At 36.6% G+C, this 120079-nt stretch overlaps 1 protein-coding gene and 1 pseudogene across 3 annotated transcripts; one reads left to right on the top strand and one right to left on the bottom strand.

Annotated features, from left to right (window-relative positions):
- Nucleotides 1-21351: 21351 nt before the first annotated feature.
- On the top strand, nt 21352-105258 carry ABCA6 (ATP binding cassette subfamily A member 6). 3 transcript variants are annotated; one of them, XM_077163680.1, is made up of 39 exons: nt 21352-21613; nt 22546-22646; nt 24086-24290; nt 46128-46289; nt 47912-48015; nt 48500-48726; nt 51850-51991; nt 52698-52883; nt 56077-56224; nt 57362-57530; nt 60574-60632; nt 63562-63672; nt 64057-64232; nt 64442-64561; nt 64842-64980; nt 66285-66375; nt 67181-67320; nt 69576-69692; nt 71505-71688; nt 72055-72221; nt 74395-74528; nt 75912-76049; nt 77730-77837; nt 78642-78815; nt 79023-79136; nt 91082-91201; nt 92620-92682; nt 93942-94033; nt 94713-94833; nt 95406-95523; nt 96557-96648; nt 96904-97082; nt 97518-97593; nt 97669-97763; nt 99178-99297; nt 99495-99635; nt 100815-100894; nt 102671-102726; nt 102909-105257. In XM_077163680.1, the coding sequence occupies exons 2-39, from the start codon at nt 22551-22553 to the stop codon at nt 103008-103010; spliced, it is 4866 nt and encodes a 1621-aa protein (XP_077019795.1). In that variant the 5' UTR covers nt 21352-21613; nt 22546-22550; the 3' UTR covers nt 103011-105257. The 3 variants fall into 3 exon arrangements, with proteins under 3 accessions (XP_077019795.1, XP_077019794.1, XP_077019796.1); XM_077163679.1 differs by having other exon boundaries at nt 63559-63672; XM_077163681.1 differs by lacking the exons at nt 21352-21613; nt 22546-22646; nt 24086-24290; nt 46128-46289 and having other exon boundaries at nt 47954-48015; nt 48500-48547; nt 48658-48726; nt 63559-63672; nt 102909-105258.
- Nucleotides 33306-34823, bottom strand: LOC143685591 (tyrosine-protein kinase Yes pseudogene; annotated as a pseudogene).
- Nucleotides 105259-120079: the final 14821 nt, after the last annotated feature.

Below are 120079 nucleotides of genomic sequence, written 5' to 3'. Positions count from 1 at the left end.
CAGTCAAACCTGTTAAACATTCTGTACTCCTTCAACATAAAATGCCCAATCTCTATCCTCTCTCTGTCTCCTTGTAACCCATGTTCTCAACTTTGACTCTCAGAGTTTGCTCATTATAGTTCATATTAGTGAGACCATACACTATTTGTCCTTTTTGTTTCAGGCTTGTTTCACCCAACATAATGTTCTTAAGATTCATTCACATTGTTGCATGCATCGTGACTTTACAAGTGCATAATATTCCATCATATGTATATATCATAGTTATTTAGCCACTCATCCACTTATGGACATTTGGGCTGTTTCCATCTCTTGGCAATTGTAAATAATGTCCCTATAAACTTTGGTATGCTAACATCCATTTGTGTCCCTGCTTTCAGTTCTTTCAAGTATATACCTAGTAATGGGATTGCTGGAACATATGGAAATTCTATACTTAGTCAAACTGTCTTCCAGAGCAGTTGCACCATTCTGCATTGCCACCACTCATATTGCAGTGAGTAAGGATACTTAGTTCTCTACATCTTCCCCAGTACTTATAGTTTTCTGTTTTTTGTTTTTTTTTTAATAATGGCCATTCTACTAGGTGTGAGACCATATCTCATTGCGATTTTGATTTGCATTTTCCTAACAGCTAGTGAAGTTGAGCACCTTTTCATGTGCTTTTGAGCCATTTGTATTTCCTCTTTGGAAAAGTGTCTATCCATGTCTCTTGCCCATTTTTTAATTGGTTGTTTATATTTTTGTTGTTGAGTTGTAGGATCTCTAGATATTCTGAATATTAAACCCTTATCAGATATGTGGTTTCCATATATTGTCTTCCATTGAATAGGCTGCCTTTCACTTTTCTGACAAAGTCCTTTGATGAATAAAAGTATTCAATTTTGAGGAGACTCCTTTTATCTCTGTGAAAGAAGTTTCATTGCCTGCGCTTTGGATTTAAGGTCTAAGTAACAACCTCCTGCTACAAAATCTTAAGATACTTCCCTTTATTTTCTTCTAAAAGTTTTGTGGTATTAGCTCTAAAGTTTAGGTCTTTGATCCATTTTGAGTTAATTTTTGTATAAGGTGTGAGATAGGGGATATGGATATCCAGTTTTCAAGCACCATTTGTTGAAGAGACTTCTCTGTTCCAGTTGTGTCAAATTTACTGCCTGTCAAAGATTAATTGTCCATAGATGAGAGGGTCTATTTCTGAACCCTTAATTCAATTCCATTGGGCAGTATATCTGTCTTTATGCCAGTGCCATGCTCTTTTGAGCACAGTAGCTTTGTAATATGGCTTTTAAATCAGGTTGTGTGAGACATCCCACTTCAATTTTCATTCTCAAAACATTTTTAGCTATTCGGGGAACTCTGCCCTTCCAAATAATTTGATTATTGTTTTTTTTTTCCATTTCTGCAAAGTAAGTTGCTGGGATTTTCATTAGTATTGCATTGAGTCTATAATTCAATTTGTGTAGATTTGTTATCTTAACTATATTTAGTCTCCCAATCCATGAGCACAGTATGTCCTTCCATTTATTTATGCCTTCCTTGATTTCTTTTAGCAATGTTTTGTAGTTTTCTATGTCTTGTCTTTCATCTCCTTGATTGAATTTATTCCTAATATTTGATTCTTTTGTTTGCTATTGTAAATGGAATTTTTTTTTTGGTTTCCTCCTCATTTTGCTCATTACTAGTGTATGGAAACACTACTGATTTTTGTGTGTTGATCTTGTATCTTGCCACTTTGCTACACCTGTTTATTAGCTTTAGTAGTTTTTTCGGGATTTTCTTCATATAGCATCATGTCATTTGCAAACAGTGAAAGTTTTACTTCTTCCTTTCCAATTTGCATGCCTTTTCTTTCTTTCTTTTTTAACCTAATAGCTCTATCTAGAACTTCCAGAACAGTAGTGAATAACAATGGTAACAGCAGTCATCCTTGTCTTGTTCCTGACATTAGGGGAAAAGTTTTCAGTTCTTTACAATTGTGTATGATACTTGCTGTGGGTTTTTCATAAATGTTCTTTATCATGTTGAAAAAATTCCCTTCTATTCCTACTTTTTTGAATGTTTTATCGTGAAAGGATGTTATATTTTCTTAAATGCATTTTCTGCATCATTTGAGATGGACATGTGTGTTTTTTTCCCTTCATTCCCTTAATGTGGTGTATAGCATTGATTGATTTTCTTATGTTGAACTATCCCTGAATTCCTGGAATAAATCCCACTTGGGCATGGTGTTTAGTCTTTTAAATATACTGTTGAATTCGATTTGCCAGTATTTTGTTGAGGATATTTGTGTGTAATTTTATTTTATTTTGCTGCCTTTATCTGGCCTTAGTATCAGGATAGTACTGGCCTCATGAATCAGTAAGTAATCCCTCCTCTTCTATTTTTAAAGAAGATTTTGTGAAGAATTGGTGTTAAATCTTCTTTAAATATTTGGTAGAATTCAGCAGTGAAACTGTTTGGTCTTGGACATTTCTTTGTTAGGAGGAGTGTTCTAATTATGATTCAATCTTTAGTTGTAATAGGTCTATTGAGATTTTCTATTTCTTATTGTATCAGATCAAGTAATTTGAATGTTTCTAAGAATTGTCCATTTCATCTCAATTTTCTAATTTTTGGCATTTAATTGTTCATAGTACCCTCATAATCTTTTTTATTTCCATAATGTTAGTAGTAATATCCCCACTTTCATTCCTTATTTAAGTTATTTGTGTCCTCTCTTTTTCTTTGTCAGTCTGGCTTAAATGTTCATTGATTTTATTGATCTTTTTAAAAAAAACAATTTTTGATTTGTTGATTTTCTCTAATAGTTTTTTTATTTTCTATTTCATTTATCTCTGCTCTAATCTTTACTGTTTTCTTCCTTCTACTAACTTTGGGTCTAGTTTGCTTTTCTTTTTCTAGTTTCTTTAGAAGTTAGATGATTTGTGATCTTTCTTCCCTTTTTGGCAAACTTTTTATGGTTTTATTTAACACAAATAAAACTTGCAAATGATTTGTCCGCTCATTTTCTTCAATGCACAGCTGGGCATTGGGACTGATGACTCTAATGACCAAGGAGGCTATTCTTTTCGTGATGGCTTTGCAGTTCTTGGAAGAAACATGGTAAACAAACTCAACACGGTAAGATTTGTTGCCCATCAGCAATACTTCCAGCTCCTTGACATTGTGGACCAGGGAATTTTGGAAGCCACTGGACAGCATGTGCTTCATTTTCTTTTTGCTCCTATAACCAGTATTTGGCATCAAGATCTGACCACTGAATCTTTGCACTCTGTTGTCAATGCTTCTGGGTTTTGACGGTTACACTTAATACTGGCATATCAATCTAACCAGTGCTCAATGAACTTCTTAGTCCTCTTTTTGATGATCCTGGACTCCTTAAGGGGTCTGAAGGCAGCCACAACACCAGGTCTGAGGTGGCTTCCACCTTTGTAGGTAGCACCAAGGAAGAAACAGCTTTCATCTTTTCTTAATATAGGCTTTTAGAACTATGAATTTCTCTCTGAGCACTGTTTCTGGTGCATCCCAGAAGTTATGGTAGATCGTGTTTCATTTTTCATTATCCCAAGAGATTTACTAATTTTTCTTGTGATTTCTTCTTTGATCCATTGGTTATTTAATAATTTCTATCCTTTTGTAAAATTTCCAGCTTTCCTTGTGTTACTGATTTCTAGCTTTATTCCATTGTGGTCCAGAGAGATACTTTGTGCAATTTCAGTATTTTAAAATTTATTTAGATTTTATTTGTGGCCTAATATACGGTCTATCCTGGAAAATATTCCCTGTGTACTTGAGAAGACTGTGTTCTGATGTTCTTGGGTGGAGTGTCCTAATGTGCCCGTGAGGTCTAATTGGTTAACAGTGTTGTTTAAATCCTCTATTTTCTTACTGATCTTCTACTTAGATGTACTATCTATTATTGAAAGTGGTATATTGAAGTCTCCAATGATTATTGTAGAATTATCTATTTCTCCCTCCAATTCTGTCAATTTTGGGGTTCAGTTGGGAAGAGCATATGTATACAATCATTATATCTTATGGCTAGACTGAATCTTTTATCAGTATGTAATATCCTTATATGTCTCTTTTAATTTATTTTAACATCATCCATTTTGCCTGATGATAATATAGATGTGAAATACAGCTTAAAATATTTTTTCCAGTCTTTTACTTTCAACCACTTTGTACCTCTGTCTCTAAAATGAGTTTCTTATATATAGATGGATCATACTTTTTCATCTAATCCATCTGCCAATCTCCATCTTTTAATAGCGGAATTTAATCATTTAGGTAATTTAAGGTAGTAACTGTGAAGGAAGGATTTATTTCTGTCAGTTAGCTATTTGTTCTCTATGTGTCCAGTGTGTTTTTGTTCTTCAATTACTTATTTATTGCCCTTTTTTTGCATTTTCTTTAGTGTACCATGTTGAGTCACTGCCTTCCTTTCCTCCCTATATTTTGGTTATTTTATTAATATTTACAATTAATATCGTAAGCTTAATAATAACCTGGTTCAATTACTTTTAACCTAGTTTCACTAGTATACAATCTCTCTACTCCTAAATGTATCTGCCACTCCCCATTTATATTGTTAATGTCTTAGATTACATCCTTTATGCATTATGTACAATTTTAAACAGATTTAAAATGATATTTTACACATTTGCCTGTTGTGTCATATGGGGTGTAGGGGGAACAGTTACAAAAGTACAATAATGTATGATTTTATATTTACCTATGCAGTTACCTTTATCAATGATACTTATTTCTTTTTATGGCTTCAAATACTGTCTAGTGTCCTTTTATTTCGACCTGAAGGACTCTCTAGCATTTCTTGTAAGGAAAGTCTTCTGGTAATGAACTTTTTCAGCTTTTGTTTATCTGTAAATGTCTTAATGTAGCCTTCATTTTCAAAGATAATTTTGCCAAATATAGAATTCTTGGTTGACAAATATTTTTTCCTTAAGGACTTTAAATATGTCTCCCTACTGATTTTTGGCCTCTATGGTTTCTGATAATAATGCCACTGTTAACATAATTGGGGATCACTTGTATGTAACAAGTTGCTTCTCTCTTACTGCTTTGAAAATCTTCTTTTTCTTTGGATTTTGACAGTTTCACTATAATGTGTCCTAGTGTAGATCTCCAGCTTGGAGTTTGTTGAGAATCCTGGATGTGTATGTTCATGTCTTTCATCATTTTGGAAAGTTTTCGACCATTATTTTTTTTTTAAATATTTTTTCTACCCCTTTCTCTCTCTCTTATCCTTCTGGGACTCCACTGATGCACATGTTAGTGCACTTGATCATGTCCCCCAGGGCCCCCAGGCTGTATTCCTTTTTCTTATTTTTATTCCTGATCTTACACTGCATAATTTCAACTGTCTTGTCTTCAAGTTCACTAACTCTTTCTTCTGCCTCTTCAGACCTGCTGTTGAATCTATCTAATTTTATTTTTGTTTGTTTTTTTGTTTTGTTTTATTTTCATTTTAATTACTGTGCTCTGTAACTCCAAAATTTCTACCTGGCTCCTTTTTATAATTTCCATCTTATTTTGTTAAGACATTGTATCCCTAATTTCTTTTAACTCATTGAACTTGAGACAAGTTGACTTAAAGTCTTTGACTATTAATACCAATATATGAGCTTCCTCAGGGATGGTTTCTGGCAAATACCTTTTTTCACTGTGAGTGAGCTATACTTTCCTGTTTCTTTGTATTTTTTGAATCTTTTTTTGTTGAGAATTGAACATTGTGAGTACTATGTTGCATTATTCTAGATATCTAGCTGTCCCACTGCTCTCAGAGTGCTGGGTTTTTGTTTTCATCATTGTTGTTGATGTGGTTGAGGACTGGAACCAAACATTTGGGATTTTTCCGAACTATTTTTGCTCCAAACAAGGAATGGGGAAAGAAAAGAGAAAAAATAAGTATTGCCTCTTCAAGACTCTTCTGACACTTTTGTCTGAGAGGGGATTGGAAGAATGGCTGCCCTCAGAGCTGCCTCCATACTGCAATCTGAAATAGCTGATCAAACGCAAAGATTGGTGATCAGAACTTCCTCCCCAACTCAGGTTTTAGAAGTCTAGGTTCTTATACCCCAACCCCACCAGCAGACTGTACCAGGAACATGAGCTGCAGTAACCACTGCTACCTGCCATATAGTTGGGGAATGGGGCATGGTCACTGCTGTATGGGGAATGAAATTCACCAATATTAATGCAATTTACCAAGCTTTTCCTCTATCTCCTTCTCTTTATGCTGCATGGTATTCCACTAGACTTCAGAATTTCAAAGTAATTGACTCAGACCAGTCATTCCTGCCAGTTCAGTAGTTGTTTTGGTGGAGGAACAAAATTCCTGGAGCTTCCTACTGCATGGTTTTCCCACATTCCTTCCTCCCCCACAAATTGTTATTCTAAAACTTTGGCATTGATGTTCTTGGTTTTATGCTGCCCTCCTATTGGCTATATTAGGATCAAATATTGAATCTTATATATCCAACTCTCTGCTGGGCACTTTGGACAGTGTGTTGTTTTGAAAAAAATCATCAGGATTAGATTGAATACAAGAAGATGTTGTGTCTAAGTCATGGATTTTGTTGATTTTATGCAGGTTGAGTTTTACTTCTGTGTGGCTCTGCAAGCAGAGGTTAAGCACTAAAGCTTATTTTTCTCCTTCTGAAGGCCATTATAGGTCCCAGAGTAGAAAAGAACATAAAAAACTTGTGTTAAATATGAATGTGTAGAATGTTTTGAAAAGACAAATCCAGTTAGGGTGGCATTTGTGATGTAAAGGGATGATGATCTGGATGGCTTCACACTAAAAGGAAAGTTGCCTATATTTGAAAGAATTCAAAGGAAAGAAGCAACATAAATAGTTGACAATTGGATAAAAGGTTTTAAAGAGGAGAAATAGTCAAGGAGAATTTCAAGTGCTTTAGCTACTGGAGGGTTTTAATGGTCAAGAGGAATCTTTTGATTTAAGCATGGAAAAACTTTTGATTCAGATATGGAAAAATTTTTGCATAATGAAGTTAACAGTAATAAATTAATCATTTAGATTTTATATTCTTTTAAAGCCGGATAACAATTCAATTATAGCAACTTATAGTTTCTGGATAGTTGTTGTAGAGCCAGAATTTCATTTTTATGTTATTTTATATTTTTCTATAGAATCTCTCCAAGAAGAAGGGCAACTCTTCCAGATCCAAAAGGGCCAGAAGAAGATGTTAAAGCTGAGAGAGTATAAATAGCAAATGCACTTAATACTACAAACTTGAATGAGGTGATAACAAGTGGCTAGACACTTAATGAAATACTGAGATAATTAGTTACTCTGTCCTGTAGTGTAGTCGAGGTGTTTTTTTTTTTTTTAATTTTGAAATTTTAAAAACGTGCTTTTGTTTTTGTAATTCTCCCACTTATAGGTCATATTTAAATCATTATCTTAAAGTATCTAATCTGTCATCATCCTTATTTTGTCTTAAGTTCTTTATGGATTTATATCTGTCAGATCATCATTTGTCAGTATAATTTGAGAAAGTCTCCAATATTTTCATCAATTTGCAGACATTGCAATTTTATTTTGCAATTTATTACAATTGTAATATCAATAACTGTGAAAAACATGAAAAAGAGAAAATGTATTTATACTCTGATGATCAGTAAGAAATTAAATTAATGCAAAAAACAAGGATAGGTGCTCTACAAAATGAAAAGGGAAGACAGTTAATTAGAAATTAATTTTTGTAAGTAATTGATAAAGTAGTCTTCATCATGAATATATGTTTGGACATCATATTTGGAAAAAAGAGGCTAAGTTACCACTAGTAAGGTTCATGGCCTAAGAGGTGGAAGGTAAAACATGAGTGCAGAGAATATATGAAATTTAATAGGAAAATCATACTTTGTCATGTTTTCTAGAATCCAGTTGTTCTAGTTTGCTAGCTGCCAGAATGCAATATACCAGAAATGGAATGATTTTTAAAAAGGGGAATTTAATGAGTTGCTGTTTACAGTTCTAAGGCCAAGAAAATGTCCCAATTAAAATAAGTCTAAAGACATGTCCAATTTAAGGCATCTGGGGAAAGATACCTTGGTTCAAGAAGGCCAATGGCATTCAATGTTTCTCTCAGCTAGAAGTGCACATGGCGTACATGGTGGTGTCTGCTGGCTTTCACATGGCTCTACCAAAAAGGGACTGTCTCCAAAATGTTTCCTCTTTTAAGGGATTCCAGCAAGCAACTCCATCTTCAGTGGGTGGAGACACACCTCCATGGAAATCATCTAATCAAAAGTTACCACTCACAATTGAGTGGGTCACATCTTCATGGATACAATCAAAATGCTCCCACCCAGCAATATTGAATGAGGATCAAAGGGCATGGCTTTTCTGGGGTCCACCACAGATTCAGACCAGCACACCAGTCATAATGGCACGCTATTTATACAAAGAATATATAGAGAAAAAAATGTGCTTTTCAACAATAAAGATGAAAATAACTGTTAGAAATGTTTTTCTTCTGTGTTAATAAAAAGGTTTAGGGGATGGAGGGTAGTTCAGTGGTAGAATTCCCACCTACCATGTGGGATACCCGGGTTCAATTACTGGCCCATGCACTTCCCCCAAACAAACAAACGAAAAAACAAACAAAAACAAAAATTCAACAAATGGTGCTACACTTATATAAGGGGAAATACATTCATATTTACAAGGAAAAAGAATGAAATGTGACCCCCGCCTTACAGCATACAAAGAAAATAAAAGGTTTGACACATATACCCTTTATTAAAGTACTCCTTACCCTGTAGACTTAGAACTACAAAGAAGATATTTTTTTCATTTTTGGAAAGTATTTATATGCCTTGGTTAACATATAATTATAAAAATCCTTGGCATATTAGGAGAGAAGCCTTTCTACTTCAAAATCATGTCTCAATTGAACTAGCAAGAAACTTGATCTTTCATCAGGAAGACAATATATTCTACTTTAAATTCAAAATCTTTCTACTACCATTTGCAATATACTGAATTAGAAATATGTTATTCCCAGAACTAAGTCGACTTAGCATTTTTTCCTAAGTGTTATTAGACTAAACAAATTTAGGTTAATTTACAAATATTGATATGACTCTTCCAGGTAAAATTTGGGGATTGCTGGGACACAACAGAGGTGGTAAAGTGCTTCTATTAAAATGATAACTGAGGACAAAAAGCTTACAGCCTGAGTGTACAGGTCACATGAAGGAACTATGCTCATGTCCTTGAAGAATATAATTTTCAATATTGATGATATCTTTATATTGTTCCTGTGAGTAAATCAAATGATTTTTTTGGGGTGTGTGTGCATGGTCTGGGTATCAAACCCGGGTCTCTCACATGAAAGGCGAGCATTCTACCACTGTCAAATGATTTTTTTAAATGAATAAATAGATAAATTTATAAAATATCCTTTGCATGCTCAAAAAAGTTTGCAGCTTATTGGCCCCCTTTATCTCTTCAGTAGAAAGGGGATTGGAGTAAAAGGTGCATATTGGTCTGATATTTGGTTGTATCATGTAGGTAGTATTTCAAGGTAGCAGAGCATCCATAAAGCAATAGGAAGATGACACCCTCTGGTTTTCGAGGTACTGTCCTTAGAATTCATTTTGGCCCAACCTGATGATGAAAGAATACCTAAAATTGCAACCGCAGTAGGACTGGGCAAAGGTGTTCTTACGATTTCATGGTACAGAGAGATGTCTCATCAATAGTTAGTTGGAGGAAGTGAGGAATATGTAATTTTCTTACTAAATATGGAAAAGAGATGATAAACAATGTCTTAAAATTTCCATGTAAAGAAAATAAAAAATTTGAATAAGAACCAAATCCTTGGATTTAGTATTTGTGAAAATGTTATTGGTATTTAAGTATGCCTAGGTTTTCCATACTATTTTAGTAGGTTCATTTCTATACTACTATGAATTTGCTGTGTATCTCATGTCTAATCTTCTGTTTTTTTTGTCAGATTGGAGGAAGCTCTCAAGCTGCAGAACCAGCTGAAGGTTTTTTTGATGGCTTTACTAGAGAAAGAAAGAGTAAGAGCAGGGGGCCCGGTCACCTGGGGCTAGCTGTCACAGTGTGCTTCACTGTCAGTCTATGCCGACCGGCCTCCAGCTCTAGCTGGTCTTCGTGCTGAGCCTCCAGGGGAGCCTGACCACGGTACTTCTAGATGAGCTATTGATGGGAACTGACCCAGAGAAAAACAGCAGATACAGCGAAGAGTCATCCTAAGTGATAGAGTCAATTCTGTGAGTCTAGAGTTAAAGATTTTATGTGTTGCTTCAGTAACTTTAAAAAAAAATTTTTATTGTGAAAAAATATGTATATATACAGAAAAGCAATAAATTTCTAAGTATATTTTAACAAGTAGTTATAGAACAAATTTTAAAGTTTGATATGGGTTACAGTTCCATGATTTTTCATTTTCTCTTTTAGCTGCTCCAAGGCACTGGAGACCAACAGAAATAGCAATATAATGACTCAGCAGTCATACTCGTTTGTTAAATCCTAGCTTCTCTGTTATACTCCTCCTTCTCTTTAAATAATATTTATACATAAAAGCAATACATTTCAAAGTACACTGCAACAATTAGTTGTAGAACAGATTTCAGAGTTTGGTATGAATTACAATTCCACAATTGTAGGTTTTTATTTCTAGCTGCTCTAAGGCACTAGAGGCTAAAAGAAATATCAGTATAATGATTCAGCACTCATACTCATTTGTTAAACCCAACTTTCTCTGTATAACTCCACCATCACTTTGATCTTTCTTCCACTCTTTAGGGGTATTTGGGCCATGGCCATTCTAACTTTTTCATGTTGAAAGAGGCTGTCAGTAATATGGGATGGGGGATGGAACTAGTTGATGTTCTGGAAGGGCTGGCCCCTGTACATTTCAGGACCTATCTGGTCCAGGCACCTGTCTGGAGGTTGTAGGTTTTGGATTGCTACCCTAGTCATGGAACCTTTGTAGAATCTTATGTAATGCCCTGGGTTTCTTTAGGATTGGCAGGACTGGTTTTGGTGGAGGTTTCGCAAGTTAAGGTATGTAGCAATGTCTAACTGAAACATGCATAGAAGTGACCTCCAATGTAGCCTCTTGACTCCATTGTAGCTCTCTCAGCTACTGATACTTTATTTGTTACACTTCTTTTTCTCTTTTGTCAGGATGGAATTGTTGGTACCACCATGCCAGGGCCAGGCTCATCCCTGGGAGTCACCTCCCATGCTGCCAGGAAGACATTCATCCCTAAATGTTGTATCCCACAGAGCATGGAGGGTCCAGTAACTTTCAAAAAACTATATTTTCATTGACACATCTTCATACACATACAATCCATACATGGTTCCAGTAACTTTTGAATTCACATCTTCTATTTTATTCACTGAAACCCAATATAGCACACAAAATTATTCAAAGAAGAAAAAGTGGATATTTTAAGAATCAATGGACTCTTCCATGTATTTGTTGGGTTTTCTTTTTCCCATCCTTTTTCTCCTGTCTCTTTCTTCTTTTATTTTATTTCTTAGTCATTGGAAATTCTATAATGCAGTGTTTCTCTATTTTGATTCTAACTTTCGTTGTTGGTTGTTTATTTATTTTTTTTTTTTTTTGGTAAACATTATTTTACTCACTACTTCCTGATCCTCTACTTTCCTTTTATGCAGCACAATTAATATGGTAATATATATATATATATATATAACATGCCACAGTTATTCTTCTTTTTCTCTCTAGCAAAACCTTTTGCTTGTAAACTAATATAAAATATAATATTCTCTGTATGTTTCATATTTATCGCTGCTCATTTATTTTCACCACTTACTTATTCTAAACACATACTATCTCTTGCTTCATTTTTAGGCAGGCAATTCAATCCACTGTTAAATACAAAAAGAGGGGTGCCCCCCTCACCACTACTACATAGCAGAGGCAGAGGCCATGTGTGAGTGTATAGACATCATGGCGTCTAGAAGGCTGAGATGGGCACAGCCTGCACTTGACCTCCACATTTTAGTCCCACTGGGAAAGAATATTCCTTGTAGAGAGAATTTCAGTTAACTGTGAACAGTTGATGCTCTTCAGCAACTTGGTGTATAATTAAACATCTTCCCCTGCATTTAAAATTGGGGAAGAAATTCAGAGGTATATGTTTTTTTTCCCCCTTTCAACTTTTCTTTCTCTTCCCTGGGCCCAGGTCTGTTGGTTCCATTCAACATCTGAAAGCAAGTTTGGTAAGAGTTATTTACCAGAAATAAAAATGAAAGAATCAATTCAAGTAGCACCTCCACGCAGAGATTCTGAAGCTTTTTCCACAGGCTGCTCAGCAGGAAAGGTAAAGGATGTTTTTGTTTGGGTGACAAGTGTAAGAGTTTCCAGTCTTAACATCACTTAGTTTTGTGTTAATCTGGACAGTTTGATCCGGTAATAGGAAGAGAAGTGGTGAGCCAGCTTGTTCATTATAAAACAAGTTGTTTGAGAATCACTAGGATGTATTGAAAATAGATAGAAATTGAAAAGTTATCTTCAGTGGCTCTATTATATCTCAGAAAGTATGGCTGAAGTGTGTAGTGGGAGATGTAAATGGTGGAATGGTTTGGAAATGAGGAACAAGGTACAGAGAAACTAAACTATCAATGTTTTAAAATTAACAATAAAAATAGTGTATTAGCCTGTAGTATTTTACTTAGTATAAAGATGCATGAACTGGTATATGGGTGGTTCAGTGGTAGAATGCTCGCCTTCCATGCTGGAGACCCAGGTTCGATTCCTGTACCATGCACCACCATCCCCCCCTAAAAAGAAAAAGATGCATGAAGACCTCAGTAACACAGACTTATAGGCTTCACAGAGATCAACTTTACCCTACATTAATTTTATACTCCCTTCAAACAAGCTGTGTGTGATCTGCCATGAGTTACAAGCAAGTTTAACTAAGCTCGTGTAAATGGCAGAATGTGGTTAATTTTAGCTAAAGGATATACAGGATTTCTTATATATTACTTCCATTCATTTTTTAATAATCTTTACTGATCACCTACTATGTAGAGGAATTTTTATGTAGAGTCATCAATAAAATATATGAGATACTTCTCATGATATTCACAGTTTCTTTTTTTGGGGGGGGTGAGGATATTAAGCAAATGAAGATGCAAATAAATGAGGAAATAGAGTTGAATTAGGACTTTTAGACTGAGAAGGAGTTGGGCAGCTGAAGAGTGGAGATAAGAGACACTGTGATACAAGAAATAGCACATGCAGAGAACTTGAGTCAGGAATGAGTCTATACCTCCAAAGAATGGAAGAAAGCTGGTAGAGCTGACAAAATAACTAAGTAGAGATGCCAAAATACAGAAATGTAGGCATGTGGCTCAGAAGAGAGATGAGAGGTGGTTGAGACATATGATTTGGCAATAAACCTATCCCTAGGTTTACTTCACCTGATTCTTCCTCTGCTACAGGGAAAACCAACAGCTAGTGATCAGACCATTGGGTCCTGCAGGATTGAAACAGGAACACCAGGGCTGTTTCTTATCATTGTCCCAGTATCAGAGGACAATTTTCAGAATGTGCTCCCAAAGAACACCTGGTTGAGTTTTTACCATATTTATGAAAGCCAGTGGTACCAGGAGCAAGAACATGGAGCCAAAGATTGGGGACCCACATGAAGGTCGGAGAAGGAAAATCCTTAGAATAAAATGTAACAAGTTCAGGATTGGGAGGGGAGGAGGATGGTCTGAATTAGTTTCCAAGACACTGGTCAGAGTTCAAACTGTGTATTTATGAGGTCTTGGCATGTAGACATGTGGAATTCATTCAAAAGGGGCCAGCATGGAGTGGATACCTCTGTAGTTTTATAAATTTAGAATAAAGACATACTTATTGAATATTCTATTCCTTCAAAGACCGGCAGTTGATTTGGAGTCTAAAACATTTATTTATAAAGAATTTAAAAGTAGATTACTGAAATAGGACACTAGGAGCCATGGCAGGTGAAAATTCTGCCATTGACACCATCACACCACCCAGGACATTAGGAACTTCTATTTTTTTGTTTGCTTGTTTGTTTAAACAAAGGGAACGTTCATTGGTAATTTGGTATGTTTGGGCATTGTTAGCTTTTGATCAATCACATCAGGACTCTTTAGTTTGTCTCTCAAGAAAATTTATATGGCCTTTATTTTAAATTGCTGAATAGAATTGAAGTTGCTGTTTATATCGCATGAATTTGAAAACAATTTCCATGAAAATGATGTAACCCGCTAAGCATTCCTTAAAATGCAATGAAATGGACCTTCTGTCTGGACGAACACAGCCTCTCTCGGGCTACTTTGGGACAGGGGTTTTCTTTAAACAAGTTAACATTATCCAGGTGGATTTTGTCTAAATCTTTGAGTATGTCCATCTCACAGAAAGAAGAACACCACCTTGTTGTTTCCCTATTTCATTTATCCTATTTAGGTGTACCGAGAACTCTCTGAAGAGCAGGAGCTGCGAAATTTTGGTGATGAAGTTGATGTGACAGTTAAATGGAAGCTCCTCCCACAGGAAGAGCCTTAAAACTCAGAACCTCTTACAGTTTTAGGTCCTACTAACTTGTTCATCTCCGTAATTGTAGAAGAACCTTCCATATTGCTTCAGTTAACAAAACAAAATAGTTAATATCTAAACATTTCATTGAATTTAGGGTTTCAATTTTTTTTATTTTGAGTTAAGGGAAAAAAGCAAAGGTGGGGAAAAGTGGTAGACAATATTAACAAAATCAAACCGCTTTGGTAATGGATGGTGGTAATGATAACACAACATTGTGAGTGTAATTAATACCACAGAATTGTATATGTGAAAGTGGACAACATGGGAAAGTGTAGACTGTGTATATGTTACCAGAGTGAAAATAACCAACAATCATAGAACTGTATAACAAAATGAGTGAACCCCAATGTAAACCCTCTAGTATAGATAATAGTATAGTTATAATAATATTGTTCCAGCAGTTGCAGCAAAGCTATCACACTGATGCAAAATGTTAGTAATAGAAAAAACTGCCTGTGTGAGGAGGGTATATGTGAACTCTGTTTGCTGCATGATTTTTCTGTAAACCTACAAGAGCTCTGACTTAAAAAACCAAGAAATTTATCACCAACATAGGCCTATTTTGAGCATAACATTAATTCACAAAAATCCCAGAATACTAGACAGTTTTTAGTTATTATCAGTAAGACTAAGAGTTGAGCATATACTTAAAGCAATTTTATTGAGCTATATTCACACATCATACAATCTATCCAAAGTATATAATCACATCTCAGAGGATCATCACATAGTTGTGCATTCATCACCACAATCAATTTTAGAACATTTTCATTACTCTACAAACATAATTTAAAAAAAAAAGAAAAAAAGAAGAAAACCCAAAATTTCCAATATTATTGACCCCTAGTTCTGGACAAGTCTTGTTTCTTTCCTTCCCCCCAGCAGAGGGCCCTTAGCCGCTGACCGTAGTCACCATCTAATCAGCTTCTGCTGCTCGTTCACTAGGGCCTTGGTTCCCTAATCATGATTTATGTGCTGCTGGCTAACCAAGCATTTCCTCTTCACTAACTGCACGACATCTCATAGTTTGTGGCTATGAAAAGTAGAATTTCAGTCAGGCTAAGCCCAAATACTCAAGTATGGAGTTTTTACAGTAAGAATGCACGTGGTAAAGAAAAGAAACAAGAATCCACAAGCATGTGCTCTGCCAGGCACTGTTCTAATGCATTGCAAAAAGTTACTAATTCAATCTCAAGCCAACTCCACTACTGCTAAGCCCCCATTGTACAGAAGAGAGCAACAAGGCCCACTATTATGGTGATTAAAGGAGGCTTCCGAGAGGAGGGGATGATGCTGGATTTCAGAGCACACATAGGATTTGGACTGGTAGGGGGACAACATCAGCAATAGACTTATTCCACTTAAGGTGACCACAGGGCATCGAGTAAAGAAGCCAAAAGAGAAGTGAGAACATGAAAAGTGGAAGCTGCTTGCACAGCTGCAATTCTGAGAAGAGAAGAAAGCATGATGAGGTCTGAGGACAGAGCACGAAAAAATTTCCAGAGTTAGGAGAAAGAGTGCAAAGAGATCCAAAAAGAAGGAGAGGGAATGGCATGGGACGAACAACTGCCTGCATCAGGCAAGATGGTCGGAGGCTAGGAGAAGGGTGGAGCTGCTTGGAGAGAGCAGAGCAGAGCAGAGGTAAACGCAGGGCAGGAGTCAGGTACCAGAGCCCAGGGATATAAGAAGAATTTTCTGTCAGGAAAATTTTCTGCCAGCTGCCCCGGCTCACCAGCAAGGGTGGTGGCCTCACTGGGTTCAGTTACCTGGAAAGAAGAGATGAAGGATTTGGGGGAGCCCAGCATCTGACAGTATTTGAAGATTTCCAATAGCTTCAGTTGTTGCAAATTTCAAAAACTCCTGGCTAAAACCAGGAGAATAACAAAAGAGAATAAGATCTATGGGGAAAACATCTTAGAAGAGAACTTCACACTAGCTCCATCAATCCACGGTAGAGTTTCTGTCCTGAGCTGATCCCTTCTGGGGCTACTCCAAGAGAAGAAAGAGACTCTGTGCCTCCAGTGAGAAGGCTTTGTGTCCTCTTCCTGCCTTCCTGAGATGGAGGAAGGAAACACAGCACAGCACTGCACCAAAGACATTGGGAGACAGAGACTACAGGGAGGGTATCATCCCTCTTGGTGGAGGGTAACCTAAGGCAAACTGGACCCGCAGCCCAGCTCGGTGCAGCACTGGATTCTCCTTTTAAACACCCTGAGAGCTGACCTTAGTGCCCAAAGCCTAGAACCACACCTATGTAAAACCACCCCTAGCCTCAGCAAAAGAGCACGAAAAGGAGGAATGATTTGACCAAGAGCACTGAAAAGAGGAGGCATGGCAGAGAATGGGGAGGGCTGCTGAGCCAAAAATCAAACAATGGTCCTTGTGTTGGATATTCATTCAACCAATGGAGAAGCAGAATAGGTGGATAAAATCTGTGGAAACAAGAGACAAGAGTACCCAAAATCTCTTCCCTCAAGAAATTGCCGTAAGGGGCTTTTCCCTTAAGAAATCACCTGGGTTATTCCTGGGGGGTTAGGACTTTATCTCCAGAAATTTTCTCTTAAAAAAAAAAAAGAATCCATGCACAGAAATGGCTTTAGGCTTACTCAGTCTTTATTGACTCTTGAAGGTTAATCTGCAGCCATGAAATATTGGGAACACAAGCAGTCGAAGATCTTGGATGGCCACCTGGAGCCTGCCTTAGAGCCTCTCCTTGTCTTTGTGCACCTCTGTGCTCTTCATGCTATTCCTACCATGACTGACATCTCCATCCTTTAGTTTAGGGCTCTTACTCTTTCTCAGACAATAGGCTTACTCATAGATTTGGTTCCCACATAATGTTGGCTTTTTCCTGTTTCCCTCAGTTTCATGGCCTGTTTCTATCCATTCTGTATATACTTCAGCCCCTGCTGCTAATTGGCAGACTCTCTCTGAATATTCTCATTTAAGTTCCTTAGCAGAAATTTTGTCCAGCAAAATAGATCTCAAGTGGAATAATCAGAGAAGTTCTCCAAAGAAACAGTTAATTCCAGAAACAGCAGAAATCTTAAAAATAATACTAATGAAACACTTTGGAAAATAGTACTAATTAGAATTCCGTAATAGTCATATTTGGAATGCTTGCTCAACTCACAACAATTTCCCCTTTTCTGGGGACAGCTTTATCTGCTCTTGGCAGACTCGCAGGGGTGCTGCACCTGCTATATCAAATGACTCCATCCTCGGGAGAACAATGGGTTGCAGCTGGAGTAGGGCCAGCAGGGCTCTCAGAAGTCTGAATAGCTACTGAGATGCCAGCAGCTGGGATATTTTTAGAGAGAGGTTCACAGTCCTGGTGCTGAGATTCTGATCTAGGTTAATGCTGGCATAATTCTGAAATTTGACCCGAATCATTCTGGGCACAAATGGAAGTCTGTACCTGTCCTTCATAAAGCAGATGAAACATACAAGTTCGTAAGAGGGAACATGCGAAGTAAAGAAGTAGGTGACAAAAATTACTGCTGTAGCTAAAATTCCAGAAAACTCGTGTTTAGCTCTAATATAGTGCCAAACTGCTAGATTTTAGTTTACATGAAATGTTTCTTTGCTTAGAAAATGACTTATGGATACATATTCCATTATTCCTCCATAAAACCTTGATTTACCTTTAGATAGCCAAATTCCCCAAATGTCAACACCTTATTAGACACAGCATATCAGCTCTGTGCTGATGTAAAAGCATAATCTGGGGACCAGATCAAACAGGCAAGAAAGATGAAGAACCTACCTCATCATCGAAAGTCCTTTCTCTTTCAAGGGAAGAGACTTACTTCAGCCAGTAGCCACTCCCTCACCAACACAAGCAACGCTCTGTCCTTTTGCCCATCATCATCATTGCCTGGAAAAACTCCAGCCTTAGTTAAATCCAACTTTTCATCTACTTTGTGCCTGCATTTGGGAGATGAACCTGGTGGAAAGCACACATAAATGTAATAATTAATATTAGTTTAAATGTATAACCTCAAATAGAGCCTTAGGACTGCCTGCCAATTCCCCTACCTCTTCCTAATATACTCACTCGTCAACTGAATTGGATGACTTATTCACATCTCTCTTCTCATACCTCTAATATCTTCTTCCCACCCCCTTTTCACCCTCAGAAGATGACCCTGATTCCCATTTGATTGTGCAAATGCAAGCAATTAGAAGAGAATGTTTTCAAGCTTTCAAAACCCATCATGTAACCAGGTTGCTTTGTACCCATACACGCTGGCTTTTTTATTGAAGAGGACATTCCTATATAAAACTGTCTGATCCCATGCTACTCAGGAACATTATTCTGTCAATTGCCCCCACCCCACAACCCTTGTCTACTTTATCTTTCAGATTATAGCTCACAAGTGCTGCTTTTAAAGTGAAGGAGGGATTTCTCAAAACCAGCTCATCCTATTAGTGACAAATTGATGAACAAAATAGTAGTCAAAATAACTTTGGGCTCCCACAACAAAATCTGAGGGAAACAACAGCAGAGTATGTACGCAAAAACCCTTAACACTCCCCACTCTCATGTCAACTTCTGCTGCTATTTTTGACTAGCAATTAAAGTCCTATGATGAAATCACAGTAATCTCTAAGATTCCATCAGCAGAGGCTGAAGAAGTGTGTAGGTTGGCAGAAAGTTCTGAAAGTCCTCTTCTCCCAAGAAATTATTATTGAGAGTCAATGAATATTTAGTTTTGATAACATGTTATCTGGCATTCAGCTCTTTCCTTCTGAGTTCAGTTTGCTGTCCTTTTAAAAAATTGAAGTACACCCTTTAGTATTCTTTTAGTCAGGGTGTGTGGGTGGTAAACTTTGTTTGACGATATCTTTTTTCTTGCACATATAGCTGGTTATAGAATTTGAGATAGTTAATTTTTTCTTTGCTCCTTTAGGACATTATTCCATGTTTTATGACATCTTTTGGCTGTTGCACTTTAGTAATCTACCTTTTCTATTTTGGTTGTTTTTAATATTTCTCACTCTCTTTCTTGGTCTCTCTGTCTCTGACTTTGTCTCTGTCTTTCTCTCTCTCTCTTGTATCTTGAAAACTCACAGCAAAGTAGTTAGTTGTTAATTATTTTTTTTAATTCTGCCCAGGACACAGTTTGTTTTTCTAATCTGAGGGCTCATGTTTTCAATTCTGGAAAATACTCAGCCATTTAATCTTTGACTATTTCCTCTTACTTATTCTCTCTATTTTATTATGGAATGCCTATTAAACATGGCTGAACATCCTTATTCTCTCAAGTCTTTTGACCTCTTCAATATTTTATATGTTATTCTGTCCTTTGCATCACCCTCTGTGTGGCTCAAGAGAACATAAACTAACCACTATAACATTGTTCTTAAACTCAGTAACTATCTGTCTCTGTGCCATGCGGAGACAATAAAATCAGATTCGGCTCCTGTACCTGGCATGCATTTGGGGTTTTCCTTTTCCATGCGTATGTATTTTTTAACCTAGAGGATGGGAAAGAGAAAATATGTGCTTAACTCTTCTCTGTTGCAGTAGGTGAAGTTTTTCTAGTCTCTATTTCTAGCAATGAAGAGTCCTACAAAGCTTCTGGTTTAGCCTCTCAAATCTCCAGGCTCAATATCTCCAATGCACTGGGACATTAAGACACCTGGGGCCTAAGGAAGAGTGAAAATGATTTCTAAGATGGAGTACATAGAATATAAAACAACTGTAACAACAACGTTAATAAAAACTTGGACTATATTCCAAGTGATTAAAAAGAGACTTAGATTTCCCATGAACTATTTACCGATACAATTTTTAACAGTGTTTATACTGTTTAATACCTCCCTTCCCCAGTCATGAGACCTTAGGGCATCTTTACTACTTTTGTTTTGGGCAACATTTTAATTCAAGGGACATAAAATATTTTTACAGTTGTCTATTTTCAAAAATAGAATTAACAACCAAGGAGAGAAATGTATAGACATATTAACTGTGTTTCAAGAAACAATCCCCCTTTTCTCCAGCACATTGCTCAGCTTTACGATTACTAACATCTGGGGATTGGGAGCCATTTCAAATATTTGAGATTTCCCAATTCACGGACTTTGGTTTCCTGTTTTGCCATTCTCTTTGGCAGGACAAGAAATGTTTGCAACTCTAGAGAGAAAGATAAACCATGCAATGGGAATTGAATACGTTATATATTTTCTAGTCTACATGTACAAAAACATTACCTGAATCTTTTTGTATGTTTTCTAGTCCTAAATAATCCACATATTTTTATTTTGCTCATACATCTTATGAAATTCTGCTCCCACTATGAACATTGTGGGGAAAAAAAGAATTTCTTTATAATTCTTAATTTGTCCAACCTAAGTGTTTCCAAAACACACTATGGATTGCTTTGAGCTATTAGGCAACATTCATCTCCGGTATTTTCTGAACACTTATTTTAAATTTATTAAATGAAATATATGATTGGCAATTGTGCTTAAACACCAGTAGTGGAAAAAAAAAAAAAGAACAACTTAGAGATTTCTCTTTTTAAAAAGTAACTGCTTTGTTTGGTTAATTATTATTTTTATTCTTTTTTTTTTTGCTTTTTCTTCTACTTTGGCCTCATCATGTCTGTTAGGTTAGTCCCATTTTTCTTGTTTAACTATTTCTCCCTTATCTCTGGAGTTGAAAGGCCAAGTGAACAAATACGGAATTCATTTCGTTCCCTGTAAAATGAGTAACTATCCACTGAACAGTCATTTCCCTGCAGAATAATTGTTTTAAGGAGGGGTGGAAACCCACAGAAAACAAAACAAGCTCATCATGTGCATATTGGTTTGACCACACCCTTTTCAGAAGCCAGCCTGAATAAGAACTTTTGGAAGTAGATACCCACTAAAAGGAAGCAGCAATAAAGAAGTTAGAATTGTTGCTTAAGATTCAAAGAGAACTTTGATTTATCAGTGTTTCCAGAGTACTTTTTCTAATTTTGCTGACAGTAAGTAAAGTTCTGTTTTTTTGTGCTTTGCCAAATATGTGGGTGGGCACTGCTAAAATCAATGTATTTTTCAGATATTTCCAAATACTTATGTGTTTTATATTGAACAGGTAATAATTCAATTTGTCTATTTTCCCCAACTAAGTTTTACTGCTTCTCTATTAACTGAGGGGGAATTGTCTGAATATTTTCATATACGAATCTGGAAGAATTTAATTAAAGAATATACAAACTTAAAAAAAAGTTTCTGTTTATTTATTTGCAGATATGTGGGCAAAATCACTCTCCCATGTGATTTCTATTTTCAAAAATGTATTTTGTAGAAATATCAGAAAATTATTTTTGTTCTCTCAGATTCAAGTTGTAAGAGGTTTGACTTTAAATTGCTATTTTTCTGGCCTAAATATTTTAATAAAAGTTATTCCATTCAATCTGGATAGTGCATATACAAGAGAATATTACATTACTGTTATATTGAATGACATGGGTTATTCAAATGAATTTAAATAATCAGAATTCTGATGTTAATTTGAATAGCTTTGGTGTTTCTATTTAAATACAAAGAAGAAACTACTATTAATCAGATGAGCTAGGATTCAACCATTCATATAAATGAATTCCTGTTATAAAAGGTAAAAAAAAATGTGAAGTATCTTGCAGGTTCTGAATTCTATAGCTTTTCTGTGGCATTACTCTGTTTTAATAGAATTGTGATGTCACTCTACCTTCCTACCATCACATCCTCCTCCACATACTTTCAAGTGAATATATTTGAGATAAAATTTTACATCCATGGACAATTGAACTAATATTTTAAAGCATTTTTTTACAGTTCTTAATTGAAACATATGATCACTTTTTTTTCTGATTATGCCATTTTTTCTAGTTTGTACTCCACCATATTTACTCTCTCCTTTTCATAAAATGAACAGGTGAAATGAATAAGAAAAAGAAAAGTGTGTGCCAGCAAACTCAAGCCCTTCTGTATAAGAATTTTCTTAAGAAATGGAGGATGAAGAAAGAAAGCTTGTTGGTATGCTTGAAAGTTTGTCTCTTTCCATTATTAACACTGTTATTTTATTTCATTGTGTAATCATTCTCATATTTTAATTAGCAGACTTGATTTATTGATTGTAAGGTTGTCTCTGATGATATTTGTTGCACTGAAAGACTTAAGGCAGTTGTTGAAAAATAATGTAGAATTCTGAGGATTAGAAGTATTACTGATTTTTTTTAATGGAAGAGTTAGTAAAAATGCAATTATATGGTAAATTACAGAAACCATTATAGTTGCTACCACACCCTATATATGTAGAGCCTAGGGATAATCACTGTATTGCCTAGCAGAAAGTGATGAGTTTTAATCCTGGGAACTTATTTTCAAGGTCAAGAATTTTCTACACAAAGATTATTTCCAATAATTACAACCAAATTATACCATTGATTGTCAGTTTGCTTTAGGAAAGAGGGTTAATTACTGGTAACATCCCCTGTTTCAGTGTATTAGCAGAGCAAAGGTTTATCACTCTTACCACAATCTGAACAGGTCTGGCCGAGAAAGTGGGGTGAGGGTGGGGGACAGTGAGTAGACGAATCTTCTCCTCTCTGTCATTCAGGAACCCAGGCTCCTTCACTTAGGGACTCTTCTATCTCCCAAGACTTGAGTATCTCCACTGGCTCCTCTGCATACATTAGAAAGATAAGGAAAGAGAGAGATTGAGACAGAGAATTGAGCATGTTGTGCAAGGTTGCAGGAGCCAGGTCTGGAAGTGGTGCATATTACATCTACCCACATTCCATTGGCTACAGCTCAATCACACAGCCCCACTTAATTTAGGAGGAGGCTGAGAATATAATTTAACATTTGCCAAGAAGAAAGAGATCACTGATATAGATAAACCATCAGATAGTCTTTTCCACGCCATTTCTTTTCATTTTCTTTGGTTTCTAATATAAGGATATGACAACCAGCAAATACGTTGTGATTTGTTCAGTTGAATTCATGTGAGGTGCCTTTGCTTCAGTAAATCTGAAATCTGGAATTGTTTACCTCTATAGTAACTGCAACAATTACCTCTGGTATATCCTGGTATAGTTTGTTTTGTATACCTAAATCTTGCCCTAATACCATTATTAAAAGAAAACAGTGTATGTACATTTCTCCTAAATCTACAATCTAACACATCGAAAAAAAATTCCATTCTTGCTTTGATACAGACTCTAGAATATGCTGCCCATTCATATATAAATCATTATCCTTTTTATACAATGGTTTCTGCAATAGTTCCCAATTGAATAGCGTATTGGCTTCTATCTCAAAATTTATCTTCAATTGGTTTTCCATTGAAAGGCAGAGAACAAAGAGAAGCCAACTACATGTATTTATTGGAATTTGTCTTCAACATTTATTTCCTGTTGACTGAGCTGTTTAAGGACAGATAATCTAAATTTGTTCTATTTTTTGTTTTATAGGAATGGGGCCTCCCAATACTTCTAGGACTGTTTATGGGCCTATTTTCATATTTCAGAGAAAATTTTGAGTTTCCTGAAATGCCTTCTCATGATCTTGGAAGGGTCGATAAATTTAATAGCTCTTCTAGAAAGGTTGTGTATACACCGATTTCTAATATAATCCAGCAGATAATGAATAAAACGGCATCTGCTCCCGTTTTGAAAGGTAGGTATACTAATGGGAAATAAGAATTACTGAAATTAATATATTTATTTATAAGATGTATACATGTTTAGTTTAAGGTAATAGGGATGTATTAAGTTAATTATTTAGGTGTCAAGATAACATAAATTCAGTTAGTCAATTTTTCTCTTTCACAGTTATCCTGTTAAGCTGATGAAGGTCAAACTTAAGGAGACCTACATTTCTATTGGAACATTGCTAAACAATAGATTTACAATTTCGTATCTCTAGAATAGTTTCTAAAAGGGATATAGCTGTTAGCGGGAGTGGGATTTTTAACATAGAAATATAACGATTAAGACATGTAAGTGAAGAAAAAATCTAAATAGCTAAATTAAGAAGTGATTATTGAATGACAACTTCAGAACTCTGAAAAGTAAGGGTAGTTAATGTGAAGATTATTGTGCATATATTGTAATATTTAAACATCGTTAAAGGTCTTCATTCTAAATGAGATCATTATATAAAGAAGATATCTTAACTATATTATTCCACTCATGGTCAAGTTGGGTGCAGTCTGGCTATTTATTCTTTTTTTTTTTTTTAATTTGAGAACTTGTAGTTTTGTAGAAAAATCATGTAAAAAATACAGCATTCCCATATTGTTGACACCTTGCATTACTGTGGTGCTTTTGTTATAATTAATCAAAGAATATTAAAACAGTACTGTTAACCATAGCCCTAGTTTACATTAGGTGTATTTTCTCCATATACCAACCTATTATTAACACCCTGGATTAGTGTCATATATTGGTTACAATTCATAAAAGAACATTCTTTTACTTGTACTATTAACTGGAGTCCCTTGTGTACAGTCGTGTTCACTGTTTTATACAGTCCTTTATTTTATCTTTTAATTCTTATTCTAGTAACATATGTGACCTAAAATTTCCCCTTTTAACCACATTCGCATATATAATTCAGTGCTGTTAATTACATTCACAATAATGTACTACCATCACCATCATCCCTTTCCAAAACTTTACAATCAACCTAAATAGAAATTCTGTACAATTTAAGTAGCAACTCCCCATTCTCTAGCTACAACCTATCCCCTGGTAACCTATATATTCTAGATTCTAATTCTATGAGTTTGCTTATTAATCAGGAAGATGATATAGTATTTGTCCTTTGTGTCTGGCTTATTTCACTCACAAAATGTCCTCAGGACTTATATACATTGTCATATACATCAGGACTTACTTCTTGAGGTTGAATAATATTCTGTCATAGGCACATACCACATTTTGTTTATCCATTCATCACTTGATGAATACTTGGGTTGCTTCCATTTTTGAGCAATTGTGAATAAGGCTGCTATGAAAATCAGTGTGTAAATATCTAAGTCCTTGCTTTAAGTTCTTCTCAGTATATACCTAGAAGTGGGATTGCCAGGTCATATAATAATTCCACACTTAGCTTCTTGAAGAACTGCCAAACTGTCTTCCGCAATGCCTGCACCATTCTACATTCCCACCAGTAGTGAATAAATGTTCCTATTTCTCCACACCCTCTCCATCATTTGTAATTTTGTGTATTTTTAATAGCAGCCATTCTAGTGGGTATAAAATGATCTCTTATTGTGGTTATGATTTGCATTTCTCTAGTAACTAATGATGTTGAGACTCTTTTCATGTGCTTTTTAGCCAGTTGTATATCCTCTTTGGAGAATTTTCTATTTAGTTCCTTAGCTTGTTTTTTAATTAGGTGTTTATCTTTTTATTGTTGAGTTGTAGGATTTGTTTATATATTCTGGATATTAAACCCTTATTGGATATATGGTTTCTAAATATTCCCTCCCATTGAGTAGGTTGTCTTTTTACTTTTGTGAAAAAATCCTTTGATGTGCAAAAGTTTTTAATTTTGAAGAGGTCCCATTTATCTATTTTTTCCTACATTGCTTGTGCTTTTGATGCAATGTAAGAACCCATTGCCTAACATAAGATCCTGAAGATGCTTCCCTTTATTTTCTTCTAAAAGTTTTATAGTCCTGGTTCTTCTATTTAGGTCTTTGATCATTTTGAGTTAATTTTTTTGTATGGTATGAAATAGGGGTCCTCTTTTATTCCTTTGCATATAGATATCCAGTTCTCCAAGCACCATTTGTTCAGAGAGGATTCTGTCCCAGTTTGAGTGGCCTTGGAGGCCTTGTCAAATATCAATTGGCCATAGATGTTAGGGTCTATTTCTGAACTTTCAATTCGATTCCATTTGTCAATATATCTATCTTTGTGCCAGTACCATACTACTGTTTTGACCACTGTAACTTTGTAATATGCTTTAAAGTCAGGAAATGTGAGTCTTCCAGCTTCATTCTTCTTTTTCAAGATGTTTTGGCTCACCCTTCCAAATAAATTTGACAATTAGCTTTTCTATTCCTGCAAAGTAGGTTGGTGGAATTTTGATTGACATGTGGTGAATCTGTCAATTCAATTTGGGTAGAAATGACATCTTAACGAAAATTAGTCTTCCAATCCATGAACATAGAATGTCCTTCCATTTATTTAGGTCTTTGATTTATTTTAGCAATGTTGTGTAGCTTTCTGTGTTTCTGTATCTCTGTGTGTAAATCCTTTATATCCTTTGTTAGATTCATTCCTAAACGTATGATTCTGTTAGCTGCTACTTTAAATTAATTTTTCTTGATTTCCCATTCAGATTACTCATTATTAGTATAAAGATACAGCTCTGATTTTGAGTGTTGATCTTGTATCCTGCCACTTTGTTGAATTCGTTTATTAGATCTAGTTTTGTTGTAGACTTGGGGGAACTTTTTAATAAATAAGATCACATCATCTGCAAATAGTGAAAGTTTTATTCTTCCTTTCCAAATTGATGCCTTTTATTTCTTTTTCTTGCCTAACTGCTCTAGCTAGAACTTCTAGTACAATGTTGAATAATAATGGTGACAGTGGGCATCCTTCTCTTCTTCCTGAAAATAAGAGAAAAGGGAAAGCTTTCAATCTTTCACTGTTGAGAATGATGCTAGCTGTGTTTTTTTTCTTTTTTTTAGCTGTGTTCACTATCACTTTGAGGAAGTTTCCTTCTAGTACTAGTTTTCTGTGTGTTTTTATCAAGAAGGGATACTGTCAATTGAGATGATCATGTGTTTTTCCCTTTGTTTTTTTAATGTGGTATATTACATTCATTGATTTTTTTATGTTGACCCACGTTTGCATACCTGGTATAAAGCCCACTTGCTTATGATATACAATTATTTTAATGTGCTGTTGGATTTGATTTGCAAGTATTTTGTTGAAGATTTTGCATCTATATTCATAAGAGAAATAGGTCTGTAATTTTATTTTTTCGTAGTGCCTTTATGTTGACCTCATAGAACAAGTTAAGTAGTGTTCTCTCCTGTTCAATTTTTAGGAAAAGTTTGAGCAGGATTGTTATGATTTCTTTTTAGAATGATTGGTAGAATCCATTTGTAAAACAATCCAGTCCTGGGGTTTTCTTACTTGGGGAGTATTTTAGTTTGTTAAAGCTGCTGGAATGCAATATACCAGAAATGAAATGGCTTTTAAAAAGGGAATTTATTAAGTTGCAAGTTTACAGTTCTAAGACCATGAAAACAACAAGAGGTAACCTTCACTCAAGAAAGGCTGATTCTGAAACACCTCTGTCAGATGGGAAGGCATATGATTGGCATCTGCTGGGGTCTTTGGCTTCTGGATACCTCTCTCAGCTGGGAAGGTACATGGCAATGCCTGCTAGCTTTCTCTCCCAACTTCTTCAGAGGCTTCCTGGGGGCATTCTCTTTCATCTCCAAAAATCTCTGGCTATGTAAGCTCTAAAGCTTTTTCCAAAATTGTTCCCTCTTAAAGGAATCCATTAAGCAACCCCACCTTGAATGGGTGAGATATATCTCCATGGAAACTTATCTAATCAAAAGGTACCACCCGCAATTGAGTGGGTCGCATCTCCATGGAAACAATAAAAAACATCTTATCCAGCAATATTGAATGAGGATTAAAGAATATGGCTTTTCTGAGGTACACAACAGTTTCAAACCAGCTTCCCCCCCCACCAATATCCACTCATTGCATGGGCCTAGGTGGTCACCTCAACAAGCACACAAGGATACCCACTTGCAAATTCCAATCACCTTTTGTTCCTGGAAGGAGGTTCTTCTGATAAACATTGACATGCCATACTTTAATGCAGCTGTCCAATTTCTATAGTGATTTCCATGAGGCTGGTCCCCATATGGGCATCCTTTAAAAGGCCAGTTATCCATTGCGTTTCTGCCTGACTGTATGGCCAGGCCATTGGCCACTAGCCATGAGTTAATAAAAACCCAAACATACAGGCACTCAGCATGCAATTTTGTCAGATATATATATTTTGACTGGCAGTTTTTCTTTTTTGGTACATTAAATATATTATGCCACTACCTTCTCACCTCCATGGTTTTTGATGAGATATCAATACCTCATCTTTTTGAGAATTCCTTATATATGATGAATCACTTTTATCTTGCTATCAGAATTCTCTCTTTATCTTTGGCATTTGACATTCAGATTATTATGTGTCTTGGAGTAGTTCTATTAGGATTTATACTTTTTGGAGTACATTGTACTTTTGGACATGTATATTTATTTCCTTCATAAGAATTGGGAAAATTTCAGCCATTATTTCCTCAAATCTTCTTTCTGTCCCTTTTCCATTCTCTTCTCCTTCTGGGAGACCCAGGATGTGTATGTTTTCATGCTTTGTGCTGTCAGTCACATCCCTGAGACACTGCTCAATTTTTCTACACTTTTCTCTGTTTGTTTATCTAACTTTATCATTTCAATTGTCCTGTTTTCTAATTTGCTGATTCTTTCTTCTGCCTGTTCAAATCACTGTTGTATGTTTCTATTATATTTTTAATCTCTACTGTTATGCCTTTCTCCCCCACAATTTGTTATGTTTCTTTTTGTACTTTCAATTTCTTCTTTACTCTCATGTGTTTCCTTAATGTCCTTTATCTCTTTATCTGTACTTTCCTTATTCTTTCTTGAAGTGATTTAAGAGATTTGTTTGAACTTCTTCGATTAGTTGTTCTAAATTCTGTCTCCTCTGAAGTTTTAATTTTTTCCCTTCACTGAACCATATCTTCCTGTTTCTTAGTATGGCTTGCAGTTTTTTCCAGATATCTAGGCATCAGATTAATCTTGATGAATGAATTCTGAGGGCCAGTTTCTCCCTCTTGTCTAGAGTTTATTATTGATTGGCTATATGTTTTCTTTGACACTTATTTTTGACCTTTAGAATAGCCCATGTTTACCTATTCAGATTTCCTCAGCTCTTCTTCATCTGATTATTGCCCTGAAAATGCAGCATATGTATTTTTGTGTGTGTGTGTGTGTTCATGGGCCAGAAATAGAACCTGGGTCTCCCATATGGCACGCGAGCATTCTACCATTGAACCACCTGTACACGCCTGCAGTATTTTTTTTTTCAAATGTACAAAGTACATTCCTTGGCAATTTAAAAATAAATAACCATTTAAACTGAATACACATTTACTTAGTGTTTTATTTCCTTATTATACAACTGTTATTACAAGGAACTGCTCCGTTCGGTTAAAAGCTAATGAATAACATCAACTTGTCCTGTCTTATTTTTCTTAAGAGCATTAGTATGTATATAATTTGTTACCCTTTTTAAATGCCTAGAAAAATTACAATATCATAGTTCACATAAAGCCCTTTAAAAATCTGATGTCACAGGTTGTCAAAGTTGAGGGTAAATAACGATGAATTCTTCTTAGGAAGACCCTCTTGGTAGAAGAATTCAATACTAAGCAGATTACATAAACATAAGAAAATATTACAATTTTTAGTACCAGAACTGTTTGCCAACTTGCATGAAGTTCATTTGCCACATTTTAAAATGGTCTGAATTTCAATAGAGACCACAGTACACATTTTAAATTTCATGATTAAATTGGGTAAATGATGTTAGTTAAAAATTACATTCCTAAAATATGGGGACCTGATGCTATTGCTTTATTTAAAGTGTGACTGTAAGATAGAACATTTTAAAACATAAATACCGGACTTTTATTTATTAGATTCAGTTTTTCTATTGCTAGACACTTAAACCAGTAATGCTACTATTCAAATTCATATTTTAGAATTTCTTTTTGACTTAAAAACCAATTTCATGTTTCACTTCTACACTTTCAATGGGCAAAAATGATCCCCTTTTTTGCACTATTATTATTATGAATTTACTTAAAAAGTAAATGTTAGATAAACAATTTAAAATTGTTTTGAGTGAAAACTGTGTTGGACTAAGTGTGAAGCCTTAACTTCACTATTTTGAGGCTATAACACTCTTGCAATGTGTATATTAAAAAAAGTTGCAGTCATACCTTATAATTCTTAAAAATCTCAGAAAATAGATAAATGAGGAGCTTTGAGTGCAGCAAAACCATTTTGTCATTCTATGACATTGACATTAAACATTACATTCCATCCCTCTACCTGTAAAGATTTCACATTTTCTTTTCTTATATTTCTTTTAAATACATTTTTCTCTCCTAGTCTATGTTCATTAACAGCAAAAGTGCATTCAAGTCCCTGATCTAGTGATCTTTTGAATTTGTTGTACCCTTTATCATAAGTACATATTAGCAACTTCTACATGTCATGGTATTTTAAAAAATACCATGTCTATTTTTTTAAAAAAACACTGTTTAAATTCTAGGCCTTATCTTACATGTCATCTAAAGATCAAAATATTTCCCCTTGGATTGAACCTTACAATTACAATCATCTATTGCCTTCTTTTTAAATCAGTGCAACTTTATACAAGATTAACTTACTTTCTAATTGTCTTCATTATTCTAAATTAAACTATTCAGATAATGATTAAAGTGAAAAATTTCTTATTCTATTTTCCAGTTCTGTGAATGAGTATTTACATAGTACATTATACTTTCAAATTGTACTGCTGATATCTAACATTTAATCAAGTTTTAGATGCTGCTTATATTCCTTGGTGCTTCCAAGAAACTTGGCTCATTTCCATGCAAAAGGAAGCATATATTAAGACTGTATTTTGATGAGGTTTTCCATGTCTGTTTGAACATTCTGAATTAATTGTTTCAACTCCTGTATCTCATTTGATTTGTTGGTTTGTTCTTTTGGCTGGGTCATATCTTCAATTTTTCTAGTATGATCTGTTGTTTTTTACTGGCATCTAGGCATTTAATTACATTAATTAGTGTATTCTGGAGATTGTTTTCACTTTTTTTTTCCCTAGGAATTTCTTGCTGGATGGACTTTGTTGTCTATCTGTTCTTTGACATTCAGTTCAGTTTATTCTAGTCCTCTAGCATAGGTTTTGTTTAATAGATCAGAAATTTTCAGTTCTTGTTTTTTTGTTTCTTGCCCTGTCTGTATGGTGTCTTTCTCCCACCCCTTAGGAGGGTCTACTTAGGTATTATAGACCCCAGTCAGATTTTCCCAGACCAAACTGGTCACCTCTCAGGAGGAAAGAGGCATCTGTGTCAGTTTTCCCTGAGGATGAGATAAGACCTAGCAGATTGAAAGGCTTTCTTATGAACCCTCTGGACTCTGCGTTTTTCCTATCCTGCCCAGTATGTGGCACTTTTCTGCCTGCAGGTCCCACCAGCATAAGGTGACGTAGTACCTTTAACTTCAGCAGACTCTCCCTGCTAGGGGCATGGTGGAGACAGAGGAGAAGTTGTAGGCTGGCTTTAATCGCTTCAATTTTCCAGACCCTGGGTCTGAATTCCTTGAGGGAGGGATTCCACCTGAGCTGGGCCCCTCCCCTCTACTGGGGAATGCACAGGCTCCAGACAAGCTCTCCAACAAGTCTGTTTCTGCCTATGCCTGGGGCAGTGGAGCCCAAGAAGCCTTGCAGCCATATCCAAAAAGTAATCAATCCATAGAAACACAGCCACAAAAGAGAAAAGGAAAAATCCTTTTCAGAGCAGGACCCTGTTCCTCGGGTTTGCCAATCAAGAGCTTAAGTTGGTACGTTGCTCTGTGTATCTCCAGGTCCTATGTGCCCCCTCCTTTCGTGCAGGGCCCAGATCTTTTCAGATCCAAAAAAAACCTTTTTTTTTTTTTCTTTTTCCATCAGCTCTGCCCCTTCTGCACCGGTGCAAAAACCAGCGACCTCCGCTTTCACTCGAGGTTCAGCTGAGCTAGGGGCCTATTTTTAGTAGTTAGAATTTGTTAATTAATTCCACAAGTGGCATTTGGTTGTGCTCAGCCCCTGCTGCTGGTAAAGTCTCTTGCCTTTCCCCTCTGGGAAGCAGCCTGTGGGGGAGGGGCGCTGGCCACCATGACTTAGGGAACTCACAGTTCTGGGGAGGCTGGCAGCCAGTCCAGGTGGTCCAGACTGGGGTACGCTGTGTGCCTGATCACTGACGTGGCCCCAACAGTTGTTCTGTACTGTTCCTGGCTATTTACTAGCTGCTCTGGAGGATGAACTAAAACCCACATCTTGCTAAGCTGCCGCCTTTAAGATTGTATTTTAATTGTTCAACTTAATGAATGCAAAAAAGCTTTAAAAACTGGAATGAAATTGTTTGGTCCCATGAAGTTCCTTGATTGTAGATTTTATTACAGTAAAATTAATCCTGAGTTTGGGGGGGGAAAAGAAGGGAGAGGACTTAGAAACAGTAGTCTTGTTGCTCTTCATTGTCATGCCACCACTCACCCTTTCATCCACATCTTGGCTATAATTTATTTGGACCCTGAATTAAGTTAGAAAATTCATCATTGGTACTTTAGAGTTTAACACTTGGGGAAAAAATATGGTTTTGTGCTACAATGTCTGAAATTTCAATTCACCATAAAAAGAACATGCAGAGTGAAGATTTTCTTCTAATTCCTGTAAATAGTGAGGAAATCTACACAAGTTCTTTATATTTAGGAAGATTTGTGCATATAAAATAAAATACTTATAAATGTTCTCCTAGCTGGTACTGTGACTCTGTGCAATGAAGTAGTCTTCCACTCAAATTGGTCATACATGAAGGTCCTTCTTCCAGCAAAGATTCATCAATTCATGTAGAGATTCTGGATACCCTGGAGGGCAAGGCATCCTGAATCCTCATTCCACCTGCTCCAGCACTTCGAGGCTTACCATGTATGGATGCAGTACTCTGCCCTTCATTACCAGTTTCCTCTGGAGAATTCTGAATGACCACACATCAGACTTGATTGTATATTGACCATACAGTGTAGCCTCTGGAGCTATCCATTTGGCTGGAGATTTTGTGCCTTGTCTTGCAGTATATTCATTGTCCTCTATTAACCTTACTAAACCAAAATTTGCTATTTTGCATGCAAGATTTTTCTCCTATAAGAACATTAGCAGCACAAAGGACACAGCGAATACAGTTCATTCTTTCAACATATGCCATGCATCAGCAATGTGAGCAGTCACATCAACCAGTTGTGGGAACTTCAACTACTTTTCATCTCCCTCCTTAAGGAAATCTAGTAAACTTCCTTTTGAGACAAATTCAGTGACAATGTAAATTGACCCTTCAGTTATAATAGAATATAGTGGAACAAGTTTATCATGTCTTAATTTCTTCATAATCTGAGCTTCTTAAAGAAAAGCTTCTGGCATCATTGCACCTGGGTTGTGTTTTGATTGTTATTTTTGAGGTTCCATTCCATGTTTTCATCCATACTTCACCAAAAAAATCCTTGTTCTAGTTTAACTTCTAGTCACAAAGATTCTTGGGGGATTTCCCGAGCATCTTTTGTTAGACTTTGGGTCTGGGGTTTCACAGTTGGGCACACAGTTGTCAACTTACTGCTCAAACCACCAGCATGCTCTCTATACTGTTTCACAAATTTTGGCAGAGTATCAAATTGTGCTCTGGTTGTGATGTAGTATCCACCATTGTCAAATTTTCTGATTTTTTAGTGCTTCACATTGCCACCTATTACCTCATCCCAATTGTGAATAGAGAGGGAATAAGCAGTCTCTCTAACCAAGAAAGTGTATCATTGATTCCCATGATTTACAAGTAATTTTTCAGCATATTTTTTCTATTTTGCCAAAATACCATTTTTCTGCCTGAATGGAATCTTCTGGTGCTGCATAATTACTAGGGATACAACCATTCTTTCCTGTAGCGATTGATCTTGCTCCCCACTAGTTTCCTTCCATATTGTTAATTATTTGAAATTTTTCATCCTTCTTAAATGAAAGGCCTTTGCTAGTTCTAGTTTCATAATCATATAAGGCCACAAATATAGAAAGGTCACCCGTTAAACCAGAAGGATATGATGTTGGCACCATTGATAATGAGGAAGATGCACCTCCAAAAGGTGTCACCCTGAGGATCCTCTAAATGATGTTACGGAAAGATTGCTAAAATTAGCAGATGTTCCCTTTGCAAATGATGATGGTAACATTGGACTGTGCTCTGCTCTATAAGGACTCATGCTCACAAGCTCTGGAGTGTTTTCAGCTCAATATTTTAATGGCTGGACTTTTGTTCTCTTTGCTTTTAATGCAGCCCATTATCAAATCTATTCCCTGCCTGTGATCATTGCAGAATACTTTTTTGGGGGGTAGGGGAGGTGCATGGTCCGGTAATTAAACCCTGGACTCCCGCATGGAAAAAATGCTACCACTGAACCACCCATGCATTCTCACAATGTACTTTTTTTAAAAAAATTTATTTATTAATTAAAAAAATTAACAAACAAAATAAAACACCAATATATATAATCAGTAATTCACATCATCACTTAGTTGCATATTCATCATCTCTTAGAACATTTGCATCAATTCAAAAAAAGAAATAAAAAGACAATAGAAAAAGAAATAAAACAAAAACAGAAAAGAAAAAAAAAGATTATACCTACCTATACCTACCATACCCCTTATCCCTCACTTTCATTGATCACTAGCATTTCAAACTAAATTTATTTTAGCATTTGTTCCCCCTATTATTTATTTTTATTCCGTATGTTCTACTCGTTTGTTGACAAGTGATTGTGAAAGCTATATCATTATTCAATCATCCTCAAAAAACATGACTACTGGAACACAGCTCTACATTTTCAGGCAGTTCCCTGCAGCCTCTCCATTACATCTTGAATAACAAGGTGATATCTACTTAATGCATAAGAATAACCTCCAGGATAACCTTTTGACTCTGTTTGGAATCTCTCAGCCATTGCCACTTTATCATATTTCACTCTTCCCCCTTTTGGTCGAGAAGGTTTTCTCAATCCCTTGATGCTAAGTCTCAGCTCATTCTAGGGTTTTTCTCAATCCCTTGATGCTGAGTCTCAGCTTATCCAAGGATTTCTGTCCCACATTGCCAGGAAGGTCCACACCCCTGGGAGTCATGTCCCACATAGACAGGGGAGGGTGGTGAGATAGCTTGTTGTGTTGGCTGGAGAGAGAGGTCACATCTGAGCAACAAAAGAGGCTCTCTTGGAAATGACATTCCTGTGTTCTTGACCTATCCTTTGTGGGGTTAAGTTTCATATGAACAAACCCCAAGAATTGGGGCTCAGCCTATAGCTTTGGTTGTCCACACTGCTTGTGAGAATATCAAGAATTCAACTTGGGGAAGTTGAATTTCTCCCCATTTTCACTATACCTCAAAGGGGGCTTTGCATATACTTTTCCACTCACTGATCGAATCACTGTGGGATTCATCAGGGCATCACTCTGGACAAACCAACAAAATCTCATGTCCTACCTGAGATTCCAAGGACGTATGGTGGTCAATCAAACTATCTACACAAGTTATCTTAGGAAATGCGCTAGTCAAAATATAAATTTTGTACCACATAAACATTTTTTGCTTTAGTCTCACACATAAGTTGACATTTTAAAGTAGTAATTACCATCTATTTTCACCACCCTGCAATAATGACATTCCTTTGTTCTTCCTCATGCAAAAGCATTTTTAAAATTTGTACATTTACTCACTATTATTAAACACTCTAGGCATTCCTAGATTATACCATCTCAATCTTTAACATCTATCTTTCTTTCTGATTTCATTTATGCCCCCAGCCCTCCTCCCTCTATCATTCTCACATGCAGCTTCATTCAGTGTTTTAACATAATTGTATTATAGTTAGGTAGTATTGTGCTGTCCATTTCTGAGTTTTTAGATTCAATCCTGTTGCACAATTGGTATCCCTTCAGCTCCAATTACCCAATATCTTACCTTATTTCTATCCCCTGATGGTCTCTGTTACCAACAAAATATTCCAAATTTATTCACTAATGTCAGTTCATATCAGTGAGACCATACAATATTTTTCCTTTTGTTTTTGGTTAGTCTCACTCAGCGTAATGTCCTTAAGGTCCATCCATGTGGTTACATACTTCATAACTCTATTCTGTCTTACAGCTGCATAATGTTCCATCGTATGTATATACCACAGTTTGTTTAGCCACTCGTCTGTTGATGGACATTTTGGCTGCTTCCATCTCTTTGCAATTGTAAATAATGCTGCTATAAACATTGGCTGTGCAAATGTCCGTTCGTGTCTTTGCCCTTATGTCCTTTGAGTGGATACCTAGCAATGGTATTGCTGGGTCGTATGGCAATTCTATATTCAGTTTTTTGAGGAACCGCCAAACTACCTTCCACAGCGGTTGCACCATTTGACATTCCCAAAACAGTGAATAAGTGTGCCTCTTTCTCCACATCCTCTCCAGCACTTGTCATTTTCTGTTTTGTTGATAATGGCCATTCTGGTGGATGTGAGATGATATCTCATTGTGGTTTTGATTTGCATTTCTCTAATGGCCAGGGACATTGAGCATCTCTTCATGTGCCTTTTGGCCATTTGTATTTCCTCTTCTGAGAAGTGTCTGTTCAAGTCTTTTTTCCCATTTTGTAATTCGATTGGCTGTCTTTTTGTTGTTGAGTTGAACAATCTCTTCATAAATTCTGGATACTAGACCTTTATCTGATATGTCATTTCCAAATATTGTCTCCCATTGTGTAGGCTGTCTTTTTACTTTCTTGATGACGTAGTTTGATGTGCAAAAGTGGTTAATTATGAGGAGTTCCCATTCATTTATTTCTTTTTTCATTGCACTTGCTTTGGGTGTAAGTTCTATAAAACCACCTCCAATTATAAGATTTATAAGATATTTCCCTACATTTTCCTCTAACTGTTTTATGGTCTTAGACCTAATGTTTAGATCTTTTTTTTTTTTTTTTTTTTTTTTTTTTTTTTTTTTTAAAGAGAGAGGGAGGAAAGGAAGGAAAGACAGAGAAGGAAGGAAGGATGGAAGGAAGGAAGGGAGGAAGAAAGGGAAACATTTTTAAACATTTTCTTGTTTTATTATATTTTGTTTGTTTGTTTGTTTTTTACATGGGCTGGGGCCGGGAATCGAACCGGGGTCCTCCGGCACGGCAGGCAAGCACTCTTGCCCGCTGAGCCACCGCGGCCCGCCCCCCTAATGTTTAGATCTTTGATCCATTTTGAGTTAACTTTTATATAGGGTGTGAGATATGGGCCCTCTTTCATTCTTTTGCATAGGATATCCAGTTCTCTAGGCACCATTTACCGAAGAGACTGTTCTGTCCCAGGTGAGTTGGCTTGACTGCTTTATCAAAGATCAAATGTCCATAGATGAGAGGGTCTATATCTGAACACTCTATTCGAGTCCATTGGTCAAAATATCTATCTTTATGCCAGTACCATGCTGTTTTGACCACTGTAGCTTCATAATATGCCTTTAAGTCAGCCAGCGTGAGACCTCCAACTTCGTTTTTTTTCGAGATACTTTAGCAATTCGGGGCACCCTGCCCTTCCAGATAAATTTGCTTGTTGGTTTTTCCATTTCTGAAAAGTAAGTTGTTGGGATTTTGATTGGTATTGCATTGAATCTGCAAATCAATTTAGGTAGAATTGACATCTTAACTATATTTAGTCTTCCAATCCATGAACACAGTATGCCCTTCCATCTATTTAGGTCTTCTGTGATTTCTTTTAACAATTTCTTGTAGTTTTCTTTGTATAGATCTTTTGTCTCTTTAGTTAAATTTATTCCTAAATATTTAATTCTTTTGGTTGCAATTGTAAATGGAATTCATTTCTTGATTTCCCCCTCAGATTGTTCATTACTAGTGTATAGAAACACTACAGATTTTTGAATGTTGATCTTGTAACCTGCCACTTTGCTGTACTCATGTATTAGCTCTAGTAGTTTTGCTGTGGATTTTTCAGGGTTTTCAACATATAGTATGATATCATCTGCAAACAGTGATAATTTTACTTCTTCCTTTCCAATTTTGATACCTTGTATTTCTTTTTCTCGTCTAATTGCTCTAGCTAGAACATCCAACACAATGTTGAATAACAGTGGTGATAGTGGACATCCTTATCTTGTTCCTGATCTTAGGGGGAAAGTGTTCAGGTTTTCCCTGTTCTGGTTTGCTAGCTGCCAGAATGCAACACACCAGAGATGGATTGGCTTTTAATAAAAGGGGATTTATTTTGTTTGTTCTTCAGAGGAAAGGCAGCTAACTTTCCACTGAGATTCTTTCTTACATGGAAGGCACAGGATGGTTCTGCTGGTCTTGTTTCCAGGCCCCTGGGTTCCAACAACTTTTCCCGGGGTGACTTCTTCCTGCATCTCCAAAGGCCTGGGCAAAGCTGCAAGTGCTGAGATGAGGAATGCTGAGCTGCTAGGCTGTACTACATTGCACTCTCTCATTTAAGCACCAGCCAATTAAATCAAATGTCACTCATTGCAGCAGACATGCCTCCTAGCTGACTGCAGATGTAATTGGCAACAGATGAGGTTCACGTACTGTTGGCTTATGTCCACAGCAACAAGATTAGGTATGCTCACCTGGCCAAATTGACAACTGAATCTAACTAACACACGTCCACCCCTTGTCAACTTGGCAACTTCAAGCATCACCTTAAACAGGTGCAAAAACTTCTCTTCTTGCTGTGGGCCTGTGAATCTCAAAACAAGTTATCTGATGCCAATATGCAAAGGAGGATAAACAAATCCATAGGGAGAAACTGGAAGGAAAACCTGCAGGCAAACACCATTGAATTTCAAAGTCTGAAAGTCATTTATTCTTCGGCTTTAGAAAGCGGCAGTCCCACCCCTTCCAAGGGACCATGCAGTGGCCCGCCTGTTTCCAAATCAACCTCAGGGAACATCGAGGAGACCACCTCTCGGCTCCACTCTCTCCAGGCATCAGGGCCACCCCTGGGCTCTCTGCCATTTCTGGGGCACACGCTAAACCCCTCCATGTGGTGGCAGTCAGGCTCTCCCAGTCCCCCAAGGCGCATGCTACACCTTTTCCAAGGCCTGAGGCTGTACAACTTTTCCACTGCAATGAGAGGGGAGACTCATCCTCGCCCTTCAGGGTAAACTTACCCTCTCCACGCATACAGGTGGGTCCACTCTCCTGGCCAAGGTTTCTTGGCTTCAGACCCGAGCTTCCATGGTTCTCACTCTGCAAACTCCAATTTTTTCCCTTTTGTCTCCTCCTTTGTCAAGATTGGCAGTTGTCCCATTTACACCAACAGTCTCTTTAAGCACTCCAGGACTTCTTCATCAATCTCTTCACAGTTCCTCCAAAGTCTTCCCCTTAGCCATCCAAAACACCATTCCAACAGATCTGGTATTTGCAAACCGCAATAGCACCCCACTCTCTAGTACCAACTCTGTTTTAGTTTGCTAGCTGCCGGAATGCAACACACCAGAGACGGATTGGCTTTTAATAAAAGGGGATTTATTTTGTTGGTTCTTCAGAGGAAAGGCAGCTAACTTTCCACGGAGGTTCTTTCTTACGTGGAAGGCACAGGATGGTCTCTGCTGGTCTTCTTTCCAGGCCCCTGGGTTACAACACCTTTCCTCGGGGTGACTTCTTTCTGCATCTCCAAAGTCTTGGGCTGAGCTGCAAGTGCTGAGATGAGGAATGCCGAGCTGCTAGACTGTGCTATATTGCGCTCTCTCATTTAAGCACCAGCCAATTAAGTCAAACGCCACTCATTGCAGGAGACACGCCTCCTAGCTGACTGCAGATGTAATTGGCAACAGATGAGGTTCATGTACCGTTGGCTTATGTCCACAGCAACAAGATTAGGTATGCTCACCTGGCCAAGTTGACAACTGAATCTAACTAACACATTCCCCATTGAGGATGTTATTAGCTGTGGGTTTTTCATATATTCCCTTTATCATTTTAAGGAGGTTCCCTTGTATTCCTATACTTTGAAGTGTTTTCAACAGGAAAGGATGTTGAATTTGTCAAGTGCTTTCTCTGCATCATTCGAGATGATCATGTGATTTTTCTGCTTTGATTTGTTGATATGGTGTATTACATTAATTGATTTCCTTATGTTGAACCATCCTTGCATACCTGGGATGAATCCTACTTGGTCATGATGTATAATTCTTTTAATGTGTTGTTGGATTCGATTTGCTAGAATTTTGTTGAGGATTTTTGCATCTATATTCATTAGAGAGATTGGTCTGTAGTTTTCTTTTTTGGTAATGTCTTTTTTCTGGCTTTGGTATGAGGGTGATGTTGGCTTCATAGAATGAATTAGGTAGCTTTCCCTCCTCTTCAATTTTGTTGAAGAGTTTGAGCAGGATTGGTACTAATTCTTTCTGGAATGTTTGGTAGAATTCACATGTGAAGCCATCTGGTCGTGGACTTTTCTTTTGGGGAAGCTTTTTAATGACTGATTCAATTTCTTTACTTCTGATTGGTTTGTTGAGGTCATCTATTTCTTCTCGAGTCAAAGTTGGTTATTCATGCCTTTCTAGGAAGTTTTCCATTTCACCTACATTGTTGTATTCATTAGTATAAAGTTGTTAATTGTATCCTGTTATTACCTCCTTTATTTCTGTGGGGTCAGTGGTTATGTCTCCTCTTCCATTTCTGATCTTATTTATTTGCATCCTTTCTCTTCTTCTTTATGTCAGTCTTGCTAAGGGCCCATCAACCCATTTCTGATCTTATTTATTTGCATCCTCTCTCCTCTTCTTTTTGTCAGTCTTGCTAAGGAACCATCAATCTTATTGATTTTCTCATAGAACCAACTTCTGGTTTTATTGATTTTCTCAGTTGTTTTCATGTTCTCAATTTCATTTATTTCTGCTCTAATCTTTGTTATTTCTCTCTTTTTGCTTGCTTTGGGGTTAGTTTACTGTTCTTTCTCCAGTTCTTCCAAGTGGACAGTTAATTCCCGAAATTTTGCCCTTTCTTCTTTTTTAATATAGGCATTTAGGGCAATAAATTTCCCTCTTAGCACTGCCTTTGCTGCGTCCCATAAGTTTTGATATGTTGTTTTTTCATTTTCATTTGCCTCGAGATATTTACTGATTTCTCTTGTAATTTCTTCCTTGACCCACTGGTTGTTTAAGAGTGTGTTGTTGAGCCTCCACATATTTGTGAATTTTCTGGTGCTCTGCCTATTATTGATTTCCAACTTCATTCCTTTATGATCTGAAAATGTGTTTTGTATGATTTCAACCTTTTAAAATTTATTGAGACTTGCTTTGTGACCCAGCATATGGTCTATCTTTGAGAATGAGCCATGAGCACCTGAGAAAAAGGTGTATCCTGCTGTTGTGGGGTGTAATATCCTATAAATGTCTGTTAAGTCTAGCTCATTTATTGTAATATACAAATTCTCTGTTTCTTTATTGATCCTCTGTCTAGATGTTCTGTCCATTAATGAGAGTGGGAATTGAAGTCTCCAACTATTATGGCAGATGTATCTATTTCTCTTTTCATTGTTTGCAGTGTTTGCCTCATGTATTTTGGAGCATTCTGGCTTGGTGCATAAATATTTATGATTTATGTCTTCTTGTTGAATTGTTCCTTTTATTAGTACATGGTATCCTTCTTTTCCTCTTTTAACTGTTTTACATTTGAAATTTAATTTGTTGGATATTAGTATAGCTACTCCTGCTCTTTTCTGGTTGTTATTCACATGAAATATCTTTTCCCAACCTTTCATTTTCAACCTATGTTTATCTTTGGGTCTAAGATGTGTTTCCTGTAGACAGCATATAGAAGGATCCTGTTTTTTAATCCATTCTGCCAGTCTGTGTCTTTTGATTGGGGAGTTCAATCCATTAACATTTAGTGTTATTATTGTATGGGTAGTACTTTCTTCTACCATTTTGCCTTTTGGAATTCATATGTCATATCTAATTTTCCTTCTTCTACACTCTTCTCCACACCTCTTTCTTTTGTGTTTTCATATCTGTCTCCAGTGGTCCCTTTAGTATTTCTTGCAGAGCTGGTCTCTTGGTCACAAATTCTCTCAGTGATTTTTTGTCTGAAAATGTTTTAATTTCTCCCTCATTTTTGAAGGACAATTTTGCTGGGTATAGAGTTCTTGGTTGGCAATTTTTCTCTTTTAGTAATTTAAGTATATTATCCCACTGTCTTCTTGCCTCCATGGTTTCTGCTGAGAAATCTACACATAGTCTTATTGGGTTTCCCTTGTATGTGATGGATTGCTTTCTCTTACTTCTTTCAAGATCCTCTCTTTCTCTTTGACCTCTGACATTCTGATTAGTAAGTGTCTTGGAGTACATCTATTTGGATCTATTCTCTTTGGGCAAGAGAATAGATTTGGGGTACACTGCACTTCTTGGATCTGTAATTTTGAGTCTTTCATAAGAGTTGGGAAATTTTCAGTGATAATTTCCTCCATTAGTTTTTCTCCTCCTTTTCCCTTCTCTTCTCCTTCCGGGACACCCACAACACGTATATTCATGTGCTTCATATTATCACTCAATTCCCTGAGTCTCTGCTCATATTTTTCCATTTTTTCCCCTATAGTTTCTGTTTCTTATCAGATTTCACATGTTCCATCCTCCAGTTCACTAATCCTATCCTCTGTCTCTCGAAATCTACCATTGTAGGTTTCCATTGTTTTTTTTTCATCTCTTCTACTGTGCCTTTCATTCCCATGAGTTCTGTGATTTGTTTTTTCAGACTTCTCATTTCTTCTTTTTGTTCATTCCTTGCCTTCTTCATATCCTCCCTCAATTCATTGATTTGGTTTTTGATGAGGTTTTCCATGTCTGTTCGTACATTCTGAATTAGTTGTTTCACCTCTTGTATCTCATTTGAACTGTTGGTTTGTTCCTTTGTCTGGGCCATATCTTCAATTTTCCTGGTGTGATTTGTTATTTTTTGCTGGTGTCTAGGCATTTAATTACCTTAATTAGTTTATTTCTGGAGATTGCTTTCCCTTCTCTTACCTAGGGTTTTCTTGCTGGATGAAATTGTTGTCTATCTTTTCTTTGACATTCAGTTCAGCTGTTTCTGGATCTCTAGCTTAGGTTTTGTTTAACAGAGGAGAATTTTTGGTTCTTGTTTTCTTGTTTCTTGCCCTGCTTGTATGGTGCCTTTTTCTCCCCACCCTTAGAAGGGTCTATGTAGGTATCATAGATTCCAGCTGGGTTTTGCTGGACTAAACTGACCTCCTATGGGGGAAGGAGTCAGTTGCGTCAGTTTTCCCTGAGGGTGAGACCCAGCAAGTTAAAGACTTTCCTGTGAAGTCTCTGGGCTCTGTTTTTCTTATCCTGCCCAGCGTGTGGTGCTTGTCTGCCTGCAGGTCCCACCAGCATAAGATGATGTGGCACCTTTAACTTTGGAAGACTCTCCCTGCTTTGGGTGTGGTGGAGACAGAAGAGAGATTGTAGGCTGGTTTTAATGGCTTCAAATTACCAAACCCTGGGGTCTGAATTCCTTGAAGGAGGGATTTCACCTGAATTGGGCTTCACCCCTCCCCTGGGGAAAGCACAGGCTTGAGACAAGCCCTGCCTGAAAGGAGCTTGTTACTGCCTATGCCTGGGGCAGTTGCAACCTGAAAAGTCCTGCCACTGAATCCAGAGGCAGTCAAGCCTTTGTAGAAATGCAGCCACAAAAACCTCTGTGTCTTTCCTTTTTTTCTTTTTTCGTTAGCCCAATGAGTGACCTCCACTTTGACCAGGTTCACCTGAGCTGGGGGCCTATTTTTAGTAGTCAGAATTTGTTAATTAATGCCACAATTGGTGTTTCATTGGACTCAGTCCCTGCTGCTGTTAAAGTCTCTTTCCTTTCCCTCTGGGAAGCAGACTGTGGGGGAGGGGCACCTACTACAGCAGGTTGGGGAACTCACGGTTTTGGGGAGGCTTGCAGCCCGTCCAGCTGGTCCAGACTGGGGTACGCTGTGTGTCTGGTCATTGGTGTGGCTCCAAGAGCTGTTCTGTACTGTTTCTGATTATTTAGTAGTTGTTGAACTACTAAATAGGAGGATGAACTAAAACGCGCGCATTGCTAAGCCGCCATCTTGGCCACCTCAGCAACCATTCTTCCAATGTACTTTTTAAGATTATATTTTCTGTGCAATTGAAATGAAAGCTTCCTTTTGTTTTTTTCTTTCTCCAGGAATCTTGATCTGTTCTGTTTTATTTTTAATGATTCATTGGTGTTTTTTATTAAACTTTATTTTGAAATAATTTCTAGAAAACAATGCTTTAGTTTGTGTGTTACAATGGCATTCTAAGGAACAATTCAAAGATCGTTATAATGATTTCATCTGCTCAAAGATGGAGAACTGTTCTGTCTATTTTTATGCAGAAACACAAGCTCCTATGATTTATTTAAATTCTACCCCTCACTCAACTCTCCCTTTACCTCATACTTCTTAGTTCTGGGATCCATCCTGTCTTAAAGCATAACAGTTTACCCCCTACCCTGTTTTGTGTGTGAAACTTTTCTCCTATTACTTTCTTCCCCTTTAGGGTTTCCAGCCCTAGGTAGCTAGATGATGTCAATCCAGAGACATGAGTCTCTCCAGAAATGTCTGCTTTGTGTTTAGGTGGTGCCAGCTAACAAAAATTGAATTGAATGAGCATACCTCTTGCCAACAGTTCTACCATGATTGCTCTTTTGTCCCCCAACCCCTTGCCACCCGCCGTGGGTTCCCTTTTTATGCAGCACTCTTCAGTGGCTTGTGTTCTGCCTTGGGTCTCTGTGGACTTGGGTCCCTGTGCCTAGATATGTGTGGGGTTCTAACTTGCTGCTTTGAGTGGCTCTATATTCTGTGTCTGTGGTGAAAGGGACTGGGCCATTGCCTCTGGTGACACCCAAACTGTGCGGAATTGAGTGAGGAGGAGGGGAATAGATTGGCAGGACCAGGCCAGAAATTTCCTACCTGATATTTTTATTTTTCTTCAACATTTGTGGAGTCCTTCTCCAGTATTTCCCATCCTCCAGAGTTGTAAGTGAGTGTGATTTGTCCTTTTATTCGCTAAATCTCTGGGGAGGCTTTTTTTCAGGGGATATCTTACTTGGCCATGTTGATAACTTCATCTCCCTGGCTCTCTGCCCTTTGATCCCAGATTCTAACAGGTGTAAATTCTGGCTGTTCATAATAGAGTCATCTTATAATCTTGGTTTTGTATAAGGCAAATGGCATGTGAGGAGTCATTTCTTCAGAAATCTGAAATCTGGCATTTTTTGACCATATGGTAACTACAATTACCTCTGATTTTTGTGTTCCAATTCTTTAATGTATGTTTATCTTGGTATAATGGTTTCTTGTAGCTAAAACTTGCCCTTATACCTGCCCTTATAAAAAGAAAGCACTTAATTCTCATGCATTTCTCCTAATTTTAGAATCTAAAATATTAGAATAAAATTTCCCTCCTTGCCATTTAGGACATGTTTGATTTCAATGCAAAATGATTCTTAGTTTAATTCCATGGAGAATAGTTGATGGCATTGTTGGATATAACATTCAGTTTTGGTGCATCCCTGTAACAGTCTTCTATGTCTGTTTTTTATCTTGTAATTCATAGGAAGAGAAGTCATTGGAGTGCCAAATCAAAAATTAATGGATGAAATAATTCTAGAGAATTTTCCAAACATTGTGGGAATCATCTTTAATGACACTTTCTCCTATAAGATGAAGTTTTTTCAGGGATATGACATTCCATTTATGGTGGAAGAAGATTTCTTAGGTAATTTTCCATATAAAATATAACATTTTTCATGTTTTAATAAAAGAAACAGGTGGGGATAGGTCACAGAGATGCTTTCAATGCATATGAGGAAAGTTATTAAAGCACATTTTATTGCTGAACTTATTCCAAGGTCAATCATATCTTCCCACAAGAGGATGATTCTCAACAAACCATAGAATCGTTATATGTACTGAGTTTAGCATTTATAAGGTACAGCAGATGCAGGAGTGATCAAGACTGATGCATCCAGCCTCTGGTGAGATGCCAGTTTAGAAGGAAAGATATGCAGTGGACAATTAAAGAAAAGTGCTAATAAGGATATTCTGGTCACTTAGACCAGTGGGTCCTACTAAGCTGTAGGATTAGGACCCATTCTCCCTGGGGAAGTGAGATTTAAACTAAGACCAGAAGGATCAGTAGTTAGGAGCTATTAGTAAGATTGTGTTTTAGATAGAAAAAAAAGGCATGTGTGAAAGCCCTGGGGTGAGAAATGGCATCCATTAATAGATCTGAAAGAAGAGTATTTCAGCTGAGCAGAGAACAACAGAAAAGAATGTGGCAGGATCAAGTGACCCAAGTGCTAGGTCTTAGAGAATGCTGTAAACCTAGGGCCATGGATAACCACTGATAGCCATTGAGGTGCTTTAATCAGGGCCAACATGATCAGATTTCCATGCCTAATGAACCATTCTGATACAGCTTCGAAAATGGACTGTAGAAGGTTTAAGGAGAATACAATGAAATTGGCTGGGGAGATTATGGTGGCTAGCCCAGAGTGGAGAGAGCTGAGAGAAAGAAAGGTGGGTGAATTTCAGGGCCCTTATAACGTAGAATTGAAGTGAGTCATAGAATTGGGTTCTTTTCATTTGTTCACTGAGTGCATATTCTGTGTCCTGCACTGTTCTTGGACCTGGGGATAGAAGTGACCCAAATTCAGAGATGACTTTCATGAACCATTCTAGCCACGGCCAGGGAAAAAGGCCAGGGAAAGAAGGGAAGTCAATAAACAAACAAATGCATATGTACTCTGTCAGGTGGTAAGCAAAGCAACTAAGTACAAAAAACGGCTTAGAAGATAGAGACTAGGAAAAGAAGCAATTTTTGATATTTTATTTTATGGTGACCAGAGAAAGGGTCTGTATCATGTTACTTTTTTTTTTTTTTTTTTGCATGGACAGGAACTGGGAATCAAACCCAGGTCCCCAGCATGGCAGGAGTGAACTCTGCCACTGAGCCACCGCAGCCTGCCCTATATGAGGTTGTTTTTAAAATGAGATCAACATGAACTGTGGGAGTGAGCCATTATCCTTTTAGAGGAAGAGCATTCAAATGCAAAAAAATTCTAGTGCTAGAAGCCTTTGGTGTTTTGAGGCACAGCAAGGAGTCCCAAATGACTGAAGCAGAGTGTTTTTAATTCCTTTCATATCTTCATATTTTCTATGCATACTGTGGTTTGCATGAAGAAAATTGCCGTATTAAGAATTTTCATTAGCTTCCTTTTTCTATGTATTTAAAAGTTCTGAGTGGTTGAACCACCTATGGATTGTTTTTTCATGCATTTTTATTTCATATGCTCCAAACTGCCTTGATGATGGCTATGGTTTTCTTTGTACTTACAGCTCATTGCTGGCGTGTGTATAATTGGTCTTCATGTTCACTGGCCCAATACTGGGAAAGAGGATTCGTGACCTTACAAACTGCCATTAATTCTGCTATTATAGAAGTAAGTGCTTAATCAAAAAGTTCTAAAAATCTATGTAACCTGATTCCTGAGACATGAAAATTTTGCTGAAAGTTGATATACATTCAGATTTTCATACCTGCTTTATATACTAATAATAAATAATTTACTATTTCCATAATATATCAGATTTTCATACCTACTTTATATAATAATATTACATGAATAATAAATTATTTATGTAATAAAGCAGGTAGACAAATGCTGGAATCAGATTTAGACAAAGAAACCTGTTGCTTATTTTTAAGAAACTACTTCAAAATACTTACAGAGTCACAGAAAGTTGCAGAAACGGTGGGCATGGCATTCCATGTACCCATTACACAGTTTGCTCCAATGTTAACCGTAACTACAATGCAATATTAAAACCAAAAAATTGACATTGGTGCAATCCACAGCACTTATTTATATTTCACTGGTTTCTGTTCTTTAATTAATCATTTTATTTGTTTAAACCCTATTTTAGGTCACAACAAATCACTCTGTGATGGAGGAATTGATGTCGGTTACTGGTGTAAATATGAAGACGTTACCTTTTATTGCTAAAGACATATTTATGTATGAGATGTTTATTTTCTACTGTTTGCTTTACTTCTCCCCATTTATATATTTTGTATCACTCAGTGTCACAAAAGAGAGGAAAAGGCTTAAGGACTTGATGAAAATGATGGGCCTGCAAGATTCAGCATTCTGGTGAGTGTCCAGTTAATGTAGGGCTTGATAAAAAGGGAAATAAAGAAGTGAAAATACGTTATTGTTCCAGAACATCATGATTTAAATTTGAGGCACTGGCTATTTTTCCTTTTGTTCTGTGTTTTTTTTTCAGTGGGATGGGGGGTGTTGTTAAGTCTATGTGACAGTTTTCAATATAAACATAGCTATTGCAATTAGCAGAGCACTTTTTAGGTATCATGATTTTGCTGAGCTAACTGTGGGGTAGATGTGATATCGTCCAGTTTGAAAAAAGCAAAGATGAAGATCAAAGGGAGTAAGGAAGCTGCCCAAAGTCAATCAGAAGACCTCAGTGGCAGAACTGAGGCTCAAATCCAGGTCCCCTGATTGCAGCTCTCTGCCCGCAGTCATCAACTGATTTGTTATGGCTTGTTAACACTGAAGAAAATATAACCCCATAAAGATTAATTTATGTTCAGGGTCTTGGCCACCAAGGATGTATTTTTTGAAGCAACTAAATAAAATATGAAGATATTATCTTTTATTTTTAGGATAACCTATATGATGTACACAGCACATGCAGCATATAAGCTGGCATGTAAGGACTCTGGCTCTTGACATATTTATATCTTGCTCCATAGCACAAGTGAACTCAAGGATTTTGAAATGTGTGTGTATATGTGTCTATGCATTTGTATTATAATCAAAACAAGTAATTGAACAGTATGAATAAAGACCTAGTAAAATAATAAAAAGTGGCTAAAGAAGAGATTCTGCAATACAGTCAGTTGCAAAATCTGCACTGTTTAGGAAGAGGAAAAAAGAACAAACAATCTGTTTATTTTACTCCAGAAGAAACATAACATTTTAAAATATTGAACTCTGGGAAATAGTTTCATGTATATCCCCTACACCAAGAAAATACTCTTAAGAGATATGGAAATATGTGAAATAGATCGAAAACTATTAATATCCTTTGATAGCCATGTGTTTCCTGAAATGAAATTATGATTAAGGAAATTTTTACTTTTCTATATGGTGAGTAGAGAATTTTAATTCCTATCAATATGAATTGTGAAGTAGAAAAAAGAGGGAAATGTGTCTTGGAATTTTAAAAAATGATGGGGCAGGGGGAGTGGGGAGAAGAGTTATTTGCAGTGAAACTTTGGGAAATACAGAGGAGAGGACCTTGGAGTCATCCACTGAACCTGGTAGGTGGAAGGAGCGAGAAGATCCATGTCAAACAGTCCTCCTCTCAGTCCAGGGCGTGTCCTTGGAATGGCATCTCTGAGGTCACCTGAGACCAGGAGGGAAGAATCATCCCTATATTAAAAGTAGAAAGGTATTGGGAATTTGGGTATTAGGTATAAGGATGAATGATTCTGTGTATACTTGTAACCTAAAACTTAGAAGAATGAATTTATATACACATCCTTGAAACTGAAAAGGAGAACTATTCTGAAACCTTTCTATTAAGTGCAGGGTGTCTATCAGAAATACATTTTATGAAAACCTTTTTTTCAACTAATGTGATAATTATGAGATATAATCCCTATTTACTCTTTAAATATGATGTCTGAATTGCTTTGTTTTTAGCAATTGAGTTTCAGTAAGTTTATTAACATCTCCTTCCAACCTCTACCCCACCCTTGCACCGGTTCCTTTTTCTAATTTCCTTTATTTGTGGTTTTTCTACACTATACTATTTTCATTCCCTATGAAAATAGTTCCCTTTGTACTCAGGAAGTGAGTTCTGCAAAATGTTGTTTGCCCTTTAAAAAATGTGGAATTTTTAGCAGACACTGAATCATTGCAACAGCATGAAATTTAAAAAGTCAAATAATCAAGCAGCAAATAAGTTGAGTATAAGCATGCTCTATGGCACATATTAATGCAAGGTCCTGGTTTAATATTTTTGCTGTATTTCCCAACTGTTGAATTCTTATCTTTTTTTTTTTCAAATGTAAAGGAAACAGCTCTGGACTGAGGGGAAGCCTATGGCTTCATCCTACCTTTGTTACTGAGTTACTTTGTGGTTACAGATAGTCCTTTAACTAAAGATAGGGATTGCAGTTTCCTCATCTGTTAAGTGAGAATCTTGGTCTAAAACACCTTATAGACTTGTTAGCTCTAAAATTCTATACTGCTTCTTAATAACTACATCTTAAAAATGTGAACACTGCCACAAAGCAATGTGAATATTTAAGGATGTAAAATAAGTTATATGAGTTTAAGTAAAGAAATCATGAGTGGGAATAGCCAGAATGGAATGGTCTTTAGTGGAGTTATGAGATATTAATTTTCCACTACTAAGGAGAGTGGAGGAGCTGCCTCCTGAGATCCTCAAGAATGGTGAAATGATCATCTGCCACAAATCCTTCCAGGTCTACTAGGTTGATTAGCAGCTTTTAAGTTCCCTTCCAATTCTACAGTTGGAACAGTATGGAAATATCTATTAAGGTGAAGATACAAAATTCTCTCCCCCTTTGATTCAGCAATTCCACCTTAGAGAAATTCTTACAGATTTCCTCAAATGGTTGAGTACAGAATGCTCTTACAAACATCGTAATAGAAAAAAAAAATTGGAAGCAACCTAGCTGTCCATTGTCAAGAGTACATTGTGGTATATTCTTACAGCAAAATATTATACATTAGTGTGTAATATTGTTAATGTTGGTAGATAAAGGCAAGTTTCAGATGAGAGCATACAGTATGACACTATTTATACAATAGTATACTATTTATACAAGACATGAGTACTGAACTGACACCTAGCCAGGTGTCAACCACGCTTTTGTTTCCAGTCACATAGTGGATTGTAGGATCCTTTTTGGCTGGTTGTTGCCTGTGCTGTGGCAGGGTTCAGATTTGTCAATGTAATTTCTGCATGCATATGTAGTAAAAATAAAATGCATGGAATTATGAACAGCACATTTAGGTAAGTGGTTACCTTTGTGGGAAGAGGAAGGAAAATTTTCATCAGAGAAGGGATGCACAGGTTGCTTCAACTGTTTTTGTTATAGTTATTAATCTAGGTGGCAGGTACCAGGGTTACTGATGTATTATTCTTGAGGCATTTGAATATGTTTTAAATATTTCATAATACAGTTAAAATAATTTAAATAACTTTTTGTCTTTGTGTAGGCTCTCTTGGGGTTTAATGTATGCTGGCTTCATTTTCATTATATCCTTACTCATTACAATTGTTATAACATCTGCCCGAATTATAGTCATGACGGGCTTCGTGGTCATATTTACACTCTTTATCCTGTATGGCCTGTCTTTGGTAAGTTCACAAATTTATGTTCACTTTCCCTACCTTAAGTCTTAACTATAAGTAGTAAATATCCCTCATATGGTTACTTATTTATGTCTATTTAGTTACATGTTTTCTTGAGAAAGTCTCAATGGGTATGAGAAAATGATGTTAAAAAAAATCAGACTTCTCTTTTGCATAAAGTTCTGAATTAACAAAATGATGTCTCAAAAAGGTTTCAACTCTAAAATTATCAAAGACTATCCTAGGCTACTGAGAATGCCCTTAAGCTGTGGACCTATGTTTCTCCACAAGGGCCTCAGTGGCATATGCTCATAGTAGCCCTTCCTTCTCTACGATTTCACTTTGCTGTTCTCTCTCCTTTATGAATACAGGCCCCTTATTTCTTCTACTTTCTCAAAGGTGGAAAGTAGATACACTTAATGCACATTAATTTAGCATATCAATTTGGCCAAGTCTACTTTTCTACCTTTTCCTCAGCTCTTCATGCAGCCTTTACCCACCCTCTCCTCAGCACCAAAAATCCAGCATCTAAGTGGGGCAAATAAGGAGCCTCATTAAAAGACTGAGACTATTTGTACTTTAATATTTACTTCACAGTCTCAGTGGTAAATATTTATATTATGATAGGAAGGCCTTTATTTTATTGTGCTTCCAGTGTTTCTAATGAAATATATATATATATATGTGACCAGCTAACTGCCTTTTCTTCCAGATAGCTTTAGTATTCCTGATGAGTGTATTGTTAAAGAAAACTGTCCTCACCAGTTTGGTTGTGTTCCTCTTTACTATCTTTTGGGGGTGTGTTGGATTGACAGCACTGTACAGACAACTGCCTTCAACTCTGGAGTGGATTTTGAGTATTTGTAGCCCCTTTGCCTTCACAGTGGGAATGGCTCAGGTAAGAGAATAATTAAATGATTTATTATTAAATGTTCAAAATAATTTGATATTTCATGGTCTTTTTAAATCAAACTTTCAAAATCACCTTTATTCTAAACAATCTTTCTATTGTAAAGCTAAATTTTAAAAAATATTACACTGTAGAAAAATTGCAATCTCACAAGAAAACTTGAATAAGAAAATGTTCCAAATTTCTACCTCTCAGATATATTTTGGTTTTTAGTATTTTCTTCTCATTAATATACACACACACACATACACATTTACCTCTCTTTTCAGTTCACATACAGAAAGCCTTCTGTGTGTAAATTTGTTTGAAAAATACTTTATTTTGGGGCCACAATGTCTCAGTGGCTGAGTTCTCACCTGCCACACTGAAGACTTGGGTTCGATTCCGGATGCCTGCCCATGCAAAAAAAAAATATTTTGTGAACTATGAATAAAATACGAAAAAAATCCAAAATGTAAATATACAATTTGGCCAATAATTATAAAGTGAATTAGGGTAATCATGAACCAGGTCAAGAAACAGAATATTGCCATCACCCCAGAAGCTCACTAAATACTCTTTCCTTCTAAAGGTAAAATTAACTTCTTAAGGTAAAATTAATTATCCCTTTCATTACCACCTAGGGATACATCCTTACATATATATATATATATATATATATATATTTGTTTCACCTGTTTTTGTATTTTTTATGTGATATTGGTATAAAACGTATTGCTGCAAACATGTTTTTTCATTCAACATTATGTTTTTACTTGTCACCTGTATTTTGTGTGTAACACAGTGCATTGTTACATAATATCCTATTGTTTGAATATATCATCAGTTTAATTACTTATGGATAACAAGATTTTCCAGTTTGGGGCTATTAATAACACTGCTATAAATATTCTTGTGTGTGTCTCCCAGTGAATATGAACATTCAGTTCTGTTTGGCTCTACATATCGGAGTTGAATGTTGGGACCTAGAATATGCACATGCTGATTTTAATATCTACTGCCAAATAGTTTTCCAAAGTGGCTGTCCCAGTTTGTATTTTCACCGGCAGTGTTTGAGAGTTGCAGTTGGTCCACATCTTTACCAGCATTTGGTGTTGTCAGTCTTTCAAGTTATAACCCCTCTGGTGGATAAGTAGTCGTATATCATCATGGTCTTAATTTGTTTTTCCCTGATTAATGACTATACCTATACTTTTTCATTTGTTTAATATCGTTTCTTGTTTTTTCATTTTTTCTTGTAAATTTCCAATCTATATAATTTCTCCATTATTCTATTAAGTTGCCTGTTTTAATTTTTGCTTTGTAGGTACTATTTATATATGCTTAGATAGGATACATTTTTCAGCTATTTGTTGCTTGCTTTTTTACTCCATAAATCGTGGTTTTCATGAACAGACTTTCTTAATTTTGATAAAGTCCAATTTGTCTATTTTTTTTGTTTAAAAAAAAAAAAAGACAGTGCTTTTGTGTCTGTATAAGAGAGCTTGCCTGCCCCAAGATTATTGCTTATTATTCTAGAAGTATGAATATTTCAATTTTTGCATTAATCCATTTCAACTTAATTTTTTGTGCATGTATAAAGGTCAATATTAATTTTCTGTATGAATATCCAGTTGCTTTAGCTCTATTTATTGAAAAGGACATCCTTTCTCTAAAAGAATTGTTCCTTTATCTAACTCAATCAATCATGCATTAGCTCATGTTTATTCTTGCACCAATAGCACATTATCTTAATTGTTTTGCTTTAATACATGTCTTGATACTTGGTAGAGACACTTTCATTTACTTTTTTCTTTTTCAAGAGAGCCTGTCTATTCAAGGACTTTTGTATTGATGTAGATTTTAGAATTAGATTATAAAATTACACAGACATATATGTGCATGTGCAAAGTTGTTGAGATTTTGACACAGTTGAAGTTTTCAGTTTGGAGGGAATTGATACCTATTTAGTTTATGTCATAAGCGTAATAAACCTTTGCGGTAATTTAAATCTTTATTTGCCCTCAATGTAGAGTTCTTACACAATTTTGCTTGATTTATTTCAAAGTATTTGCTTTTTTTTTGATGCTATTTTAAATGGCATCTATGTTTACATTCTTATTTTCTAAATATTTGTTGTTCAGGTCGTGAGATACAACTGATTTTTGTATATTGACCTTGGAATTTCTAAATTTCTAATCATATTGTCTGATAATAATGATTTTTTTCCTTTGCAGTATTTATGCCTTTTACTTATTTTTTCTTGCCTTACTGCATAGGTCAGGATCTCTAATATGATGTTGAATAGAAATGCAGGCAAAGGAAAAGTTTTTACCATTAAATATGATCCATGGTTTTGGTCTTTGTGCATCTCCTTCACCTGATTAAGTAATTTTCCTTCTGTTTTTAACTTGCTGTGAGTTTTTCTGCAACATGAATTACTGTTAAAATTTATGAAATAATTTTTCTGCAATTAAATAGCCGCTGTTTGATGCTAAATTTCATAGATAGTTTTTTAATGTTGATCCAGCCTTTCAATTATGTAAATGTTAACATTTTGACATAGATTGAGAGGCCTTGGAAGCTGGATTTGCAGTATTCAGGTTTCACCTTTGCCATTTCTAGCTATGTGATTTTGACTTTGGCTAAATTACTCAACCTCTCTGTGCCTCAGGTTCATCATATATGAAATGCAGATAAAAATAATAATGCTTGTCTCATAGGGTTATGAGGAAGATTAAATGAGATAATATGAAAAGCACTTAGAATAGTACCTAGAACTATCCATATAATTGTAGCTATTATTTGATTGTAAAATTTAAAATACATATTTTTATTTGCTTAATACTAAAGAAAGAGGTAAGTTTTATGGTTATCCTAATAAGAGATTTCAAAGGATTTCTTATATTCTTTTTATAAAATTTGTATTTTATTTGTTCTATAGGACAGATACTTTGCAATATTGCAATGACCTCATGAAATAAGCAAATGAGTTATAATTTAAATTCCTGTTCTTATACCATTGTATTCTTTATCAGTATTTTCTTCTAATATTCCTCTGATCTCTGTAAAATAGAAATATTTTGAATACTAACTTCATTTTAAGGGTTTATGATAAAGTTCATAAGTCAATTCTTATTGCTACAATGAATTGTTTTTATTTATTTCCTTTAAACATTTATTATTTTTTCTTGAATTATAGATTATCCACCAGGAATATAACTTGAATGGCATAATTTTTCCTGACCCTTCAGGAGATTCATATCTAATGATAGCAACATTTTTCATATTGGCATTTGATGCTCTTTTGTACTTGGTATTGGCATTATACTTTGACAAACTATTACCCTGTAAGTAGTTTTGCATTTTTCTCTGAGGTTTATAAACATTGATTACATTGAAGACATTTTTTTCTGAATGTTCTATAAATAAATTTCAAGAAATAAAGAATAGGAAATATTTCCTACCACAAGCTGAATGAGTGCTTTTTCAAATTTGTGATTTTAATCATCTAGAAGGAGTTTTTATTTTATAAAAACAATTTCTCTGACTTTGATATAATAATGTGTATTATAATAATCATAATAATTATAGCACACAAAATAATTATATAGTAATTAAATTGTGATTCTTGCTTCAAGGATCCCAAAAAGTGTTTTCAAAGAATAATTACTTGGTTTTTGTTTCAGAGCAATATGAAATAAATACATTCTTAAAATGGTTGTGGCTGGGGTAGAGTCATTATACTATGGAATTGCCTCCTAATCAATATTTGTTCCTCTCACTTAGAAAAATGTGGGGCAGAGTATAAACCAAACACAGATAGAAGAGTCCTCACGTATAAGACAATCCTTGCAAATTCTCCTGATTTATTTATTTTCTTATTTTATGTGTTCTTTCCTCTTTAGACTGCCTATAAGTTTGTCTCATATGTTTCCATGTATTATTTGTATGTATTTCTGTCTTTCTGTTACTTCTGGTTTATATTTGAAAGCCAGTAATAATAAATACTACTTTATTTTTTTTTTAATTTGGAAAATGACCATATATTTATCCTAAACAAATAAAATTTCTTCATATATTTATCATTTACATTATATATATAGATTTCAGTATTATGTTCCATTGAATTGTGGTCAAATGATTTGCCAAGTTCACAAGCATCTTCACTATTAATTTTATGTGTCATATAAAAGGCCTTGTGTTCTCCCAAATTTTCAGTTTTATGCATTCTGCAGAATGCCTTTGATTTATACTTTGTAAAAGTTCAATTCTGTTGTTTAAGTTTTACAATAGCATTCTATTGTTTAAATGTTTAAATTTTCATGTTTTATTATCATGTTTTCTTCTCTACAAGATGAAACTAGAAAGAAAAGAATTTCTCTATGATGCTTAAAGTTAGAGACATTTTGCACTATTCTGATCAAGACGTCATTGTTCATTGTTTAATATTAATGATCCTGTTTCATTACCTCTTAATTAAATAGATGGAAGTGAACAACGCTATTCTCCATTATTTTTTCTTAATTCATCGTCTTGTTTCCAACACCAAAGAACTGATAATAAGCTCATTGAAAAAGAAATAGATTCTGACCATCCCTACAGTGATTATTTTGAACCAGTAGCTGCAGAATTCCAAGGAAAAGAAGCCATCAGGTAATGACACATAGGATCATCTTAATATAATGCAAGACTAAAGAATTTTTCACCAACAGCAGGGTAAGGCTTTTCACCAACAGCAGGGTAAGGCTTAGGCAGAATATTTAAAGAGATGAAATTTGCTTTCGTGACTCTTACTTTGGGCCACTCCACTGCTATCACCACCGATTTCAACTAATTGCTACTTGAAAGGAAAATTCTCTTTGATTCTCTATAATGCTACTTTGTCATCCTCTATCTGTCTCTCCCTGCTTCTCTGGTCCTCCACCTCTCTTCTAGACCTACCTTTTTCATCATATAAGCCTCTCCATCTATAATTTCTTTTGTTGTATATGATATGGTAGAGGAAGTAAGAAATTTGAAGTCAGAAGTTCTTAGGTTCTAATACCATACTTTTCTCTCAATTAATGCATAATCTTGGAAAAAATGAGCTCATTTGTCTAATCCTCAGTGTCTCTAAGAAATGAGGTAACATCTACTTTGTAGGGAAGTTATGGGATTTTGTGTATAACAGGATTTTGTGTTTAATATTGAGAATTCTCAAAATATCTCCGGGTAGCTCTCAGACCCTACCCCAGTGATTCTACCTCAGTTGGTATGGGATTGAATTCAAGAATTTGTAGGTTAGAAAGAGCCCTTTAGATTTATGTGCATTAAAGTTAGAGAATCAGAGCATCATACATTAACTATTTATTTGTTTAGCAGATGCTCATTTAATGCACACATATACCAGACATGCCCTTACTTCTCAAAGAAAGCTTATGATCAGATACTTTTATTTTCCCCATTTTACAAATGAGGAAACAAAGTACTGAAAGACTAAGAATCTTGCCCAAGATTTTACATAGAATTAATGGAAGATTTGGGATTGGAATCCGTATGGTCTAGCTCCAGATCTGTGTTTTAACCTCTGTCTACTGCTGGGATACCAGGAGGCAATGAAAGATGAATAAAAATGGGAACCACAGCTAGGAAGAGGAAGATTTATTTTTAAGTCTAACAGCATATGTCCAAACACATCTGTTTCATCCTTCTAATCCGGACTATTTTCTGCTAAGCTTTCTAAGAGGGGCAATAGGTCCATTCCTCCAGTTATGAGGATAGCAGCTATATGGAACACATCTACTCAAAAGAGAAACGCAAAAAGAAGAATAATCCCCCACCCACCTAAAAAAACACACCTCAATTCCAATGCCTGAATTCACTCTTTACCAGTTAAAAACTGTTGTAGTTTGTTGCCAGAATGAGTATACCAGAAATGGAATGACTTTTAAAAAGGGGAATTTATCAAGTTGCAAGTGTACAGTTCTAAGGCTATGAAAATGTCCAACTTAAGGCACCGACAAGAGGTTACCTTCACCCAAGAAAGGCCAGTGAAGTTTGGGGTTTCTGTCTCAGTTGGGAGGGCACATGACAAAGTCTGCTAGCTTTTTCTCCCAGCTTCTTGTTTCATGAAGTTCCCTCAGGGGTGTTTTCCTTCTTCATCTCCAAAGGTACCTGGCTGCATGGGCTCTGTTGGTTCTGGTGACTCTCAAGCTTTTTCCAAAATGGTTCCCTCTTAAAAGGCTCCAGTAAGCAACCCCACCTTGAATGGGTGGAGACACATCTTCATGGAAACCATCTAATCAAAAATTACCACCCACAGTTGGGTGGGTCACATCTCCATGGAAACAATGAAAAATATTCCACCCAGCTATACTGAATGAGTATTTTAGGACATGGCTTTTCTGGGGTACACAATAGATTCAAATGGCACAAGGACCAAAAATAAAATTATATATTATTTAAATTACAATAATTTTCAGATCCAATCTTCTAAGAAAATCTTTAAGTTACTCGTAAAGATCCAAAAACAGTACTTCTCTTTGTTTTTCTATCACTGCCTATGACCAAGGAAAGACAGTTAAATACCTTCTCTTAAACACCACTCTCCCTATTCTCCAAGGGTAATCTGGGCAATGTTGACTCTGGGCAGCTTGTCTCTGGGCTGGATCTTCACTAAGGTGGGGGCTTAGGGTCACTGACAAACCAGGGAAAGAAAGTCATCTGATGCAAGGCCTTTTCATTAAAGCTTTCGGCTGCATTACTGAAATAACTCTCCTCAATTGCTTGCCACAGTAGGAAAGTAGTTGGTGTTGAAATGTTGAGAATGAATAACACATTGAGAGGGTATAGAATGAGAAGATCCACACTAAATTCAGGGATCCTGGTAGAAGATCAAGATTTAAATGTCTGGTGGAAGAAGAGGAATGTATAAGGAAACTGAGAAGAAACAATTAGAACAGTCAGAAAAAAACAATACAGTGGAATATCACCTTGATAGTAGACATTTCAAAAAGGAAGACATCATCAATAGTGACCCGTAATCCAGGAAGTAAGGACGGAAACATGTTTGCTGTTGATAATTAGGAATTCACCAATGATTCCATTAAGAAGAGGTTCAGCAGAGTGGTAGGTTTGGAAGCCAGAGTGTAATTGAACGAAGAGGAAGTGAGAGGCGAAGCAGTGGAAACCGCATATTTACATTACTATTTTGAGAATTCACTAGGATAAGGAGAGAAGTTCGATTGTATCTAATGCAGAGTTAGAAACCAAGTAGAAGCCATTAGGAAAAAACTATAAAAGATGAAAGGAACAGAGGATCTGACTGAAGAACAAGGCTGGTAGGGGATGGGAGATGATGGTTACAGAGCTCAGGCAAAAACACTAGTCTTAATTGAGGAAAAGAGCACCACGCAATCTATGACTAGGGAAAAATACGATAATTACAGACATACCTACTTTTCTAAGAAAAACTAGTAGTTTAATTGTAACTTTCTGGAGACACTTTTTTGTTTTCCGTCCCAGGGCAAATGATCAATTGAAAATGAGTTTTTGTCTTTCAGAGTAGGTTGATTATACCATATTTTGAGGTCAAAGGGCACTGCTGCAGCATTCCTTGCTTCATATAAAATGAGGTTGACTATATCTAGGGTTGTTCATGATCTATGCTCTATTTATTTCTGTGTTGGCTGAGTAAGCACCTCTTTTGTTATTTCAGGATCAGAAATGTTAGAAAAGAATATAAAGAGAAGTCTGGAAAAGTGGAAGCGCTGAAAGGTAAAGAATAATAAAATAATTTTGTTCCATTATTTTTTATTACAAAAATAGGAAAATTTAACCTGAAAAAGTTGAAAATATAGATAAATAAAAAAAGGAATGTCAGCAATGTAACTCCATATTTTCTTTATTTTGAAAATAATCATGATTAAGACCTTGTGTAATCCCTCCAGGTATTTAATGGATCTATTAATTTGCAAAAACTGTATCATGCAATGAAACAGTATGATTTCAGTTTTTTAAAAAGGATAAATATATTAAAAGCACTATTTTATTTTATTTACACTGTGAGGGGAGAAGCACTGCTAGACTTAAAAAGTCTGACAAGTTTGTATACTAGCAAAAGAATTTAGAAAGTTTGTATATACTGGCGAAGTTAATAAAACAAGGTGAGTAAAGTCATTGATAATGAATTCAATTTCGAAAGTCAATCTCCTATGACAAATTAATCATAATTTCGAATGAACAAACATAGTTTGATGCTAACTATTTTAACACATAAAGTGTAACAAACTGCAAGCATCAAAGTTGACTTACATTTCGTAGAAGACCGCTTGCTTTTATTAATAATGATTTTTAGGGAGAATTAACAATATTTTTACAAGAAAAATTAACAAGAAGAGTCAAGAACCTTTACAAAGGTTAAATAGACATCCCTATCTATTTAGTTTAAATTGTTTTTATTTTCTAACAAATGAAACATCCTGTAACCCAATGTTACTTAATTCTTTGAGATTAGGTCTTTATTTTGAGAATTTCTTGTATTAGGGTCATTTAAGTTTATTTTCTTTCCAGGTAATTCTCATCAAATACCCTCTAGATCCACAGTTTCTTTCTTTAAATTTAACCAAGACATTTTCAATTTATGATTTCAATTTCACAGACCAAATTAGAAACCACCTTTTCACTTACCAATAATCTTAAACTTCAAGGATTTTTCAAGTTTTAAAATAATAGTACCTTAAACATGGAACATCAATACATGAAACAGTATATATGAAAGAGAACAAAATGGAATTGCTATTTTGGAAATAAGGGTGGGAGATCTTTTTTTGTGGTGGAGGGTAGGGGGCCAGGGGGCAGGTACATGGCTTGGGAATTGAACCTGGGTCTCTGGCATGGAAGGTGAGCATTCTACCACTGAACCACGTGTACATCTAGGGTGGAATATCTTGAGCTGAACTATTTCAGCCTTCTTCCTATGTAGCTAGTCCCCATGGCAACTTTGGGGACGCAACTTTGAAATACTTCATCTATAGCCTACTTTTCAATGGTTGATAACATTTCATTGCATGGATAACTATGATTTACTTACCTAATAAACTAGTGTATGAAATTCAATTTATTTTCAATTATTTACTACATAAGAAACATTAGAATAAGCAGTTTTATTCAATCTTTGTAAAGGCCATTAGTTATTTCCTAAGTATAGATTTCTAGAAGCAGAATTACTCAGTAGCTGAATTATTCAAAGGAACATTTTTTAATATTCTTGATTAAAAGTTCAAATCACTCTCCTCCAAAGTTTAAAAAATGCTCACTCCCACCAGCAGTGCATAAAAAATAATAATAGTAACAATAAACAGTTTATTGAGTACTTACTATGTACTAAGAAATATGCTAAGGGATTTGCATGGGTCTTTTTTCATTTAAATTCATTTAATACATTTAATATCACCCCCATTTTACACAAGAGGATACTGAGGTTTATCTTTCATTTTTCCAGTGAATAAAGTCAGTTCTGATATAGGTAGGGTTGCTTTTCCCTTACTCTGGAAAACCCTGTGTATTTTTCATTTAAAAACAACAATATAAATTTTGAAATGAGTTGTCTTGATATTGTTTATTAAATAATTCATCTTTCTATTGAATTTGGAAGGTCATTTTATTATTCCTCATTTATGTTTTACTTTGGTGCACTTAAGCTTCTTTTCTATTCCATTGATTACTTTGCCTTGCACCAGTAATTATTATAGTTCTCCAATATATTTTACTATTTGGTAAACCAAGAACAGTTTCTTACTCTACTTTAATTTTTTCATAGTTATTGGAGTTTATTCTTTTAAGTAGTGCTTTGAATCTTTCGGTCAAATTATAAGTGAGGACTTTGAGTTGTATTACAATCAGAAGACTTTTCTCTTTATATCTAGTTATTATTACTAGCACATTTTATTGAGGAGAAAAACAAACTTCAGAAAGCTTAGTTTATCCAAAAATCATCCACATAGGAAATTGAGGAACTGGAATTTTAACTCAGTTATTAATTTTAATAATGTTTTAAAGATATGTCATGTAATTTAAATGAAAGGATCTAATATAGATATAGTGATCAGATATAATGTCATAAGATTCTTAAGAATTTTATCTTACTCTGTCCAACAACTTTCTATAATGAAGTTTGGCTTTCATTTTTTTGCAATGCAAGGAAATAAAAAAAAGTACCTCAAAAGATTCTTACCTAAATAATACTTCTATTGATATAAATGCAAGATGTTTATAATGAGAGAATAGGAAAATGGGCAAAGGAAGGAATATAAATGATTTGTGAATACATTTTAGCAGGTAATTCATGTAATCAAAAATGTCTATAATTTAATATTTGAAAATACATACTAAAATAATAAAATATGATCGGCTTTTATAACTATATATCTGCCTATTCAAAAATGTACATGCATGCATACTGGAAATAAGTGTATCACAATGTTACTTTTATGATAATTTATTCTCTTAAATTATTGAATTTATTTTTAAAATATTCTACCATAAGCATATTATTTTGGCAGGTAGGAGAATATTGAATATTATATATTTTAATACATAATGATTGAGAAATACAACTAAAATCAATTGTCTTGTCCCATTTTTAAGATCAATCAGTGTATAATGCCCTCTGATTTATAATTTTAATATTTTATTCTAAAAGCAGGCTTGATCTTTGACATATATGAAGGTCAAATCACAGCAATTCTGGGTCACAGCAGAGCTGGCAAATCTTCACTGCTAAACATCCTTAATGGATTATCTGTTCCAACAGAAGGTGAGTAAATAGAAATTTCTAAAAGGCAAGATGTTTGATAATATAAGGCTAAGTAAATGTCTTTCATTTTAAGCTTTAAATTTGTTTAGTTGAGATAAAATAATCTTTATTTAAAGTTGTTTCCCAGAATCACATCACCTAGAATATATTTCATATTTCCTACTTTTTTGTGAAAGTCACTATCATTTCTATGCCATTTTATATGATATTCCATGGAGAGTGTACATTACTCTGACCACTGATATTTATGTTAAAAAATCAGTAGTTAAATTATGAAGTCAGAATTTAGATAATTGTGAATATATGCCAATATTTTCTTGAATAAGATCTCTATGTATTAATAAAATGTATTGCATGTTTTTTTTTTTTTACTTCTGTTCTTAGGATCAGTTACCATCTATAATAGAAATCTCTCTGAAATGCAAGACTTGGAGGAAATCAGAAAGATCACCGGTGTTTGTCCTCAATTCAATGTGCAATTTGACATACTTACTGTCAAGGAGAACCTCAGGCTGTTTGCTAAGATAAGAGGCATTCATCCAGAGGAAGTGGAAAAAGAGGTATATGGGCATGCTTGGATTCACTGAACTGCCAGCCATTTACCAAGTTAAATTATGAGCACAGAATCCCCTTTGGTGATTTACCTGCCCTGCTTTGAATAAAATTTAGGCAAAGAGATCCTAGAAAAAATATCTATTATTTAATGGGAAGTTAAATTTGTACAATATGAATCATTTCATATTTCAAGCTTTGTAAATTTCTTGGATAGGTAGAAAGAATTTTATTGGAATTGGACATGCAAAACATTCAGGATAACCTTGCTGAAAATTTAAGTGAAGGACAGAAAAGAATGCTGACCTTTGGGATTGCCGTTTTAGGAGCCCCTCAAGTAAGTGATATTATGCATGGGAAGAAATGTAGATTGACTATCAATAAAAAGTTAAGCTCTTCTTTTACTACTAAAAGAAGTAGGACTTCCATTGTAATGTATCTGCTGGCATTAGGTTTACAGAGAAACCACTATGGATAACTATGAAATAAAATATATTGGAAATAAATGGTTGGATAGTTTTGATTTGTTTGATTTGGTTTGGTTGTTTTCCATGTTATCATGTAGAGAAAGTTCATATGGAAGAAAGACATATTTTGTATATCTTTATCCTCTGTAGGTTTTGCTATTAGATGAACCAACTGCTGGATTGGATCCCTTTTCAAGGCACCGAGTATGGAACTTCCTGAAGGAACATAAGGCAAACTGCGTGACTCTTTTCAGTACCAAGCTTGTAGATGAGGCTGACATCCTGGCTGGTAATTGCTGGTTTCAATTCACTATTCCACTCAAGAATTTGGGAAGTTGGGAAAGAATGTTTATTCCCAGGGCAAGAGCCGTGGTCTCATCACCTGGAGGCTCTTATACTCTATAATAGTCCTGTGGACAAAAGGATTCTAATCCCACTGTGGAGTGCTTTGCCAGCTGTATATTTGCTAGGGTGTATACACTAATAAAAAAAATGTGATTTCCTTTTATCATATCAGCTATCAATTAATTTAAACATCAAATCTCCTTTAGTATATATTAAATTATATATATTATATATATTATATTATATATATAAATTATATATATATTATAATTTAACCTAATAGATTACAATTTTTCTTTTATGAAACTGCATATGAGTATCACATCTGGAGAAGCTGTAACTTTTAAGGCAGTGGATGGTATTTTCAAAGATTGAGCAGAAATAGAATGGCCCTCATTTTGCCAAATGGCCATTATGAGTTTATTGTTTAAGTCTTATAAAGGAAAGAATCCCATTTCACCCATTGTTACTTTCGTCCTTAGGGAAGCAGGGAGATCTAGGGGCAGCGGGGTTCACTCTCAAGTACTGACGATGTCAATGTGCTTCCCTAATTTAAAGCCATGTTGAGGGGCTCTCTCCCTAATTCCTGGGTCAAGCTGAATTAACCCCAAATTGGAGCACTGGGAGTTATTTGGAGACATTACTGTTATGATTACGTATGTACTAACGAAATTTTGTCTTTTGAGAAAAACTATCCATCTATTATGAAAATTGCCTTGACAAAAATAGTCTGGTTTGACTGATTATTTTGTTTCTTTAAGTAATGAGTGTATGCAAGGTGGATCCTTGATGAGCCAACATTGCACTGTAGTTCCACACCTATGTTTACACGCTATTAGAACAGAAGGTGCTGTAGATAGAAATGTTGCATTGATGCAATATTTGCAAAACATACAAACTTCTGTATCTGTAGTTGGAAAAAAAAGAGGTTTTTGTTGCTAAATATATATATATAATTTTCAATATATATATATAGTTGAAAATGTCCACTGATTCTTTAGCATCCAGAAGAGAGAATTACCCATGTAATTTGTGTTTCTTTTTTTTCCAGAAAATATTAGAAGGCACAAAAATAGACTGGAATTCCTGAGTTCATTTGGTTGCATCAATTTAAAATGAACATTAGTTAGGGTTATACCTCATAGAGCACTGCCCACTTGGAAATTTGAGCATTGTCTCTTCATCTGTATTTTCTAAAGAAGGTAGATATGACTCCTAATATACTTTTTCTTGCTTCTTTTTACTCAGATAGAAAAGTGATCATGTCTGATGGTAGAATGAAGTGTGCAGGCTCTTCACTCTTTCTGAAGAGAAAATGGGGTCTTGGATATCACTTAAGGTACAGTCTTTGAGGATAGAACAGATGTATATGTTTTCAATATTGGTATATCAAAAAAGTATATAATGTATGGATTACGTGAAGGACAACTGACCTTATGCTTCATCTCTGCCATACTGGACTCATCAATGTTTCCCAAATGCTTTTCTGGCTTTCCTGCCTCCTTGTAACTTTACTACTGCTAATGATAGATCAAATTTCAACATAAAGTGAAACAGACTGTCTAAAGCAGAACTTCTTCATGTACCCCATTTTTAGATAGCTTCTCTATGTGGCATAAATCTCTTCTTTCTTTTGACTTGCTGATTTTCTCTGGTGATCCATTTAATCCTGTAAGTTTTCATTCTTTCTTGGGAAAAAGCCAAATGATTTCAAGAAAGTTTATGTTTAGGCTAAAATATTTTTTAAAATATTAAACCCTATGGCTAAACAAAATGTGGATGTGGGCCAAATTTCCTTGCTGTCTACTGATTTCTGATCTTTATATAGGCTAGTATGATAATAAATCTCTTTTACCTAATATTCTCATCTCCCTCTGGAATATAGTTCTCATATATCCACATACTTGGTATATAGTTTGAGTAACATTATGGATTTGTTTGTATATTTGTAGTTGTTCTGAGTTTATATATCTTCTACATGTAGATCATAAGAATATTCAATCCTATGACATTACCACTTATTATTACTCATTTTACTTGGTCCATAAAGTCAAGTAAAGTAGTACTCAAAGGCAAGATATTCAATAAAATCTCTTCATTGGTGGAGAAAATTAAAATCGTTTGTCTTCTCTTTTAAACATTAGTTTGTGCATAAATGAATTATGTGATCCAGAAAAAATAACATCCTTCATTAATCACCATGTACCTGATGCTACACTGAAAACAAAAAATGAAGAAAAACTTGTATATACTTTGCCTTTGGAGAGAACAAATAAATTTCCAGGTAATTTAAATATGATCACATTTGAATGAAATTTGGGAACAATTATTAATATTAGTAAATATTACATTAATATTATAGGTTTCATTGCTTAATGGATTTGGATTTTGTCTTCAGTTGGTTTCTCTAAGAAGCAGACCTGAAATGAGGACTGAATGCAGTTAATTTATTTGGTAGTTGATACCTGGAGGTACCAGCAGAAAAGTGGGGACATGAAACAGGAAAGGGAAGGAAATCAAACATTATCAAACAGATCACTAAAGTGGACAGTTGAGGTGTAATCACATTGATTACAGTAATAAATAAGTAAGTAGGCTTAGATTATGCCACCAGAGGCGTGAGGAAGCTGGGATGTTTACTCACTATTCCCTATCTGTCATTACTCCCAGGAGCATTAACTTTCTGAGCTTTCCAGCTGGCTCGGAACATGAGCTTCGCATATATATGAGGCCATGAAATATTCCCAGGGAAATGTTCTTGATACAGAGGTTTGCTGTATGGTGGTGAATATAGAACAGATGTAGGTAGGGCATCAATGAAATCTGATATATATTCTTTTTGTATTTTAATAAAATTGTGTTTGTATTGATTTTGCAACTAAAGATGTACTTTGTTTATCCTAAAAAAAAATGTTCAACATGCGGTCTCAGCTAGCTGTGCAGTGCTACCAACCTTGGATTTGGTTTATAAGTAATCCTAGTACTCATTCTTTGTAAATGCTTATTATGTACCAGGCACTGTTCTTATGAGTTCTGTATTTTGACGTAGTTAGTCCTCCTAAGTATCTTAGGAGGTGGTGCTATAATTTTCCCTATGATACATATGAGGAAGCGTATTAGAGTTCTTCTGATTAAACAGTTTCCTTTTAGTTTAAGCATGAAACGTATTAAAGATTTAACTCCCTTCAGGCCTGATTTAAGCAGTTTCTTTTGGTAACACAGTCTCCTTAGGTAGATGCTCAGGAATTCATATTTTAGCCCCACCACAATATGGCAGCTTTTTATGGCATTTTTGGTAGTGTGGAAGATGGCATCCTCAAGTCCATGGCCTACTATATGTTATTCTGTTTCTTGAACTAATGCTCAAATGAGGCCAGTTATCCCTTTTAATTGAGGAGGGGAGATAGAGAGTTATATGCTATTAATATCACTGGTATGTATTATTTAGCCAAAGTCCCTGGAGTTGACCTCTCAGCCCATGACAGCCTTTTATGTAAACCCCAGGTCTTCACATGTCCGATGATGCACTTAACCCTTGCATCTCTTCATCAGGACATAAAGAAACTTCCAGGCCCCTGCACACTATGTGCAGGCCATGAAGGGACATAGTGTTTCATGAGCTCACCCATCTAATTCCCCTTAAAAATGTTTCTGGGCTGTCACCCCTCCAGATGTAGATATGGCATGTGAGGGGCTTCTCCTAGAAGCTTGCATCTGCACCCAAGTATACCCATGGAAGACAGTCACAATCAATGTTTGTTGGATGCCCTTTATATAAATGGCACTACCCAAGGCATTAGGGAAACAATAGTAAATAAGACATTGATGCCCTGTTTTCATGGAGCCTACATTTCATTGATTGGAAGAGATGGACATGCATAATAACATGCATGCATGTGATCCAGTTGTACAATCAAATAATAAATGAGGTCATGCAATTTAGAGTGATGGTTGGTGTCAGGTTGACATTTAGGTAGAGTGGTCACAGAAGGCCACAAGAAGAAATGGTCAAAAGCATTATAAGCAGAGGGAAAAGGGGCTGTCTGGAGTACAATGAGTGAGGGAAGAGAATGGATGAGGCAGGCTATAGGGACAGATAGCGACTTGTTCATTTGGAGTCTTCGAGGCTGTGGCATGCACTTTGATTTTTAACTGCATTGAGAAACTGTTGAAAGTCATTAAGCAGGGGTATTGTGTGACTTATTCTCTGGATATAAAAGATCATTCTGGATACAGGGGAACAAGAATGGACACTGGGAAACAACGATGTGGCCATTTCAGAGGTACACATACAAGATGATAGTGATTGGGCTAAAGTGATGCCAGTAGCAAAATAGAAGTAGGTGGATTTGAAAGATATTTTGAAGATAAGGCCAAAGTCTGGCTGATATTCCAAATATATACATTTTTCTGAACAATAGTCTGCATTATCTTTTAAATAACTTTTAATTTACTAATAAAAAACAAATGGCCAAATTTATAAGATTTAGTTATCAATGTCAGTTTTTCAAATGTTTCTGTTACTGCCTGTTGTCTTAGATCTTTTCAGTGATCTTGATAAGTATTTCAACCAGAGTGTGATGACTTATGACATTTCCATGTCAACTCTGAGTGAAGTCTTCATGAAACTAGAAGGAAAATCAACTATTGAACAAGGTAAAACCATTTGTATAATTCATAGAAAATCCCCGAATGATCACCTATCAGTTTAGCACTTATAATTTCTTGTATATGATGCAGACTAAGGAATGTGATTCATTCCAAATTTGACTCTGCTATTTGGGAAGGGCTGTCATTGTTTCCTAACCTCACTATGAGGTCTGCACACAGGTCCTTTCTTGGAGTCTACAGAATTTTTGTCTGGAAAGGATTGCAGCTTAATTTAGCAAGTTTGAAAGACTCAATCAGGGCCATGAGGTCTGAGCAGAAATTTCTTATAAAAGTTTTCTCTTAGCTTGTTACTATACAAAATTCTACTATGGTCTTCATGAGAAGGCTTGGGACTATCTCCTAGTATTTTAACAGGTGGTAATGATAAGAGTTGTCATTTATGGAGTCTCTGTATCAGACACCAGGAACCGTGTGTAAATATATTGCATTACCATCTCACAATAGCTTTTCCAATAGGTATCACTGATGCCATTTTACAGATGACAGAATGAAACCCAAGAGCAGTTAAGTGATTTGCTGCAAATCATACCACTTCTGAGTCATATAAATGGGATTTAGGTACAAACCTGGTGATCTTACACCCATACTTCTAAGTGATTGATATTTCAATTATAGATATTTAAGCATTAATGATAGGCTGTTTATTTCAATTTACTTTTACATATGGGATTTTCTATGACTCTTTAAAGATTGGGTATAATGAGATCATCCTTTTTTTGATATGAATAAAGCAATTTTATCACTGGACTTATTGAATAAAGACATCATAAACATAATTTGGTTCTTGCATTGCTTGCATTGTAACCACAGCCATTGTAAAACAATTTTCAAACACATTTTATTGAAGTGACATAATTACAATGCAAATTTTCCATTTTAACCACTTAAGTATGTACAATTCAGTGATATTAATTACATTCACAATATTCTGCAGCCATCACCACCATCCATTAGCGCAAAATTTTTCCGTCACCCTAACCAGAAGCTCTGTATCCATTAAGCATTAATTCCGCATTCTCTACACCCACCTGGGTCCTGGTAAACTGTATTTTAGTTTCTGACTTTATGACTTTTCATAATCCAATTATTTCATGCAAATGAGATCATACAATATTCATCCTTTTGTATATTGTTTATTTCATTCAACTTGACATCTCCACAGTTCATTCATGTTAGAGCATACATCAGAACCTCATTTCTGTTTATGGCTGAATAATATTCCTTTGTATATGTACACCACATTTGTTTATCCATTCATCTGCCAAGGGACAATTGGGTTGTTTCCACCTCTTAACTATTGTAAATAATGCTGTTATGAGCATTGGTGTGCAAATTTCTGTTCAAGTCCTTGTTCTCAATGCTTTTGGTTATATACCTAGAAGGGGAATTGCTAGGTCATGTTTAGTTTTCTGAGGGATGGCCAACCTGTTTTCCACAGTGACTGCAACATTTTACTTTCCCACCAGTAATGAACAAAGGTTCGTATTTTCTCCACATCACTCCCCCCCCATATTTTCCTCCATATTTTTTTTAATAACAGTTATTCTAGTGGTTGTGAAGTGGTACCTCATTGTGGTTTTGATTTGCATTTCCTTTATGATCACTGGTGCTGAATATCTTTTCATTACTTATTGGCTCTTTGCATATTTTCTTTGTAGAATGTCTATATAAGTCCTTTGCTGTTCTTTTTGTTGTTGAGTTATAGGAGAAAGAATTTTCATGTTGCTAAACGGAGAAAACTTCTATGCCCCCAGTATGGCATTAATAATATGTGTGTGTGTGTATATATATATATAGATTATGAACAAGCAGAGAAGTTAAGAGACACAGGAAGCTTAGAAGAAATGGACTCAGCTCATTCTTCTCTCCCTGAAATGCAGAAGGCCATAAGTGACATGACCCTCTGGAGACTGCAGGTCTGTGCAATAGCACGGCTCCGTTTCTTAAAGTTAAATCGTGGAAAGAAAGCACTCTTGACCCTGTGAGTATCAGAGTACTTTGGTTTTGCTAGACAATGATTTTCAAAACAGAGTCCAACCAGAAGAGAATTTTGGAACTAGAGCACCATACCCAACATTCATGCTGGCCGATAAAAGAAGCATTTGATTTTACTGACATTGATAATGCTGCTGCTTTAGTGTTTGTGTGTTTAGTTTTATAGTTTGATAGCCTGATTAATAGAGCGGTGCCTTTTAGTACTGTGTCCTGCTAATATATGCCTTTCATGATCATGGCACCTAGAATCGTGACTGGCATAGATGGAATTGGCATGCAACAAATATTTGTGAATGACTGACTGAATAAATAAAATTGTTAGATTCATATGGTAATTTTTCTTTATTGTTAGATTATTGGTGCTTGGAATTGCAGTATTCCCTTTGATTGTGGAAAAGATATTTTATGCTGTATTATCTCAAAGGAGCGATTGGGAATTTAAACCTGAATTGTATTTCCTCTCTCCTGGACAACTCTCCAGAGACTCCCACACTAGCCTACTGATCATCAATAAGACAGGTGAACAGATAACACCTAAATCCAGAAATTCATTATTTTTACTGTTAAATAGCACATGCTTGGGAAGGAGAAAGCAATTCATAAAAGAAGAAAATGCGTATTTGAACTTTATTTATAGAAAACACTTATGAGGAACAGTATATAACATTTGTTCTGATTTTGAGGATAATGGGGGTGCTGAAACAATAAGATAGAAGGAACCTGTGTCACTATACAATCTTGTAGTGCCTTTCCACCCTTCCACCTGCCTGTTCTAAGCCATTATGTGAGAAAGAAAGAAGTTTCTATTTTGGCTGAACCACTCTATTTTGAGACCTCTCTGTTATAGCTTAACCTGTGTACAAATATAATAGGCCATGATTACCGTGTAAAGATGGCGCCCCTGTTCCCCATGCTCTTCCATGAAGTCCAAAAGAATCCAGGATGCTTCCTTAAGACAATTTTGTGCCTGCGGTCTTTCTATCCCAAACAATGAGCAATTGGTTTGTCTAACCATTTATGGAACTTTGAAAATGAAGCCTTTAGGTTTCTGATTAAAGCATTAAAAATAATATCAGAGTAGGTGACCTATCATTTTACCTGGATGTCCTTCTTCATATACATTTGCGATTCAGGGTTGTAGGTGTCTCCTATTAAACAATTTCTGTTTCTCCTCCTTGCTTCCTGTTTGGATTTTAGAATGTAAATCTTACTTACTCTTTAAAATGAAAGTCTTGTTAATTGTACATTTAATTTCCAAGATTTAAATGGTTTCTTTACCTATTAGGCTGTTTTTATTTTAATTTTTTTCATGTATGTCTTTGCCTCTCTAGTCAGTCTGAGAATAGTATAACTGTGCTAACTCTAAGATTTATTTTTTCTCTGTTATCAACTGTTAGGTATTTCGTTATTAAATTTGAGACTCTCATACCATCCTGTTCCTCTTTTCTCAAAATCTGATAATTGGTGGATGTTCATGTTTGCCTGGATGAATGTGGGGCACCCTTATGGTCGTCTACCTCAGGTGACTGGAGAGCGAGCAGGGCATGTAGCTGCTCCAGGGTGACGGAAACCTTATTTCCTATGTGCATCCCTGTCCTACTTAGTGGCGGCAGTGGTGGGGGAGGACAGCTGGTTCTAACTCTCTGGGACCTGGCCTTGAGTTGCCAACCCCAGAGCCCGCTCTGAGTCTGTCTAGACTGACCCCCATTTTAGAGGCCAAACAAAAAGAAAAAAAAAAAGGGTCTCTCCTTTTTTTCTCCTTCCTGTCCTGTCTTTCTAATTGTCTAGAGCCCCTTCAGATCCTGCCTTGTTGTTTTCACCAGATAATGACCTCCTGAGGTAGTTCTTCACTTCTCTTAGAAAGTAAATGTGGGAACTTCTACCTTGAGGGTTACGGAAGCTGCTGCTTGATTCCTGTGGACCAGGCGGCAAGGCCTGACTGGTCATCCTGTTCCAGGTGTACTGATGACCCAACTAAGACCCTAGCTGCAGTGTCAGCGCCAACTTTGGCCCTGTTTGTTCACTCTGAGTTTGAGATATCCTGGTAATCGGCTTTATCTTTGTAATCATTTGCTCCTATGTGCCCTAGGCTGTGAGTTTACTCAGCTTTTGTTTTGGTCAAACAAGTTTATCTACTTTCTTGATTTGGGGGGCACATAAAAAACTTTAGTTTGCTGATGGCACATTTTTCATTCATTAACACATATTTATGTGATATATATATAAAATATATGTATTAACCCATATATACATATATTTACTTTCATGTTGTTTGAAAGGATTAAAAGAGAAAGGAGAGTCTTCTCATCTACTGTTTTAGGCTGGACAATCTGAAGTTCTCCTCATATAATTATTATACCTCTACTAATTATTGAGTTCAAATGAATTTTTACCAAGGGTCATAAAATAGAATCAGTTCCTTTAATGAGCACATATTGACTTGCATTAATTGTACCAAATTAGGCCATTAATTATAAAACTAATGAATCACAGCATGAAATTTGCTAAATAGAAGATGCTAAGATGATTTCTGTGTCATGGGCCATTATTATTATGGTGAAGTCCAGAAAGCCATGCTTTCATGTAACATTCTATGAATATTCACTGAAAATTGTGCACGAGGATTGTTTTTAAAATTGTATCCCTTATGTTATTGCTTTTATATGGCCTTCTGTTATTAACTTCATATAAGAATCAAATATTGAAGATTTTATATGCTCATTGAAACATCAAAATATAGTTTTGGAAGTAGATGACTTTGAAAATAGAAATGGCACTGATGACCTCTCATACAATGGAGCTATCATAGTTTCTGGTCAAAAAAAGGTATGTTTTGTCTCTTGTTTTAGCTTATATAAAAAATTTAAAAATCAGAAATAAAAGAAAGCATGACATTGCAACAAAAGGCCACAAAAAGGCAAGCCAACTCGATTCAGAAAAACATTTTGGCTCATTGAATGAACTATGAAGTTTAAATAGTTTTTGTAAAACATTTTCTATCTTAACTTTTTTTGAATTAGATAATTTTTACATTTTAAAGTAACTAAATTTAATTGAATCATTCAAACTCAATAAAACAGTAGCATTTATAATTATCAATCAATATAATTATGAATATAAAAAATTTGAAGGGCCTAACTTCCCGCAAAATATTTTGATATATTGAGAAAAGACATCAGACATTTTGATGGCCACATGAAATCTCTGATTTCAGGCTGCTGTCTTAACAGATTTCAACTTGGGTAAAATAGTATGAGTTATAGTGAGCTGTCAAGGGTCAAGATTATTGACATTGCACCCTAATCATAAGTAAAATTTTTGAGTCTCATTTGTATTACAACAAAAAGCAAGAAGCCAAATTAAATAAGATACTTCTTAATTCCTTGTTGCAACAGAAACAAACAAAAATAAATAAAAACAAACAGGCTTTGACTATGTATCTTTGAATTCAGTTCTCAGTAAACTAAATAACATCATTAAAGATATAATCTGGGCAGGCCATGGTGGCTCAGCAGGCAGAGTTCTCACCTGCCATGACAGAGACCCGGGTTCGATTCCCAGTGCCTGCCCATGCCAATATATATATATATATATATATATATATATATATATATATATGCACATTTATATATATACATATATATATAATCTCTTTGTATCAACTGTGGGAAACTGCTTTACTTTTAACTGATATAAAATATTCACTTCAGGAACTATTGGTAGTGTTTTAACCAATGTCGAGCCTCTTGATGAATGCGTGAATGTTTTCATAAATTTGACTTATTTAAATGTTGTCTCAGAAAATGTGAAATTCTTCATTAGTACTGTTACCATGAATATTTTTATGAACCCCATGATTATCTGCTTTTCAGAAGATCAATGTACCTTTGCTTGCTCCTCAGTGTCAGTGTCTCCTTGTAACAGCCACTTTTAAACTCTGTGAGCTGAAATGTCCTCATTAGCAAAACGGGAACAAAATTATCTAAAATAGTTGCATCAGTAAAAATCCATATTGAATAGTAGCAACCCACTTATTATTCCCTTTCACAGATGCAGAAGCTAAAGCCCAAAAAGATCAATTAATTTGAAGATAGTCACACAGCTAAAATGTGTCACTATTAGGGTCTTATGCATCAAAAACTTGCAATTGCTTTTTAAGGATTTATAATTAATATATATCTTGCTTGGTTTTGTTTGTTTTATTTTAAGGATTACAAGTTTTCAGTTGTGTGTAATACCAAGAGACTTCACTGTTTTCCTATTCTTATGAATATTATCAGCAATGGGCTACTTAGAATGTTAAATCAAACAGAATATATTCGAGTCGTGAGACGCTCATTGCCTTTTGTAAGTATTGGATTTGCTCATTCTGAACAATCAGGAATTTGACAGGTAACTTATATTTTCCCTCTTTGACTTTTAAGTATTACAAATTTGTTGTTAATACTAAAATTATTATTTTGTCCTAACATTTAAAGCAAATTGTATCTAGCAAAATATGATTTTTTCCTGGTAAGTTGTTATCAAAGACTGTTCAGAGTCTTCAATAGTCTATCATGTTCTGCTAGTGACTCTTCTGCAAAATTATAAATATTGATTGAATACGTGTATTAGGGAGTGTGTGTGGGCGTGTGTGTATTTAATTGGAAATCAGATACATAAATAACTTAGCTCTAGAATTTCATATATTGTGTATATACTATCCCTCCATGAACTAAATGGATAGTAGGCTAGCTAAATATGGAGGAGAATGTGCCAATTCTGTGCCCATTTACTTTTCTGATTCATTCCTTTGCCTACAACAGTTGCTCTACATCTATCTGCAGAAAGTTCCGATTCACATAGGCTGCATCCAGGATTCTGTGACAGCTGGTTATAGGCTGGGTTTAGACCAGGGGAAGCTCTGCTGGGAAAGAGGAGATCAGGAGTGCTGTATCCTGGGCTCCAGGAGTGTCGTCTCCTTCCTTTGTTCCTCTATTTCAGGAGTGACAGTGGTTCTTCATCATGATTAATTTCTGTTTTAAGTACTGAGGTGGTTGTAATTTTTGGTTAGACCCTGACTGATACCAAAAGGGATCTCTCAGAACTTGTTCCAACTGCTTCAAGCCAGGACATTGGAAGGGCAATAGGGGGAATTAGCAATGGAACAGTCATAAAAGGGAAGCCCAATTTTTGACAAAGGCATTGAGTTCAGTTTTGGCCTCATTGTACTGGTGGTGCTGACAATATGCCCAGGTGCAGATATAGTCTGCAGGTGATGGGAAATGTGGTGATGGAATAAATTTGAGAGGCTAGCAATGGATATGTAAATCTGTAAGTTAAAGAAGGAATGCACAGGAGAGTTCCAGGGAACTCTCAGTAGCCAGCAAGAGAGAAAGCAGAACCAGCAAGTAGCAGGAACAGAGGAAGGTGTTAACTCATCTTCTGCTTTAAGGGTCCTCATGCCATTACCCATTTGCTAAGGATCAGAGTCGGCTAAGGCACCAATGGCTGTTCTTTGTGCCCCCCAATGACACCTCCAGGGAGGCTAGAAGTAGCCTTGAATGACATAAATAATCGCTGGGAATTGGAGAATTACTTTGGTACAGGCTATATCCAGGAGGTAGGATATAGGCCTGGTGTTAGACTGATGCTGATTGTGGGTAGTGATTTCAAGTTGCTCTCCTTGGAGATGGAGTCGTTGGCACCTGAGCTTCCTTTTAACATCTGTACTTCAGAACATACCCACCCAGCTGCCAAAGTCTTCACATACTCACCACCAGGTTTGCTGAAAAGGACATACTGTTCAGGAACCGAATGACCTGTTAAATCTGGGGTTAAAATCTGTGTTATTTTGAATTCTCTTTATTCTGGAAGTTGAAATCTCATGTTAAATTACCAAAAATCTCACCTCCATGCTTAGATGTTGATGGACTAGACACACTCTGATTTTGATTTTTCAGGATTTCAAAAAGCATATTATTCCTTATGATTGTTAGTATTTGGTTCATTCAAAAATATTCACTAAAGTCATTTTTATATTTGCAGCATCATATAATGACCTTGACTGGGCTTCCGGAAGGCTCCATGTTCTTGTATTTGGTTGTATGCAGCGTTTTTCCTTACATCGCCATGAGCAGTGTCAGCGATTACAAAGTAAGAAAACGTGGAAATTAAAAGAAATAATGGGAACTTCAGTAACTGGATTTGGAATGTTAATATGCTCAGACTATTTTCCTGTGAGAAAAATATTAAAGCATGTTTAAGTTAGATAATATAGTATGCACAAGTCAGAAAATTTATCTATAAAAACAAAATACTTTTTATTTCAAAATCACAGGGAAAGTACAGTAATTTTTGCAGAGATTATGGAAACTGCAAAATTGAAAATATTTTAAAACTTTCAGCAACATTATTTTATAACTGCAAAAAAGGAAATCATTTATTGAGGACAAATTTGAAGACTTCACCATCTGAAGCCAATAACTCCTTGAGAGGATATTTGAACAAAAAGAGAATGTACTATTTCCTTCAAGTCACAAAATAATATTTCTTTCAGAGGTGCTGAATCAATTGATCATTATGGGGTCTCCTCTATTCATTGCACATAGGTTAAAATGATGGTGTGAGTCTAGCCTATCAAATAAAAATAAAATGTTTTAAAAATTACTGTCTTTTATCGGGCAAGGCACTGTAGCTTAGCAGGCAAGAGTTTTCACCTGCCATGCTGGAAACCTGGGTTCGATTCCCGGTGCCTGCCATGCCAAAAAAAAAAAAAAAGAAAGAAAAAAAATTGCTATCTTTTTGGAACTGACTGTACAGACTTCAGGTTCCTGAATGGTATATGCATAATTATTTTAAAATAGTAGAAGATTAGATTAGATTCATTTTTTAAAAATCTTCCAATGTGTTTGTATTGGACTTCAGCAGAATCTGTGTATATCTGTGCTTTTTCGTCAGAACAAAGCTAAGTTCCAGCTGTGGGCTTCGGGCCTCTCCCCTTCAGCTTACTGGTGTGGGCAGGCGCTGGTGGATATTAACCTCTTCGCTATTATTCTCATTTCAATGCATTTAGTTTTCTACCTAGGAGAGTTTTCATTCATTCATGTTTCAAGTCGAATTGTTTTTGCTGTGGTAAGTAACACGTTACATAGATCATATTTTATAATGTAATTAGTAATAAAATTTAGCAAAAATATGTTATATAATCAGTGCATTTTCAATTTTTATTTTGTAATTAATGAAAAATAAAACCATGCCAAAAATGAAAATATTTGTAATTTAACTTTCCCCCATTAATGTTTTCTTTTTTGACTTTGATATTGTTTGTTTATTCTTTAGGTTGTCTTTGCATTTGGTTATGCAACTTCTCTTGTCTTCTTCACATATGTGATATCATTTGTTTTTAGAAAGAGGAGAAAAAATAGTGGACTTTGGTCATTTTGCTCCTATATTGTAAGTATATATGCATATAAACAGATAGAAAAATGGAGTCCTGTTCTTTTCTAACTTTCAGTGTAACATTAAATACAGTCACTTTTGCCTTGAGAAATGGAGAAAGTTGATAGTATTTTAAAATTATACCGCAGTGTTTAGAATAACACGTGTTTATAATTTCTGATTTTTTTTCCTGTTTCCAATCTCATAATTATCTATTTCAATGTATTTATCTGTTTCAATTTTATATCATTGCAAAAAAGCTACATATTTGCAGACTACTAGAATGTCAAAGTGGAAAAAAATTCCAATGTTATTTAGTATAATTTATCTCATTCTATAAAAGAAAAAAATTGGCTTGTGATATACTCAGACATAAAATTGTGGTCTCAGACCTTATGCCGTTCCTTGTGTCAAAGAATATATGATAGTGGCGTAGCTGACAATACTGATTCAAGCTCATGCTGATAAACACATCTTGATTTTTAGGAGCCTAGCAGGTTTCCAGATTATACATGCTCACAAAGACTACGAGCAGCTTGTAGTAATCTTTGTATTATACTTGATATAAATAACTTAACGTTTCATTCCAAATATGTATTAAGAATGTTTACTGTGGTAGTGGATCCTGTCATCATGGAACTAATACATGCTTAAACCCTGCCGGTCTTAGGGCTGCAGTCATTTCTTATTCCTCACAGGATCAGATGTCAGGGTGCTTTGATGGTTATGCAGTTATGCGTGGTGGGGCAGCCCAGGCAATATCTCTCCATCACTGAGTGAAGGTGTGGTCAAGAGTTACTTTGTTTCTAGTATCTGAATGACTCCCACACACCCAAATGTGTAGTGCCTTGTGTGTCTTAGGTGCCTGTCTGGTAAGGAAGCAGCTTTTCAGTGTATTGTGTGCACTGGTGGAGGTATAAGTAGCACATCTACTTAGCCCGCTGCAGAGTATTTACTTTGATGCAGTTTGGAATCCTTTCTTGTTCCAGTGGATAAGAAAATGAGGGGAAAGAAGCACATAGAAGCTTGGAGACCTTGTAAAATAAGAAAGTCAGCTAAGTGGATTTAAGGATTTATAGTTATCTATAAATTCCTATTAGAAGTCCAAGTAGAGAACTCCTGCTGCAATCTGCATTGTCACTGGAATGACATATTCTGAATACAACAGTATTATATATCAATAACAAATTGTTTTCCAGAGCTGAGACACCTGTATGGGAAAGTCACCCTTGGTTGGTAGAATTTTGATGTGCTGTGAATAATATAGAATTTATGAGAACAACTGTTCAAATAAAGCTGAATCAGTTTCTTGTAGCTAGCAGAAAAAATAGAAAAGAATGATGTCTTGGAAACAAAGAGAAGTGGACAATTGTGGAAAGGCTTTGCAGAGAGATTGCAGAGATCAGAAAATGAGTCGAGTTCTTTGGACTTGCTATCTAAATTGCTTACTTTACTGAATTTGATTGCTGTTTTGTTCTACTCCCAATTGCTTCTCGTATGTAGATTACATACTCTCCCCAAATTGTAAATTCATTTAGTATTGATGCTTTATTTCCCTTTGCAATAGTCCTTCAAAATAGGGTAGTTTTCTGACATAAAGACTTAGGAATCACATGCAGAATTCTTTTTTATTGCTTTATATTTATTCTTCATTGTGCAGTTCATATTCATCCATCTTAGTTTTTATTAATTTCAGTGGTAATCAAGTCTTTAGAAAACATATTATTGACCTATAAGACATACAAAAACCTGCCCAGACAGAACAACATAGCTCAATCAGTTATTTTAAAGTGAAAACCTCTGTTGCTTCCATCGCAGATAACTTTCAAATCACTTTCGCCTTCTTTGCCTAGTGTAGCCAATACTTTGACTTTTTTGGGGGGGAGGAGGGCGGGTTAAGCCAAGTTTATAGATTCCATTTATTTTCATTTTTAGAGGTTGCTTTTTAATATTTAATGATTTTTTAATTGCATAAAATATTTTTTTTAAATAAAGTACATTCAGAGTGTCTACCTTTCATCTCTTACTCTTCCCCTTCTTTTTTCCCTCCCGTGGGTACTATCATTATTAGTTTTTAGTTTATCCTTCCATTGTTGTTGTTTGTTTTTTTTTTTTTTTTTTTTTTTTTTTTTTTTTTTTTAAAGGAAAGACAGAGAGAAGGAAGGAAGGAAGAAAGGGAAACATTTTTAAACATTTTCTTGTTTTATTGTATTCTGTTTCTCCGTTTTTGTTACATGGGCTGGGGCCGGGAATCGAACCGAGGTCCTCCGGCATAGCAGGCAAGCACTTTGCCCGCTGAGCCACCGCGGCCCGCCCCTGTTGTTTGTTTTTAAATACAAACAAGGACACAAGTTTTTGTCCTTCCTCCCAAATTTTCACATAAGATAATAATACTGTACATATTCTTCTGCACCTCGCTTTTTTTCAATCAACAGTATGTTCTGGAGATCACTTCATAGCAGTACAGAGGTATATTCCTCATTCTTTTTTTTATTTTTAACTTTTATTGTATAGTATAACATATATACTAAGCAAAGAAATAAAAACGCAATAGTTTTCAAAGTATTCTTCAACAAATAGTTACAGAACAGATTCCACAGTTTACCATGGGCTACCATACGATCCTCTCAGATTTTTCCTTCTAACTGCTCCAGATCATAGGAGGCTAGAGGGCTTAATTTTTTTTTTTTATCGTCACAATTAACTTTCTTCCCTTCTCTTTTGTGAAAAATAACATATATACAAAAAAGCTATAAATTTCAAAGCACAGCATCACAATTAGTTGTACAACATATTTCAGACTTTGACATGGGTTACAATTCCACAATTTTACGTTTTTACATCTAGCTGCTCTAAAATATTGGAGACTAAAAGAGATATCAATTTACTGATTCAGTAGTCATATTCATTTGTTAAATCCTATCTTTTCTGTATAATCCAATGTCACCTTTGATCTTTCCATCCCTTTCTTTAGAAGTGTTTGGGCTATGGAAATTTTAAATGTTTCATATTGGAAGGGTCTGTCACTAATACGGGGTAGGGAGATGGAAGTATCTGATATTTTGGAGAGGCTGGACTGGGTTAAGGACTTATCTGACCAGGGACCCAACTGGAGGTTATAGGTTTCTGGAAAGTTACTCCAGTGCCTGGAATCCTGTGGAATCTTATATATTGCCCTACGTGTTCTTTGGGATTGGCTGGAATGGTCCTGATAGGGGTTGGCAGGTTATGACAGGTAGCAAGGTCTATCTGAAGCTTGTGTAAGAGCAACCTCCAGAGTAGCCTCTCAACCCTACCTAAACTCTTTCTGCCACTGATACTTTATTAGTTACACTTCTTTTCCCCCTTTTGGTCAGGATGGAATTGTTGATCCCATGGTGCCAGGTCTGGATTCATCCCTGGGATTCATTTCCCACATCACTAGAGAGACTTTCACCCCTGGATGTCATGTCCCACATAGGGAGGAGGGCAATGATTTCACTTGCAGAGTTAGGTTTAGAGAGAGGGAGGTCACTTCTAAGCAACAAAAGAGGTCCTCCAGAAGTAACTCTTAGGCATGCCTATAGGTAGGCTAAGATTCTCTGCTACCTACATAAGCTTCACAAGAGTAAGCCTCATGATCGAGGGCACGGCCTATTGATTTGGGTGTCCCTAAAGTTTGACACAGTATCAGGGGATTCCCTGATGGTAAGGTTTAATAATTCTATATTCTTTCTCCCATTCCTCAGGGCACTTTGCCAATACTTTCTGATTATCTGCTTAATATACTCTAGGATGTATCTAGGCATTATAATAATCTATACAGGATTAAAGGACCTCTTTCTTATTTTGTGTTCCCTGTGTTTCATTTCTTCAAATCTCAGCCATACAGATAGGTTGAATTAGATTATGCACTATGAAAAATTTCAGTTCCAGACCAAATAAACCTTTCTTCCATTGGTCTCAAAGAGTATGTGCAGTGCTAAAATATAGACCCTGTGTTTCTTACCCCTATGTTCTGAATTACTTTAACCCTAACCTGCTTATCTTATGTCTAAATATCAGGTTATATATATAAAACAGCCTCTCAAAATCTGGAAATAACGATCACCACTCTGGACTTAATGTGTCTGCTCTAAAAGCTTACAATCTAGGCCCCTGTTTTCTTATAAGCATTTTCTAAAGGTGACCCTGCCATTCTTGTTCTTTTGTTCTGGCTTATTTTGTCTCACCAAATGCTCCACATGTTCATTCCCATTGTTGCATGCCTCATGTATTTGTTACTTTCTGTAGCTGCACAATGTTCATTCTTAAGTATACACCATCGTTTGCCATCTACTTCTCTGTCAGTGCATCCTTTAGTCACCTGCATTCGTTGGGTATCATGTAGAGGGCCCAAAGTCCACAGTCCCTCAACATTCTCGATTTTAGATAATTTCATTGTTCCCAAGAGAAAAAAAAAACAATAAAAACACCCTCACCAAATAGGATATCTAAACCTCCTCTTAACCCTTGTCCTTCCCCCCATTATTTATCTTTGCTGTTGCTATGGCAGTGCTGATGGTTTCCTTTTGAACATAGCCCATAGCATGCAATAGCAGTTTTCCCCTGTACCCTGGACTTAAACATTCTTTGTACAAGAATCGTATCTTTGAAGTAATTCTTGCGAGAACTAATTCATATTTCTAGTGTTAATCAGTGGGCCACGTAGGTCTATACAACCCCTTTCAATCTTGTTCATCTTCGATATGGTAATATTTCTTATAGACCCACCAGAGAACCGCCTTCACTCCTATCTATTCCCTTACATTGGAATTCAACCTCATTAGCTAATGGTTCACCCCTTTCTAGCTTCTATGTATCTCTAAGTTCCCTATATTCTGTATCATAAACCTCTGATTATACCTTTATGCTGGCCATAAAAGTGAAATCATATGGTATCTATCTTTTTGTGTCTGGCTATTTTCACTCAGCATTATGTCCTCAAGGCTCATCCATCTTGTCATGTGCTTCAGGACATCATTTTGTCTCTGCATAATATTCCATTGTGTGTAAAGACCACATTTTGTTGATCCATTCATCTGTTGATGGGCATTTGGTTTGTTTCCACCTTTTGGCGATTGTGACTAATGCTGCTATGAACATTGGTGTGCAAATGTCTGTTTGTGTCATTGCTTTCAGCTCTTTTGGGTATATATCAAGTAGTGCTATTGCTGGGTTATAGGGCAATTCAATATTTAGTTTGAGTTATATAGCTTTGTATATACAGGAAATCAAACTTTTGTCTGATATATGATTTCCAAATATTTTCTCACATTGAGTTGGCTGCCTCTTCACCTGTTTGACAAAGTTTTTTTCAGGTGCAGAAGCATTTGATTTTGAGGAGTTCCCATTTATCTTTTTTTTTTCTTTTGTTGCTTGTGCTTTGAGTGTAAAGTTTAGGAAGCTACCTCCTATTACTAGATCTTGAAGATGTTTCCCTACATTTTCTTCTAGAAGCTTTATGGTGCTAGTTCTTATATTTAGGTGTTTGAACAACTTTGAGTTAATTTTTGTGTAGGGTGTAAGCTAGAGGTCCTCTTTCATTCTTTTGGCTATTGATATCCAGTTCTTCCATGCCCAATTATAAAAAGACTATTTTATCCCAGTTTGAGGATTTGGGGGCCTTATAAAAAATCAGTTGACCATAGATTTGGTAGTCTATTTCTGCACTCTCAATTTGATTCCATTGGTCAGTGCTTCTATCTTTGTGCCAGTACCATGCTGTTTTGACCACTGTGGCTTTATAATAGGTTTTAAAGCCAGGGAGTATTAATCCTCCCACTTTGTTCTTCTTTTTTTAAAGATGCTTTTGTGGCATAATTTTATTCTTGGCCTGGTGGCTTAGTCTTTTTCTCTCCCTCCCTTGCCATTTTGGCACGTCCGGTTCTTCTAGACCTCTGAATTACAAGCCTCACCAGCGACTAGTGATGATGCAGCCTTGTCTCTCTAACCCTATTGGTCTTCTCCTTAGTCCTCCACCTACCCAACATCCTCTGCTACGGGTACACTCAGGAACAGCATCTCTATGGTCACAGTCACTCATCCGTCCTCCCTGTGTGATTGGCTACCCTCCCCTGGAGGCCACGCCCTAACTCCGCCTCTCCTCAAACTGTATATAATCCAGGGCTCCCCGAGTCTTGTGGTCTTTAGCTTCTGGCGGCCCTGGCATAAGCGTCTACCAACAATAAAGCTACCTCGCTTCATGCCTTAATTGACTCGGTCTCCAGTCCTTTAGACCCGCAGCGAGGTCTCCTGCGCGCCCCTTGGACCCAGACCCCCGGCTCGAGCCCCTTTTCTGCGTGCGGCAGTGTCGTCTAGCAAGCAGTGAGAAGCTGAGGAGTAGAGGGTCCCCGATAGTTTAGCGGTTGGGCCAAACCGCATGCTTTTAGCTATTTGGGGTCTTTTTCCCTTTCAGATGAATTTGGTAATTAACTTTTCCAAATCTTCAAAGTAGGTTGTTGGAATTTTGATTGGCACTGTGTTGAATCTGTAGATCAGTTTGGGGAGAATTGACATCTTAACTATATTTAACCTTCCTGTCTATAAGAGGGAATGTCCTTCCACCTATTTAGATCTCCTTTGATTTCTTTTAGCAATGCTATGTAGTTTTCTGTGTACAGGTCCTTTACATCCCTGGTTAAGTTCATTCCTAAGTACTTGAGTCTTTTAGCTGCTATTTTGAATGGAATTTTTTCCTTAACTGACTCCTCAGCTAGGTCATTGCTTGTATATAGAAATGTTACTGATTTTTGCACATTACTTTTATATCCTGCCACCTTGCTGAATTTGTTTATTAGCTCAAGTCACTTTGCTGTAGATTTCTCAGGATTCCAAGTATAGTATCATATCATCTGGGTTTTTCATATATTCCCTTTATCATATTGAGATAGTTATCTGTGATTCCTATCTTTTGGAGTGTTTTTTATCAGAAAAGGATGCTGAATTTTGTCAACTGCTTTTTTCAGCATCAATCAAGGTGATCATGTGATTTTTCCCCTTTCTATTTGTCATGTGCTTTATTACATTAGCTGAGTTTCTTGTGTTGAACCATCCTTGCTTTCCTGGTATAAACCCCACTTAGTCATGGTGTATAATTCTTTCAATGTACTGTTGGATTCAATTTGCTAGTACTTTATTGAGAATTTTTGCATCTGTGTGTAGCATCTTTACCTCGTTTTGGTGTTAAAATGATATTAGCTTCATAAAATGAGTTAGGTAGAGTTCCTTTTTCCTCAGTTTTTTGGAAAAGTTTGAGCAGAATTGGTATTAGTTCTTTTTGGAATGTTTGATAAAATTCCCCTGTGAAGCCATCTGGCCCTGGGCTTTTCTTCGTAGGAAGATTTTTGATGCCTGATTGAATCTCTTTACTTGTTTTTGGTTTGAGATCTTCTATTTCTTCCTGAGTCAGTGTAGCTTGTTTGTGTGTCCCCAGGAATTTGTTCATTTCATCTAAGTTCTCTAGTTTGTTGGTGTATAGTTGTTTATAGTATCTTTTTGTGATTTATTTTATTTTTTCAGGCTCTGTGGTAATGTACCCCTTCTCATTTCTGATTTTGTTTATTTTCATCCTCTCTGTTTTTTTCTTTGTCAGTCTTGCTAGTGGCCCATTAATTTTATTGGTTTTCTCAAAGAACCAACTTTTCTTTTATTGATTCTTTCTATTGTTCTTTTGTTCTCCCATTCATTTATCTCTGCTTTAATCTTTGTTATTTCTCTTCTCCTATTTGCTTTGGGGTTAATTTGCTATTCTTTCTCAAGTTCCTCTTGGTGTGCTTTTAAGTCCTCGATTTTTGCTCTTTCTTGTTTTTTAATATAGGTATTTAGGGCAATATCCTTCCCTCTCAGCACAGCCTTTGCCACATCCCATAAATTCTGATAAATTGTATCCTCATTTTCATTCATCTCCAGATAGCTACTGATTTCTCTAGCAATTTCTTCTTTGACCCACTGGTTGTTTAAGAATGTTTTATTTAATCTCCATATATTTGTGAATGTTCTTGTTCTTTGGTGGTTATTGAGATCCAGCTTCATCCCATTGTGATCAGAGAAAGTGCTTTGAACAATTGCAATGTTTTTAAATTTATAAAGACCTGTTTTGTGCCCCAGCATATGATTTATTCTAGAGAAAGTTCCATGAGCATTAGAGAAGAATGTACATCCTTTTGTTTTGGGGTGCAATGACCTATATATATGCTGTTAAGTCTATTCATTTATCAAGTTATTTAACTTCTCTATTTCCTTGTTGATCTTCTGTCTGGTTGTTCTGTCTATAGAGGAGAGTGGTGTATTGAAGTCTCCTACTATTATTGTTGAAACATCTATCGCTCCCTTAGTTTTGCCAATGTCTGTCTCATGTACTTTGGAGCTCCTTAATTGGGAGTATAAACATTTATGATTGTTATATCTTCTTGGTGAATTGACCTTTTAATTCGTATATAGTGTACTTCTTTGTCTCTCATTATGTCTTTACATTTAAAGTCTATTTTGTCCAATATTAGTATAGCTACTCCTGCTTTCTTTTAGTTACAACTTGCGTGGAAAATCTTTTTACACCCTTTCACTTTCAATTTATTTACATCCTTGTGTCTAGGATGAGTCTCTTGTAAGCAGTATATGGCTGGATTATGTTTCTTAATCCATTCTGCCAATCTGTATCTTTTAATTGGTAATTTTAGTCCATTAACATTCAAAGTTATTACTGAAAAGGCATTTCTTGAATCCACCATCTTGTCTTTTTAATTTTATTTGTCAGATCTATATATTCTTTTCCCTCTTTGTCTTTGATTCTTTAAAATACCCTTAGTGGAACTCTTCAATTCTGTATCCTTCTCCAGACCTTCCTCTCCTGTTTTTTGTTTTTTTTTTTTTCCAGCCAGCAGAACTCCTTTTAGAATTTCTTGTAGGCCTGGTCTCTTGTTGACAAATTCTTTCGGGATTTCTTTGTCTGTGAAAACTTTAATCTCTCCCTCAATTTTGAAGGACAGTTTGACTGGGTACAGATTCTTGGCTGCAAGTCTTTCTCTTTCAGGATCTTGAATATATCATACCACTGCCTTCTCGCCTCCAGGATGCTAGTTGAATAGTCTGAACTCAGTCTTATTTGGTTTCCCATCTATGTAGTAGATTGTTTTTCTCTTGTTGCTTTCAGGATTTTCTGCTTCTCTTCAACATTTGACAGACTAATTAGTATGTGTCTTGGGGAAGGCCTATTTGGATTTATTCTGTTTGAAGTTCATTGGGCTGCTTTGATTTATGTATTTATGTCCCTCATAAGGCTTGGGAAGTTTTCTCCCACTGTATCCTCAACTACTCTTCCTAGTCCTTTACTCCTTTCTTCTCCTTCTGAGACACCAGTGATTCTTATATTTGCATACTTTGTTTTGTCTATCATTTCCCTGATACCCAACTCAAATTCTTCCATCTTTTTTGCCATTTGCTGTTTTGTGTTTTCGAAGTCAGTTATCCTGTCCTCTATATCACTTATCCTTTCTTCTGTCTCTTCAAACTGGTGTTTTTTATTGCCTCTAGTATGTTTTTTATTTGGTCAACAGAGTCTTTAATCTCTGTGATATCTGCAATTTTTCTATTTATTCTTTCAAATTCCTCTTTATGCTCTTCTACTGTCTTCTTGATTTTCTGTACGTCATTTGCTATCCCACTTATTTTATTAAGTAGAGTTATATGAACATATTTGATTAGTTGTTCCTACGTCTGTGTCTCCTCTGGTGTTTTCATTTGGTCACTAGGCAGGACTCTATCTGTCTGCATTGTGATATGCTTAGTGATCTTCTGGTGTCTTTGTGGCATATGAATATCTTGATTGATTTACTTTGGAAGTTGATTTCTTTCAGTAGCCTCAGACCTTGTGTTTACAGGATGGTTGTGCAGCAGGGAGCAGGGTACAGGGTGGAGCACTCAGTGCAGTGATTTGTTTGAGGCCAGGTATAGGCACAGGTTGGGGATGTTACACTGATGCTTATGAATGTGGGTGCCCAGCAGCCAGAGAGGATGTAGCTGTGCAGGTGCTCATGTCTGGAGGGCATAACCCTGGTATATGCTGGTCTAAGGCACAGGGCTTTTTGTGCACATTTGTAGAGCTGTGACAGCAGGTTGGTGTTATGCCTTTGTGGATTGAGGGCAGATGTGACCTGGCTGCTCAGGTCAGCACTTTCTCAGAGCTAGTAAGTGTGGCTGAGGGCCCTGTACATGTGTGGTTCTGGGACTTCTATAAACTGAGTTTCCCAGAGCTGAATGATTTTACTGGGGGGCCGTGTGTACACATGGGCCTAGGAGTGCTATACACTGGTGTGCAGAGCTCAGGGGGATTGGTGAGGCTGTGCAACACTATGGGCAGGGGCAGAGGTATGGTGGGTATTGTAGTTAGTGCCCACAGCCTTTATGTGCTGGCAACAGCCTGCAGGGAGCAGGAGGGGAAGGTAGTGCTCAGGAGCTGTGTAGGAGAGGTGGGTTTGTTTGCAATTGGAGTGAGTGTGTGGGGCAGATACGTGCACTGGGGCTGGTGGGATGGGGGCATCTGGAGTGTGGGGAATGGAAGCAGGTGATGGAGTTTGGGTGTGTGGGGTGTGGGATGAGTTACCGGTCACAGGGTTGCACACTGGTAAGGGTAGCATGCCCAAGGAACACGTCGTTGCTTACTTCTTAGACCTAGGCTCTCATCTATGCACTCCTGCAGGCTCTGCACCAGACTCCAGCTTTCTGCCTCTCAGTTCCTTGGCCTCTGCAACTAGGTGTGGTGGAGAAGGCTCTCCCAGGTCAGCCGCACTCCTGAATCACTGCCTCAGTCGCCCTGCTGTCCCTTCTCTACCTTTTCTGTGGAGCAAGGCTAATCTCGAGCTCCTCTAGTTGGCTACGATTTGTCTTTGACTTTTATAACTGTAATTAATATTGGTTGCATCCTGAACTTTATCTAAATGGAATTACACAAATGTTTCAGAGTGCACACATAGAATTTTTTTTTTTTTATTTTTTAACATGGGCAGGCACTGGGAATCCAACCCGGGTCCTCGGGCATGGCAGGCAAGCACTCTTACCTGCTGAGCCACCGTGGCCCGCCCCATTCATAGAATTTTGAATGCCAAGTTTGTCACTCACTGTATGGACTTAAAAATAATATTTAACATCTTTGAAACTTAAGTAATAATAGTAGCTATATTATAGAATAGTGAGAATTAAAGTAAATAAGGCATACCAAGTTCTTAATGTCTGGAAATATTCAGCCAATTTAGTAATTATGGTTCTTAACATTTATATTATAATTAATACCTTAATAAAATCTATCAAAGATTCAATACAGTGCTCAAAAGATATACTTGTTGACTGACAATTGATCCTTAAAACAGAAAAATTTAAAAATTATCTTTACGCCTCCCCCTAATTAACCAGTATTCTAAAAGAAAATAGGTCTATTACAATCAAAATGCACAACCTTAGAATGATCACCGGTTTGGAAAGGGAAGAAGTAGAGTAGAGAGGATTGTGAGAAGGCTTTACAGTAGTCTAGGTGAGAGGCAATATGGATTCTTTTTCTATAACTGTCCATGTAACTTTTCATTTGATACATATTTTTGTACATCGGCAATATCTTAGCTTAAAAACAAATTCTTCTCTTTATCTTATTATCTTGGCTTCCTCTTAATAATGCCAGGAAGCTTATTTGATGATTCAGTTTTCATCTAAATCCCAAGACATTTTATCTATTAAGAATTTTCTTATCCATGCACTAAAGAGTATATATCATCTCAATAACAAAAGTTCCCCTCCCCTCCTTTTCCCTCTGAAAAGGGGATTTGTGAGGCAATATGGGGTTATCTGCATAGAGGAAAATTCTGATATACATGATGAGAATACCCTGATATGTTTGTCAAATATCAATGGTCTGAGTTTATTTGACATGCAATATATCTGAATTTGCCTTTTAGATCTCAGTCTTCATATTCTCCCTCATTTTAAAAAATGACTTGGACTTATCTATCTCGATTACCTGCATGATATTAGTCCCCATGTTCACCATGGGTGGATTTCTAACATTTTTGGTAGAGGTAAGAAACATTACCAACTATGTCAATAATTTTGTATATACAGCCTAGTAAAGCACGTGGCCTAAATTTATAGAGACAGAAAATAGATTAGTGGTTTCCTGAGACCAGGTCGGAGGAGTGACAGCAAATGGGCATAAAGGATCTCTTCGGGGTAATATAAATGTTCTAAAGTTGAATTGTGGTGATGGTTGAATGACTCTGTGAAAAATCATTGCATTGTACTCTTAAAATGGATGGATTTTATGGTATGAAAATCATTCCCCAATAAAGCCATTAAAACTGCTTTGTCCTATACCCTTTGTACCACACCATTCATCCATTCAACAATATATATTGAACGTTACTATGTGCCAGGCACTGTGTTAATAACTGCGGACACCTGATGGACAAGATAGCACAGTCCTACCTTTTACAGAGCTCAGTGGAGGCAAAGGTAGATTGCTGTCAAGCAAGTAAAGACAAAGAGCTCAGGCGTTATAAAGGACAAGAGCAAAATGCGAAGGGAAAGCATGAAAAGCCTAGTTGATATGTCATGAAGAGTCAGAGAATTCTTCTGGAAGAAATGATGTGTAAACAAGAGCCAAAAGATGAGTAAAAATTAATTAGTGGAAGATTGGGGTTGGGGGGGGGTAAGCATGTTCTGCAGAGGAAATTAAAGGCATTGAGGCAGGAAGGACCAGGAGACACTGATTTCAGAAGCAAAATTTGATTCAAGTTCAGAGCAGTGTACAGGAGGCTGGAGTAGGTTCCCTCAGTCTAGAGGATACCCCCTAGGACTTGTCATATCCTGCTGAACTGGCTTTTAGAGATGACAATCCCCTAATGGATTGTATTCTTGGGGAACTGGGAAAGCCTTCCTACTACAAGAATATCTTTCCACTCACTGAGCGATATTTGGAATTCTTAACTGGAAACTCATTCCTTTGTTTAAAGCATTTTCTCTTAGAATATATGTAAACCTGCAAGGTAAATTATTAGTCTGGATTTTCACAGGCTTTTTTAAGGAGAATGAGTTACTTTTTTAATGCAGTGATTGATGAAGAAAGAATAAAATGATAGGACTAATTATGGTGGTGGGAAAATTTATGGTGGTGGTATAGAAAAGACGGCTTGTATACAGCACGTGAGAGAAATGTTATCAACATCTAGTGTTTTTCCACAGTGCCAACACCACCCTTTTATGCTATCAGTAGAGTTCTGGCAGTCTTTCATCTCTTAAAATCAAGAGATTTAAAGAACAAAATAATGTCTGAAAGAGAAACAGACATAAGCTACCTGTTCAGTGAGGGGAAAGGAGTGTTGAGTAGGAGACTCCTTTTCTTAATGTGGGAAATGTTTAATGTGGGACCTTTTAGATTATTTAAAAGTAAATCTTAAAGCTGATGAACTTTCATCTAGCTATTGTTTTCTTTTTGCAGAAAGCCTACAGGTTGGACCCAAAACATGACCTGAGTGAAGTTGATCTTCTTGTATGCCTAATAGTGAGAAAAACTTTCTACCTAGCCACATGTTCCTTTGGAGAATTTTCATTTCCTATAACTATGTGATCTTGTCTGAAGAGTACCAACTTTAAAAGTGCTTCAATACACTCTTAGATAAAGCAATTATATTCAGACATAATTATTTGAGATGCTAGACTTACTGTTTCATGCATGAATAGACTGTAGAGTAAGTTCAGAATATAAAATTACTTTTTGTTTGTTTAAACACTCTATTCCCCCTTCCTCCGTGTTCAAAACTTGTTTTCAAAAATACAGATGCAATATAACTTAAACCCTTTGAATTGTTGATCAAAAGGCAAACACCAAATAATAAAAATGAGGGCCAATGATGATTAAATCAATAAATTTAGGGTTAAGAAAGTGGCCATCCATGAATACTGTGGTCAGGAATTTGTAGACACAGGAACAAATATAGACAAAAGTCCCTACCCTCATGGAGGTTTTAATCTGGTAGAAAGAGATGAAACTTAATAAATAATATATATTGTCCCAAATGATTAGGGGAAGGCTTACTGAGAAATAAAGATCTGAAGGAGGCAAGGAAGCAAGCTGTAGGGATACCTTGAAGAAGATGATTCTATTAGGAGGCAGCAAGCATGAGCCTGACTTGTTTCAGGATCAGCTGGGAGGCCAGTGTGGTTGTAGCAGAATGACCAAGATTAAAGTGGTAGAAGAAGAGGTCTTGGAGGTAAGGAGGTAAAGTAGGGAGTGGGAAGAAGGCATAGCACTCTTCCTGGGTCACATAAGGACTTTGACTCTTTGATTGAGGAGCGATTGGAAGGCTTTAAGTGGGTTTAAACACTGATATGATCAGACTTACATATTAAAAGAGTCACTCTGGTTAGTGTATTGAATATGGATGCTTTGGGCAAGGAGAGACAAGGGAAAGGATGTAGGAAGGTGTTCCAAGAGTCTAGATGAGAAATGATAATGGCTTGGACCTAGGTAGGACTAGCATAAGTTGGGATGAGAAGTAGTTAGATTCTAATATTTTTGAAGATAGAGCACATAGAATTTGCAGAGAGACTGGATGCGGGTTGTGAGAAGGAAAAAAAAGGCAGGTTCCATCAGGCTGCATTGTGACCGTAGGACGGGAAATAACTCTCACCTGATTTATACAAATGAGTCACATCTATTTTGCCTGAGGACAAGAGACTGTCAACTTAATTAAAATGTTTAAATAGTAATTTTGACATTATGACCAATATAATTATTTTGTTGTTGTTCTTCATCCCTAGCCTTACTTTCAGGCTATGATATTCATTTTTGTTCTAAGATGGCTGGAAATAAAGTATGGACATAAAACAATGAGAAAGGACCCTGTTTTCAGGTTAGTATAAAATAATTAAATTTAGTGCTTAATATTGTATTTCTTTATTCCCCAATAGTGACTGCATCATTGATCTGTTAAAAAGATTTATATGAGCGCAGTATGATTATCACTATTGTCACTTGGTCACGAGCTTCCTTGCCATTAAACAGGACTCCCAGGCAGAGTTTTGCCACTAGTCAGCCAAAGGAGCTGAAGATACCCTTCAAATATTTAGTGAGTCCCAAATAGGTCACTCTTCATGCATCCTCGAACAGAAGAGATGGAGTGACAGATTTTATGGCAGATATAGTGTCAAATTTCAGAGTGTTTTGCAAGTGGGGAAACTCTAAAAAGAGTGAGCAGTAAAAGCTGCTGATACAAATATGTGAGTGTGATTAAGACAGGCTCAGTGTGACCAGAAAAAATACATTGACCTGATTTCTAGAGAGAAGCAGCAGTCATTTCCAACAGATTTGAAAGAGACAAAGATGCTAACTGAGAGAATGGCAACAAGGCTGAGAAAGGGATTCTAGCCAGTGGAATAGGAGTTCTTGGCAAAGGTAGGAAGCAGTATTGGTAGAATCATCACCAACCAATTGAACAAAAAGATAATGGTAAAATCACAGGGAAGCTAATTTTTGATACATCTTTGATAACTGGAAAAGCATGTTATGTATTTTATTTATTTTCTCCACAGAATTTCCCACCAAGGTAGAGCTGGTCGACCAAATCCAGAAGAATCTGTAGATGAAGATGAAGATGTTCAAGAAGAAAGAATAAGAACCACAACTGCCCTGACCACCTCAAACTTTGAAGAGGTAGAAAAACTAGTGGCAAAATGAATGTTAGTTGAAACATTTGAGAACTGTTAAGAAGAGAGGCAGAGTTGCTGGTTTTCATTTTTAAAGTTTGTAACATGGTGCATTTTCTAATCCTTAATTGTGAGCAGGCAGTTCTTAGAGCTTCACAGAAGCTTAGAGAAGAATATAAAACATTATGGTTTTAGTTTTTGTTCGAGGAAAATGGACATTGATAAGTAGAGCTATAATTTCAAAACCAAGGAAGATCTTGTGAGTTGAAGAATTTAAGTGGATTTGTTACAAATTGCTAAATAGAGATTGAGATTATATAGTTATTCTTTTATTTGACTTAGACGCACATTTCCATGAGTTTAACCACTTTTGTTCTGGCAGAGAAACGTGCCTCTGTTCATAGAAGCGTGAAATATTGTCCACATTAATGAATTCATGTTAAATTTGAAGCAAGCAATACGGATTACCCTCAATGAAAAATATGGAGTGACATAGAACAAGAAAAGGTCCAGCAGAGCCAACCTAGGAATATAAAGTCTCTGATATTGAAAAGTAAAATCATACTGTCATCTTTCCAGAAACCAGTCATAATTGCCAGCTGTCTACACAAAGAATACAGAAGCAAAAATAAAAGTTGCTGTTCAAAGAGGAAGAAGAAAATAGCAACAAGAAATATCTCTTTCTGTGTTAAAAAAGGTTTGGAACCAACACTTTAATTCATTATTAGTTTTAGAAATATAGACAAAGCATCTATTATGTTCTAGGCACATTCTTTTGCATTCATTCATTCAGCATACTTTTTTTTTTTTTTTTTTTTTTTTTGCCATGGTCTCTTTTAGGCTCCAGAAATACAATTATGAAGAAAATAGGTAGTCTTTTAGGGGGTCCATAAACAAAAAATTATCAGGAAAAAATCAGGTATTCCTAAGTTCTATGAGTATTAAAACAGGAAATGAAGTAAGCAATTTGGGGCTGCATTCAATGAGGTTCTCAGGGAAGAGCTCACTTGAGGAGTGAATTTAAGCCAAATCTGAGTGACAAGAAGGTGCCATGTATGTGAACATTAAGAGATGAGAGCATTCCAGATAGAGGAAACAGCAGGTGCAGGGCTCAGACAGGGAGTGCTTTTGGAGTGGTTGAGGTACAAAAGAGATCAGAGGATGTGTCTGTGGGTGGTAAGGATGAGGCCAAAAAAGGTGAGCAGGGGGCAAATTAGGGGCAGCTTTGTAAAATACAGCCAGGAGTTTCAGTTTTGTATCAAGTTAGTGAAAAGTCATGGGGGAGTTTTTAACAGGCCTGTATCATCATTTAACTTATATTTAATAAGGACTATACTGGCTGTTTTTTGTTCATGATTTGGGGGCAAATGTCTGTGACTTCCACATGTAGGAATTATTAATGCACATACGCAGCACATCCACCACTTATTTATTATAGAAGACAATTTAGGGTCCTTCAGTCTTGTTAGATATGGTTTATTTCTAACTGGACACATATCCTGGAAAAGAAAGACAGGTATAACAGGTATGTTGATATTTTATATGCTTTCCACTAATATTTCATAGAAGAGTTAAAGGATGTGTTTTGATGACATGGATTACATGTATGTTACATATTTCAAAATGACACTGAGGTGTGCAAATATTTCAGGTAGTTTTAGTCAAGAAGTAGGTTTACGTTCATCAAGATTTAACTTCTCAATTAAAAAGTCAATGATTCTTTCTTTCAGGTGAAATTTTGGGATTGCTGGGACCCAATGGCGCTGGTAAAAGTTCAACTATCAGAATGATATCTGGGGTCACAAGGCCAACGGCCGGAGAGGTAGTGAAAAGTAAAATAACATTTACAAGCCCAGAATAGAAATTTCATGATAAAATCGATTATATCTTTATAAAATGATGTTTCTATGTTGATAGTTTAAATTGTTTTCTATTAAAAAATATGTAATTTTTATGATTTTTTAGGATGCTCCAAAAATTTAGGCTGTATTAGTTATGTACCAGTATCTTGAACACTTGCAACATTGGAGAAAAAGCCTCATGTGTTCCTAAAAACGTTTTATTATTATTTTTTGAGGTGGAATTGAATGGATGCAGTTCAGTTTGGGGTCACCAGGAAGATAACACGATCAAGTTCGTGGGGTACTGTCCGCAGGAGAACGCTCTGTGGCCCGGCCTGACGGTGCGGGAGCACCTGGAGGTGTTCGCTGCGGTGAAGGGGCTGCGGGGTGCCGCCGCCCGGGCCGCCGTGGCACGGTACAGAAGGACTTCCCCGTGCTTCTCTGTGACAACCGGCAGGGGAGCTGTCCCGTCGATGATGAACTCACTAATAAAGAGAGACCAAATGACATGTGTTGGTGGTAGGACAGGGATAGGAAACCAAAATTTTGTGCCCAGTATTCCTGAACAAAGGGATATTTAAAAAATAATAATGTAAAATAATTGACACTGACTAAGGTCTCCAAATCATCCATTACCATTTCTAGTCAGAATTCTCATTTGTCTTAAAAACTTTTTATGAGGTGACAGATCTTTCATGTTCCAAATGACCTGCTTTATTTTTTTTTCACTAGAGTTAAGATTTTGAGTCTAATAGTCCAAGCTTTGTTCCATTGCTGCTGTTCTATATGCTTACATTTTTCGTCATTTTCTCTTGACCTTGTACTTTTTTCCCACCCTTTTTGCCATCAGGCTAGTGGACACTTTCAAACTCGATGAGCAACTGAAGGTTCCAGTGCAGAAATTAACAGCAGCATTCACTAGGAAGGTGTGTATGGTTGTGATGTTATTCTGTCGTCTGATGTGTGGTAGCAACAAACTGGGCTGTTTCTTTCCATTTCAGTTGTGTTTTGTGCTGAGCCTGCTGGGAAAGTCACCTGTCCTGCTTCTGGATGAACCGTCTACAGGCATGGATCCTACCGAGCAGCAGCAAATGTGGTAAGAATTATCATAACCATCACAGCCAGCAGTATTGATGTTATGTATGGTTTCATTTTTAAACTGATCTTGGAAAACCAACTTTCAAATCCTCTGGTTCCTAATTCAGTGGAGGTAATCCACATGTGGTAGCCAGTTGTCAACTTGGCCAGGTGAAGGTCCCTAGTTCTATTGCTATGGACATGAGCCAATGGTGCATGAACCTCATCTGTTGCTCATTACATCTGCAGTAGGCTAGGAGGTGTGCCTGCTGCAATGAATGATGTTTGATTTAATTGGCTGGTGCTTAAATGAGAGAGCTCAGTGTAGCACAGCCCAAGCAGCTCAGCATACCTCATCTCAGTGCTCACAGTTCAGCCCAGGCCTTTTGAGATGCAGAAAGAAATCACCCTGGGGAAAGTTGTTGGAACCCAGAGGCCTGGAGAGAAGGCCAGCAGAGATCACTCTGAGCCTTCCCATGTAAGAAAGAATCTCAGAAGAAAGTTAGCTGCCTTTCCTCTGAAGAACTAGTTAAATAAATCCCCTTTTATTAAAAGCCAATCCGTCTCTGGTGTTTTGAATTTGGCAGCTAGCTAACTGGAATACCACATTATTCGAAAACCAAATATTTAGCAAATGAATTCTCTAATGCTGCTTCATACTCAAGTAAAAAGGAAACCCTCTAAGTATCTTGTTGGATTTTTAGATCTTGTACTTTGAAGTACATTTTAATTTTGCCTTTTAACTACTGAGATTTCTCCAATATTTCCTTTTTTAAAAAAATCCTACTTTGATTAGAGAGCATTAATTCATTGACCTGATTTCCCCATTTCCATTTTTTTTCCTCTATCCCTACTCTGTTATATTAGTTTATCTAGTTTTTCTCACAGTCAGAAAAATATTCTTCATCAGTTTCCCTTTCTAGGACTTTCCCTTTAGGTTAATAAAAATTCTCCAATCCAATTTAATATTTTTCACTGTCCAATATTTTTCAAATTTACTTTAAAGCTCTGTTATAGGATTTTATGCAAATGTAGGGAGAATCATGAACCTGTTATGCCCATAACCCAGTTTCAATAATTATCAGTATAAATCCAATCTTGTTTCATCTATTCCACCACCCACTTCTTTTCTCCACCCTCCAGTTATTTTGAAACAAATCCAAGATAGCATATCCTTATAGCCATAAATATTTCAATTTATATGCAGTATATTTTTAGCTTAAGCACAAAACCATAAATTGCCAATATCAAAAGCAATTCTTTAATATTATCAAATACCTAGACAGTATTCACATTTCCCTGATTTGTTTGAACTGAGGTCTAAACAAGATTCATATGCTGTATTTTATCTATAAGTTTTGCCCTCTATCACTCTTTCTTTTTTCTTTTACTTTTCTTTGTTTCAAATGCTAATAATCTCTGTTTTACTTCAGCCAGGCAATTCAGACAGCTATTAAAAACACCAACAGGGGTGCCCTCCTGATCACCCATAACCTGGCAGAGGCCGAGGCCTCGTGCGACCGCGTGGCCATCATGGTGGCTGGAAGACTAAGGTAGGTTTCTGTCCAGAGCCTGCGTGTCGTCCCTTGAAAGGAATTTCCCCCATTGAAAGTGTAAGCTCACTGTGAGCTGCTTACACTCATTCCCTTGCCAACTTTAGTGACACCCTTCCTCTATGTTTGAAATTTAGAATAACTTCAAGACATTAAGGGGCACTATGTTTTCAACACCTTCTCTTTCTTGTCCATAGGTGCATAGGTTCCATCCAGCACCTAAAAAGCAAGTTTGTCAAGGATTACATTTTAGAACTAAAAGTGAAGTCATCTTCTCAGGTACCTTTGGTCCACACCGAGATTCTGAAGCTTTTCCCACAAGCTGCACAGCAGGAAAGGTGAGAGGAGCTTCTGCTTATTGTGAAAAATGTAGGCTTTACCACTCACTGTCTCCTTTTTTGCTCTGTGAGAATTTCAAGGTAATTTCACTTCCTGATGAAAGTTAGGAATAACAAAAACTGGTTTGTGGAGTCTTTCAGATGACACAAGAGATGGGAACTGCCTGGAAAGTGATTATGGGTATAAAAAAAGAGGTGGATATCTAGGCTAGATTCCTCTCATTTAAAAACAAGACAATTGAGATAATTAATGCCTCCGTTTAATGGTGTTTTTATGCCTCAAAAATGGAGAATGGAATGGTGTATATGTGTGTGGTTGTCTTTGGCAGGTCTGTGTGTTATTGCAGAGAGGACAATGAGGTGGATTAGGAACTAAATTTGAAACTCCTTGGAGGGTTGAGTTCACCAAAGAATTGGGCTGTAAAAACTGCTACTTTCATTTCAGCACAGTATAAACATAGTGGCATTTATTTAGATTATATACTGGTGCATTTAACTCAATACTATTCTCATACCTTCGGTGTCACAAACCAGAAAAGTGGATTTGATACAGGTAGCAAGGAAGACTATAAGCTGGTTTGGGAAGAGCCAGTCCCAGAGGTGTGAGAAGCCTTGGAAACATCAAACTCCCATTTGAGAATGAGCTGAGAATTGGGCATGAAGTTGTGCAGCTTAGTACTAGTACATAGAAGTAGTGCATAGAAACAAGATGCTAGAATTTTGGCTTATCCTCTATGAAGCTTTTAGTTAAAGCCTGTTAAGCCTACCACTACTATTATGTCCCTTTCTCCCAATCTCCTACCTCTTTCTGAGTTAGCTTTCTAGTGACAAGGATGAAATCTTAATTTGGGATTAGTGTCCAGCTACTCTGAACCAATCAAAAATATAAATTCAGAATATCTGTGTTCAACAACCAAAGAGTTTACATAAACTATGCGTAAAAGTAACTATGCTGAATCCTTACTAGGAGAACTGTCTCCAATAGCAGTTACTAAAAGTCATTTTTAAAATTGTCCATTGAGAAATTATTTGAAGTACGAAAAAGTATTTGAATGAATTCACATTTCAACCATATATTAATTTGTGTTACTATTATTTTTCAAAGAAAATTGTTAGAATACCAATATTTTACTTGTTCCCTTGTAAGTCAAGGTCAAGTAGACATTTTCTTATTCCCAGGTATTTCACTTTCTTGGCCTATAAACTGCCCAAGGCGGAAGTTCACCCTCTGTCTCAGTCCTTTCAAAAACTGGAGGCAGGTAAGAATGACCATACCTAAGTAAAAATTTGAAGAACCAATTCATATTTAGATAATATTTTGATGGTAGATGAGTGTGCAATATGTTCTTAACATGTAGATGTTAAGAATTCTAAAGGTAGATGATGGTGGGATTTAGCTACAACCATGATTAATTCAATTTTTCACAAAGAGGTTTTTTCTCCAGTACAGGGACAGAAACTGCAGAAAGCACACAGCTGTGTTAACTGGTCTCACCATGAATCCATGCCCCACATCTCAAAAAGTTCCTTTGTGCCACCTGCTTTGCCTTTTATATACACCCCATTTATACCCCCAGAATCCTAAACTACTACCTCCTCTTTCCTTATTTGTCTGTCTCCTTCCTGTTTCTATCTCTTAGCTGATTCCCTTGATTTATATTTTACTATTAAAATAAAAGTGACAGAGAAGCCTTCTATCCATTAATGTCCATGTGTCTACACCAGTATATTTGGCTTTCTTTCCTGTTATGATGAATAAACTGCCTGTGTCTCTAGTTAAATCCATCTTCTGTATAGAACATAACTCCACCTTACACTTGAAACTGTCCATTCCCCTTTTACTGGATCATTCCCATTAACAGACCATCACAGTGTATCTCAACACAGCAGCATGGGGAGAAGTTCAGACTCTGGGGCCAGTCTTTTAGGGTCCCCATTCTAGCTCTCCTACTTACTAGCTAAGAGATGTTGGGTAAAGTTACTGAATCTCTTCATGTCTAATTGGCCTATCTGTAATATGAGAGATAATGTCAATGTCTGCTTGTTAGGATTGTTAGGAGAATGAAATGACTGAATTTGTAAAGTGTCTAGAATGGTGCCTGGCTCATAGTGTTTGAAATATAAATCTCTAGTTTTCTCTTTCCACTGCAGACACACAGACCTCTTAGTTCTTCCTAAATCTGCCAGACACGCATGCTCTTGCCTCAGGATCCTGCCTTTGTGAATCGTTCTTCCTGGAATTCTAAATATCCAGGCTGTGCCCTCACTCCTTTCAAAAGATTTCTGCTCAATTCTTACCTTATTACTATGCCCTTTCCTGACCGTCCTATATGGAAGAATGTCCCAGCCCTCCCTATTTCCCTTACTTGCTTTATTTTTCTCCATAACAACTGTCCTATTTACTTTGTATAGGTATCTAAGTGTTTTTTAATTTAATATTTCCGTATTTCTCACACAAGAATGCAAACTGTATAAAAGCAAATGGTTTTGCGTATTTTGTTTATCACCCTATCCCTGGTATTGATGAGAGCACCTGGCACTTAGGGGTTCTCAATGTATAAATAGTGACCCATTGAACACGTGAGTAAGTGAATCTGGGGCAAATTTCATGCAAATTTCTTGGTTGGGAAGCTTGGCACAGCAGATGAACTAGCTGACACACAGTTTCATGGAAGGATTGCGTTCTGTTAAAGAGGATGGGGTGGGATTGGGATCGTCCCCGTATGTAAGAATACATCACTTAATTATATAGATTCTCAAGGAACTTATATGTTTTCCCAGGGCACACAGCAAATAACAAAACCCATCTTATCGAAACACAATATGACAAAACTCTTTTAATATCAGGATTAATTCAATATGCATTTATATTACTCTTTATAACTTTTCATTGTATCATTCTTTCACCAGCATTTCTTTATTCCAACTTTATTTCCCAGTTTGAATGATTATTTGTATTTTATTTTTTGTTTGACTTTGAAAATTATTGTTGAAAAATTATAAGCATCTTATAAATATTAGTTTTTTCTCCCTAGTGAAATATAACCTTAACTTGGAAGATTACAGCCTCTCTCCATGTACACTGGAAAAGGTGGGTCATTTTTTTTATGGTTTTCGACCATACCTAAAAATTTCCCATGCAAGCAACATGCATTAGATTAAACAATCTACAGTTTAGATTGTTTAATCTAATTTACAATTGTTGTAAATTGTATAATTTACAATTGTTGACATCAACAATTTAATAATAATTCATCTCTGTCTCTTATTTAGGTATTCTTAGAGCTTTCTAAAGAGCAGGAAGTGGGAAATTTTGAGGAGGAAGTTGGTACAACCATGAGATGGAAACTCCTCCCTCGTTCAGATGATCCTTAAAACCTCAAGCCTAATAATTATTTGTTAAAATCATGCAAACATATGTGTAATGATTAGCAGTAAGTATATTTACAAAACTTAATATTTTATGTTTAGCCAGTAAGTAGATGAATTTTAAAATTATTCTCACCCTCAGTTCTAGGGAAGAGAGAAAACTGATAAAGATAATACAATTTATTAATGAAAGCACCCAAAGAGCCTAGCCCTGAGTGTATTATAGAACTAAGACTTGGAATGTTTTGAAATATGACTTATCATTTATTAAAACATTCTCTTCCTGAAATATGTGAGGGGCATATTCAATAACCAGAAGCTGCGTGACAAGTTCATCCCAGTCCATGATTATCAGTTTTGTGCGTTTTCTTTTATACACAAGTGCAACACAAGATTCTTCCCTTGAAACGTTTTTGGAAACTGTTTTGAGAGTCACGGGTGAGATGCCCTTGCAATCACAAAGAAACAAGTACATGCATTTGAAAACCAGTTAGAATATACCTTTTGAAAACAAAGGGAGTCACAGGAATATTTGTTCAGATTTTTAAAATATTTGAATAGGTTTTATTAAGTCTTTGTGATAGTAGTGCATTCTGATTTCATTCATCACCCTATTGATAATTTTATGTGTATTTAGTGCTAGTTCAAGCTCATTTCCCTGTGTTTGTATGCGTGCGTCTTTTGTATTAATCAATTTTTTAAAATATCTTTGCCAGCTTTCTGTATTATTTTAGCTTTTTCCTTAAATAATGGCTATTTCATTGTAATTATCACCAGAAACTTTTTAAAGCTTGTGCAGTATTCCTGCTACTTTTCCATTTTTTAATAATATGTTATATAGCTTTAAAAATTTTATACTCACTGAAGAAAATTTGTTTAATAATGAAAAATATTAAAATTGAGTTGAATGGAATTGAATTAAAAAACTGCCACAATCTCACCATGTTAACATTTTCCATGTTAAAATCCATGTTAACATTTCAACTATTTCCTTCTTTTCCTTATTACACTTTTTATGTAGTTGAAATTGTGTAGTATATATAATTTCCTAAATAAATATATGTGCATATTTGTTGTTCTAAAATTGAAATTGTTTTAATTTGCATTTAAACTCATGGTGAAGTTGCAGCTTCAGATGTTTATGTTTTACTGTGTGTTAATTATGTGATTCTCTGTTGATTTAATTTTGGGGACTCTGATCTTTTTTATCAATTTTATAAACTTTTTATATAATAAAAATATTTTTCTATATATTTTTACAACTATTTTAATTAAATCTGGAGTTATATTTCTAAATTTATGATAATCTATGTTTTATTGTTTATTCATGACCTTTACTAGCCTGCAAAAATAAATTCATGTTATAATGAAAATTGAATTTACTTAAACTATTTCTAAAATTCAAGCATAAATCCTCTTGTCTTGCTCAGATGTGTAATATCACAATGTATGTAAATATTTGGTATTTCACATAGCAATATAATACAGCATTTACTTATGTTCTTTTTAAATTATAACTTTTCTTGTCTTATAGAAACATTTTACAAAATACTATATAACCAATATTAGATATAATATGTATCTTTAAAATACTAAACTGAACATAATTTACTAAAACTACCAAATATAGTTGTTTTGAAGCTATTCATTTAAGTTTTTATTAGGGTTGGGCCCAAGAAAGATGAATGGGTGTGGAAAGAAAAGAAGATCAGAATAAAACAAAGGAAAGGGGAATAAAAGGAAAAAGAGAGTTGTAAATACTGTTTCTAACTGTATTGTAGATATATACTTTGGCTGGTTATTCTGCATTTTCCTGACATACCCCTTCTTGGGAGGTTGACCTCTTTGAACTGCATCATCAATTCCCTTCTTTGTTGGCTGGCTTCCAGTTGAATTTGGCCAATCTCATAGGGGGGGCAGCAACAAGAGATGGAAGAATGGAAGAAAAGAAGGATAGAGTATTTCTTCTCTTTTCCCCTGTTTTGGTATCAGATCTTTAGAAGTAGATACAATCCTCTACATCTACAGACTTAGTCCTCCTGCACTGTTGAAGTCCCCATTGGGTAGTAGGAACTCTGTTTCTTCCCTTTGTGTCTTCGGCCCTAAGCATGTAATGGTACTCCGTTGTTGCAAGTCTCTGGGTACCTCAATATTGTGAGTGTGTTCCTTTAACCCTGTTAACATATCAGTAAAGTAGCCTTTTCATTAAAGTCCCTTAATTTGAACCATCAAGATTATGTTCTATTATTTGTCAAGACTCTGTTTGCTACAGACACTGTCTAAAAATATTTTCATTGCAAATCAGTATTTGGGAGCAATTGGTAAAGAGGTTTTGTGTGGAATGGTTTCATTCACTGTTAGATCATCCCACCTCCTTCTGGATATAAGCCCACCCAATCCACACAGCTTTAGCCTCTGTCTTTGCCCTGAGTTTCTATTCTGCTTCTAGGGAACAGAAATACATCTTATTTTGAATATAATTGTGCATTAAATATTTTGTATAAAATCGATATATGTTAAAAAATCGGGGGTTGTGGGTGCAAAGGCAGGGTTGCAAAGGCATAAAGTTCTAATGCAGTATTTCTGCCTTTAAAATGTGTAATATGCATATTTGACCTAAATTCTGGAGCATTTCTGTCCAATGGTACTTTCTTTGATAATGAAGATGTTCTATATGTACACTTTCCAATATAGTAACCACTAACCCTATATGGCTTTTGAGCAATTGAAATGTAGATGGTGCAACTGAGGAACTGATTTTTTTAAAAATAGACTTAATTTTTTAGAACAGTTTTAGATTTATAGGAAAATTGTGAGGAAAGTACAGAGAGGTCCCACATGCCCCACCTAGTTTCCCCTTTTAAACATCTTACATTTGTATGGTACAATTGTTACAATTAGTGAGCCAATATCCACATAGATAATTATATCATCCATGAGTAACCTTTATTTCTTCCTTCCTGATCAGAACAGAAAAGCCATAAATTCCTAGATAAGACAAAAAAAAGTTCATCATAAAACACATATGCACATTCCTAAGCACAAAAGCTATCTTTACTAAATCCCTGTTGTGTATCAGTAGCTTCAGAGAAACATGTTTATGATCTTGCAAATCCCAACCTGGCTCTGTGCCTTCCTTCGTCTTATCCTGTATAACCCTCTGTAACCTGCTGGATGGGGTGGACTGCTCTTCTGATCATCCTGCAGCCACCCAAGACCAGCTTCCCATTTGGTAAGTTCCCTAACAAACTGTTAGTATTTTGCTGTATGGAGTGGCCAGCTTCATTTTTAGGTCTTAAGTGCCCATTGAACTTTGGTGGAACCTATTCTGTAGGTCACGGCCTGGCACTTCACAACCTGTACCTTTTATATCCTTTTCTCATCTTATTGTACTAGCTAGGGCTTCCAGTATGAGATTGAATAGAAGTATGAGAGGGAAGATCCTTGACTTGTTCTTGATTTTAGGGAGAAAGCATCTAGTTTCCGTTACACTTTTACTATTTACTGCTTGTTGTAACTCTAGTTCCTTTAGTGTTCTAGCTTTGGATCCCCTTGTTGTCTTTGAGTTTCCCTATGACTTTCTCTTTAGAGATGAGACTTGTGGCTCATTCTGTTATAATCCATTGTTATTACAGTGGAGCTCTGTTGATGTAAGGAAAGGAACGTGCTCAACTCTTGGGGCTAAATAAGTCTTCTGGTAAGCCTGTGTCCCTGCTGTGACTCTCACAGTGTTTCCTACCTTCTTCCCCTGCCTTTGATGAGATAAGAAGGCCAGAGAGACTAGAGTTGGGTAGATGCACTCTTCCCTAGGTAAGATAAAGCTATGGTATCTTAAAACTATAGTATTTTCTCCTATACCATAGGCTTTTGCTATGGTGAATGCTCTGGTTGTATTTCAGAATGATTACTTTTCTCCTTCCCCTGCCAGTTTGTTGTGAATTTTCACTGTAATAAGCTGGCAGGGTTTCTGAAGAGAAAAACCCAAGAAAGTGTGTGCCCGTGCCCCCAACATTGCAGTCCCCATGAGCTTCTCACTTTATCCTCGTTCACATTCTGCGTCCTGCAATTCATCAAAATTTCATTTAAATGTTCTTACCAATTTATGGTTTCAGTGACATCTGTTTCAGATAAGTGATATTGCAATTCTATGGAGTCTCCCATCCTCCCGGATTTCAGGGCAGTGGTTTGTCCTGAGTTTCTCTGATGAATCCAAGAAAACTTGCTGATTTTCAGTTCGTTCAGCTTTTTTTTCACTTCCAAACTCTGTGCATCATAGCTGAAGGAACCGAATTTTAACAACTGTTCAATTGTATTAAATTTAATTTTAAGTACCAATGGTGAGGGAGCGGTGGTTACCGTACTGATCCTCGTCTTGAACTATGAGATTCCCAGGGAGCTCCTACCTCTTCTTCCATGTAGTTGCTGCTTGATGTTTTAGTTCCCCATTATGTTTAACACATACCCACAGTACACAAAATAATCATATTATTATCCCTTGGACAGTTGATGTTTATTTAATTTGCCCATATATTCACAAGTTTTAGCATCCTATAACTTCTTTCTGGGCTCAATTTTTTTTCTTGAAGGGTAGCTTTTAGTAGTTCTTCCAGAAGTATCTGTGAAAGAAGACTCCCAGTTTTTGTGACAAAATGTGTCTATTTTATCTTTACAGATGAATGATATTTTAGCTGGTATATCAGTCAGCCTTTACCAATTAACATATCACCCCAAAATTTTGTGTCTTAAAGTAATAAGCTTGCTTTAGTTTTGTTTACATGTTTCATTTTTAGAACCTACATACTTATCTGAATTTCACCTTTATTTTGTGTTACTCATTCATTTTATTTCTTTGTTGGGGTAACGTACAGATCAACATAGTCCAACAACTGTCAGAAGTCTCGCTAATGCATTTTAAAATCGCACTGTTTGCTATTTTGGTGAAAATGATAAATTGAAAGTTAATTGTCATAATGTCATCATCAGCTTTATAAGTATTTGCACAAAGTAATGCAGAAAACCTACATCCCGGGGTGGATCCAAGAGGGTAATGATTGTAATATTGTAAACAATATTTTTAGATAACTGCATATACTTTAAGTTCTCTTTGAATATTTGCAAAAATGCTTAGTATCTGAGCTACATAATAGACTAGCAAATAATTTCTATGAAAGAATAAAAGGATCCTGAAAAATAAAACATATGTTTATAATTTTCAAAGACTTCTACAGCTTCCAACAACTTCTGACACCAATTTAATCAGTAACTGTTTAGAAATTTAATCAGTAACTTTATTAGTTAGGGTTCTCTAGAGAAATAGAATCAACAAGAAATTTCTGTAAATATAAAATTTATAAAAGTGTCTCATGTAACTGTGGGAATGTAGAGTCCAGTATTCGTAGGGCAGGCTGTGAAGCTGAAGACCCCGATGGAGGGTCTGGACGAACTCCACAGGAGCAGCTTGCCGGGCAAAGCAAAAAGAGAGCCTATCTCTTCTGAATCCTCCTTAAAAGGCTTCCGGTGATTAGATTAAGCATCACTCATTGCAGAAGACACTCCCCTTGGCTGATTACAAATGGAATCTGTTGTGGATATAGTCGACATGATCATGATTTAATTCTATGAAATGTCCTCATAGCAGCAAACAGGCTAGCACTTGCCCAAACAGGTACCACCACCAGACCAAGTTGATACATGAACCTGACCATGATAGTCCACCCTTGTCAGCTTGGCAGCTATACACATCACCTTAAACTATACCTAATTTCTAAATAGAAAACAATAAAAACACATTTTTTTCTTTCACCTAATAATACTTAACTGTCCTGCATATAACCGGAAACACATTAAATCTCCCCAAAATAGGGTGCAAGTCCTTGGGTAACAGTCATTCTTAAACTTGATATCTTACAACTTAAATAGTAAAACATGAACAAAACAATATTGCAGTCCTCATTTCTGTAACTGATCATGTGGTCATAGTTCATATCTATCACAATCTCCTTACACTACCCATTCCATATTCCCTTTACCTTCAGCAAGTGCTTCAGCTGGTTGTGGTTCTTTGCCTGGTGGGGTGGCCCAAACCTTCATTCCTGAAGTTTCAAACCCGTGGTAGTCCTGCCTGGATTGGGTTGTTGCAGTTTTCCAATGATTTTAATCATAGGGCATGGTAATACTAAAAGACGCCCTAGGGGATCGCCTATATTCCAGGAAGACTTTTCTTTACTTCCATTGTGTAATTGCAGTCCTAATTCCCCCTGATAGTCAGGATCAATCACACTGGCCAGTAATGTAATCCCCTTCTTGGCTTGTTGATCCAGGGGCATGAGTAGCCCAAAGTGACCAGGTGGCAGGCTTAGATTTCAATTCAATGGAATTATTGTTGTTTCTCCCGGTGGAAGCACTCCCCTTTTTGGAACTAAAACCTCTAGCCCAGAAGAGCTCAAGGTTGCAAAAATTTTCCTAGTGGATCACTAGGGGTAATAGTGTGTGGTGCCACTCCCATTTCCACCCCTTGGTTCCTGGGCCCATGGATCCTGGCTGTGGGAGAAACAGTACAGCTGATTCAGAGCATACACAGCTTCCTGGAGAACATTATCCCAGCCCTTCAAGATATCGCCACCTAGTGGGCACCGTAATTGAGCTTTCAAAAGGCCATTCCACCATTCTATCAATCCACCTGCTTCTGGATGATGGGGAACATGGTAAGACCAGAGAATTCCATGAGCATGTGCACATTCCCACACTTCATTTGCTATGAAGTGTGTTCCTTGATCAGAAGCAATGCTATGTGGAATACCATGACAATGGATAAGGCATTCTGTAAGCCCATGGATAGTAGTTTTGGCAGAAGCATTGAATGCAGGGAAACAAATCCATATCCAGAGGATGTGTCTATTCCAGTTAGAACAGATCGCTGCCCCTTCCATGAAGGGAGTGGTCCAATGTAATCAACCTGCCACCATGTAGCTGGCTGGTCACCTTGGGGAATGGTGCCATATCGGGGGCTGAGTGTGGGTCTCTGCTGCTGGCAGATTGGGCACTCAGCAGTGGCTGTAGCCAGGTCAGCCTTGGTGAGTGGAAGTTCATGTTGCTGAGCCCATGCATAACCTCCATCCCTACCACCATGACCACTTTGTTCATGAGCCCATTGGGCAATAACAGGAGTTGCTGGGGAAAGAGGCTGACTGGTACCCACAGAACGGGTCATCTTATCCACTTGATTATTAAAGTCTTCCCTCTGGTGCACATTCACATGGGACACAAATATCTTCATGTTTTTAGCCCACTCAGAAAGGTCTATCCACATACCTCTTCCCCAGACCTCTTTGCCACCAATTTTCCAATTATGGGCTTTCCAAGTCCCTGACCATCCAGTAAACCATTAGCAACAGCCCATGAGTCAGCATACAAGCTCACCTCTGATCAGTTCTCCTTTCAAGCAAAATGAACAACCAGGTGCACTGCTCGAAGTTCTGCCCACTGGGAGGATTTCCCCTCACCACTGTCCTTCAAGGACACCCCAGAAAGGGCTTATAGTGCTTCAGCTGCCCACTTTCGGGTGGTACCTGTGTATTGTGCTGAACCATCTGTAAACCAGGCCCGAATTTTCTCTTCCTCAGTCATTTCACTGTAAGGAATTCCCCAAGGGGCCATAGCTCTGGTCTGGGAAAGAGAAGGTAATGTGGCAGGAGTGGAGACCATGTGCATTTGTGCCACTTCCTTGTGTAACTTACTTGTGCCTTCAGGACCTGCTCTGGCCCTATCTCGTATATACCATTTCCATTTTATGATGGAGTGCTGCTGTGCACACCCAACTTTATGGCTTGGTGGGTCAGACAACACCCAGCTTATGATAGGCAACTCAGGTCTCATGGTAACTTGGTGGCCCAAGGTTTAAGTGTTCAGTTTCTACTAAGGCACAGTAGCAGGCCAAAAGCTATTTCTCAAAAGAAGAGTAGTTATCTGCAGCAGATGGTAAGGCTTTGCTCCAAAATCCTAAGGGTCTGTGTTGTGATTCTCTTGTAGGGGCCTGCCAAAGGCTCCAGACAGCATCTCTATTTGCCACTGACACTTCCAGCACCATTGGATCTGCTGGATCATACAGTCCAAGTGGCAGAGCAGTGTGTACAGCAGCCTGGACCTGTCACAGAGCCTCCTCTTGTTCAGATCCCCACTCAAAATTAGCAGATTTTCAGGTCACTTGATAAATGGGCTGGAGTAGCACACCCAAATGAGGAAGATGTTGTCGCCCAAATCCAAAGACACCAACTAGGCATTGTGCCTCTTCTCTGGTCGTAGGAGGGGCCAGATGCAGCAACTTATCCTTCACCATAGAAGGGATATCTCGACATGCCCTGCACCACTGGATACCTAGAAATTTCACTGAGGTGTAAGGCCCCTGTATTTTTATTGGATTTATCTCCCTCCTCTGACACGCAAATTACCGGTAAGTCTAGAGTAGTTGCTACTTCTTGCTCACTACATCCAATCAGCATGATGTCATCAATATAATGGACCAGTGTGATGTCTTGTGGGAGGGAGAAACTATCAAGTCTCTGCGAACAAGATTATGACATAGGGCTGGAGAGTTGATATACCCCTGAGGTAGGACAATGAAAGTATATTGCTGACCTTGCCAGCTGGAATCAAACTGTTTCTGGTGGTCCTTACTATAACCTATTGAGAAAAAAACGTTTGCCAGATTAACAGCTGCATAGCAGGTACCAGGGGATGTACTGATTTGCTCAAGCAATGATACCACACCCAGAACACGGCTGCAATTGGAGTTAATGCCTGATTGATTTTACAGTGATCCACTGTCATCCTCCAAGACCCATCTGTTTTCTGCACGGGCCAAATAGGAGAGTTGAGTAGAGATGTAGTGGGAATCATCACCCCTGCATCCTTCAAGTCCTTAAGAGTGGCAGTAATTTCTGCAGTCCCTCCAGGAATCCAGTATTGCTTCTGATTTACTATTTTGCTAGGTAGGGGCAGTTCTAGTGGCTTCCACTTACATTTCCCACTATCATGGCCAGGTTCATGTGTCAACTTGGCCAAGTTGTGGTACCTGTTTGTCTGGTTGGGCAAGTGCTGGCCTGTCTGTTGCAATGAGGACATTTCAGAGAATTAGATCATGATCACATCAGCTGCATCCACAGCTCATTCCATTTGTAATCAGCCAAAGGGGAGTGTCTTCTGCAATGAATGATGCTTAATCTAATCACTGGAAGGGGCCGTGACTCTGTACTTTTGTAGTTCAGTTAGACTTCTGTTTACTTGATCTAGAACTCTTTGCTACTACAGCTCAAATGAGAATTCAGTAGACTGCCCATCTGTTGTACTTCTAGGTACCCCATGATTTACTAGCCAATGACACAAATCTCTGTATGTCAGATTATTTTGACCCCTGCTTTGAGTTTGCTGTCTATTATAATAGCCATGACCACCCTGCCTTTGGCAATTAAGTGCTGACACTTGGCTTCTGCCAACTTGGGATCTGGTCATTCCCATTGTGTTTAAGGATTCCAGCTCAGTGACAGCAGTTCCCACAGTAATATCTGACCTACAGAGAAGTGCAACCACAGAGCTCTTCAAGGATGATGGCACTAGTCTCACAAACTTATTTCTCACTGTTCTGGTAAAAGGTGCATCCTCTGGACATTCCTAGGGTGTAAGAGCAGTCTTTGCATGATAAATTCACTCTAACATTCCGATCTCTCTAAGCCTCTGGATCCCTTCATGTGCATTATACCAGGGCGGTTCTGGCATTTCAACCTCAGGTAATATTGGCCAACTTTTGATCCATGTTTCAGCCAACCATCCGAACAAACTGTTAATGCCTTTTCTAACCCCTCGAGCTATAACATTAAATGCAGAATCTCTGCTTAGTTGGCCCATATCAATAAATTCAGTCTGATTCGGCCTTATATTCTTCCCACCATTATCCCACACCCTTAAAATCTATTGCCACATGTATTTACCTGATTTCTGTCTATATAAATTGGAAAACTCACACGGTTCTTTTGGAGTATAACATACCACCTCACAAGTGATACTTTGTACCTCACCTTTAGGGGCTTGTTGGAACTTTAGTCTAGTTATAGGTCTGGAAGAAATAAAGGATGGGTGGGGATGGGTCATGAAAAGAATTAGAAGTATCTTCCAAGCCCTTTGCTTCAGGGCATTCATTTGCAGTTTCATCTGGTGAAACAGGATTAATCCCTTCAGGTGGAGGTTGGGTGCCCAACTCCTCAAAGCAGGCTGGAGGTAGGGCAGCTATGTCCTCAGAGCAGACTATTACAGGGTTATCTAGAGAAGACTCAGCATAACCTAGGGTTTCAACCTCTCCGCTGACATCATTATAAATCCATATGTTACCATCCCATTTTTCAGGATCCTACTCCTTTCCAATCAATGCCCTTACTTTAATGGCAGACACTATACAAGATTGAGATTTCAGTTTACATTGTAAAGTTGCTACTCTAACAATAAGATTCTGAGTCTGATTTTTGGAGACCTCATGTATACGGCTACAAGAAATAAGATTTTCCTTCAGGACACTTGTAGAAGCATTTACATCTGTCACACAGCACATAAGCTTCTTATTTGAAGTCTTAAACCCATCCCTTTCAGTCACTAATGTATACAGTATATCTCACAACAACCAGCCAATATCTCTATACCTTCTATTTCCATAAAACTTGTAGAGGTGTTAAAAACATTATCCCCTAGAGCCTAGCTTCTACAAGTGAAGCAATAGAAGAAGTGAATAGTGATATTTTGACTATCTCTTTTGCCAACTCACCCCATAGAATGGCAGTATCATTCTGATTACAAAAATCAGAGTTTGTAGTGCTTTTGAGTCCAGTCAGAATAGAAAACCAATTGTAAAAACCCATTTTTAAGATTCTGTTTTTTAAGAACCACTCCTACTACCAAGGTGTATTAGGGTTCTCTAGAGAAACAGAATCAACAGGAAATTTCTGTAAATATAAAATTTATAAAAGTGTCTCATGTAACTGTGGGAATGTAGAGTCCAGTATTTGTAGGGCAGGCTGTGAAGCTGAGGACCCCGATGGAGGGTCTGGATGAACGCCATAGGAGCAGCTTGCTGGCTAAAGCAGAAAGAGAGCCTGTCTCTTCTGAATCCTCCTTAAAAGGCTTCCAGTGATTAGATTAAGCATCACTCATTGCAGAAGACATGCCCCTTGGCTGATTACAAATGGAATCTGTTGTGGATGCAGCCAACATGATCATGATTTAATTCTATGAAATGTCCTTATAGCAGCAAACAGGCCAGCACTTGCCCAAACAGGTACCACCACCAGACCAAGTTGACACATGAACCTGACCATGACAAACTGCAAACACTGCAGTAACACGGTTCAATTCTTCCTGTAACCACCCAGGGATAGGCCAGACTCCACAGGTTAAGGACAGGCCCCTAGAAGATGCCACCTCACAGACCATTTGCAAATTTGAGGGCCCAGGCCACCTGTACTTCTGACCAACTGGATACAAATTTGGGATTTCTCATCCCTCCCCACAGGTATGGTATCTGCTAGAATGACTCACACAACACAGTGAAAACAACACATTTATGATTTTAGTTTTATTATAACAATATGACACAAATAAGAAGAAATCAAAGGAAGAGAAACGTGGGGCATGATCTGGAAGGTTTTCAAATGTAAGCATCCACGTCCTCTCCACCTGGAGACAGAATGCATTACCTTCCCAACACAGCACTATCTCCTCAATCATAGAAGCTCCACTGGTCTTTGAGTGTACTGAGTTTATATGGGGTTTCATTAGGCTGGCATCACTGATAGGATCAAGGTCCATGTGGTTGACCTTCCAGAAGTTGGGGAGGTGGGCTGATGTGGGCTGATGTGGACTGATAGGATGTGACTCTAAGTCCCAATCACATAATCATGTGATTGACCCTGCTAGTGTTGCTGGCCCCCCACCAAAAGACTACAGGTGTTTCTGGTTCTTCCCTGTAACTATCACGCATACGCTTGGGTCCACCAAGAAAAAAACAAGACACTCATCATGGGAAATTCCAAAGACTGATGAGTTCTCTTCCCAGAAACAGCAGCCAAAGACCAGCTAAGGTTTTCATAAATACCTCAATGTGGTTCAATCAGCCATCTGAAAAAATAGAGAAAATATTAGAGGCCCAAAAGGTGGGAATAAGGCCCTGGACGTCCTGGGCTCTGAGAGGGGGGGACCTGAGATTTCCCAGTAGCTTTGTTTACGCATTCTGCACAGAAATGGGCACTTACTATAAAAACAAATGGGCTTTTTGCATTCTGCTTTGAAATATTACCCCATCTTCAACAAAAGCTGAGGAGAAATTCAGTTGTGGTAATGTTCTTTCAAACCCAGTGAGTTGTGTGTGGCTTCTGTAACTGTACCTGAAACTTGTAATGACATTGTTATGATAATTGATGGTGATGTTTGGGGAGCCATAGGCTTAGCAGTTAGGCTTATATATGAGAGAGAAACCAAATGACTTTGTTTCATAAATCAAAATTGCTGAATATAAGTCCAAAATAATAAATCATTTAATTATGCATTAAGCAAATTAGCTTTAGTGAAAAAAATGAAATACCAGAAATATTAACTAACTCAACAATACTCACGTCCCTTCATGCTTTTTTTGCTTTTCTTCCCTTTATCCTTCTTTTTCTTTGTTGAGCATCTAGTGCTCTAGCTGGTGTCGTGAATTTGAATAACTCAGCTTTTACAATGACCTTTTTTTCTTTCTCATTTTAAGCATTTTTCTTGGCAAGTCTTTAAGTAATTTAGTATTGATCAGTTTCAGTAGCCATTGATACCTTTCCTGATTGCCAAATGATTTTAATTAAGGATAAATAACTTTGCAAAATATGGTATTTTAAGCCATACAGTAGCAAACTTCACAAATTGCCCTTTTACTTTGCAGAGTACAACCTACCTCAGCAGGTGTTCATCATGACTTACATAGCAGGTTCCAAGGAAACATCTTCCACTCTCCTTGATGGCTATTTCAAAACTCATAGCACTATCCTCAGCTGTCTCACGTGCCTGTTGCTCTGTTCTTAGCACTGGACCATGTCTCCAACTTCCCAGAAAAATACCTGGATCTCTTGAGGTTGAAATCTTTTTCCATATTGCCGTGTCTTAAAATTATCTCAGTTCTCATTCTCGTCTCCTTCCTTCCTTGTTTTAGAGGGAAAAGAACTGGCCCTTCTTTTCAAGCCCGTGCTATTATCTAGCTTCTAATTTGACCCCTTCTTACTTCCCGTCCCACAAAATATTGCTCCATCTATTACTCGATTTCTCCTATATTTTCAGCATTTCCCTCCTTATTTTCCCCTTCTAAATACCATCTAAAAAACTTGGACTGAAGCAAAGTGTGGCCAGCCCCCCACTGTTAGTCTTCAAGTGTGTCTGGCCCCCCTCTGTAACTATCAGGCATAGTCCTGGGTCCACTAAGAAGAAAAAAAGACACTCATCAGGGAAAATTCCAGAGATTGAGGGATCCCCTTGCCAAGAATGGTCGCCAAAACCAGCCAAGTTTTTCATTATACCTCAATATGATTCAATTAGCCATCTGAAAAACACATATAGAAAATATTAGTGGCCCCAAATGTTTTAGCCACCATAAACCCAAATTACCTTTATTTCATGACCAAGCATCCAGAAAGAATAAATGATGCTCGTGTGTTTTGCTTCCCACCGCACGTTCAACAGTTAGCATTAGAAGTTCAGAGAATATGTATGAAGCAACTTTCATATGCTAAGCTCTGTGGAATATACAATGGTGGAGAATTTGTACCCTTTCAACGGAGAGAGAGAGATGAATATAATTCATTTAAAATACAGTGAGGCACATAACATAACCATGTGTGCTAAGGGAGAACCTGCAGGGGCTATGAACACATGTGTGATAAGCCCAAGGAAAATTCACTGGAAAAGCTGAGTCAGAGCTGAGACCTGAACAAGTAGGAATGAGGCAAGTAGACATAGTCATTAGGGAGACAGCAGTTGAGAGTAGGGGTTGATTCCAGGAAAACAATTTTTAAAAATCATTTCAAAAAGAGAAGCATGGACCAGATGATAAAAAGTCTGTGAATCCAGCAAAGAAATTAAGACCCTCTCAGGTTGGAAGTAGGAGTGATAAAATAAAAATTATAAGTCAGAAAGAGCACTTATATGTGGTAGGAAAATGGATTGTTTTCCAGTTTTAAGAGAGCAGACAGATAAAAGATAAAGACAAGGACGACAAACCTTTAATATCTAGTAAACTTCCTGAAACTACGAATAGAAAGGCTAGAGGGGAAGCAACACCTGACACAAGCATTAGCTGAAAATTTCCCAAGTGACCATAAATGGTAAAGCAGGATAAAACACACAAAAATAAAACCTACGTCTAAGCACATTGCAAAGAAATTTCATGAACTTGATGTTAAAGAGAAAATTTGGAAATATCCTAGAGAGCAAAAAAACCTCAAATTAATGATAATCAGAATTATGTCAGCATTCTTTTCAGAAAAAGCAAATGTAAAAATTCAATAATATTCTTCTTTTTCTTCTTTTTTTAATATATTCTTTTTAAAGCGAATAATTTAATTTATTTTCAGTTAGGGACACACACAAAAGAAAATAAGAAATGACAGTGTAGCAGACAATCAATGGGGAAAATGAACAGAGTTCCTACAGATGAAAACAATTACAAATCATCAAAACTTGTATTAGAATTTACTTAAAATCACAAGTAATTAAAATATGTACATGAAGTCATCAAGGTGGCACTATTTTTTTTCTCAGACTGGTAAAAATTTTAAATACCTATAATCTCCAGTTTGGATAAGGCTCTGGAAATATATTTGTTAGTGTTTATTGAGTGTTCACTAACTTCTAGATACTGTACTAAATCCTTTACACATGTGATTTCATTAATCCAAAAACAACCCTGGGAGGGTACTTTTGCATCCTTTGTGTTTTATGGATTAGGAAATGGAAGCTTTGAAAAAGCCACTTGCCTGGCATTGCACATCTAGTAAGAGGTAAAGCTCAGGCTCCAGATGCAAATATGCTGAAGGACTGACCCTGCCTTGGGTGAGATGAAAGCATATACCTGCATCAGGGTGTGGGGCAGGTAGCAGAGAAACAGGCTGATTTGTCACACTACCAGAGTTAACACCTAAGGGTTATCACAGTAGAATGAAATATTGACTCCGAATATTTTAAATGAGAGGTGGGGGAAAGAGGAACCTGGAAAAAAGGAACAAAGTGAACCTAGTAGGGTAAAAACAGAAATAGAAAACCACAGGAAAGCTTAATTTAAAGACACTGTAAAATAAGGTGACCGGACCAAATGGATTGGTCATCCTAGGGACTTGTTATTCCCGAACGGAAATTAAATATTTGCAGACTAGAAAGAAAGGAAATAAAAGTTGTACTGTTTATAGAGACATCCTGCAGGCAGGTAATAAAGATGTCAAAATATACCTGACAAATGCAAATAAAAATAAAAATGGAGGCCCGGAATATTTCAAACAAAGGATGTTCTGAGGCAAAAAGAAGTACAAACTAGGACCAAGTAGAATTTGTTCACTCTATATTTAAGAAACAGAACTAAAGTATTGGAAGATATCTGACAAAACGAAAATGCAGGCAGTATGTCTGGGCGTGAGGGAGGATGAAAAGCAAACCAGAAAAGTGTGTGGGAAACAAGCAGACATTCTCATTCTGTCTCCGTTTTGTAACAGGGCGCTGTGCTTCGTTCTCTGCAGGTGAGATTTGTCTGGGTGACACTCACAGCTTTGAGGCCTGCTCGCGCAGACCCTGGGGACAAGTACCCTGTATGAGTAACTAGCATGGAATCCATGAGGAATATTTTAGCCTGATACAAAGCCCAGAAAGCTTCTGGCACTGGAGAATATGGCTTCAAAATCCACGAAGCAAAAGACAAGGAGAACTGGAAAATGAGTGTCTCTCAAGGGAGAGTTCAATGAACAAAGACACACACACGTGAGGCAACACAGTGCTTAGAATGTAGGTTCTCACGCTCTGAAGCTAGGTGGTCTGGGCGTTAACTCAGCTTCTGATACCTGCTGGCTGTGTGAATTTGGGCAAGTTACTTAAACTGTCTGGGCTTCACTTTCCTCATCTATAAAATAAGGGTCATTAAAACAGCACTAACCCATGCAATTGTTGTGTGGGTTCCATGTGTATATTGCACATAATAAGTGCTGTGTGTGTTTGCTAAATAAGTATGCTATGCTATAAAAATCAGTGAAATTTCAGTTCTTCTAACTCAATTGCATCATGTTTTTAAATTGGGAAACTTATTTGCAAGAGTAAATATATATGACTTTTTAAAAAAATGTTGAAAAAGAATAATGAGGGTGGCCTTCCACCAAAGATTGAACAAGTGTGGTGCATGTGAAGGAAGGAGCCAGTGTACTGAAGGAAAATAATAAACCCCAAAATGACTAGCACTAGAATTTAAAGCTCTAATCCAGATATAAAGTTCCTTTTAAAGAAACAAGTTACTGAAAAACATTTCCCTAAATTATCTTCTCTGGACACAAAATGTTGGCAATGTTATGGAATCTGATAATTTTATATCTCTACAGAAGGCATTTTAAGGTCACACAAACAATCGGAAGCTTTTTTTCTGAAAAACTAGTCTCATGAATTACTGAGGAGTTCATTTTGCTTCTTTTTTTGCTTGCTGCACAATTTCTGGGTGTCACATATTAGTAAAAGAAAAAATCTGATGGAACAAATATTGAGGGAATGAGGAAAAGTAAGGAAATGTCATGCAGTTGTCACTGACAGTGAAACACAGACGGAGAGTCTAATTTGACAATTAACGAGCATAGTGTGTTGTTTCCTCTTAAACTGTGTGTGCAGGAAGTAATTATTGTGCATCAGGATTGATCAGATTTACTGGTTTTAATCAGAAAGATCTCGGTTGCTTTTCACCTTTCTTCTTCACCAAAGATGAACTCCTTGAAATAGAAGAAATTTTTTAACTGTCCTTTCTTCTATTTACACAAGATGCTAAAGAAAGA

This window comes from Tamandua tetradactyla, chromosome 6, assembly GCF_023851605.1.
Source record: "Tamandua tetradactyla isolate mTamTet1 chromosome 6, mTamTet1.pri, whole genome shotgun sequence".
NCBI classification, from domain to species: Eukaryota; Metazoa; Chordata; class Mammalia; order Pilosa; family Myrmecophagidae; genus Tamandua; species Tamandua tetradactyla.
Note: the sequence above shows the minus strand (reverse complement) of the source record. Positions and strands in the feature narration are given on the sequence as shown.

Excerpts from the sequence above, each read along its gene's own strand:
- ABCA6 (XM_077163679.1), top strand. The coding sequence starts at position 22,551 with ATGAATAAGAAAAAGAAAAGTGTGTGCCAGCAAACTCAAGCCCTTCTG. Across the intron at positions 48,727-51,849 it reads CTGCAAGATTCAGCATTCTG|GCTCTCTTGGGGTTTAATGT; the intron begins GTGAGTGTCCAG and ends GTCTTTGTGTAG. Across the intron at positions 97,764-99,177 it reads ACCGAGCAGCAGCAAATGTG|CCAGGCAATTCAGACAGCTA; the intron begins GTAAGAATTATC and ends GTTTTACTTCAG.